The following is a 144,179-nucleotide window of genomic DNA, read 5'->3' on the forward strand; positions in this document are numbered from 1 at the left end:
CAACTTTCTTATCTATAAATGGGACTGATAAAACAATATCCTTGTCACAGGGCTGTTGTGAGTTGATCTATGTAAAGTGCTTAGGATTGTGTCTGTCACACAGAATAAGCATTATATAATGCTATTATTTCATAAAACAACAGACTTCCTCTAATTTGGTCAGTCTTTCCAGGAGGCCTCAAGAGACTATTTGATAATGAACAGTTTTGCACATAAAAATCTAAAAACGAATGACCCGTATGAGTCATTTTCAAAGGGCAATGAGAGAAAGGGAGAGACCAAGGGAGTGCCACATGCAGCTAGGCCAATTTCAGGAAGTCTTGGATGGACCGGCCAGCACCTTGGAGCAGAAATTAATTGTAGAGAGAACGTAGACCACTGCCTCTTCCTCTTTCCACATTAATTTTCACCCATCTGTATCTACTAATGCTGAATGTGCTTGTGAGATTCTTTGGGGAATATTATTTTGGAATAAAAATGCCAAACTCCTAAGGACCTAAGTAACACTAACTCTCGGAATATACCTACTGGGGTTCAAGTTATCAAAATAAGTAAGGCGACAATAACAACAACAACAAGGGGTAGTTGTGAGTTACGTGAAGAAGTATATACCTTGGGCAGTGAACAGAACTTGGGAATTAAGGAAGATTCTAATCATAAGGAAGTTTCCAGTGCCTTTGACTAAGGGATTGCACTGTTTTGAAAGACATCTAGACAGGGCAGAGCTCTTCACATACCAGGCCCAGGGGATTTTCTGAAGACAACTGAGCTGAGAAGCTCCTTCTTTGGCACAAAAGCCTTATCTTTCAGGTGTTAGCGGCAGCACAGAACCGCAAAGTCCAGGCAGCAGATGAAAGTCCTTTCTCTGTGTCATTCTCATTTCTGCACCCCACGGGGCCCCTTCCAAGTGAACCAAGAGCACACATATAGCAACAGAGAAGTGGGAGCTGTGCCCTGTACACTGCATTTCTGATCGCAGCAATAAACATGGATCTCAATTCCATTTCACAAAAATGGGTTTGATTCATCTAAATTTTAGCTAAAAACTGACTTCAAACTTACATCTCAGATCTGAGCACTGAATGTTCCATTATAGAAACTCTACTATATGAAAAGCATATTCACAAATAACTTTTAAAAAATTAAGAATAAGAAAAAATGTGTACAACTAAAAATATCATCCAAGATGAGGGACAAGTTGGCTGACCAGAGACCATCAGCTGCCAGACGTCTCAGAAAGAGTGAAAAGTTTTAGATGAAAAAGAAAAAACAAACATAGATTGGGTATAATTCCAAGGGAAAAGTACCAGAACCTACCAGAGATCCCACAGGAAGAAGCTGCAGAGCAGAACAAGAAAGAGCAAGATATTGGCCGAGGTGAATCCCTGAGAGGCTTGGGGTCCAGCAAAAAGGGTAGGTGGGGGGTTGTTTCCCCTCTCTCACACCTCTGGCGGTCAGCAGGCTCCAGAGCTGCTGGAGAGCTCTTCTCCCCTCACAACCCCAAATCTGTTGCCGCCAGGGAACTGGGAGCTTCTTGAGGCCAAAACACCAGGCTGCCAGCCCCCTTGGGGCACTTCCTGTCACCACAGACCAGAGCTGGACGGCAGGCGCCATATTGCTCCTCTACCCACCATGTGCCTTTGTCCTCCTCAGGGGGCTTTAGCCCCTCAGTTTTTGTCTCACTTGTTCCCACACAAACATTTCCCAACTCTGGCCCAGATTGTGGGAGCCACAGGGGGCCGGTGGGTCCCTGGGCATCTTCATGACCCCAGAGACTCATTTAGCTGAATGTATCCACTTAATTTTCTATGTGTCAGCCCAAATGATTGTTTTTTTCCCTCAATTTTTTTCCTAAATAAAAAGAATAAAGGCCTGACTGCTTGCCACACACTGCATATAGGTATTATAGCGATTAATTAGAAGATGAAATGTTCAAGGAAAGTAATTGGGCTGCGAAAACCAGATGCAGAAAAGACTATCCCCTACATGACAGGGCTCCGGCCGGGGAATGTGATCTATGCTACTTCCAGGCCGACTCCCAAACTCACGTGGTCCCCTGGATTCTCTGTCTTCCTTCACCGAATAACTCAAGGCAGAAAACCCAGCAAAATTCCAAGACCTTAGGGGTCAGGGAAGCCATTAGATGAGAGGAGCCTGGTTTCCTGACTATCTGTTGGGCCAGGCATCTCCTGTGTCCCACCAATAGCGACACATTATAGCCATGTGACACACGAACTGGGAAATGAGGGAGAAGTAATACTTTGTCATTTTAGTCCACTGATATTTTTAGGTCGTTGGTGATAGCAGCCAGTGTTGCTCACCTTGACTCAGCTGGGTCTGAGTCTAAATCCTGGTTACACCCGTGTGTAATTGTGACATGGAACTTCCTTTTCTCATCTGTAAAAGTTGGATAATAATACCTGTTCAAGAGATTATGATAAATAAATGAGATGTTTTCTACAATGCCTGTCAAAGTAGGATTGACATTCAGCATTTATTATTTTAAATATGGTTTCTAATTTAATCATTAAGTATCACCATTTTTCTTACAATTGTGACTAACACATTTCTAAAATTATTCACTTCTTTGCCATAATCAAAACGTACTGAAAACATCTTAACCTTTGTCAGGGAAGCTGGTTTTTCCTACTCAACATCAGTTGGCAACAACGACTGCGGGGTTTCTCCGGGACTTACATTCTCGCATTAATGTCCGTTCTCTGACCATTTCCTTCTAGTCATTGGTCCCTTATCCATTGATGTGGAGTCTCATGACCTCCAAGGCAACACTATGTTGAAAATTAATTATCCAATTTATTATTAAAATTACCTTCTCAAAATTATCCTTTTTGTTCTCTTGAAAATATCTTGCAGTGGCCATATCCAGAATGTGGGACATTCGATCTATCAAAGCAGTGGGGCAGAGCAGTGGGGGGAAGAGAATTAAGGGACTGGCACAAAAGTACAGTATATTGATCTTACTCAAATCCTTATCAGAATAAACCAGGAAGACATTTTTAAGGCAATTGGGGTAATTTGAGTGCTGATGAAAAACATGAATGCAGATGCTATTCGGTGACTATTGATTTCGTTGGCATGGGGACATGGTGGTTAATTTTTAAATGTCCTTAGCATTTAGAGTGCATGCTGAAAATATTTACAGGTGAAATGACATGATGTCTGGGATTTTTTTAATACTCCTGAAAAAAGTGTTGAGGGAAATGTCAAAAGAAAAAAAAGTGTTACAAAATGTTAATCACTATTGAAACTCAGTGAAGGGTATGGGGTACATTGTAGGATTGTCTCTACCTTTGTGTATATTTGAAAAAAAAATCTTTAGTTGGTAGACAGGGATGCAGTGATGATCTGGAGTGTCTCAGTCTGTACATCAGACCAAGTTTTCCCACAGTACCGCAAAGGATGTGAAATGGACCGATAAATGTCTAGAAAGATTTCCTGAAAGGCACAGTCTGTTAGTGGTGATGTCTGGGGTCTGCACATATTGCAATACTGGTATCACTCGTCATTTTGACACTTGTTTTAGGATATATCTTTATTTGGCTGCTTTATGCCTCAAATCCTAGAAGTGAACAAATGTTTTACTGTAGTATTCTGGAGTTCATTAGTATACACCTGAGACAAACTGAATCTATCCGTATCTGTCTTCTTTCCTCTTTTTTTCTTGGATTACCTTCCAATAAATATATCCATATCTCTGCATCTATCTATATCTATACACAAACACATATATGGAGAGCAGGGAATATACTACAGTCCATTTAACATTACTTTCCATAAACTCAGACTCCATTTAGAACTTTCATATTTTATATTCCTGAATTATACTAGAATTATCCAGCTTGAGTTTATCCAAATAGCGGAAACAAAAATCCTGCCTTCTTGTGAAGCACCAAAGCAATTCAAGAATAAATGGAAATGAATGTATCTTTCACTATATGTATCTGCTGGCGATCTAACTCTCTTGAAGATGTAAGATAATGTTTAGCCTCCAGGTCACCTTGTGCCTTTGATAGCCTCTAGCTTAGACATAAACTGTGAGAGGGTATGGGTCTTTTAGGAAAAGAGAAAGTCTCTGTGTCTGTGATGAGTCATTTTTTCCTTGTAGCATATGAGCTAAACCATCTGTTTAAAATTCAAAGAAGTAATAAACAGAGAGAAGGACAGATGTCACTCCTATTAAGCCCCCGGAGAGACAGGTGATGTCCACTGTGCATGAAGGGAACGTTGATGGTCTCTGGGCTTGTCTGGGGCTTCTGGGTGCTGGTGACAAAAAGTTCCTATTCCCTGCTGAGGTCCAATCTGGATCCCACCTACCTGGTACCTCTCCAAATTTCTTCCCAAGCCAAGGAGTCTGGTAGCATAAAAAGCCCTAACCCTTTTCTCCAACATCCCTGCTCTCTGACATGTGGATCAAGGCTTGGTCTTCTTGTATTCTTCTGTGGAGGTCCCGGGTGACAGTCAAGCCAAGATGAGTAGAGAAAAGGACCTCAGGGTCTATGGACTTTGAAGGTCAATCTCAGAGGCAGTAAAACAATCGTTACCTTAACATATCATCCACCAAATATCCCACCATACATACATTTTATGATAAAAATATAATGCTTTCCACTATAAAGTTTTTAGAATATTACAACTGCACTCTTTATTTACTTATTTTTAGCCTTTTATACTCCCTTACTCTTCAGACTCTACCTAGTCCTCAGGCCCTCTGGCCTTCCCAGCTTACCCACGGTCTTCCATTGTAGCAATCTGTTAGGCTTGGGGTGTTTTCAATAATCTACCCTCCATCCCTCTAAAAGTGTACCAGTCTTGCCTCCAGGAACATGTTCAGCTGGGTAAAATATAGTTAATTACTAAATCCATAAACACGGATGTATTAAAATAAAGTAATACAGCTAGCTCTTCCACTCTACAAAATGGGAAACTTTGCATAAAGTTACTTTAAAGAGATATTTTTTAAAAGATATCTAACCCCAGAAAGTTGTAGAAATTAAATTTAATGCATAGGACTTTCTAAATGTTGTTCAAATAAAATGTCAGTGCCAAGCCTTTGCCTAATATGGGCAGAAGATACTCAGTAAATGTAAAAAAAAAAAAAACGATACCACTAATATTTGGTTGAGCCTGTGTTTGGTCATATTGTGCCCAAATAAACCACTGTTTTATTATATATAAGACCTAGATATCCTGTTTCTCAGCACAGTACTTTTAAGATATGGAAAACATTTTCAAAATAATTAAGACCCTTTTTGATAAACTCCCTTTTTGATAAACTCCCTTAACAGAGTACATGAAAAACTTTTATTATAAATCATAAACAATGATTTAAAGGTATCGATAAATGATATTTGCCATTTGTACACAATTGTGATAACTAACATGAAGTCAGTCCATGCCAACTGACTTGTTATCCAATAGACATGAGGCCGGAAGACCACGTTTATACCTGAGACAACTCCATGGGGATGTGATATCCCTGGACAAGGAAAAAGGGGACTGTATAACAGGATTATCTGATGATACTAACACAAATACAAACAGATACAAAGTAAATAAAAAATGAGGATGCTAATTTGAGATAACTTCATTAAATAACTGCAAAAAAAAACCAGCAAAAAAGTAAAAAGGAAGAAATGAAATTAGAAAAGTCACAGCAGGACATAAAGAAAAGGGAAAACCAAAAATGGCAACATGATGATCTTGTTTCCTAAACCCTGTGTTCTACCCTCTAGACAAGCTCAAGAGAAACATTAAACGGCCGTGTTTCGGTGAAGTCCAGAGCTCCCTGTTCTGACGACGGCACAGAAGAGAGGGTGACAAAATGCACACAGGACTTCCAGTGACATCTCTTTTCCGTGCCCCGTGCCAGGGGTCACGTGCTAGCATGGTGATGGGAAAACAAGTATAAATATTTTCATATTGTGCTTGTTAGAGGTTTTTAAAAAAATTTGTGGTAAAAAAAGTGGGTACATAAATAAAGTGAAAATATTTTTATGAGGAATATGAACTCTTTTATAGTCAATCGTACAGCAACAGGAAGCTTCAAAAACCAAGGTTCAGGAGCCACAGTCCCACTGCTGGCCTATTTGTCTCCTTTGCCCAATGTGTGGAGTGAATACACCAAGGAATTTAAGAGCTTACAAACTGATTTTTATTGAAGTCATCAAAAGTGGAGAAGGCTGATTTAAAATCAACCATGATTTTAAACAGGACCTAAAAACTGTGACTTATGAGGCAAGATTGTAAGTTTGTGAAAAGTTTGAGCCAAAGAAAGTAGCCTTTATAAAGGCAAATAATTCAATTTAAAAGGAAAATTTAAATGACACATTAAGAACTGGACTGTGAATTCAATTAGATTGTATATTGGCCTTTCAGAAGAAGCATTGAAAAACTTTATAGCTTTCATTAAGGGAAAGAAAGGACATGTGTTAAGGTAGATAATGAGCCTATTCAACTATGTAATTGGTTTTGTGTTTTAAATATAGATTTAAAACAGTAAATATACATTCATATGCATATATAAATGTATATACATATACACATACAATAAACATTTATTTATTCAGCAAATACTTATTGATTGCAGACTGTGTTCCAGGCATTGTTCTAAGAGCTTAAGATACTTCAGTGAATAACACAAAGAATCTTGCTTTCCTGAAACTTGAGATCAGGTTAGAGAGACACGAACGACGACCTGTGAATCTTTAGATCATATTATATGTTAGGAGGGAAGAAGGGCGAAGGGGAGCCCTACATGGGGGTAGGTGTGACTGCAGTTTAGGGAGGGTGTGCAGGGAAGACCTCATTAAGCAAGTGACCATTTGAGCAAAGACTGTGGAGAAATTCTAGGCAGGACGGGATGTAGAGGGAGGAGCAAGCCGGACAGAAGGACCAGAGCCCAGGGACTGGGCTCACAGCGTGTGCAGGGGGAAGGCAAGGAAGCCCTGGGACTAGATTAGGGCGAGGGCGGGTGGAGAGACGTGGAAGGGTCTTGCAGAATAACTGGGAGCAGATCATCTAGGCCTTGGTCCTTGGAGAGGATGCGGACACTAATTCAATCCGCGGCGTGCTCACCCGCACACAGGGCAGACAGGCCCGGAGAGCATCCCCGCCCCTAAGCGGCTCCCTGTCTGTCCCGGTCCACCAGTGGATGCAAACAGCTAAAATGCAGCGCAGAAAACGTCAGAGGGATTCGGTGGGTGCTTTTAGACCCTGAGAAGATGTTTTTCTAATTCTGGAGAGGGGAGGTAGACGACTTCCCGCAATGACACAATTTTGAAACCTAAGTAAAACTTCAGGCACGGGAAGAAAGGAGAAAAATTTTCCAAACCAAAGGAGGAGCGTGTGCACATTGTCCAGTTAACAAATCATGACTCGACACCTGGCAAGTTCCAGGAACAGTGCTAGGCCTTGGGGTTACAGTAGTGATCAAAGCTGATATTTTAAAAATTCTTGTTCTCCTGGATAGGGGTAAAATCGATAAGGTGTTGTAAAAGCATTGAACAGTCAAGGTTCTTCGGGTCCCTTAGTGCGACGTGTGTGAACAGCACCTGTGGGAGCACAGTGTGGACGGGGCAGGTGGGGACACAGCGGCAGATCCTAACGGTCCAGTCTAGGAAGGTCTTAGTGTGCTAAGAAGTCTGGGTTTCGTGCTGAAGGAAGGTGGGTAGCCGGGAGTCACGGAAGGATATTACTTAGGGGAAATAAGTCAGTTTCTATGAGTCCGTGTCAGATAACAAAAAGATTACACAGTTGAGAGTTCAGGAGATAGACTACCGCTGTTTTCAGAAGATAGTGCCTGTGGCCTCTCCCCCCGCCCCACCTCTCTTCTTGGGATGTTTAGAAAGAAAACACTACTGGGAGAGAAGATATTAGAGTATAACCTTCCATACAGAAGAAGCTTGGGAGTGTTTACACTGTTTATGATTCATGGCTAATCCCTTCTCCATGGGAAAATTTCACTTGTGAAAAATTCACATTCTTCCAGTGTAAAATTAAGGCTTAAAAGTAATACCCATCCATCCTTGTAAAACGACAAGCCAATTTAAACTTCGGGGGAAACAACTTGCAATAGGTTGGGGAAGGGTACGAGGGCTTTCATTTACTGACTGTGTTATTTACTAGATAAGGACATTCTCCTTTGCTTTTATGTCGCTAATCTCTCATTGACCCCCGGCGTGGGCCTGCAGCATCCATCACGGAGGAAACGGGTTTTTTGCTTTCTAATTGTATCCACTGACACTCCTTTTCTCCCTGAAGACAGATTATCTTCTTCTTTGAGTTTTCTTCATTACCTGAAGTTAACCTATATTTGATTCAGAATCTGAATTAACGCTATTTGTGGAAAGTTTTCTTCTTAAGTAAAATTGGATTAAATGGTGCATGCAATTTTCATATTAACACGTTTTTTTAGTCTGTAAACTTTTTTAAAAAAAATTCAAGCTTTTCTGTCATTATAGGAGAAAGACTGGCCTGTTTCCAAAAGAATAGCACAGTCACATGTGGGTGAGATAGGCCGTTAAGAATGTAGATATTTAAGTTAAGATGTTTAAGAATTAGCCGTGGAATGGAGGCCCACAGGCTCATTTATAGCCTCAAAGTTGAATCGAGCCAGAGTCGAACGCTTTAAAGCGGCACCACTAAGCCAACCTTCTCCAAGAGGCAAAAGGAAGTTCTTTTTTAAAAGTCGCTGAAGAGTCTGCCTCACTTTAAGAAACCTGTGGCATCCGAGGTGATAACAGAACCAAGTCATTTCGGGCTGGCTGAGAACTTAGCGACAGATAAAGCATAAATCAGAGCTCTTATCACTCCCTTCCTTGCTTGCCAAACGGGCCTTAGTTTATCAGCGACCTATAGGCTGGTGACTGCGCCTCCCCTCAGAGCCGGGCGGCAGGGCAGAGTGGCTGGAAGCTAAATGGCCGTTCTAAAATGTGCTCATGTAAACAAGCGGGGCTATGACTTCCTTGAACTGCTGGTTAGTGAAGTCTCATCCATCTCACTAAACTGTACATTTGATAGGGGCGTATCATCTATATCTTCAAAAGAAAACAAATAAAAAGGAAAAAACCAAGTTCCCTGGTTTGGGCTTGGACCTCTCATGTTGATAAAAGTTCTAAGGGTGCAATTGCCTGACTCCAACAATGGCTGCCCACTCAGAAGACGATGTGGAGGTGGAATTTTTTTTTTTTTACTACATTTGGAAATATTCTTGGGGTCCTCAAAAAAAAGCATGTGGTAGTTACTTTAATTTTCACTAGGTACTATAGTAGCTAGAGTGTTTTCCTGATATCTAAAGGAACAATTCTAACCTGTTGGAAAGATGTTTAAAAATATATATCTTTTCATCTTTTCATACAGTTTGCCCGCAGCATCAACATGGTTTTCTAGACATGGGCATAAACCTTGCAGCCCCATCCATTGTTGCTACTCCAACAAGCAAAGTGATTTGTTGATACCCGGAAAAAGTTAAGTCATCTTCCGGACAGGCACAAGTAGTTTTTGTTTTTTTTCCCCAAAAAACAATGTATCAACAGCCCGAGTGGCTCACTCTAGGATCCCCATCAGTGAGGATAAAGGCCTTCACTTGGAAGAATCAATACACATGTTTTCTGACGTAGCTGGGGCAACTTTACTTAGAAGGAAAATATGTGACCTTTATAAAAGGCCAAGTAGCTGTGCACTGGCACTGAAGTGGAAGGGATGTGCCCTGCCGAGGGCAGGGTAGGTGGCTGGAAATTAACTATTTTGGGCATCGTTAAGAATGTTTGGACACGAAGGTGACAGTTTAGGAAGAAGAAGAAACAATAGATTCCTTAGAGAAAGACCTAATTTTAAAGTACTTTTCCTCATTAACAGAGTAAAGTATAAGTTCAAATACATTCTGATAAATGATGACTTGAAATTCCATATGTGGCAGCCACTCGAGATGCATGTGGGTGTGCACTGTTTTGGCCGCACCTGGGCATTATACCGTGTGTTGTGTTAATGCAACTTCCCCACTCGAGATTGGCTCATAGCCACTGAAAACCCAGATGTTTCCATTTAAAAATTGATGTGTGGATATAAATGTAGAGAAACCGCACCTGTGATCCACCAACAATAACAGCCGAGTTCACTAAGCTTCATAAAAATGGAGGCCAAAAACGTTTATCTAAAAAAAAAAAAACAAACAAACACCAAAGGCTTCTACTCAGGAAGTTACTTTGGATGTAGATCAGGCAATGCATCATGGGTTATAACTATGCTTTTAACTTGCTTAGGAACTTTTATTTAAATAGTGGTTTTTTTTGTTTGTTTTTTTGTTAGAACTTTGTGGTTTTGTTTGCTTTTCTCATATTGATATATTAGTGACAATTTCTTCACCTAGTAATTTAAAGCTAGGCTATCAGAGGAACTTACCTTGTAAAAGATTTTAAAACATCAATATTTTAGAGTTATTAATAACTTACTAAGACAAAATTGTTCTAACACTATATCTCATTGGTAAAACATCCAAACTTCATTATGCTTCGGTGCAGCCTTTGCTTATCAAGGTTTTGCTGTGTAAATGTATTGGACCAGAATGGCAGGTAGGGGGACTTCCTGCCACACCTTAGCTGCTTTTGCTACCTAAGCTGTAGAAGGGCAGACATTTGATTTTTTTGTAATTATATTTCAACACATATTCATTCATCAAATGTTTTTGAATGGCTACTACGTCCTATAGTGTATAAACACATTTAATTATATACTAAAAGGTAATATATATAACACACAGCTCTAGTTCCTGAGGTACTTTTGATCAAGTGCCAGATGTAAGATTTTGATGAATTTTAAAATGAAAGTTTTGTAAGTGAATGATAACATGTCACAAAGTAATAAATTTTCAGATAATTTTATTAACACCCAAGGGGAGAAGTTAAAAAGGGATCCAATCAGAATCCCCCTGTGTTTGAAAGGGCGGGTAATCTAGTCCTGTCTTGTCACCAATTTTCAGAGGCACTCAAAGTACCTGAAAAGTACTGATACTGGCATCGCTATCTTAAATTGTCTTCTCCAATCTTATACTTATCTAGGACTTCAGAGAAGGCCCTACCTTACTATCATTGCCCTCCAGAAAAAGAAGAGTCACAACCTGTCTCAAGTGTTAAACAACTCTGACTCTTAAGAAATCATTTAAGTTAACCTCCCACCTTCATGTTGCAATCTTAGCTTGTCTCATTATGTCCCCAGAAGATGCTTATTAAATTTTGTCTTGTAGTTCTTTCCTTCAAGGTGAATAATGCTAATTCCTGTCTCTCCAGAAGTAATTTTTCAATTTTCAAATGTACAATTGAGGTTATTATACTTTTTTTTCCATTTGGTATAATACCTCTAGCTCTCTGATCATGAGCCTGCCTGGTTTAGGGGATTAGAGTAGGTCAGGAAGGGGTTCTCTTCTGGATTATGGGCTCACATCTGGTCTAGGTCAGTGATGATACGAATGTTAAGTGACTCTTCCTTGGCCTATACCAACACTGTCTAATAGAAATATAATGTGAACTATATAAATAATCTTAAATTTCCTAGTGGTCACATTAAAAGACATGAAAAGAGACAGGTGAAATTAATTTTAGTAATGTTTTATTTAACTCGGTATATCCCCAAATCAGTATTTCATCATGTAATCCACAAATAAAATTATTAATGGGAGAGTTCACATTTTTCCCTTCAAAATTTAAATTTTATTTTTTATTAATACATAACATATGTGCAAATTTTGGGGTTACGTGTGGGAATTTATATGAGTGGGAATACACTCATATAATTTGTAAAGATCAAATCAGTGTATTTGGGATTATCTATCATCTTAAATATTTCTTTTCTTTATGCCAGAAACATTCAAATTATTCTCTTCTAGCTAGTTTGAAATATGCAACAGATTAGATAATAAGACTAGAGATAAACTATAGCCATTTTTATACTTAGTCTTTGAAGGCTGGCATATATTTTACTCTTGCAGCACATCTCAATTTAGACTCGCTGCATCTCAAGAGTTGAGTGGCTGCCTGTGGCCCTGCCAGGTCCACAGAAAACTCGATGCCAGAGTCGGCGAGCCTTGCTGAAAACACGGACATCTTCCCTACTGAGTTGCACAGGCTCAGTAGGTATGAGAACTGAAGTTCACTTTCCCTGTCAGAGGTGGCTGTCCTTCCCAGTCTCTGTGCTTATTTATTCCAAGTCTGAATAGGCAGTTTCATCATATTACAAAATATTCAAATTCTACCTTGGGTCTACATGCTTAATGGTGATTACCTAGAACTCCACAGTGAAAAGAGAGCTTAGGTGTGGCTTTCTTCTGTACACGCGTTCCCAGAGCTGTCTTCAGAGTCTATCAGCCAGTGAGCAGTATTTGTTAGGGCCAGGCATGGCTAAAGGGTTAGGGACAAGCCATGCATGACCCAGGTCCTCAAGGGGGATCTTCCCTAGAGTTCACTCAGGTAAAATTATCTGCACTTCTCACGGGGTTTTCATGTGAGGGGCTAACACGGCCTTTACAGACTGGCACAGTGCCCCCCTGGGTAATAAAAACAGAAACAGAAAAATGTCTTCAGTCATTTTCTTCTTGTCCCATTAACATTTAATTTGGCAAGTTTTCTAGGAAATAAAAACTCCCTTGAATCTCTGTTTGTTTATCTTAGTAGGAAAAAAACAAACACAAACAAAAAACTCCCTTGCAAACAAGTGAGTCAATGTGTTCCTTCTTATAAATACTTTGTGGGTGTGCAAAATGGTGCTATTTCATCTTGTCCTGAGTACTACAACGTACCCGATTTCTTTCCTTCTTAAAAGTAACAGCCAAGGGGAAAATGCCAGAAGACTAAAGAATAATTCAAATAAAAATCAGTCTGTAAAATTTCAAGTGTTCTGTGAGCAGGAGTTTCCTATTGACAGACAGAAGCCCACTAAGCACTGGAAGAACGTCCTCCTTCTGAACCAAGCGAGTTAAACTGTTTCTGTTCTCGGTTGGAAGTTAGGACTGAATTCTCATTAAATGTTCTACCAGCTTCTAACAAAACAAACCACTCAGAACTTCCCTTGGCACAATGTGCTCTCTCCCCTATTTATCAGCTGACTTTAATGTTCTCTTTTTTAGCCTTCAAGTTTCTGTGACCTTAATATGACATTTTAGTTGGGTGATTAATCGCTATTAAATGGCACTGTGCTGATTAAACGGGGGCCTTGTTGGCATACTAGCCCGTTACAATGCTGCGATTCAGCACGATAAGCTAAACATACACAATTAGAGGTAGTAATATCTAATTTGTCAAAGCTCTTGTGGCTTAATTTTCTGTCACAAAGCTTGAAAGAAACAGTGACTGGACAAAAAGCTCCAGATTTATTGCTTAAGTATCTTCCAGTAAATTGATCTTGCTCGACATGTAATCTCATTTTGGACATTTGGGGAGACAGTGAAGCTCAACTAGCCTGAAACCTCCTTAAAAACGGGCCTGAAGGTTCCCGATCACGGAACTTGAAAGCTAAGCGATGAGATATGAATGTCTCTTTAGAGGCAGACAACAGCCAATTTGCCTGGCCAGAGCTTTCCTCTTAGGATAATTGCATAAAACGAATAAACGTCAGGAAAAGGATGAAAGATTCATGTAGGAAAATAAAAATATATACCAGGTCCTGAAAACATCATACTGAAATAGGCCACAGCTCTATTATGTGAAAAATAAAACATGAGCAGCTGACGTTTCTTTTAAACTAGTTATTACAATCATAATTATCTTATCCCAACAATAGTCAGTTTTCCTGGCACATGTTCTCAGGATAGGCTTGGGGAGAAAAGATCTGAGAAACCTTTCTCACACAATCTGTGAAATAACACTTAATCTTTCCTTTGATGAATGGGAAAGGAGTAAATATGAGCATTTTCTGCAGGTTAAATATGAAAAACATCTATTTTAGCCTAATACACAAAGAGTAAGTCTTATATTCACTGATTATCCCACAAATGTTCACTGGATTACCGAGGGCCTATAACGTGCAAAACATTGCTCTAGATATCAGAGAGAGATAGAAAAATTAGCACAAGACAGACCCTATGCTGAAGTCCCTAGTGGAATATATAGATATATGCAATAGTTATTGTATATGTTGTGAGAGCACAAAAGAAAATGCTAATCTTGCCTGGAACAGTACGGAAGGCATAAGAGAGGCAAAATTGGTAAGTGCTAAGTAGATAGCACTTGAGCATGCCCTTGATGGAAAAACAATTTCTAGCCATGGATTACGGACATTCCAGGCAGAGATGAGGACATGAATAAAACCTGATGCTGTAAAGGTACAAGGCAGAATTATTTTATACCTTTGATAATGTTTTATTCAATCACTCACAAAATTTCCATACTTCAATATCCATCAATGTTGGCCTGCTCATTGGGGTGCAGACCAAGAGATTCCAAAAGTTACAGTTGCTCAAACAGAACAGAAGTTTTGTTAGCTCTCGTGGAACAGTGAGACTTGGCAGTGCAGTGCAGGTAGGTGTCTGTGCTCCACGAGGTCACACAGGGACCCAGTCTCCTTCCACGCCGTTGTTCTGCCAGCCGCAGGATGGCCCTCTTCCCTCAGGTGGAAGCTAGCTCACGGGAATCACACCTGCATTCCTGTACCTGGAGGAGACAGAGGTGGAGGGCAAGAAGCTTCCTTTCCAAGGAAGTGACCCAGAGGTTGCACACACTACCCAACAGCAAGCATCCCTCTGGGGGGGCTTGCATCCTACACAAAGTCCGAAGAGCTCTATTCCTAGTAAGAAGGGAGATCGGACACTGTGGGGGGACAGTTCAGCAGTGTCTGACATAGTAAGTGCTTAGTCAATGTTCACTGCTGAATTAATGGATGAGTAAATAAATGAACTAATGAATGTCTCTGCGTTCCATACAAAACACAGTCTAATACGGCATCGGTAACCTTAGTTCCTTTTGTGAATCAAAGGGATTTAATGGGAAAAATGCCAGGTGCTTCAGTGGAGGGGGGTGTGTGTGTGTGTGTTTGGGGGTGCAGGGTGAAGAGAAAGGTGAAGAAAATTGAACTGCCTGAGAAAGATGGGTGTCACTGGTAATAGCAGCTTCTCTTATCAAGTATTATGTCTTCACAATTAGGGGAACAATCTCTCAGCCAGGACACAGGGGATAGTTTCTCAAGTTTGGTCCAACGCTGGGGCCCTGGAGTTACAATCCATTGAGTCACGTTAGCTCCGTGATTCCTGTCTTTTCATCATCTTCAGACTCTCTATATTCATTCTGTGTCTTTGATCCAGCTGTGATGAAATGGGCTCCCCCTGCGGACAAAGCACATAGTGGGGCCACGTGTCTCCATCCTTTGTTTGTATCTATATCATATTTTCATTAGAAAAATCATCTGTAGTTTTGGAAGGCTATTTGTAGATTTGCAAACCTGGGTTCCAATTGTATTATTTTATATCTATCTCCTAAAATAAAACCTCATACCCAAACACACACACATATACAATTTATAGCTTACCAAATTGTACTAACTACAGATTCCTTGAAGACAAGGACTTTTTGCACATCTCACAGGTATCATGAGTTGGAACTCAAAGTAGCTGGAATTGAATAAATGTGGAATTGAATTTCATGGAGCATGTATTTCCAATGTCATGGAAGTTTGGTCATAAATCACTCCATGTATACCTCTTTACGTAGTGTGATTATTCAATGAACTATGAGTCATAGAAAATAGGTTTGCAGTATAAAAATCTAGAAGTGTAACCACTGATGCAGAGATAATTCCAAAAACTAAGATACTTTGTCTTTTTATAAATTATTCCTATCAGATAAAAAGCAGCATAATATAAGGACAGAGATGGAAATTTTATAAAAAAGAAGATGCTATGTTTTCATTACATTATGGCAAAGCTGACATTATTTTCGCCAGACATATTGTCACCACAATTCCAAGGCAGAGAACATTCAAGAATTATATTCTTTATAGGAATGCCACCTTAAAAATTGGGGATGCTGACGTGCCCCAGAGCTGAGGAATGCATGTCATTGGAAACTTCACATATTCCTTTGCTCCTCTAACAGACTCCAAGACTAGGTGACTTACGGCTCCTGCTTTCCTACTAACAAAGAATTCACATGCTGTGACCATTGCTGTATAGACTTTGATCTCTCACACCTATCTGTAAATAAATATGTGTTTGCAACCTTAATTTTCATTTGTCTATAAATGATATATTTGTACTACCATGCTAATTATATACCTTATAAAAAACACAAAAGTATAAATTGTTAGATAATGAGAGATAAAAAAGAAATCACATTCTGAAACGGTTAAACATGATGGCTATGTTGGATAAAATCTGGCCACACGGGGTATCCTTAGTGCCAGGTTCAAGTTGGAGTGGTGAATGTGATCCGTCTCATGCAGCCTTCTTGGTGTTTCCTTTTGGCTCAGCACTTGGAAGGCTATCAGACCATTAATGTTTTTATCATGTGTTGTGGCTAACCAGGAACTTTATTCATAGCAGAACATGTATTGATTAAGCTATTTTCTTTTTGGTTCCTTAGGCTTACAGTATTAATATCGTTTGGAGCAACGATTTATCAGAAAGAATTTTTAAGCATCATGTTCACTATGTTGGGGGGTGCGTTAGTGATAGCCATAAAGCCACAAAACCAGAAATACACAAAAACTGTATTATATTGCAATACACAGAGATGATCAAGTGATCCAATGAAGACACCTCTGTCAACACCTCACTGTAAAGCTAGCACTCTTACCTCAGTTTACCCTGCATAGAAGCATGACATGTGACAGGACCTATGGTGGGGTGAGAAAGGAACTAATGACAGTTCATTCACTAAGTATAATAAAGCTAAGTTTTTTTTCTTTTTTGGATTGAAAAATAAGTACAAAGAGAAGTTCTAATATTTTCATTGCACCCCAATGGATTGTTTTGTGTACCACTTTGGAGACCACTGCAGTAGGGAGTTGGAATTAAAATAACTATTCTAAGGCATCTGAGCCATGTTCCTTTCAAAGAACCAAGGAACCATGGCAGTAAGGTTTTCTTTAATTAGTAGTTAAAATACCATTTTTATGCCTTTCCTAGTGATCAGGTGCTCTATTTTAGGCCAGGAAACAAACGGTTACCACTGTAGCAAAGTCTTGATTTTAGAACAAGCTCATCCGGACCCTTGGGACCCTTGGCTGAAGTCCTAGAGCTCACAGGTCAGACTTGAAACTATAAAATGATTGGAGAACAATACAAAAGATTAAATAATACAGTACTACAATAATCACAGCCTGTGGGTAGTGAATGGAGAGATTAATTTGCATTTAGTGAATGAAAGGCATCATTTAAAAAGGATATTAAGCAGGGCCAGGCCTTAAAGAAGAGGCACATTTTGGCTTGGAGAGATACCGCCTTTCAGGAAATGGAAACAGTAGGCAGTGTTAATAGAAGGCAGGAAGGATAATAAAGAAATTGTTTTTATTTATATAATTAATATCTTTGACCTATAGATACAGAAGTGAAATGTGAACTGCAAGTGCCGCCTGGGGCGTGGCTACAGCTGGGGGCTTCTGAGCTACGTGGTGTAGGCTGAAGGGAGGATCTAGATTAAAAGTATCTTTTTTATCTGGTCTTAAAATTGTCATATTGGTGACAAATACTGGCTGGTGTGGAGAATTCTATAGTTTTTTTTTTTTTATTTTTTAATCACTTCTCTCAGTTCCTTCTTTCAAAAAAAAATTGTTTTAAAAATGTTTTAATAGTGAATATGTGTTGGGATCGTATGATCCAATCACTCCACAGCCATGCCATGAGAATATTCCTATCTTGCAGGTGAGAAAATGGAAACACAGATTAGTCACTTCAGGCCATAGAGCTGGTGACACCAGCCCTGTCCGCCTCTGAAGCCCCTGCTTGAGTAGCTTTGGAAGCTACGAGGTCAGGGGAAGGTGATACAATATGTGATATTTTGCCTTTCTTAAAAACAAGAACAAAGAAACAAAATTTTAAAGAAATGCAAAATTTTAAAAAAGACATGTAGTTTGGACTTTCACAGGTTTTAAAGAGAAAGTCTAGTTATTCTTGCCATGGGTCAAGGCGCCACGAAACCCCCTGGGAAGACGAGGGCGGACTGGGGACGCAGAGAACTACCGTGAGGCTGCACACGAAGGGAGCTGAGCTACCAGACCTGCTCCAGAAAGACAGCGGAAGGCTCTAGGGAGCTGTCACAGGAACAAAAGAAAAGCAGAAGAAAAGGTCTGAAAAGGGTCTGGAGAGATTGAAATTTGTCTGCCTTGGACCTTTCTTTTGACAATTCACATCCATCTCGAGCAGAATCACTGTTTATTCTTATTATGCCAGGTTTCCTTTTCTGGTCTGCTGGTTCTCTAGGGTTTCATAGGCCAGTAGTGTGAGTTTTCAAATTTTAAAAGCACTGGGATTTCATAAAAACAAAATGTAAAGGCTACTCAGCAGCACAGTTTACTTAGGAGGTTTTAATCATAATAATCTGCATAGTGTACGAGAATTCCTACCTCAACCGTCTGTTCCCTTTCTTTTCTCTTCAGTGTCTGGGAAAAAGCCCAGAACCCCGCCCTCTGATCTAAATACCTTGTAAAATGTTGGTGGAAGCATTTTTTCCTATTCTATCTTCCTGATTTATTTTCTGCTGTAATGAACCAAATTAACCGGTAAAAGCCGCCATTAACAAGTGTAATAAAATGGGTCCTAGGTATAGTCAAGTCCCCCCCTATGACACTTAGCTGTCATTGCCTTATGGAATTTGGCATGTTCCCTGAATGCCAGCATGCAGCATGGGTTTGCATTTTATAGCGCTGGAGATCTTAAAGACTCACTGCAGCCGTGGCTGGGGATGAACTGTAAAAGCCGACTGCAGTGAATAGATACCAAATTGAAGTGAGATTGCAACGTAACCTGAGCCCAAAGGCACTTTTGTGCAACAAGCAATATAGCAAGATTGCACCCCCGTAACCCACACACAACACAGAAATTGTCACTGAACAGATTCGACAGCATCATGCCAGGCACTAAGTGAGTTATTTCTCTCTCCCTGTCTCCCCCCGGTCTCCTCCCACTCGGCTGCACATGGTGAGCGTTCATCTCACCCCCGCTGCATTCCCTGCGTCTTATCGTACATCTGCACTCCCTGCCAGCCGAGCACAGCAGACTGCATATTTCCAATGTAAAAAGACAGACATTATTATTTTAATTAACGAGTTGCCAGTTTGCATTCTTTTTCCTCCCTTTTCTCTCCTTCAACATCACTCCCGTTCCCACCCCAACCCTAGCTAAAAAAAAAAAATTTTTGATTTGCTACATTTTGTGGAAAACTATTATAAGTATAGGATATGAGATTCCATGATAATATAGATTGTTTTTGTGCCTTCTGCAGGCTGTCACAGTGCACTTGGCATCACTGAAATGTTGACCTGAAGGATGACGGGGCTGTCGTCATATTGAGATCTTTTAACTTGGTTGACTTTGTTAGCATTTAGGAGATGGAGAACAGGGTGTTCTCCTGGATGCTTTGGACAAACGAAGAACTGATTATTAATTTATGTTATCTTCATCAATGAAGATATAAAATAAAAAGTTATAATTGTTAAGCTAACAATTAAGAAAAATAAATAAAATTATTAGCATGTTTCATCAATGGTGATCATATGCATTATTTTGCTATGTCCAAAATAATTTTGTAGTTAGGTCTTGGTGTATATTTCACACACACCCTTTTTTAAAGGGCTATGCATTTACATGTATGAATTAACTAAAATATTTTTGGAGACTTAATGAAAACAGACAGTATAGGAGGTTGTGATTTCCTCAAAGGACCCTTTACATTTTTCAATACATCTTTTTTACAGAGAGCTTTGACCACACACATGTACATACTCTAACTAGGAAGACTGGCTTCCTGTTATAATCAATACAGATTACTTTTGAACTAAAAAAAAAAATCAGACAAATATTCTAAATTGTTGGACTCTCTGGGTACACGTATCTTCTGCTTTGTTAAGTTTATTTACTTTATGCAGTCTCCCTTCTTTTCTTGCATTAGAGCCTGTTCAATATCACTGACAAAATCACAGAAAGAACTCCAAGATTGTCTAACTAAGCCGCAGTCACTGAAGCAAGTGAAATGCTTGTTTAAACAATCAGAGGAGGTGTTGATCTCTATTTTTAAATCATTCTATGGCTAGAAAATATAAATGTGGATTTTAATTATAAAATGCCTTCAAACATTTTATAGACTAACAATTATTTTTCACCAACTCATTTGAAAAACTCTGCATACTCTAATAATCATTTAAAAAATCAGATTATGTATTTATATTTGCTTCTCCTTTCCTAGATACTGTCTTAAGTCCTACATTTCATAGGATTCTTTATCTTGATGATAAGTTCTATGCTGTTTTGCATGCACACCCAGAATGCCTGTACATAGAGTTGTGACTGTATACATCCAACTAAGTCTTCGTACAGTCGAGTGTTGTTCTTCAGGGTGGACATCTTAGAGGAAACTAACTTACTGCAGATTGGTCCTAACTTTAGTCACACCCATGTATAAATGGCCCCAAGCTGCTGCTTTCTGGTAGTGGCACTTGAGGAGAGGGGATTCTTCAAAAATAAGATACCTGGTGATCTATAATATGGTCCGGAAGAAGGTGGAGCATGGGGAAAAGATGAAGGGGTGAGAATGGCTCCGAAGTCTCTCATGACCTCAGGGATGTGACAATATTCATCAGGTGGTCAGTGCTGGGGGGAACAGCTTTGGGCAAAAGTTTACTTTATAAAGAAGATAATGGAAGACAAGAAACCTGGGATTAAACCCTTAATGAGCAAAAAACTCACTTCTTTCTTTTCCTCCTCTTCATAAAATGAGAATGATGATATTCAGTTGGAAACTTCAGTGACCAGATGTGAATCTGCATAAATGTTATTTTTGCAATGAAAAAAATTACCTGTTTCATCACGGAGTTTCCCACAGGTTGCCTTCTCACTCCTGAATTACTTGTGAGATTTTTAGAAAAAAATATCAGGGGATTTTCTTGGCTATTTTGGCGAAAGGGAAATCTGATTATCAATGTATGCTGCTTTCATCAATGAGATTCAAAATAAAAGAAACCTGGTTATATTGTGAGCTTGTGATATCAATGTACAGCTGAATAGATTTGGCTTCCAAGGAACAAGGCATCGAAGAGTGGGGCTTCCTGGTGAGGGGAGCCAAACCTGCTTAGTCTTCTGCCTTGAAGTGACCAAAATAGTAAATGAATACTTTAAAACATGCCAAAAGGTCCAGGTTGCTGAAAAACCAATTTCTAAATCATCCTGATTAACTACAGTTTATTTCTCTGGGTTAGAATTGCTGTCTGACTCTTCTTCCTATTAGAGTGTCAAGTGTGGATAACCATGAATTCAGCCATGATTCATTTGGCCTCCACCATAAGATAGGCTAATTCTAGGCATTAAAACTTAGAGACCCAGTTTCTCCTCTCAGGAACCGTAGGATCTAATCGAGATATGGAGGCAGCAGTGGGTGGATGTAAAAAGACAACTAAATACCAAAACAAGGAGATAAATGCTTTCATGCAGGGAAACACAGCTCTGGAATTAATACTGTTCAGCACTGCAACAGTGTTTGCCATGTGGCAGGGACAGAGCCAGCATTTCACATGAAACATCTCATTTAAACCTCACAACAACCCTAGGGAATAGGGCCTTGTTCCCATTTTACAGATGAAAAAACAGGTTTAGTAGCTTGCCCAGAATACGAACCTAGGTACTCTGGCTCCAGCTGGTTTATAGCACCTTCACAGATTAAACCATGGCAGGGGTATGGAGAAGATTGCTGTGGAGAGAAAATGACCCAGAGAGGGCAGGGAGCATGGCGTTTCCATGCAATCATCACCAGCATGGACTGGCTGAAGCATGGAGTTCAGAGAGGGGTAGGAAGGGGGGCTGGAGGAGATAGGTGGGCTCACCCCAGCTTCATGCTCCTGCAGGTGGTAGAGGAGCCCTGGCACTGAGAAGCGGGAAAGGTGACATCATCTGCTAAGTTCCCAAGTTCTTTGTTTTCAGTGAAATAGGAATGTTTTCCCCCGAAATTTTTGTTTTAGAACTTAAAAAAATACAGATGGATCAATTCTTATTTTATAGATAAGAAAGCAAAATTTCTATGTGATAAAGTGACTTGTCCAAAGTTGCTAGTTAGAGAGAAATTCTAGCTAGAACCCTGGTGCCTTTTCACTCTACCATATGACTATCTTATTATAATAAACGTAATGCTTAATACTGATTCTTAAAACAAAGTTTATCACTAAAAATGAAACATTTTCCACTCCCAGTCTCTCTCCCTTTGTAGCATAGGTGACAACAGATTAACATTCCTAAAGCACAATTCTAAACACATCACTTCTTTATTTCTACATAATCGTACAATATTCAATTATGATCAATAAAAGTGACAAGTTCTTATGCTGAAAGTCCAATTTTTATCTTTATATATCATACATATTCAGCAGAATCACTTAGGAGACTATAAAATAAGAAGAATGTATTTTCTTTCCCACCAAGTTGATAATGTATATATTTTTGGATTACGGCATTTTGTCACAAATTTGGTTTTATCAGAAAGTACAAAGAGTGCTTCAGAAAATAAGAAAGCAAAGAGAGTCCCTCAATAGGCTCACTAATCTATCATTCCATATTTTCCTTCTGATAACCTTCGCCTATCAACTGAGTCACCATTTGACTCTCGGTGATGGTTACCATTCATCTTATCTCTACAAATTTCCTTCACAAAAAGGGAGTCCATTTGCCTTATAGATACAACCTAGTTTTGAATGGAAATACGAAAGGACTGTGCTAGATTCTTACATAATATCTACAAATGTTGACAACAAGGAGACCATCTGGAAAAAAAGAAATTGGTATACATTTAAACGTTTTAAGAATGATTGTATAAAGTCATTTCTATTTAAAAACTGCCTTTGCAAGTGTTACATCCTCCCATGGTTGATCTTCTCCAAAAATGGAGATTTGAGAGGGCTTCCATTCCGGCTCTGAGAGGCAGGGGACGTGTGTGCGTTGGTGACCTGTGCTGCTCTGTGACAGGTGCAAGCCTTGATGGCGTCGGAAGGCACTGTTGTCCTGGAAGCCGAGGCTGAGTCCCCAAGACACCTCTGTGAGCCCTGACCCCTGAGGCTGAAGGCCCCCATTGATCTGTCTGCTCGTATGCCCGCTGTGTCTGAAAGCAGAGCCCAGACTCAACTGCCCCAACACGAAGTGCAGGAACTGTGGCTCTGGGTCAGCCTCCAGGGTTTCCCACGAGCTGTGCATGAATTTTTGGAAATCTACCCAGTAGAAGTCACTGAACATTTCTGTGCTCCCTCAGGAGATACCACCATAAGGGGCCTCCTCTTAATTCCCGTTCACTGACCACTGCAGGCCCTTCTCAAGGGCTGTCACTCACTAACCCAAACTTGAAAGAGGTAGCCACTAACAAATGGAGCACTACTTTTTAAACAATTAAAAACATTACGCATTTATCTGTATAGAAGTTTTCTGTGTATCTGAAGTCTATGTAACTTCAGATTTGAGAGATAACTGAGAAAGAAAAACTACGCTTATTTCTTCATGAAACTTTTTTTTTAATACTATAGAATGCTGGAAGTCAGAGAATTGAAACCTGAAATAGTTAAACTTGCAAAGAGACTCATTCATTATTTTTCAGAGAAGAAAATCTTCTTAAAGCTAAAACATTCAATTCTTGGTTTCAGTCCAAAGGTTCTGTTCAGTTGTTTTGAAGTTACAGGAAAAAAATGTACTTTTCCTATCGTACCCATTGACATTTTTAAACAAAAATAATTCAAAGATATTTAAACAGTGCAACTTCAAATGTCTGTGGTTAATCCGTTGCGGAGAAGAATCTGTAGGAGAAAAAAAAAAAAACTATGAAAAAATAAACTTGTAGTTTGATAATCCTTTCAAACACTGGAATCAAACTAAAATTCTTCTAGGTTTATGATTGTACTATCGAAGTTGGTTATATTTTTAACTAAAAAAGAATACAGTTTCCCGTATTGTTTTCTAAAGTGTTTTTAAGGGTGTAACTAAAGAAAAACAATTGTATTCGGAATTATAAAACAAAGTAGTCACATGCGAGGGAGTGCTGTTTCACAAAGAATTAACCTAATTATCCTTGCATTTCAGGATACTTCTTGGTAAGGACCACTCTCTACTAAGATTATACAAAATAGAATTAATATGTGATCTTTTTCCCCATGTTTCTGTGTTATAATTTAGGCCCAAATTTTATTCTTAAGTAGTCAGGGATGAGTAATTTAATTTAGAGGGAAGAGTATACAGTGCAGCAGCCCAGAGATAGAAGCTTACAAACGTGTCGCTCTCACAGATGTCTGCGGTTATCCAGCCTGTTGCTTTTAGGGACAATGGAAAATCAGTGGGTTTGAATTCTTGGGTAGGACACTTTATCTCTTGCAACTTTGGTTTTTTTTTATCTGTAAAATGGGGATAATAGGATTTTTGGCACTACTAAAAGAGGAGATAATCTGGCCCACAGTACATACTTAGGAATTGTTAGAGTCAAAAATTTTTCCTAGAGTCAAATATTCATTAATCTAAAGTTATAAAATACAGGTAAAATAAAAGGATACTTAATAGCCAATATAAAACAAATCTGTGTCATAAATTTATTTACTCTCCGTTGAATCCATGTTTTTCAAGTTGTTGTTTATACATCATTAGTAAGTGAGAAATCAACTTAATTGGCTCTGACCAGAAGCAAAGAGAAGAGAATATATCGGAGTATATCACACATGGAGGAGTATCGTTTCATTAAACTTTCATTTCAGTTATACATATGGCATGTATATGTATTGTGGACTAGGTCAGAATGTAAAATGTATTTCTTACTAGAGCTTGCAGTTTTTAAAAAATGAAAAACGTTACTTTGTGCTTTCTATTCTCACTGACATCTTTTTCTGTTTTTGAGTACACAAAGTATCTATAAAGATGGGCTTGAGCGTATGTCAACGTTCAAAGGTTCACTAATGGATATTCATCAACTAAACATATTTTCCACATCCAAATAAAAGAAAATGTTCCGATTGTCTGGCCAAATACCATAATTTCTTGAACAATTACCAATTGCGAGGCCCTAGGCTATCTGCACACTCTAATCTTCAAACCTGCCTCAGAAGGTGTTGATTGTCATCTCTTGTTTTGCAATGAGGAAACTGAGGCTCAGAGAAGGGAACTCAAAGCCAGGGTTTGGGTTCCAGTTTGGCCTCTCCCCAGGCCCTGGCTTTTCAGCACTAAGCCACAAACACGTTCTCAGGTGGAATGCAGTTGTGTGACGTGGTAAGCGGAGAAACGGTTCTCATGGCTCATGCTTCGCTGTCAAAGGTTGGCTGAGCGTTGAGTCACACGGACGGGAAGGAATGCCCCACGCAAAGGACAGGGCACATAGACGGCGAAGAACACTTCTCTCACGGAGCACATTGGGTCTGTCAGTGACTGCTTTAGTCATAACACAATTTAGCCTTTTAAAGACTCAGAATTGAATAAATACAGTACAGGAAGTTCGAAAAGTAATATTTTAGAAACCACATTCTTTCCTCCAGAACAGACAGCACAGAAGGTTCCATTTCCCACGTTAAAACACTGTCTTCTCCTTGGGACACAGTGAAACATTTACTAAGAAGTCTGAACAGCCAGAAGCATGAACCCTGATTTTTTTTCCCACTGTGTTCACAAGAGCAATGGATTCAACGGCAGTCCAGGATTCTGAAACAGCCTGTTCAGATTTCTTTGCTCATGCTCAGCTAATATGAATCACTTTGACTAAGTATTGCCCTGCCTTGCAGAATGGTATTTGACATTATTAATAGTTGGCTCAGTTGAGTTGACCACAATAAGAGCTTTCTCTGGCTTGAGAGAGAGCCAACCAAGCCCTTGTGAATGTCAGCATTAAGTTTGGGGAAGGGTTCAGATCCAAATTTTAAAACATAATAAACACTCTCAAAAGATATATTACAATGGACCAGCTACTAAAAACCATCGTACAGGGCAATTGTGGAACATCAGATGAAATTTAAACTTTGAATGTATCATATGGGAGAGAGTTATAGAAGGGAACTTAAGGCGACTTTACAATACTTACTAAGCAATGTATTAGTGTCCTTTTCTTGCTTGCTTGTTTGAAGCTACTCAGCTCAAATCTGAATTAACTTTTATGTGATATTAGATGGTCCAAAAATGCCTTCTGTTTCAAAATTCCTCACTTATAAATGGTATGTACTCAGTAATAAGATGTTATAAAGAGCCTTTAGGAAGTACTGTGTGTGTCACTGCGGGGCACGCTGCACTTGGGCCCAGTGTAGCACTGCCACTGACACAAGGACAGACACCTGGGGTGGCTGGGGAAACTGGCTTCATACAGTGTCCACATATCTTGAACTAACATTCTTACAAATAAAACCATTGCATAGAATTCCAATCAAATTGGTCAAAACCACCATATTTAGACTAGAAGCAGCCCCTTAAATCACTCAATTCATGTCCTGCTGAAAAGAATAGTCCTTCAATGAAGAACTTATGATTTGTACACTTTTTCTTTAGGAATCCAAGAAGAAACGATAATTTACTTTTCAATAATAAACGTTTAGACTATGACAACTTTCCTTGCACCCACCTCCCACTCCCATTGGCCCAAATTTCATTTCTAACTGCATCTTTAAAGCAATGATGCTATTCAACTAATGTTTTATCATACTGAGCATAGAAAAAGAACCATAATTATTATAACTTAAAACATAATTATTATACTTTCATATACTGTTTTAGCAGCTGTCTCAAAATCATTTCTATCAAAGTTTCCTTTCTGTTGGTTTTTTTAAAAAAAAATTCATTTCTACAGTTTTCACAGTTCTTCTCTAGGGTCTATTTTTGACTGCCTGTGTAATATAGGCTCAGTATAGAAAAATTAGAGAATACAAAAAAAAAAAAACAGATGTAAACAAGAAGTTCCCACAGCACTGTTAACATTTAGGATTCTCTGCATATAAGCATGTACTAAGTTCTACAAAAAGTATCATATACACTTCTAAAAAGCTGCCAAATTATAAGCAAATTATCCCTGTTATTAAAAGTTTTTCAAAAATATATTTAATAGTTGCAAATGTTATATTCCTGAAATGTGTAATAACTATCTTGTATCATTAGGCATTTAGGCTTCTTCCAATCTTTCACCATTATAATTTATGTTTCTGTGAATTTACTCCTTGTACTCACTATTTTCTAGAGGTAACACTGCCATGCCATGAGGACCAGGATGATGTTAAAAGTGTCTCATATGTGGCCAATTGCCCTGCAGAGAGATGGAAATAGTTCCTTCTCCCACTTGTCCTGTTGCTCTCGGGCCACGTTGGAGATTACCCTTGTGTTAGGCAGCCTTTAAAATGGTCCCCGTGATTCTCTCCCCTTTGGTGTGAACTGTACACTGTGACTCATTTCTAATGAACAAAATATGGCAGACATGATGGGCTATCACTGGAGACTGAGTTACAGAAAGACTGCTTCTGTCCTGTGCTCTCTCGCTTGGTGCCTCTCTCTCAGATCCTGTGCACCAAGGGAAGCATGCTGCCGTGGCAAGGTGGCCATGGCACGACCAGGAGCTGACATTCTTGGTCTAACAGTCCCAGAGTAACCCAAGCTTGTCAACAGCCATGTGTGTGTGCTTGAGAGAGGATCCTTCAGCCCCAGGACAGTCTTAAGATGACTGTGATTCATGAGAAACCCTGACCCAGAAGCACACGGCTATGCTGCCCTCCGGCTCTTGATGCACATCAGCTGTGAGAAAGTTTGTTGTTTTAAGCTGCTGAGTTTGGGGGGAAGTTGTTAAACAGAAATATTAATACGTAACTAACAATCACACTTCCCATCCTCACCCATTTTCCTTTGAATGCCTTTGCCCAGTAGAAATGTTGGAAGTTGTTTTCCATTTGTTCATTTGCCCATTGGTCATTCTTCTGCTGAGAATCCTGTCATCATGTTTTCCTTTTCTCTTATTAATTCATAAGAGCTCATTATACATGACAGATACAACTCTTTATCCATTAGATATGTTGTAAATATTGTTTTCTCGGGTTCCCATTTTGGTTATATTTCTCTAGACACTGAAGTTGCTTGATAAAAAAGGCTTTCAATTTGTTGTAGAAAAACCTATACATGTTTCCTTTTATGGTTTCTTCTTTTGTATTTATGCAAAAAAGTCTTTCTCATCCCTAAATTATATACATATCCACCTGTATTTTCTAATATTTTAAATTTAAAAAACCATAAACATGTAACTGTTTAGTCTATTAAAATTTATTTTCATGAGGTACAAATATGACTTTTTTTCCTCCAAATACATTTCTCATGGTCCTAGAAATATTTATTTAATAACATTTTCCAGACTGATTTAAATTCTGCCTTTATTACATAGTAAATTCTTGGAGCAGAAGTTCTCAAAGTGTGTTCCAAGGACCTGGCAGTTTCTAAGAAATTTTCATGGGGGTCCACAGGTTAAAACCATTTTCACAGTAATACTAAAATGTTTGACATTTTCACTGTCCTGACACTTGCACTGATGGAGTAAAATCAGTGGTAGGTAGAACCGTGGGTACCTAAGCACAAATCAAGGCAGTAGTGGGCATTGTTTTTTATCTCCACATACTTGTACTTTAAAAAAAAAAAAAGCTTGTTTTTCACTTAAGAATGACATTGATCAGCCAGTAAAGCTTATTAATTTTATTAAAGCTCAAATCTTGAGCACACATCTTTTTAATATTCCGTGTGACATAACAGGAAATATACTTAAAAACCTCTACTACATGATGGAGAACAGTAGTTGTCTTGAGAAAAAGCATGTCTGTGATTGAATTGAGAGCTTTTTTTCATGAAGCACCATTTTACCTGGAAAAAAAAAATGACTGACAAACTATAGTTATTCAGTCTTAGGCATCTGGCAGACATATTCTTGAAAATGAACTAAGTGAAACTATCACTTCAAGGAAATCAACTGAGACTAATTTTTGCCAATGACAAAATTCAAGCTTTCAAGTGAATATTAGAATTTTGGGGCCGAGAATAGTGGCTCACACCTATAGCCCTCGCACTCTGGGAGGCCGAGGTGGTAGGGTCACTTGAGCTCAGGAGTTTGAGACCAGCCTGAGCCAGAGCGAGACCCTGTCTCTACTGAAAGTAGAAAAATTAGCCGGGTGTCGTGGCATGTACCTGTAGTCCCAGCTACTCGGAAGGCTGAGGCAGGAGGATCTCCTGAGCCCAGGAATTTGAGGTTGCTGTGAGCTATGATAACACCACTGCACTCTACCTAGGGTGACAGAGTGAGTTGCTGTCTCAAATAAATAAGTAAATAAAAATAATAGAATTTTGGGAAACCTGCATCTACCATCCTAAGCTTTGGTAGCTTTCCAGTACTTAAAGATGTTTCTGATAAGACCAGCGATAATATTAAGTGTAATTTTTTGACATTATATAATAAAATCTGTCAACAATTAGAAGATCTACATAACTTAATTCAAAGTAAAAGATAGACAAATGGATTTTAGAGTACAAAAAGTTCATTGATACGGTTTCAGATTCCACACTGCAGGTAATCTTTAAGAAACTACTAAGTGGTGAGTTTTAGTGTAGTATCAAAGAGGCACACTAACCCTTCCTCCCTTATCCCATGATGTATCTGTGAGGCCAGATTTTCATCATATACATTAACCACAACAACATATGGCAACAGACTGAATGCACAGTCAGATAGGAGATTCCAGCTGTCTTTTATTAAGTGCAACATTAAAGAGCTCTGAAAAAGTGTAAAACAGTGCCATTCTCATCACTAATCTATTTTTATTTTGGAAAATACAGCTTTTAAAATAAAAACGTTATTTTCATTAATATGTAATGTGTTATGGCTAATTTTAAATAACAAATGAATATTTTAATATTGCTCAGTTCTGATTTCTTATGTAGTAAGCGTGGATATACATAACCCACAGCAAGACCACTTTGGGATCCCCTTTCCTTCTTTCCTTTTCCATGTCATCCTTCCTATCAGCATTTATATTGCTCGAGTCCTAAGATACCCTTATCCTCACTTGCAGACACAGCTTCTCGCCTTCTCTTCAAAACCAAAGATTCTCCTGTCTTGGCTTCTCAGAGAAAACAAACCACCATAATTTTCCTTCTTCAATGGCCCCTCATGCTCCATTGACTCTGATGACTCGTCCTCCTCTCTGCTGTTTATAAAGTTTGCCGTCACTCGAGGCTCAGTTCTAGGACTTCTCATCTCATTCTTTCTTCCCTCTATCCGTCAGCTCACCCATTTTTATGCTTATATAAAAAGTGCATCGATACTTATTTATATATTGTATTTCATTTTATACAGGCACATGCTTTTTCTCCTCCTCTTTTTACATTGCTATAAACATCTAGTTGAAAACAATTGCTGAAAAATTAAAATGCATCATCCATCTTCTCTATGAGCACATTAGATGGCATTAGATAGGGGGAAAGTGGATTAGATACAAAGTCCTGCCAATTGTGTTCCGTCCTGGCATGTTTTCAACGGCTATTCGAGTGTATGTACGAGAGTTTGGAAAGGGCAGGCATTCCTAATTTATATAAAAGACTTAAGCTGCTGCTAGTGGAAACTAACTGTGTAAGTGAATTAAAACACAGCCTATTACGAAGATCTATACTTCCCTTCAAGAAATTTATAAGCTTTTATTATCAGTAGCATAAATCACTCAAACAACCACATCAACTAAACCAAATTGTGTAGATTATAATAACGGGCCCAGTGGCTGGAATAATTCCAGAGCAATTTAGCTCATTAGGTCTGGTTTATCGTATACTAAAAGTTTCCCTCCATCTTGCTTTTATAAATGATAATTCTTTGTTATCAGGTTTCCCGGCACTCTGTTGCATCAAATTCCACTCCCAGCCATCAGTTCTTTTTTTTTTTTTTTTTTTTTTTTTTTTGAGACAGAGTCTCACTTTGTTGCCCGGGCTAGAGTGAGTGCCGTGGCATCAGCCTAGCTCACAGCAACCTCAGACTCCTGGGCTTAAGCGATCCTCCTGCCTCAGCCTCCCGAGTAGCTGGGACTACAGGCATGAGCCACCATGCCCGGCTAATTTTTTTGTATATATATATTTTTTTAGTTGGCCAGATAATTTCTTTCTAGTTTTAGTAGAGACGGGGTCTCACTCTTGCTCAGGCTGGTCTCGAACTCCTGACCTCGAGCGATCCACCCGCCTCGGCCTCCCAGAGCTAGGATTACAGGCGTGAGCCACCGCGCCCGGCCTCAGCCATCAATTCTAAAGCATTTCGTCCATTGGACCCACCAATCTGCAGCTGGGGTTTGCCCATTTCTGCACATGCCACTCTCCCCTCACCACTCCACCCTGCAGTGGGGAAAGCTTCATTTTCAAATTCCAGCTGCTACAGTCATTCACCTCTTACGCATGGTAACTTATATTAAAATGGTTTTAGACTCCTGAAGCTTGTTCTTTAAAGGGTGGGTATTCTAAGTGCTATCTTTTAAAAAGATAATTGACACAAATCATCACAATTTAGGTAAGTCTTGATTGCTAAATCTCTGAGTACATCAAGCAGGCTTTAGAACTACAATGCCAGCAAATTATTTATACTCTGCAAGACTTGCTAAAATATAGGGTTATAAGGAGCATGATTTTATTTTAAAAATAAGAATATCTGGGAAACACTGACATTTTAAAAGCTATTTGAAAATCATAATATGAGAAGAGACTTCTAAGTGCAAAGAATTTGTGTAGCGGCTTTAAAATGCTCCCTTTTATTTTACCTTCTGGGCATCACTGTGAGATAGGCTTTTTTTTTTTTCTCCTCTTACCACATAAGGCAATTAAAGTAAATGCCCAAGATTACACATGCATCCGAAGTTAATAGTATTCTTGAAATATTTTCCAATGCACTTTCTCTTTATTTACTGTTACTATTCTACCAAAAAGGATAAACCCAAAGTTTATTGTCCTAAGAAGGAAAAGGATTGGTATAGCTCTGATCCTAGAATATCAGGATAATATTAATAACTCATAATAATAGAGGTCATTATTCAGCTTTGATTCTGAAGGTGACTTTAAGAAAAAAAGTCCATGATGAAATAAAAATTTGTTCATTTTATTTTCCCCCAAACATTTCTATCCTTCTATATTTTCCATCTTTTCCAATGGCATCATGCCCTGCATCATCCAACCCACGCACCTGGTGGTCACCCTCAATTCCACACCCCTTCCTTGCCTCTCCAAGTTCAGTGGTTACCACAGCCTGTTGATTTTACTTTCAAAGGATGGTATATATGGACTTTTCTGTGTTCCAGTTCTAGCATCCTAACTCAGGATCTCTTCATTTCTAAGTGGGCTGCTAATAAATCCTCCTATGCTGTCCTTGTCGTCATTGTGCAATGCCCCACTCCCCCACTCTCCTCTTTACCATGCTCAGAATAATCATTGGAAAAACAAAACTGATGTTGTCATGCAACCTCTAGTTAAACTTATTTAATTGTTCAGTTGCCTATAGGATAAGGTCTAAATTATCTTGCACAGAAGTAAAACACCTTTATGATACGGCTGCTGCCCCTTTTTCGCTGCACTTCTCCTGCCCTCTTCCTGCTCACTTCAACGTCACACCAAATGACCGAGAGGTGCAAGAATACGCCCTAATCTTTCTCAACTGCATGCACGCATTACTTCTTTTGTGCAGAAGGCCTCTGGCCACGTGGGGACCTCCTAGCTTAAATGTCACGTACCCTGACGTGTTTCCTGGATCCTCCTCCATGCCCTGTCTCCATCTCCCTTTTCGGAATCGAGCCCTTCCTCTCCTTTTTCCCACAGAATCATGAATACACCCTTCTGTACTTCCTTATGTTCATCTCTTCAACTGACCTAGAAGGCAGATTCCATGCGTTGCTATTTTTAGCTCCACTTAATAAAAGCTTGTCACTTGAATGAAGACAGAAAGGAGAAGAGTGCAGCGGTATAATTTTGAGCCGTCTGCAAACGCAAGTCTGAATTTGAGGCCCTCTGTGATATGAAGGGAGGGGCACAGTGGACAGTCGAAGCTTGGGATCAAGAGACTGATCAGCGCTGGAGGAGAGATTGGATGTCATCAGCGGTGACAGCCGAGGCCATGGCTGTTGGGGTGGGGGAAACAACAAGAAAAGGGAGCTAAGAACTGGACCTTAGAGGACATTGACATTAAAGGATTGGGGAAGGCAGAGAAAGTCACAAAGATGACAGAGGAGTGCGCTGAAAGTTCAGAGAGAATGATGTTGAGGAAGTCGAGACTGAAGAGAGTTTCCAGAAAAAGGAAGTGTCTAATAAAAATGATAACTGAAAAGTATCCACTAGATTAGACATTCAGTTTAGTTATAATCTTAGTAGGAATATCATTTTTAAAAGTGGAGGCAAATTTTTATTTGATGAATAAAGATAAAAATGTTGAGATAGTGAATACTGATCTTGCATCTAGGATTTGTCAGTCTTGGAATCACAGTCTTGGGTTATGGGAAAACTGGTGAGAATAATGTGAAGTGTTTCTCAGTGGGGTGGGGACAGGACGGGGTTCACAGAGGGGGACTGACACTGAGCATCTTTGACCTTGGCCGTGAGTGGCCCTGGGCATGGTGAAAACCAGAATTATCCCCATTGTTTTCTAAACCTTGCACGTGGGAGGGGACATCTCCCAGCTGAGAAGCGCTGGCACCTAGGTTTGCTGTGACAAGTCTAGCAGGATGCTGGAAAGACTTTTGGAGTTTTCTGGACTTAAAAGTCCCACAATAACGTTGTTTAGCTGTGGAGGTTGTCAGAAGCATTTCTTCCCTGATCAAGACATTATTATTAGCTTACTATGAGATAGTAACAGCCTTTATCTTTCAGCCAGTGCTCTCATCGCCCGCACCCACACCCCCCCCACACACACAAGGTTCTTGTACTTCTTGCCTATTTCCACCAACAGTTTCACATCTGCTTCCTCACAAATATTTATATGTTTTGTTCTTTACATATCTTTAATGCTACTTTTCCTGTTGCAAGAACACCACTAACAACTTGTTTTAACATAACCTTAGTCTGTGTGAAGATGTAGGTGTTCATGAATGTGTAGTGTGTGCACGTTGTAATCTATTTTAAGACTTTTTGTGTGTATTCTTGTGTGAACACATATATATTCCATTATGGACATGTGGCAATAATATCCGCCCTTTGATTTCCTCATGCCGCATCCTTCTTGGACTGTCGTTTGCTTTCTGCTCCACCTGAATCCTCCTGGTGCCTGGAAGCCCTGCTCCAGCGCCACTCTCCCAAGAGGCTCTTCATGCTGCTCTAGAACCAATTAGGAACTTACTACCTGTGTGACTTTTAGGCAAGTCCTGACCTCTTTGAGCTTTGGTTTCTGAAACTTTAGAATATTATTATCAGCATGGCCTACATCACATACATTAACTCTGACCTTCCAATAAATTAATGTCAGTAATAGTAACTATGCAACTTAATAATTAAAAGCATACTATAAGTAGTAAAAGCAAATTCATGAATCTTCTGCTATTTCATGTCAACTATTTCAGTATAACTTTTCGTGTTTAGGAATGCATTTCCTTTTTGAGGTACAGTCTGTCTAAGACAGAGCTGTTTTGTCATTACCTGCAAAAGGCATGGCTTTTACTGAGCTGTCCAACAGGGCAGCAAAAAGCGTCAGTGGGTTTCCTGATCCGTGCACTTGCACGTAAGAAACTGATGGCAGACCACCAACTTACTTCACGTTGAGACCAAACAGCTCTCACATGGAAACAATGACTTCTAGTCATTAACAGCCCGATTAAACACAAACCATTGACCCAGAGGTGAAAGGCTCCAATACCCCATTCCCTATTCTGAGATCTGGAGTAACCAGCCAGTTTGCTTTGCTTAATTACTTCACTCATTAATGGAATGCCACACTAAACTGCAGCATGTGTGTGTGTTTTATATTTCAATTGTCCACTTTTTTCAGCATTTTTCTGGGAGCTAACCTAGGGGATTCTGTGGCTTTGCTTAAGCCATACATATCACATAGGGAAAGACCTGGAACACCGAAAGGATGTTTAAAAAGATCAGAGGAGATTATATTATAAAATAATATTTATACTACTCAGATATACCAACACAGTCCTAAAATGATTAGGGCCGTGTTTCGGGTTTTGGAGGGCGGCATTTCTGGCAGGTGTGAGTTATTGCAGCACTGAGAGCTCTGTGGCTGCTCAAAGACTCCCAGCTCGTGATAGGTTTGTGAACTGATAGTGTCTTTTTTCCCCTTGCTCCAGATGAGTGCTATCAAAAACACAGTAAGAACCTTAAGATTTTGCTGTACAGCACTAATGGGAATATATTCATGTGAAGTGATTATCTCTGATGGTTCTAGACAATCTAAAGATGCATTACATTTTCCTAATAATACTTACCTTCTTTTTGATATGATGTTTTAGAAGAACAGCTTGTGCTTATAATCAGTACAATTTATCACCTATCCCCAAAGTACCCTGCCGTTGAAATGCCTGACATATATATTGGGTGTCATGGATTTAGCAAAAATTGAATTATAAATTGCCCTGCCAGTTTTTGCCTCTGGAAATAATGAAAAAGTAAGCTAGAGAAATGTTCTCCTGAAGGATTTACTTTCAGAGTGACTGTGAAGAAAGAAACAACCAGTGTGGATTGCCAAAATAGTATCTCTTTGAGCATAGATTATTTGGGCAAGTAAGAAAATATAACAATAGAATTAAGAAAAGGTGTAAATTCCACATCTAGGAAAAGAATGCAGTTGAAATAATATATTCATTTTAAACAATTAAAGAATTTAATATCTCAGGATCTACCTAAAACCAAACCAAATGTCATGCAAAATTCTTTTTAGAGATAATAGTTTATTCTTATAAATGAAATGATGGCCTATTGGAGTTAATTACTTTACTAATTAGCAGTCAAAATAGGTTTATCACTAAGTTTATTTAAACTTTATATAATATGCTTATGAATAATCTTACATGAGCTTTTTATGAAATGCTCATTGTACAAAACTGAGAAATGCAAAATCTTATAAAGACAAACTAAATTTTATACCTCCACTCAACTTTGGTATAGATTTTTCTAGTAGTTTTTCTTCTGGTGTATGTTTTCACACAAAATTTTGTGTATACTCTGTATGTATTATATTTGCTTTTCCTACCTAATTATAAGTCATTATATTAGATAATATTAGAAATATATTATTTATCACCATATAAAAGTATACTCACTAAAATATTTATTTTTGAACTTAGTGTTTTCCTAACTTTTGACTATGAAAAACAACAAAATGACTGTATTTATACCTAATCTATGTTTCAACTTTATATGCTTAGAATTAGTGGATCAAAAATCTGAACGTTTTGAAGTTACTTGATAATATTTCCAAATATCTGGTAGGGCATCGTGGCCCACACCTGTAATGCTAGTACATTGGGAAGCCAAAGGAGGGAGATCGCTTGAGCCCAGAAGTTCAAGACCAGCCCGGGCAGTATAGCAAAACCCCATCTCTACAAAAAATAGAAAAATTAGCTGAGTGTGGTGGCACAGGCTTGTAGTCCCAGCTATTCAAAATGCTGAGGCAGGAGGATCGCTTGAACCCAGGTGTTTGAGGTTGTAGTAAGCTATGATGACATCACTGCACTCTAACCTGGGCAACAGAACAAGACCCTGTCTCAAAACAAAAATTCAAATATCTTTTCATAAAAATTTTATATCACCTTCCTTTCTACCAGCAGTCAGTATGACTGCCAGTCACAGAAAGCCTTACCAAGTTTAAATTTTTTGAGCCTTTGGCTTTTTGATAGGTGAAATATTTAATCTCCTATTAATTTGAATGTTTTGATAACAAGTTGTAAGAAGTTTTTCAAGTATTGGCTGTTAGAAGTTTTTCTATGAATTTTCCATTAGCGATCTTCACTTTTATTGAGATGAGTAATTTCTTTAAACTTACTCTTTGTCGAATTGATGTTATAATTTTTTTCTCTTAGTAATATCCTACAATGGATGCCATTATTGATTATATAGGGTAATTTTCCATATTATATGTTTATAGTTTTTTAAGAACATAATTTTAATGTTCTGAAAAATGCTGTATCATTATTTAAATATGTTTATTGTATTTTGTTACATTTTTAATAACTATGTAGCTTGATCTTACCAAATCTTAGTCATTTTAGGATTTATTTCAGTCACATTCATCTGGAGAGAAAGATCTCATAAGTTCCCTGGTATTTTTTAGCTGGTCACATTTTATATAGTCACCTTCTTGTTTTTCTTTGACATTAAGGTCATTGATGCATTTACTTAGGTAGAAGCATTTTCTATCTTCCATCAGGTTATGTTGGAAACTTTTGGAAGCACACAATGTATACCCACACTTATTACTAGTACTTTGTGTACTTTGTAAGATCTTGGCAATTTCGAAGTCTCTCTCAGTCATGCTGGTGAGGGGGGAAAAAAGAAATCAAAGAGAAATGAGGGCTCTGCCAATCTGCATTCTCTTGGATTCTCACGCAGAAGACGGAAATATAAAATTAGGAATGTGATAATAACACCTTCCTATAGGGAAAAAAACCAAAGTACTGGAAGTGGGTAAAATCCACACTTTTTTTATGCTCACATAGGTGTATTAATAATATTCATCTGCTAGGATTTGATGCTATTCTGTATTTATTTGCTGAGGGACCTTGGTAAATTGCTTCTTTGAGACTTTTATGGTGTTGGGTTTTTTTAAATCCACCTTACAAAGTTATTATAAATATTAAAGAAATGTATATAAGGAACCTGACGTATAGAACAGTTTTTGCTATACATTAAATGCTCAATAAATGATGTCTCCTACTGCTACTTCTACTACTACAATTTCTGCTACAATATCTCTACTATTAATACTTCTATTTATATTTCAAGTTCTTAATTTCTTTGAAATATTCTTCCCTTGGCTATCTCTATAAAAATATTTTTAAATTTGTATAAGATCTTAGAATCTTATCGTCCTTTTCCCAAATAACCTATGTGATCTTTACAAAAACCTTGTGTAACGAGGAGAGGTATTATCATCTCAGCTGTTAAGATGCAGAAACTAAGCTTCAGAGATGAGAAGTGGTGGGACTGGACCCTACAGTTTTGTGACTTGCTGCAGCCCTGCCTCCATTGCCACTTCCATCCGTCCATTCCATCCCATCCTGAGGACAGGAATTTCAAAGGAAGCCAAACAAGGCCAATATGAGAACGCAGGACCTCTTTTTCCATTTCTTAGTATTTTCCTTTATCTCTTCTGCTATCCCACCCATCAAACAAATGCCTTTTGAGTTCTAGAAGTAACACAATGTTCTTCTTAAAGTGAACAATATAAACGAAATGCCTGGAGGCACAAAAGCCATTCTGAGAAGCGTTAGTCATTAATGCTGAAGGTTAAGTAGGGACAGCTGTACCACGAAATCCAGATGCCTTTTGATAACTAGCTCTTCCCCAAGGCTTATGATGATCTATCCGCATATTTCATTATATTCAGATTTTATCCATCAGTGTAAACCTCATCACCATGTGTCTGAGTCAGGTAGTCCATATCTACACCACGAATTGCTCAAAGGTGTATTTTCAATACATTGTTTCGAGTCCAAATTTCAATGTTTTGAAATTATTGCCTTGATTGTCAATTAGAAGTAGGCAAAAGGAAGAACTAGGCAAAGTTGACTATATTTTTGAGACTTAAGACTCCACCCTTAGCTGAAGAAATGAGCTATGCAATGCACAGAAGCCCACTCGCTTCTAATTGTCATCCCTTGATCTCCCCCTAGGTGATATTTCCCTCTGGAGAATTATGAATCGAGTATTTAAAATAACCTCTCAGGAGATGGTGTAAACCATAAATCTGCTCACTCTTTTCTTCTGGGTTTATGTGTGGCATAACAGACAAGGAATTCAGACCTCGTAATAAAATAATAAAAGTAGCCAATATATCCTCGCTAATGGTGGACTCGCTGCCACTGGAATTACCATCCTAAATAAATGCTATTTTAAAAAATCTCCTGGACTTCATTTTATTCTGGCTGACATCCTGACTTTCCAAAATAGTGATAGAAGTCGAGACCCAAAAGGGAGAGTAGAGCCAAAAAAGGAGGAGGATGTATGTCACACAGACAGACATAACGCAGACCAGCAAAACCCACCTTCGCTTAACAAACACTAGATAGTGAAGGCAGAAGGTAGAACCATCAAACCTTACAGAATGAACTTGGGCCATTTCAAACAAACATGCAGAAGATGGGAAGTGCAGTGTATATGTTCATACTATTTAATTCTTTCCTGTAAACTTTAAATCTGCAAACAAATAACTACAGAAATCGCTTTTGATCTTGACAAATCTAATCTGAGTTGAACTTGGGGTCTAAGGCTGCGACACTGAAATATAAAGATGTTTTCTTCTCCCTTTCAGTGGCTTGGGCTTGGCTGGGAACAGAGCTTTAAATCAGACTCTTTCAGTTTTTCCTAATAGCGCTGTTGCGAATGAAGTAAACCACAACAAAATCAAAACACAGTACTGAAATTCACAGAAAAGAATGTTGCAACCATCTCAAATGTAGTCTCCATAGCTTCAGTTTACTTGCTGTTAATGATTTTAAATTATCTCACTGTCATGGTCAAATTCCATTTAAGCAAAAGGAGTTCTGGGGCTGCTTCCACGTACAAAGCTAGGATTTTAATCTCTCACCTCTCAAACTGTTAAAACGTATTTATTTTGCTCACAGGGTATTGTTTTACCAGAGGGAGAAAATATTATAAATACAGAAAGAGCAAAATCAATTCTGATCGTCTAACGCCTTATGATTCGGTGGAATATATGGGACAGTCTTGTGTGTTTAAACTCATATTGAAATAAGGATCCTGATGTCTCCTCACAAGTAATGTGAAATGTGGGAACGTAAAATAAAGCTGTTTCACGGGGCTGCCTAAATCTGTAGTGGAGGGGTTGAGAGCATTGGTTTTGATTCAGACCCTGCAATGTCTACTGTTCCCTTTGTTCTCCCATTCTGTTTTGGTTCCCACACCCCCACCATCCCTTCTCCCCACATCTTTAAATGCTGGAATTCTTCCAAATTTGGCCTATATGCTTGTCTTGCTCAGTATTTTCAAAATCTATCTGCTCATAAGAAGTAATTAAAGTGCTTATTGAAAACACAGATTGCTGCTTCTCAACCCTGGAAACCATTATTCAGTAGGTCTGGGGTGGAGCCTAGGAATGTATATTTTAAATAATTGCCCAGGGATCCCTATGATCAAACACGTTTGTAAAGTGCTGCGCTAGGCCGTCGTACCCGTCCCTCTCGTTTTGGAAACCATGCATAGCTGGTGTTGTCTAAATTCGTGGATCCTGTCCAGACATCTCTTATACATCTCTGCATTTGGTTGGCATCATTACCAGGATGTCTCATGGGCATCCTAAACTTAACATATCTAAAACTGATCTTGTGATCATCTACCCTATATTTACTCGTCTTTCAGTCTTTCTGTTCTCTACAAATGACATCACCATCCACCTGGTTGCCCGAAAACCTGGCAGCAATCATTGATGGCTCTCTCACCCTTACCTCCTACACCCATCACCAAGATCTGTGAGTCAGACCTCCAAACATATTACACCCATCCTCTCTCGTCTATCATGTTTTCACTGCCACTGCCCCTGGAAATAAGTCTGCAATTTTCTTGCCAGTAGTACTGTGGTAGCCCCTCAATTTTTGTCCCCATTTCTACTCTTGCTTCCTTCCCATTCCTCCCCATGGAGCAGCTGGATGACTTTCTTAAAATGCAACTTGGATCCCTCCTTGCTCAAAAATCTTTAATGAAATTTCTTGGTACTTAGGATAAATTCCAACTCTTACCCAATCTTGCCTGGGTTACCCTATCTACCCGGCCAGCCACACCTTGTACTGCTCTCCTACCCGCTGTGCTCCTGGCTTCTCTCTGGCTGACCTCCGGCAATCGAGCAGCTCTCACTGAAATGTCATTGCCACGGAGACGCCTTCCCTGACCACCGCCCCTCAAACTAAATTACCATGTTTCTCAGAGTCTCTTGTACAAGTTGTTCCTTCATAGCACTATATTTGTTGTTCTATTCTTGGTAATATGTTTACTGCCTGTCTATCCCACTGAACTCTACACCCTTGAAAGCAGGGGTCATTCATGTTTTACTGAACACTTTCCTCTCGGTGCTTGGAAGGTTTGGTGCACACCAGGTTTTCCATAAATGTCTTCTAAATAAATGAATGAATGCTAGGCACTAAAGACACATCAGGGAACAAAACAGAAAACAATCCCTGCCTATATGGAGTTAACATTCAATGAGGAAGCTATTATTACCCAGGGCACTTGATATGTCTGTGAATAAGAAAATAGAAGCTTTTTTTAAATTCAAAAAAAGGTCAAATGACATGAAAACTTATTTTATAACTTTTATGTGTTCATTATGATAATGCTAGTTACTAATTATGTCAGGATCTGTGCTATTTTGACATTTTAAAACTTATAAATAGATTGAAATTTCTAAATAGTTTGTATAGAAAGTAGAATTTTGAATTTTGTCCCTAACTACTCTGGGTGGATGAATGATCCCAATATCCAGAGATATTCTTTGAATGCACAGGGACGAGCCCCAGCTGAAAACCTCATGATTCTATGCCCTCCTCTCACCCACCCACCAACGAGACAGGGTGAGGAGAAGCGAAGACAGCAGTGTGTACCCACCTACCCACAGAGCCCTTAGTGGGCAGGGGTGACAGCTGACAGTGGAGCACGTGAGGACGGTTCCATGAGGTACTCTAGTGAAGTGTTAGATTTGTCAAAAAAAATATGATGCTTTAGTGAGCAAAAAAGCAAGAAAATTTAAAAATATGTAAATTAAAGACTAGATACGTCAATTTCAAGTGAGTGATGAGCTCCTGGAAATGAATTAATAAAATTAATAAAATTCTCTAAGAATTTACCACTTCTTCATATTTTACTAAATGCTGTCAGAAACATTTTACAAAAATTCTAGAAAAAAAAAGAAAAAACCTATATGTCCAATCCCTACCATGTGGAATTCAGGGTGAATTCCAGGTCTGTGGCGATGTTAATGACACAATCATGGTCAACCAGCCCCGAGGGGGGAAAGAACCCAAACATGCCATCTTCAATCAGAAATCAGTAAGTATGGTCCATTTGAATTTGAGATTCTCCTCTCTCTCTAAAAGGAAAACATTGTCCAGCGTTTCACTGCCTTAAAAGCATAAGATCCTGCATAAAAATGTCAGCTACAGGTTTCTAAGCAAATGTTTCCTTTTACAATATGGCACACATCATAATTCCTTTGCCCTGTTCCCCCTGAGAAAGGGGGAGAGAATAGCCCACTAACCAGCAGCCAAACACTCTTCTCTTAAAAATGCAGCAAAAAGAAATGAAACATACCGCAACAAAACAAGGTGTCCAGAGCAAAGGTCTTGCCCTGAATTTATCCTTTGTTTGTATTTCCTCTGGTCTTTCAAATTTTCTCTAGGTACATCCTTTTCACACAGAATTAAAAGTAAGTTAGTAAAATCACTATAAAAGTATTTTCCTCAAATGGACTCATGTCATTTGGCCCATGCCAGACAACACTGGTTACATTTTATTGTATTCACATTGTCTGATGATTAGTACATTTAAGTCCGAAGTTCCAACACTTAGCTCTCTTGCTTTAATGGAGAAATTCTCCTGACCAAAGAAAGATTGTTCTTCAAAAACAATTAGTTCCTTTATAGATCCACACAGACCTGGTTCTTTCCTTCTTCCCGTGAAATTATTTGTTTCATACTGAGGTACAATTCGCTAATCTTCAGAGAAGAGTTAATTTTTCTAAAAATGTTACAAGCCTTTGAAAAGAAATCTGGCTATAAAAGTATTCAGATCCTTAACCAAGTGGCATGAACAACGTCACTGCAATAAACAACCATTTAAGCGCTATCTCTTAGTTAATTCCAAGGGCCACAGGGAAACTGTTTCATCTCTGTTCCATTCCTTTGTCCCCACACTGACTGAATGAAAAAGGAAACATATCTTAACATAATATTATGATGCCTCCCATTCGTGATAGTGGCAACTTCACGATAAGTGAGCATAATTGTTTTGTCCCAGAGAGACCTCTCTAACCCAGCAGATCTTACACAGGGGATATTCTTTCATCAGCTCTTACATTTGTCTAAGCTGTGACACTAGGAAATCAGAAAATGTTGCATCAATTGTTCCTGACATTCAGCTACCCAAAAGTAAAATATTCCTGCACAAGTAAAAAATACAACTTATACAGACAGGTTTGCTAAAACATGTAAACAACAACAACAAAAAGAATATACCTCATAATTGATGATGATATCAGTATTTTTTCTCTTTCTATAAAGGATTTTTCATAAAATCTACCTCCATGATTTCTTTCATGTTCCTAGATCTTTCTTTCACTAACCAGAAGGCTACAAACGAACTTGTTTGGTTTAGGCAAGAATAATATCCTTACTTTTATGAAGATTTTTTTTTATAAAAAAATCTTGATGCTCCTTTTTCTACCATCTGGAAGGAAGATGGGAACATGGTTATCACAGCACACCTCAGAGATATGGCTAACCTCCTAAGCAGAGATAATAGTTAAAGGAAACAAAGAAATGTGAGATTCCCTTTGAATTCGACTCTTCCATGGACACAATTGACATTAAATGTAGCTATTCTAATGGGCAATTGACAGACGTATTTGTCCTATGCCCACCAACACATGTGCTCCATTTTTTTCCTGTCTATAATACTCTAATTATTCTTACCAACAAAGAATGATTGGAAACTGGAATGTGTAGGCATCACCAGACCCACCTGTAATATTAATAAGTTTTCAGTATTGTCAAAACTTTGAAGCAAAACTTATACATGATATCAAGGGAATTTGAAATGTCAGTTAGGTGAGAACAATGAATGGTTTCATGTCTTAGAAAAGAAAATGTAGCATCTGACACCTTAATGGTTAAATAAGTTTTAATTCACAAAACAAGTATTTATTTAATATAACATCCTCAAGTCCCTCTTTAAAGGAAGGAAGGAAGGAATGGGGATAGGAGGAGAGCACTTTGGGATTTTGTGACTGAGACAAGTATTTATTTAATATAACATCCTCAAGTTAGAAAGTGTGGCTAACCCCAAATGGTTAAAATATGATACGATCTTAAGACAAAAAACAAATTAATTAAAAAAAAATCTAGGAATCAAAACTGTACATGTAAGACAATACCAACATGGTTTAAGTATGCTTGGTACCCTAGGTAGACATATCCATTATAAATGATGGGTAGCATTAGGTCATCACATGACAGTTGATTTTATTTCTCTTTTCCTTTCATCTTTTAGCTTTTTCTTCAACTTTTTTTTATGAGCATATTTTATAGTCAGGAAAGAAAATATTAAGTTTTATTTTCTAATGGACATTTTTTTCCTGCAATCAAGAAGTTCCTTGTGTTGAATACCACAACATGCAATAGCATAATAATATTACAATCATTACAATATCATTACAGGTACTGCAGAAATGATATTAAAATCTTGGGAGCCCTGGAAGTAGGACTCATTCCTATTGCCTGGAATAATAAGAAAATATTCATAGGAAGAGGAATTTAGAAATGATTCTAAAGGATGAGTTGAGGGAAAAATACACAAGAGCAGCACTGTGCTGGCTGGGAGTTGGTTACCAAACAGATTAAGCAAATAGCAAAGATAACTACGAGGCATAAAAGATGAGTCTCAGCACATTCTTGAGGCAACTGGCTTAACCCAGCCCTGACTGCTTTAGAACTGCAATAGCTGTCCTCTAATACCCTTCGGCTAATCGTAATGCTACAATCCCCACCTAGTAGAGAATTCATAACATGGGCTGCACGAGGGCGCACGCTGATGGTACTGCGCATGCTTGACTGGTTCAGTGTGAACATGCGATGACACAAGAGAGCTCCGAGTCACTCACTGGGAAGGGATTTAAGCAACACCACAGGCAGGCGGTGCGAATCTTAATCTCAGAGAACTCCTGTGGCACCCAGGAGTGAGTGCCATGTGTAAGTAACCTCTAGCAAACTCATCTAACTCGCCAGGCTGGACTTGTCTGAATCTGTCCTTGGTCTCTCAGCGGCATGTCACTCTGGCAGGGGGCAGTGGGGCAGGCAGTTTTTCCATAGCTATCCAGGATTTTCCTGAAACAATGAGAAGAGTACTTGCTTTTTGTTTGCAGAAAGGGCATGCTGAGAACACCCCTGGTCAAGAGATGTGTTTGAGGAGTGTGATTGATTTGGGATGGTTGGAGAGGGGAGGCAGATGGTCCAAGGTCTTGTAAGCCATCAGCATTATCATCGGAATAGTTAACATTTTTTTTAAATCCCAAACTGCGTGCCAGGTGCTTTTCTAATATTATAACTCCCTGTCTTATTTAAACCTTATCATAACTCTATGGGATAGGTGCTATCATCCACATTTTATAGATGAGGCACTGAGGCACAGATTGGGTAAGTAACTTGCCCAGGATAAAGTTAAACAACTCAATAAAATGATACCAGTCTAGTGAAAATATTCTAAGGATCACATGTATGTACCAGATTAACATTCATTTGAACAACTAGAACTACTTGTTCACTTTCGACTATAAATTTCCTACATCTCACCATACACACCATTTTCGAACTCGAAAGCCCAGAGCCATCACTGATTATTTTTTCATCACTGATGATGCTTCCTCTCTTGCCATCCGTCTGTTGTCATTTCATGAGAAGTTTCTTGCATCCGCCCTTTGTCTTCTCTTCTTCCCGTTTCCACTCAGGTGTGAGTGGCTCAGCGGGACTGCAACACTGTAGGGCCGGACCGCTGTGCGGTCGCCTCCCTGGAGAAGTTTGTGCTTTTCCCTGGAAACGAAGCCTTCAAAGTCCGGATGTGACACTCATCCCCATTGCCTTGTGGAGCACAGCTGTGCGTTAGGAAAGACTGTATCTGAAGTCCCACATGGAACTTATGAGGACCCAAACCCACCGGTGGCCAAAGGGACAGAGAGGAGACGGGATCTGAGGCCTAAGACAGATGTGAGAAACACGTGGGAGGTGGGACCAGCAGCGTCCTAGGGATACTTCCATGTCAGAAGGGAAAGCGGAGATGGATGAGGGTGACATTAACTAAGGAAAAAATAAGAAAGAAATAATTTTTATTTGAGGAAAACATTTTTCAAACTAAATAGGCTGAAAGGCAATGCTTCAGAGTGATTACAGATGCTGTTAGGATGACCTCACTCACACCAAAGAAGTATCCAGCGAAGACTCTTTTTCACTATCATCCATCAAAAATATCTACGTAAGGCACATCCTCGAAAAAATGTACAGAATTAAAAAGAAGGAAGATGTGCTGTCTGACCTCAAAGAGTTGAAATGCCTGGTTGAGAGAGAGATAATGAACAGAGAAAGGAGAAGCACAAGCAGCATGAGGTAGAGGAAGAAGAACGCAAGGAGCATGAGTCACTTTAAAACGGCAGAATGAAGGCGCGTCCTCCCGCGTCCCAGACGGGATTTATGGCATGTCCCCGGTTGCAGCCAGGGAGGTATTTCAGGAGCTGCAGCATATATCTCAGCTTTTAAAAGCTTGGAAGAAGGAAAAGACAAGGTTTACTTGAAAGACAATAAGTTTGACTGTAATGAGGACCTTAGAAAAAGTGGTTGGAAGTTAAGCCTTTAGAAGACAAAGCTTAAGGGGTAGGATGAGACAAAATCAAGAGATGTTTCAAAGAAAGGATTAATAGGAAACTGGTCGTATTTGGGAGTTAAGGAGAGGAGGAAGAACCCTGGGCTATGCACAGGTTATATGATTGGAAACTAGTGGGGTAGCCAATCAGTTTTCAGTCTTCCCTTCCTCACCCCAGCTTCAGTACCCTAGTGGCTCCATTAGGTTGGATTTGGACTGTACTCAGGTAGAGCCTGAGTTTATGTTGTAAGTTAGTATTGGTGACATAGAAACACATTCACAATGTACAATTATAAATTATTTTTAAAATGAAGTTCTGTTATTGGTAGTTTATGGTCTCAGAACAGTAAAATGGTGATCTGACCAATAGGAAAGCCAACAGATGTATATGCTATACTTTTCTATACACTTAAACAAACTACTACTTCCCTATGTAGCTTAGTCTGTGCTGCTATAACAAAATGCCTGAGTTTGGATGATTTATAAAGAACAGAGATTTATTTTCCTACAGTTCTGGAGGCTGGGAAGTCCAAGATTAAGGTGCCAACACATCCAGTGTCTGGTGAGGGCTGCTCTCTGCTTCCAAGATGGCGCCTTCTTGCTGCATCCTCAGACTAGGAGGGTCACACGCTGTGTCCTCACATGGCTGAAAGCAGAAGAGCAAAAGCCACCACCTTCAACCTCCTTTGCAGCAGCACTAGTCCATTCCTGAAGTCACAGCCCTTATGACCTAATCACTCCCCAAAAACCTCACCTCTTAATATCATCACCTTGGGGTTTAAGTTCCAACATATAAATTTTGGAGGGACACATACATTCAAACCATAGCCCCACAGAAGCAAAACGTATTCAGGCATTTTATAATAGTCACATTGGGTTGAATTTCTGAATTCACAAAACTGCCATTGTAAGTTCATTTTAGTGCCAAATCTATATGAAAATAAAAATTATAACTTCATCAAAAATTTGGGGAGGATAAATCATCTATTGATTAGGAACACATATTCCTAGTTCTTCTTGGTCCCATATGGATGAGATTTTCTAGAGGGGAAAAAAAAAAAACCTCTGTCCTCTCTTCATATCTGTAATCCACAAACAAGATTGACTTGTCTAACATACAGGTTTGAAAGAAAGGGACAAGATGCTGTCTGTCAGCTCCTGAGCCTCATCCCTGCCTTTGGAATCAGCACGCTCCTGGGAGCAGGCGCTCTGGACTGCTCTGGGCCACTCTGCGCCATCTGCCTTGCAGTCAGTAGACGGCAGCCATCCAGACAGGTTCAGACCTGTGCCTACTGGATGTGCCCCGATGCACTACAGACACACCAAAAATGTTCTTGCAGACACCACTCACAAAAAAGTTTTGCATAATAATATGTATAAGACTCTATGAACTTTTAAAAATTCTGTTCCATTTTTTTTTTAATTGTTGGCCATAACCCTCTTGATTGATTTTACAATCCACTAATAGGCCATGATTCAAAGTCTCAGAGCACCTCCCAGACCCCGCCTTCTACCTTGCCCCATCATCTAAGCAGAATCTTCGTGATTCTGGCTTCTCCCTCCCTAGCCCCTGACAGTTCCAGAATCTAGGCTTTCCTCCCCATCACCACCTCTGGAACATTAGTACATGTTCTAATATTTTCTCATTTCTCACTAGGACTATTGCAATAGTACAAATAGAAGTGACATAACACTAGAAACAGTAAATCTCAAAGCTGTGTTCATTAAGAGCTTACTACATATGAGAGGCTGTTCTCGGCACTCTTCATGTAGTAACATTTAACCCAAACAATAACGTAGACTGTTCTCTCCACTGGTCTACTTACCTCTAGACATGCCAGCTCTTTCCTCCATCTGTGCTCCAAACTACTTCCAGCGTGACCTTTCTAAAATATAAATAGAGTCACATCATTCTAATTTATGAAATGGTTGAATTTATAGGACAAGCTCCTTAGCAGAAAGCAGCAGTCTTAGCAGGACCTGCCTCGGGCCTTATCTACCGCCATTCCACCAGCACCTTCTGCTCTGAGCGCTCTCCCCTCCTGTATCTGCACCAGGCCCTGCTTTGATGCCTTGTAGGCTCCTTTCCCCTGACTCAGTCATCACTATAGGCTCTGGTTCATGTCTCTGTGCCATCGTCTCTTGTGTTGTACTAGTTTATTTACATGCCTGTCTCTCCCAGGGGACTGCAAACCCTTGGAGGGTGAGAAGGGGAACTTTTTTCCTCTGTACATTCCTGTTTTTATAGCTAGCAGCTGTGCTAACCACATCATGCCTAAACCATGGTGGTAGTCTTCCTCCTGCTCTTCCCGACTCCATGTGTCACTTCAATAATATTTAGCCTGCAATTGCCAGACACATTATGTTCCACTTCTGCTCAGGTAGTAGCACCCCCGTTACTTGACCCATTATATCCAAATTTCTTGGAGTGTATCTTAGAGCCCCTTTATACTTGGGTCACTCTCTCTCTATAAATATAATCTTATTTCTTACTTAAGTAGACCTAAAAGTTGTCAGCTTTCACGGGTTTTGCTATACTTGGTGATAACAAAGTTCCACTGAATGGCATATGGTCATTTGTAAGTTTTTGGGGCAGAATCTTTAAACAAGCAACCATTGGAGAACAAAATGCTGCCCACTGAGTGGACCAGCCAGCTGCCTCTGGCATCCATAGTTCAATATCATGGAACAAGTAACTCCAGTTCTGCCTAAAACCATGAGTAATGAGTTGATTAAATGTTTTTGATTATATGTTACTTCATGGAGTAAACAATATGCCATAGCGATATTCTTAAATTTGGGGATATATGAGACTTGCCATGTATCACACTGGGATGTGTTATCAGTTTGGAATCTTCCTAGGGCCCTCAACTATCTTCTTTTGTTGTTTGTGTTGCCTACGGAACCCAGATTCCTTATGTGTAATTTGTCCTCTACATTCTTGCCAAATGAATGGATGAATCAATTGATCAGGGTGCAAAATGGAACTTAAATCATTTAGACTGAAGACATGATGGGTTTAATAGCCATTTACAAACACAAATGATGGCTCTACAGTTTATTTACTCCAAAAAGCATACATGTGTAGAGAGAGAAGCCAAAAATCTAGGACTAATGATATAACCTTTTCATACATGGTAACGGCTTTATTTGATATTGAAATCTGACTTCCTGTTTACCTCAAGTCTAGCCTTTTTCATTTGATGTTCAACGTCTACCATGTGGTATGGACCAACCTGATCTTTCCTAGTTTATTCCCTTTTCCTGCTCACCTGTAAAACCTGGTACTCTAGTCAACAGTCAAGAGCTAGCCCAGTCAAGGAGCGTCCTAAATGTCTGTTAAATCCACACTGTTCATTAGTGTTCCCTGTGCAGGAGACAAAGGTATGCATTCCACGTCATGCCTAGTATGGCACGGGACACATAGTAGGAATTCAATAAATAACTGACGTTCAACCAGCAAAGTAAGTTGACAAGTATTTATTTGTCCAGAACTCGCTAGGTGTGACTGAGGATTCAAATATAGACTACATAGAATCTGTCCTCAAGGAGTGAGCTATCTCAAAGTGATGAACAAGAAAATTCAAAACAGCACATAAATAGGTGCCAGATATCACCTTATAATTTTTTTACTACATTTCTGGTTCTTAGTCTCGTATTAGAATGTGTATTCCCCGATATCAGTTAAGTGCATTTGTTCTTCAGGAACTGTGTCACAATTATTGTATACACCCATCAGTGTTTAGGTCAATACCTTATACACAGCATAAACAACAAGCGCACATTGAACTGAATTATGTCATGCAGACCAAATATGCATTAAGAATTAAGAGTCAATTAAAATGAGTACAACACAGGAATAGAGTTGTCAGAAATTTCTAACAAAGGTTTCGGTTTGGTCTTAAGCCACGTATTAACATATAAACAGAGTGCTTTGACACGGTAGAATAGCAAGGACATTACCCTTGAAGTCAGAAGAAACACACTTAAGAGCTGGTTCTACTTGCTGCTGTCTGAGTGACTTTGTTCAAGTGTCTTAGCCTGAGTCTCAGCTTCCATACCTTTGAAATAGAAATAAATATCACCCCTTTTCTTCCTGTCTCACAGGAGTTCTTTGTTACTAGATGAGAGTACAAACTTGCTAGAAAAATATTCAAGTAGAGTCAGATACCAACAATGCAATGCTGGCTCCAGGACATAAATGCTTTTTCAAAGGAATCACCCTGAGCTAGAAATATTTAATAATGTCTTCAATGGCATGGATGAATTTGGGAGGAGCCTGTTAAGTTACTAGTGGCACTGAGCTGAGTGGGAAGCTTAGCAACCCGGAGAAGATAATTATACTGTTAAATGACCTTGAAAAATAAACAGGAATAATGAGAATGAAAATTTAATCAGAACAAGTAAAAAAGGAAAAGCAAACCCTACAGAAACGACGATAAAGACGTGGTTACAGGCAAATACGGCATAAACAAGAGACAATTATAGAGGATCCTATATGAGTCATCAGTGCCGTGTTAACATTTAAAACCGTGTTGATAATAAAGTGAAATAAATAGGATTCTGGCATGTGGGAGTTACTAGACAGTCTTCCCACCAGCCCTATGGTTTTATCATTTTGAAAAAAGCTTATCAAACACCTACTGCATGCAAAGCACGGTTGTAGAGAAATGTGTCTGATCTGAGGCCTTAAAAATGAAGTATGGACTCCCTGGACGTGATCCCAAGAGAAGAAGTGAAATGATTCATGGTTTGCAAAATAGGGTCTCTGAGTAGAAGCTAAGAGGATTAGGTTTATTTAGAATTGAGGAAGGGAAAGCAGGGATGTGGCGCTTGGGTGAGATTAATAAGTATCTAACATCACAAGAATGTATAGATAGAATAAGAGAAAGTACATGCTTCTGCCGCGGGAAGAGTTTGTCTGGGACGAGACCAAGAAGCCGCCTGTCTGAGCATTGCTAGGGCGGCAGCATCTTGCCAAAGAAAGACTCTTGTTAACAGTGTCCTGGACAATTACGCGTCCAGTAAACTCCATTTCATGTGGATAACGGTGAAGCACGCATTTACTGGAATTTTATGTTGCTCACTATTTTTCCCAAGTCCATTTATGAGTGCTTTGCTGCTTTCAGTATCCTTATCTCTTCTGAGTTTTCCGCGCTGTGTGCCATTATCCAGGCCTGAAGCCTAGGAGCCATCCTGGATTTCTGCCGCCCCCTTTTCTCTAGATGTTCAATTAAGCATGAGGCTTGTTTTTGATTGTCTCTCAAATTCCTCTGAAGCCTTTGTCTTCTTTCCTTCAGCACTGAGAGAGTCTTAATGGAGGCTCTTAGTGACTGTCCCCCGAACAGTTGCCACTGTTTCCTGATTGGTATGTGTGCCTGGAGCTGTGGCCCTCCCAAACTTTTCTTCCATCTAGACATCCCAATGGTACATCTAAAATGTAAATCTAAGCGACTAAACTGAGTTACTAAACAGACTTCCCTCCATATTCCAGATTGTGTCATTCTGAAAAACATCATGAAACACCTACTGGATGCACATTGCAGTTGTAAATAACTGGGTCTGATTTAAGCCCTTAAACCCAGATGTGGATTCCCTCGCTGGATCCCAAAAGAAGTAGCAAGGTTCTTCCATAGCTCCTTATCACCGACACAGTTAAACCCAAGCTCCTTGACGTTCAAGCTTCCCCTTGATCTGGCCCCTCCTAGCAAGCTGGTCTCAGCTCTCAGTTCTGTTCCTCACGCATGTGCTCCAGCAGTGTGCTTTCCCTGTGCCCTGCTTTTGTTCCTGTTGTCCTCTCCGTCTGAAAGGCTCTTCCCCGTCCTTTGGCGGGCTTGCTCCTAGGGCTCCTGGCAGTCTCTGCCTGCAACAGCTTCCCTGGTCCCCTGAGTTACGACCTCCATCAGGGCTCTGCTGCTCAGAGGGCTCCGTCTCTCTGTGGCCATCTCCCCCACTGAGTGCCACCTGGGGGTACAGGGCCTAGCATGCATCTTCACGTCTCCCGAGCCCCTTGCTCCGCACCTGGTAAAGTGGATGCTGGATAAGACTTTTAAGAATTAAAAAAACTAAAGGAATGAACAAATGAAACTGTCATCTGTTTACCTCACAGCTCTATTGTAAGACATTACTTAAATGTCTTACCAAAGAATTTAAATTCCAGCAGAACTACGTTACCTTTATATAAGGTACTATGAAGACTTGATTTAACCACACACATCTCTGATAAATTACATTACATGTGTTTTCGTTTTGACCAGTCCGTGTAGAGCTGGAATAAGCCGTCGAGAACGCGACAGATACTATTCCTAAAGGCACAAAACAGCATGGCTAGAACTAGTCGTCTTATTCACCTCAGTGGAAGAGTTACATACAGTTTGGAACATGCAAAATGTTAAAAATTGCACAAAATTGTAGTTGTAGAATTGGTTTATTAAGTAGAAGTAAACTTAGGAGAAGCCATTGTTTTATGTGCTACAAAGTGGCGAGATCTTGCATCACCTGACCTCTTCCCTGCCCCTCCCATGACCCCCTTCACCCTTACATACGTGATTCCACTTTCCCCGGGGCTGCCACGTGCTCTGTGGAGGGCACTCAGCCAAGGAGGTGATGGGGCCAAATGCAGCCCACGCACCATTCAACCGTCCACATGCCCTGCTGCAGTCTGCACCCCCTGAGGACAAGGTACACAAAGACACTACAGCTGGGCTCTGACCCGCTTCACTTGCCACCCTGATGCCACGTGGACAGACCTTCTCTCAGGCCCACCCCAAAGCCTTTTCCATATCTGAGCCCTCTGCCTGGATGCTCACTCCCCGCTCAGCTCATTGTTCATATGTCAAGTGCGGTCCCCCTTCGCCAGGGAAGTCTAACCTCCATGAGTAGCTGGGACAGTTCTAGGGTCAGTAAGCTTTCATCAAACCATACACCTCCTTGTCACATTTCTAGGTGTATAATTGTATGGTCACCAGATTGACAGCTCTGCCAGTATATTACAAGCTCCGTAAAGACAAGGATGGAGTCTGTTTTTACTACCACTGTATCGCCAGAACACATGGTATGTGTTAAATGTGGAATTAATAAATTCATTCATACAGATCATATAGGGCTACATAAATTTTGTGGACTGATTGAATTGCTGTACTTCACTCTCAAATGATTTAGCTGATATTTCAAACAAAATAACATAAATCAAGTATTATATTCTAATTCCTCAACATGTTTTGAAAATGATTTTGTTTTGTTATTTCATAAATATAAACTGACTTCATCCCCAAGGTTTGGCATTAGGGGAAAAAAATGAATACTTGATTTTAGCATCCTAAAGGTCCGAAACACAAAGGTTGGTTAATTTATTAATCATCTGGCAGATCAGTAAAAGTTTAACACATGCTTTATATGCAATTTGCTAGAATAAAAAGTAGTGCTTATTAAATAATGAAGATAATATGAACTTTCAATAATGCAGACAGGTTGATTATAAACTGTAAACCACATGCTTATATACTTTGGACTTTTACAGCTTTTAATTTATCAAAGGAAATAATTAGCACACTTTGTGGCAGCCAGTGATGGAATTTATTCATTTGGAAGGCCATGGGCTTCCTGTCATTAAAACTACATCATGTCCTTCCTTTTCTATTAAACTTCCACTGAGGGCAGTAAGAAGTCACTAAAAGGAAATGAAGAGTTTTTTTGGCAATGTTCTCGTACAATGATTTAATACTCTTAAAAGATAGCAAACCCATAATGTATGCCAACAAGTATATTATATAAGATGAGGGGCCCAATTACCACATTATTTCCTTTATTTGAAGTTTTGTCTGTGACTCAATTAACTGTGATTTGCAAAGTTGTGTCAATAAATTTAGTTTCTTTTTGCAGGTTAATGTAGTTTTTGGTTTTCATTAGTAATGTTTCACCATAGCAAGGGAATAGATCTAGATTCCATAACCACTGTATACAGATTTATGTCAAAGGATATTACTTTTTTCTCCAGATGATCATTGGCATCTCATTAGCCATAGAATCATTGTAGTTAAAGCTCACACACACAGTTTTCTTTTTCTCACTGAAAGGTTTTTAAGCGAGATAAACGGTAAATTCTAATTTTTCTTCTGTTTAAACGGTACTGAGGTTTGTTCTTGACTCTGTTGCAAATGTCAGAACCATAGCTCCTAACAAATGTTGCCCAGTTTGGGAAGGTTTAAATGAAATGCTTGTTTTCCTAAGGTCTACAATGGGCTTGACAGGGAGGCAGAATTAGCCTCTCGCCCCGAGAAGTGGGTGGTCCTTTGGAGCTGCAATCAAGGGACACTGTTGGTGCAGATTTGGTCTCAGCTCTGGTGCTGGTGAAGGGGACTCCATGAGACATGAGAAGGGGCTGTTTGGCCTGAGTATACACAGTTGGTGAAAACGCTTCAGACAAGTTCATGCAGTTCATTTGCATGACATATCCTAAGGAACAAAAATGCCCTTAGTTCTTATAAAATCACAGAAAGAAGCAAAACCCCACACCCTGACACCTCTGTTAAATCTTAAGCAGAAATAGTGAGCTTCAAATTTCCTCCCAGTCTTTAGGCTATCACACCACAATTTTATCAGGACAAGAACAATGTCTTTGTAGTTAGCACATCAATTTATTTTAGACTAATTTTAGATTTACCAAAATGTGGTAAAGATAGCACATAGAGTTCCTTTCACTCAGTTCCTCCCATTGTTAACATCATACGTTACCATGGCACCATGTAAAACCAAGAAATTGAATACATCGATTTTAAGAAATAACAATATTTGTGTTTAAAGCTTACTGTTTAAAAAATGGCTTTTGCTTCAGTACAGAGGACATTTTACTGAATTTGTATGGGTAAGTCCATTTCAACACTGTTTTCTCTAAGCCACTTAAACCAGGGACTGATATTGCCACTGAGTTTGCAAATTAAGATGTAAGATCGGAGCTGGGTGAGATTGTCATATTGTCTCCTTTAATTTGGAAAAGTAGAACAAGGCTGGAAAGAGACTCATAAAACAGACTTTACGACTCAGCTCAGGACAGATATAGAAGCCCACGCTCCAATCCCTTCTCCCAGCTTCTGCAATCACATTTCCGCAGGAAGAAAGAGAAGGAATTAGAAACAGGATAATGTAGTCTTAAATCACCATTCTTAGCCTTGGCCTTCTTGTGGGAGCCCTGAATTTTTATAACATGGTCCTCATATTGTATAGTGTGAGACAACGAAAAGCACAACTTGTTTGACCCTTCCTCAATAAAAAATCATTTTGTCTGACATCCTATAAAACCTGTGCATGAGTCTATACTAAGCTCCGGTGTCTCCTCCAATTGGCAAAAGAAAAACATCGTAAACATGTACAGTAAAGCTTAAAGATCTTTCAGTATCACTTACAAAGAGCTAATCATTTAACATTTCTGGGTAACAATCCCCAAGGCTGAGGCTGAGTATTAATTCCTGATACTGAACCAACTGGAAATGTGAAGCTTTGTGGCATTAAAGATCTAAAGTTCTGAGAATTAGATTATTAGAGTTAAAATATGCTTATTAGAGGAAAAATATGTTATCAAGCCTTTAGGCCAAATCTGAACCACACTAGCAACAACTAGTTGATAACCAACAAAAAGCTGAGTAGCTTGACGTCACTAGAAGTGGATGTTGGGTGTAACACATTACAGTGTTTTTCCCCCTGAAAGCACAGTATAGCCACAAGCTTTCACCATCAAGGCTTATCTCAGGCATCAGCAGCGCCAAGAAAGCTGACCCCGCGTGTCTGAATGTGCTCAGGAGGAGCCCCACAATCTCTGCTCCCACTGGCTTGTGATAAGACAAGTCCAGATGAGATCAAGAGTTAGGAGGATTCATGACTCACAGCTAGTTTTGCACATGGGCAGTTTTTCCAAGTATTTGCACTCTGTCATGCTAACAAATGAGTACAGAGCTGCCATTAACACGTACATACTTCGTGACTGTTTTTCACAAAAGAGTTCACAGCTGTTTGGCATGCACCATCCTGAGGTCTGCAAAGTTTAGTGAAAGTTGAAGACAATATTCCAAGGTACTTTGCCCCCCGTGTCCAATCCCTATTTCTGAGGTCAGAAAGAGAGAAAATAATTATATATTCTGTGATATAATTAAATATGTCTAATTAGCATATGAACATGTCTCTACCTTCTGTAACTGACAAAGCACCAAATATGTGTTTTAAATGAAGACTTCAAATACAAGGAAATGCCATAATCTGTATTTCCCTCATGAGTTCAAATTAAGAATAACTACATAAATAATTATAACAGCACTAATCAAAGGTAGCAAATCTAGGTTTTATCCTGCCTCTACCAGTTCTACACATATGGTCTTAGATGCTTTCCTGAATGTTCTATGACTCAGTTTCTTCTTTGACAGAGAGACTGAGAGAGACAGAGATTAACAATAGCTACTTTGGATTGTTGGAATTAAATCTAAATTTCCACCATGGATATATACTGAAATCAGATACCCTATAAGCAAAGATCAAGACACATAAACAAAAACACAAATTTCTTTATTTTCATGAAAGGAAATAAATTGAGAAACCAAATTTGGTTTACGTCAAAGTGTAAGTCAATAGGAATGTAAAAGTTTCCTAACCATTTTAGTCTAACATAATAATATCAGGCATATATAGCTTATGTTTACAATAAGTAGCTAGTTCTCTAACCTGATAAAAATGAATCAGTGCACTGCAATACTGAATGAAGTATTTGTCTCAATGATGAAATAATGACATTTTTTGTCTCTGAATACCAATGCATAGAACTCAGCGATCTAAAAGTTAGTAAGATATTTAAAAGATGGAATCTAAGGTCCTTTTCACATAAACTGTTGTGGTCCCCAGTTCCTAAAGCATGCTGTTTATCTGTTCTTAAAAGGAAAAACAATCCTTCATCAATTACGGTTAAGGCTCCCCAAACTGAAACACATGTGGGTGAATGCCGTTCAAGTAACCAGCCCACACCGATCCGGGGGTGGGGGAGGGACGGAGAAAGAGGAGATAAATGGCCTCATGATTGATTTCAACTAAGACCAAAATCTTGGAGGACAATTATTGGATTTACTCACTGTTTGTTTTTGCAACATTTCGGAAATTGGTAAAAAAAAAAAAAAAAAAAAAAACGTTTACAAAGTGCAAGAGGCGTGTGGTGGCTAAAAAGTTGATTTTTCTAGGTGAGTGATGTTTTTTCAAAAACCTCTTTTCTTAATTTACCTTAACTGGTATCACACATTGGAAATCATCGTTGGTGAAATCATCAACCATGAAATTAACCATGTGATGATGTAAAATATTGTTCAGTGCATGTTTCCCACATGCACTAATATATCTAATATATAGCTCAAAGTTCTAGTATCATCTAAAAGATTCTTTAGATTGTCTAAGTTCACATTTACCTTTTATCGTCTGACATTGTTTTTAAAAGTGAATTCTTTCCATTTTGTCCAAAAAGAGGTTTTACATCTAATTAACATATCAACATGTTTCTTTCTCCTCTAACTGACAAATGCTAAATGCTTTATCAGTCTGGCACCAACAATGATGTTGTCTCAGGGGTTTTCCCAGACTGCCTTGTCTGCAAAGCTACATGAAAAGCTTTAATGATCATATATTAGGTGGGAACTTTAACCTTCTTTGTACCAGGTCAATTGAGTAGGTAATTGGAAAAGTCAGTTCCACTTGTAATCCATTCAAAAGGAAACTTAGATTTACATAAAATGTAGTTTTCAGCTACAGAAATAGTGCAGGGCTGTGTAGGAAAACAAAACACAATACTTTTGGGTAGAGCATTTCACTTATTTAATTATATTAAGATTAAAATCCTGAAACAAGAACCAAAGGCACAGATCAAAAAAACCTTTTACAAATATTCTATTTTCTTCTAAATGTGGGGGAAATTAAATCTAAGTGAAGATTAAATATAAATAAAAGTTATTGAGAGTTGATTTTGTGCCTGGCACTGTGCGAAGCTTTCCACAAAAATCTCAGAAAAATCCAATCGAAGGAAGGATTCTTAGGACCACATAATAGCTAATACTTGCACAGTAGAGGAGTTGGGCATCCAGCCTGGGTGCCAGGGACCTCACTCACAACTGCCACTTAGTAGCTGTACAGCCCTGGGCAGGTTAATTCACCACTCAGCATGTCGGTGTTTCCCATCTCTGAAATGGAAATGGTGTCAGCACCTACTTCTCATACGGATGTTGTATGAAACAAACAAAGGCTGGCATATAGATGTTCTGTAGATGCATTTTGGTTGTATTGTTTTGCAGATAACGAGACAGAGGCTGAAACAGGTTTTAAAACTTTCCCCAGGCCGAGCGCCGTGGCTCATGCCTGTAATCCCAAGACTTTGGGAGGTTTGGGAGGCCCAGGAGGGAAGATCGCTTGAGGCCAGGAGTTTGAGACCAGCCTGGGCAATAGAATGAGATCTGGCCTCTACAAAAAAATAAAAGCTGGGCATGGTGGTGTGCACCTGTAGTCCCAGCCACTTGGGAGGCTGAGGCAGGAGGATCACTTAAGCACAGGAGTTGGAGGCTGCAGTGAGCTATGATCATGTCATTGTACTCCAGCCTGAGCAACAGAGCAAGACTCTGTCTCTAAAAACAAAAAAAAAAGCGTGCCCCAAATCACAGAGTTCATTGACAGGACATAAGCCTGGGCATCTCTGTCCTCCAGGAGCTTCCAGATCAGTAGGAAAGGCAAGGAAGAGAAAGAGGGTGTGCATCACTTTAGCCGCTGTGGGAGTGGGACTTAGGGACAGTCCAACGTGCAAAATAGAGAAGCCAGACAGGGGCTTCTGACTCAACAGGGCCTGCCTGGAAGGGAGGGAGGGAGTCAGCCAAGAGAGGTGCCAGGAATGGACACAGGCACAGTTGGCACCTAAAGGCTGTGTACAGCAGATTTGGGAACTGTCTCTGAAAGCAGCTGTCACCTACGGGACTGATCATTTTCCTCAAGGTCCTTGGGACAATGGTGAAGGAGAGATGGGATCCTAACACTGCAGTTCTCTTCCAAAATTTGTAGCATTTCAAAAACATACACTTATCATTGTAAATGAGTCCTTTGTGTGATACGTATGGTAATTTCAAAATATATGTAAAAAGAGGGATTCAGCCTTACAGTTTTCTATGTGATGCTAATAAATACTGTTTATGGTAGTCTGAAAGGCAAATTACTTTAGCAGTGAAAGCACTTAGATTCCACTGTCTTTTATGAGTTCCTTTTATTACAGCCTCTGTTTTCAAATATTTGACAACTGAAAAAATTTTCTGTGAGTTGAAGTGTTCACAATACATAATAGCAGTCACATTTTTTAGTAAATGTGAATAAATTTGTAAATAAATAATATATTAAACCCCAATACCTGGCAACCACATTGCTGAATTTTTAAAGGAAATGGCATCTTTGTTTTGTTTTCGTTGCTTTTATGATAAAAACAAAATTCCTCTGTCCAGCCAGTGAGGTGTGACACGGGCTGGCCCCTGTTAGTCTCTGCAGCCTCATCAAGCACCTCCTCGCCCAGCCCCACTCAGTCCACGCATATCCCCTTCCAGCCACAGGGCCTTTGCACATGCCATTCTGCTGGGAACACTCTTCTCCCTCACCTACACCATCCCCTATACGTCTTTCAGATCTCAGCACAAGTGACACTGGTTCAAAGAAGCCTTTTGTAAACCCTCAGGGGGGAAAAAAAAACACAAACAGACAAAACTCCTAAGTCAAGTTGTCGTCTCCTTCTCCCTCCTCTTCCTCTTCTTCCTCTTCTTTGTCTTTTTCTTCCTCCTATTTTTCCTCTTCCTTCTCTCCCTCTTCCTTTTTTTATACATATGTTCTAACAGAACGCTATCCCTTTCCTTTATTCCTTTTCCTTTATGCATTCAACAAACATGTGCTCTTCAGCAATTACTTAGCTGCCCAGTACCCTTCTGCTGGCTGAGAATACAGCAGTGGAAAACAGGAGGGGAAGCTCCTGCCTGTAGGGTTCCTTCACCCATTTGAATCACGTCCCCTTCTTGCCTAGCCCGGAAGCTCCCTGGCATGCAGCAGGGGACGATGCTGGTGTCATTCTCACTGTTTTTTTCCCCAGAATCTTGCACAAAATCTAGCTCACGGGTGGTCTCTAATAATTACTTACTGAATAAACTAAAAAGGAATAAATAAGAATGAAATTTAAAGTTAGCTTACATACTCTAAAAAATCATTTAAGAGTATGAAAATATAAAGCCAAAAAGCCCTCAAACTAAAGACATAGAAGTCTGGACACACCCACCTGGGGAGACTCTTCCACATGAAGACCTTAGAAGTATCCCAGACATGTGCATGGTAAACTCCTACTCAATAAAATCCAAAAGGAAAAATTCAAGGGCTTACGGGCGCTAGAAAACACTGTTGAACTTTTCAAAAAGAAAGGGGGGTGGGGAGAGAGAGACCAATCCTGTGAATCACGCTTACTGACACATATGCAATGATTTATTCATTTAATAATTACTTTCTCATCACCATTTATATGTTAGGCACTCGACATTTCAGAAGAAACTGTGGTTTCCAGGAGTAAAGCAATACCGCCTACTGCTTCTTCGCTTCGCTCTCACCGTGGGTCTACCTGTCTGCTCTGTTACAGAATCACAAGCCCTTGCAAACTCCCATCACGATGTCTGATACATAAATAGGTGCTCAAGAAAGTATCTTGTTGGAGAATAAGTTGACAGTCCCCAAGGATCATTCCTGAAACTCACCTTAAAGGTATTAGAGTTTCCAAAAAGCTTGAGTCAATTCATTTGTCATTAAAGGTGTTTATCTCTCAGTGAATTTTTTCCCCTGTTAGAGATTTTTTTTAAAGATTCCTTAGTTTCGTAGTATGAGGAGCCACAAGGGACTCCACGAGAGACCAGATGAAGAGTTTTTGATAATCCCGAACACACCCTGGCTCCATGGAGACATCAACCCCTCCTGTTTGTCTCCACCCTGCGCTGCTTCCCGTATTCCGACCGCGGGACTATGCCCACCAGGCAACACTGGCCATTAGCTCTCTGTCTCTGAGGCGACACACATTCTTTAGCTTTGTGTTCCTTTAGAATCTTCAAGCATTTAGTCACTAGCTGTTCTGCTTTACTTTTGATCAAAATAAAACCAATTTGAATAAAGATGAGGTAGGAATATCAAAGAAAATCTCCGGGTTTACAATATTTCCCACTTTACCCCCAACTCATGGCCATTCCCCATCCTCCCCCCTGCTGTTCCTGGTATTTTTTATGTTCTTTTTATAATAGATAAACTGAATCAAAGCCACACTTCTCATGTGCATGCTTACTTTGCTACCTGTATTAGTTACTACATTCAAAAAAATAAAATGTTTTTTAAATTTATTTGAAAGTGAAATTAACAAGCAGCCAGGACATATAGAAGAAATCCAGTACAAAGGAAAATGGAAAATATTAGATTAGATTAATATTCATTAATTAGAATGAAATTGACATAAAGATCAGGAAAAATGCAAAAATTGAATAGATGAGTAAATAGGCCATAGAAAACATTATGAAAAATATTTCAACTACATCAAGTACCAAAGGTCAGAAGCAGAGAAGAGACTCTCTAAGAGATGACAAGTTTCACTCATTGATAGAAGAAGAATTACAGATACTGTTGAAATTAAATTAACCAAGGAGGACAAAAGGCCAGTGCCAAAAACAGATGTTAGTTTTCTAAACCAGAAAGCAGAGATGAAAAGTAAGGTAATCAGGATTGTATCAGGCATAGTAATAAAGAATTCAGAAGCTAAAATGCAAATGTCTCCTCCAAATCTCTCCCACAGCCAAATCCTAAACATTTCCATATAATACATAGAGAATAAAATACCAGAAAAGGACCCTAGGCAGAAACACAGCTCTGGAAAGAGATTTATTATTGCATACTAGCTGAAATACACAAATTTATGACCATGTGGAATTGCACAGAAGTATATAATTTGATTAGAATCATAACAGCTATTACATCAGAATGCTTTTATCGATGCTGATAGCATTAGAGTGGCATCTATATTGATAAAATTAAGCAGTCTTCTTATAACTGGATTTTTCAACCATAATCTACATCAATGAGCACAGGAGATGAATACTGAACTCATTTTTGGTGTGTGTGTGTATATATATATAGTTTTTAAATATATTTACTTGAAAAGTTAATTTTAAATTATAAAAGGTCATTTTTGAAGTCAAGATAAAAATGTGCCTGATGAATCTCCAAGAATATCGATACATTTTTCTTTTCACTTTTTATAGTGGCTCCCTTAACAAGGTTAGAGATTTTGTTTTCCATGTTCCCTTGAAGTTGACTACCTCTCACTTGAGTAGAAAAATCAAAACATTTTATTCAGTATATTTTCTGATAAGGAAGGCAGACAAGGGACTAGGTCAAACCTATACATGTTCTAATTGATAGTAAGTGTGACTAAAATGTCTAAAGAATTACATATTTTGAGTAAGATTTTTAAGTATTTTTTAACGTAGAATCATTCAGTTTGCAAGAAACAAAAGAAAGAAATGTGATTAAGACAAATGCAGGTTTAAGGGAAAACATCCGTTTCACAGAATAAATTCCTGAGTGTTTTATAATGTAGAACTAGTATATATCAAAACATTGGTTTCGCTGTGCTACAGTCAAAATACCTTCACACTTAAGTAAGGGGGGAGAAGAGTTGACAGGGAAGTACGAGTAGGGACCCAAAGTATAAACTTAAATAATTTTTTGTGAGCCTTAGTAAAAAGACCAGAATCTTATCATAGGCTGAGCCAAAGCTTGTGAAACTTTTAGGAAAATGAAGTTTTCTGAGTAAATTTCTCATAAACAAAACTGGGAAGAGAATATTGAACCAATGTTAGCATAAAAGCAAACAGACATCTAACTTCAAAAATCACCTTCCCGGTAGCATTTTACTTGTAATAATTGACATGTGGCATGAAAATGACTTTTACCACTTAATAAAGGAGAAGGAAAAAAGGTGGAATGTACTACCACTTGAAAGAATTCAAGATTTAAAGAATTCAAGGATGCCATCCTTTTCATCTGTTCACTCGATTTCTTTCCATTTGTTCCAGATATTACTGCATTTATGAGAAATTATGGGAGATTTGCTTAATTGCTGCTTCATTATTCTTCATTGTCAGATGAGTTTCAGGGACATAGCAGAAAGGATGTGGTGAATTTGAGAGAATAATAGCTATGTAGTGGATCCAAAAATAGCACATGGAGTCTCAGAAAACATTAGAGTGCAGGGCAGGTCTGATGTGGTGGCTCCTTTCGGCTGCCCTCAACACAAGACAGGGATACGTGTACCTAGCACTCAGCGCCCTCGCTTTGAACCCGACTGGGTTGTGTTCTGCCTTCTGGTCAGTCCTGTATTTTTACTGCCATCTCACTATTCCATCTGTCCGTTGCCATAGTTTTTTGGCTCTTTGGAATATAAATCTGGGCTATATCATGGCTATGCTTACCTAGATCGTGTCTGCAAATAGACTTTAGATTTTCTTCTCCCTGGGGGACCCTGCCTGTCTAATAGTGCCCACCAATGGCATTCCTACCATTTATTTCTTGATCAAGTATTTATTTCTTGAGCATTTATTAAGTGGTGGGCATTGTCCTAGAAAGAAAAGTATGCAAGTCATATTTAAAATAAACTGATTATGGAATTGGAGCAAGAACTAAAAGTAATTACATACAGATTTCTTGTCGTCAGCTTAGACTTAATTAGCTGCTTCTGCCTTATGTGTTCAATAGAAAAGGAATATTTTTAAATTGGTTTGCTGACCATTTCTCAAAAACATGGGTAGAGATTTAATGTGATTACCGGAATGATAGTGGGAAGTATTAATCTGTGTGTTCTCCCAACACCCCTCCCCAGCCCCAATTGAGAAAGCTAGATCATTTCATGGTGGTAGCTTAAGAATAAGCCAGTAGAATATAAAAAACAGAGTTGATTTTTTACTTTTGAACTTCAAAACCTGAAGTCTTGTATATAATATAGAGTACTCATATGTCTGGAAACATAGATAATATTATATGATATATTTTCACATTGAAAATGTTCTTGATGATATTATACATGAGTTGCCTAAATCTCTAGATTTTATGGATACCCTGGAAATTTAGAAGATAGTTTACTAAGCTAAATGTTTTTCCTGTGCCTTAGGGGAGGTAAATTCCCTGGATAAATATGATTAGAAGTTCAGTTGAAAATAAAGTAGTAAGATGTTGCTGAGTGACCCTGAGAAGGGTTTGAGAGATCTGAGAGTAGAGGAGACTTGTGCTTATCTTTATGAGAGAAACAAAGAGTCAAGACAGGGGGCATGGCTCCAGTTGCAAGAATTACCAAATCCATGCTTCTTACAGGGTGAAAGCAGTGGATTTAAGTGGTGGCATGACATGCTTAGGACAAGAAGACTTGACACTGCTCTACAGATGCAACCCTGGAGAGTAGGGTACTGAACTCAAGACTCTGAACTTACTGGGTGGGGCTGGAATAGGGACAGAATCCATTCAGTTTACTTTGCATTGACCTCAATTTAATTTCTAAGGTGAAGTAAAATAAGTGGAATGTGATGTTCTGTGGTGGAAAAATAAAGTTAATTTTTACATACCTGAGCTTCTAATCTGAAATAGCATACTCATAAGATGTAGTAAGAATAGGGTACTCACAAGACATTTATAGCTTAATGAAGAAGACAATTTACAATAAAATGAAGAACTCATAAAAGTCTTAAGAAAGAACAAGGCATCTGTAGATGCTAAAATACCTAGAGTTATTCCAAAAAAATAAAAGTAAAGCTGTACTAGAATAGTAGATATACAATTTGTTGGTTGTATAAATTGATACAAACTCCCACAGTAATTCCATTTTTAAGGATCTATACTAAGTAAATAATAGAAAATATATACAAATATGTATATATGAAATTATTCATTATAGCATTATTTATAATTACACAAATTGATATAATCTGGATATCCAACAACAGGGAGTTAAATTTCCATTTTTGGTGAGGTATTAATATATACAGCCATTAAAAACCATGATTTTGAAAACTACAAGATATCATGAAAAACTACTTATTAAAGAAAGTAGTTGAAATCCTAAAATTCACATGGAACCAAAAAGAGCCCAAATAGCCATTCTAAGCAAAAAGAACAAAGCTGGAGGCATCACATTACCTGATTTCAAATTATACTATTAATACAAGGCTACAGTAACCACAACAACATGGTACTGGTATGTAAATAGAAACAAAGATCAACGGAACAGAATGGAGAAGCCAGAAATAAAACCACATACCCACAATGAACTAATCTTCAACAAATTATAGAAAAACATACACTGGGGAGAGGACATCTTATTCAACAAATGGTGCTGGGAAAGTTGGATAACCATATGCAAAAGAATGAAACTGGTCTCTTATCTCTCACTATATACAAAAATTAACCCAAGATGGGTTAAAGACTCATGTGTAAGACCTAAAACTATAAAAATTCTAGAATAAATCCTAGAAAAAACTCTTCTGGACATTAACCTTGGCAAAGAATTTACACTAAAACCCCAAAAGCAAATGCAACAAAAACAAAAATAGACAAATGGGACCTAATTAAACTAAAAAGCTTCTGCACAGCAAAAGAAATAATCAAGAGAGTAAATAGACAACCTATAGAATGGAAGAAATATTCCCCCAACTATGCATCTGACAAAAGACTAATACCTAGAATCTACAAGAAACTCAAACAACTCAACAAGAAAAAACAAAACAACTCCATTAAATAGTGGACAAAGGACATAAACAGACATTTTTTCAAAAGACATAAAAAGGGCCAACAAACATATGAAAAAATGTTCAATATCATTAATTTGCATTAGAAATACAAATGAAAACCAAATGAGATACCATCTTACACCAGTCAGAATGATCATTATTAAAAAGTCCAAAACCAATAGATGTTGGCAAGAATGGGGTAAAAAGGGAATGCTTATACACTGTTGATAGGAATGTAAATTAGTACAACCTCTATGGAAAACGGTATGAAGAGTTCTCAAAGAACTAAAAATAGAACTACTATTCAATCCAGCATTCCTACTACTGGGTATCTACCTAAAGGAAAACAAATCATTCTATCAAAAAGATACCTGTACTCATATGTTTATCAAAGCACTATTGTCAATAGCAAAGATATGGAATCAACCCATCAACAGATGAATGGGTAAAGAAAATATGGTACACACACACCATACCGTGGAGTACTACTCAGCCATAAAGAAGAATGAAATCATGTCTTTTGCCAGCAACATGGGTAGAACTGAAGGCCATTATCTTAAGTGAAATAACTGAGAAAAACAAAGTCAAATACCACATGTTCTCACTTATAAGTGGGAGCTAAATAATGAGTGTGCATGGACATAAAGAGTAGAGTAATAGACACTGGAGATTCAGAAGGGTGGGAGGGATGTGTGGGATGAGAAATTGCCTAACAAGTACTACGTACATTAATTGGTTGAGGGCTACACAAAAAGCCCAGACTCCCCAATGCTCAGTATATCCTCCTGACAAATCTGCACGTGTACCCTGTAAATACATATGTGTGTGTATATGTAGATATAGATATAGATAGATATATATAATAAAATGAACACAGGTAAAGAAGAAACAGGCCTAGGAAAGAAAATACAATAAAAGACTAATAGGCATAGGTTGAGATGGTAGATTATGGGGACACAATTTCTCTTCTTTATTGACATGTTTTTGAAGTTATGTCACTTTATAAGGAGTTACAATGAATTAATTTAAAAACTCTTTCTATAGACGATAAGGTAATTAAGAAAATGTCAACTCATTTAACATAGTCAATTAATTTTAATCAATAAAACAGCACATGAAACAGAGGAGTTACCCATTTAGACTCATTTTTATCCAGCCCCTATTTTATTGCCAGTCTCAAGTGATGTGCCACATATAGAGGTTCTTTGACATCAGTCTTAAAAGCTAACTGTGCACAGTTTCTCTCAGTAACTATTTACAGTTCATTCATACATTGTTCCAAACACTTTTAAATTAATGTAGACCCCCTTCCAATACCAGCCCTCGTGGTAACAAGTTGTATAAATGTATTACTGCTGTCGGTGAAGTACTTCCTTTTCTCCGTGCCAAACGTAATTTATCAGATTATTGTTATACTTCCGGAGCTACAAAGTGAGTCTACCTTCAGTTTTGAAGACCATTTTTCCTTCTCTGTAAAATAGGAATAACAATAATTACCCTGTAAAGTATGTTTGTCTTGTTTTCGTTTTGGTGAGGACAGAATGACACTCACGTGTATAAAGCACCCATGGCAGGACTGAGCACTTCGTAAACGCATAATCAGTGGAGGCTGTTTTCTGTTCCTTTTACATTAGGATCATATGTACCATCCATTTTTTCTTTTCCAAATTTTGGTAACTTCCCATACAGACACCACTCCAAGCCTGTTGTTAGTTTACTTTCTCATCATTGGGCCTTTTCTTGACATTAAGTGATTTAAAGCTACATAAATATTATAAGTATAGCTAATCCATAATTTTATATAATAATTTCCATCTCATATTCCATATCCTCCTCAATCACAACAAATGGTACTAGCTATAGGGATGCATCAGTGCAGTAACTCAGTGACACCCAAATCTCTTTACTGCTTCACAACCAGAAGCCTTGGATCCTTCATTTTACACATCAAATTTAGATTTTTGAAATCTCCGTATGAAACACTCTGAAGTTACCCATGTGAAAACCTTGCTAAGTCTAGGCCTATGCAGTCAACATACAGTTTCTAAATATCATAAACATTTTCTCCTCTTTAAAGAAGAATAAATGCTCTGTTCTTAAAGTTAAGTGAAAGCCACTGTCACTATCATCAACAGGGTGATGAAATAATTTGTTACCAGGTTCCAGGAAGTCTTTTAAATGAATTTGCAGATTGAATTAGGCAAAATCCAGCCACAGAAAACAAATGCATAATAATTTAAAACCCACAGTGATGACATTTAATTTTGTTCAAGACAAACTAATCTGTGTCAAGGAAAAAATACAGTTTTATATAAAAGTGAAAATTTTTCTGAATGAATGCTGGTTTAAAAACTGATATAAGTGTTTTCACTTTGTACAAAGACAGTAGCTCATTGTTGCAAGATCTTATGAAAGAAAAGCATATTTCAATTGATGTCTTTGCCAGTACCATGGACTCAGAAGCAACCATACCAGTTTTCTTTTGGTTAAAGAAATTTTTAAAAACTCAGTTAAAAAAATACTCTATTTTTTAAGATACGTATTCATTGTAAGAGATACTAAAAATATCAGTGAACAAAAATAAAATAAAAATGACCCATAATTCTACCACTCTAAAATTAGCTGATATTAACATATTGGATTATATTTCTAGAGGTTTTAAAATTTTTTCTGAAAAATTGAATCATACTATACGTGCTAATCTAACATACCATAAGTGTATTTTCACATATCAATTATTTTTCACATTTTTAATGACAACATATACTCTACATGGATACCTATATATAATTTATTTAATCAGTAGGCTACATTGGAACATATAGGGTGTTTTTAATTTTTCTGTATTTTAAAAAACATTACGTAGTCGTTACTTGAAAATAGAAGGCAATGATTTTAATGTTCCTTGTATCATTCAAAATTTCAGACTTTTAAGTAAAGCATTAAGAAAAAAAATGCCTATAAAAAACGTCTTAGATTTTTTTCCCATTCTATACTCAATAAGCGAATGTTGTCATTTATTGAGGACCTTTTTTGAGCCATTTGCTGTGCACGTGATCACTAAATTTCCCAAATTGCTACTCCATAAACAGAGATCTCCAATTATCTTCGGAAGGAACTTTATTAAGATGAAACCTTGTCCTGCTCTCCAGTGGGTTGACTCAAATCAACGGCTGCTTCCCACACACTAGCCTGTATCAAAATCAGCAAGTGGCCCTCGCGACCCACATGAAGCTGAAACTCTGCCTATGAATTTCACTCAATCCTATGAGGAAGTCCATAAGAAATAAACCAGAAGAGAAAAGTATGGAGAAAAATTATGATAAAGGCCTAAGTTTAAAAAAAAAAAAAAAAAGATGATTTTTTTTTTTTTTTTTCAAGTAAAGAAACGTAAGAAGAAAGAGATGGTCAACTCTTAGAGCTCTAGACCTCAATATTTTTTTCCTTCTCAGTCAGTCTGGTGTATTATCAGAGCCTAACTGACCCGGGGGGTAGAAACACCCAACTCCAGCCCACTGTAGCCATCCTGTCCACCTAAGAGGGGAGAAAAAACAGAGAAAACACCTGTAAAGTTCCCAGTCCAGAGACACAGGCTCACTAAACACTGCGACCTACTCATAGGACTACAAAACACTTTCCCTCCCCCACACCCTACCACTACATTACTAAAGCCTATTTACAGCAGTTTCTTTTATTTTTTATAAGATTTTTGTATTTTTTTTTTCCTACAATGAGCATAATCAAAAGAAAGTGTCTTCTTAAAAGAGAAAACAGTTAAGTTTAAGAAAAATTTTAAGGGGAGGAAGAGGAGGGAGCAGGGCAAAGTGCTACCATTTTTTTGAGGGACTGAGATCATGACACGATCGTCATTCATTCACTCAACAAATATTTATTGAATTCCTACTTTATGCCAGGCGAGAAAAAAAGAAGGAACTAAAGAAGATAGGGTGATTAAGGACATAGGAGTAAAGTAGAGAGAATTGCCATGAACTGATCTCATCAAAGTAGAAGGTGAAGTCAGTGGCGACATGTGAGGGCGGAGGTGGGTCTAAGACCTTGAAGATGTGGAAAAAAAAAAAAAGTCTGAAACAACCACTGTGGTTTGCTTCGGAGCCCAGGAGCAAACGTGGAGAGGAAAGAAAACTGAGGCTACCTAGAGCTGAAAGTTGTCAAGATGAGAGGGGCAAGGGCCAAGAAGATAAAAGAATTTTGAGGCCAGAATAACCTTACATCTTAAAACTCAGATGTGGAAGTTGCTGTGCATGGGTGGAGATGCAGCACGAGATCCCAGAGTTAAATTATGAGATGGGGTGTGGAATCCTGGCAGAAGCACTTTGATGCAGGTGGATGGCACGGAAGCCAGGCAATGCCCTGGAGTGGCCATTAATGAGCACCAGGCTGGAGGCTCAGGGAAGCTATTTGTGGAAACTGCACGTATTCAGCCTGTAGAGTTCTAACCTAATTGAAGAGAATAACATTAATCCATCAACATTCCTGCCCTGACACTTGGATAAATTCAGTGATAGTTTCAGGGCATAATCAGAATTTTGAGACAACTTGAAAATTAGACACTGAGGTTGCAAATGTTATTAACATTCTCCATTAAACTCTCCCATCTCTAGCGAACACAGTGCAGTTTGTTGCTGGGCATATGGGTGTGAAGTGTCTCACATTCGGTTTTAGCTAATCCATCAATTAAGGAGACACACTGAATGAAACTGTGCAAAGACAATCAAGAGGAGTCCTTAGCCTGGGACGGGCCAGCCGAACTGATGGCCGCTGTTCCGGCATCGTCCTTGCCCGAGGTACAGAGACACTGCCTTATTTGTGTTGGCGGTAATTGTCTCCCTGCCCGAAAGAGGCCCTGAAATTGCTTCTATGTTTAGAAACAAGATCACTCTGTTGAGGATGCTGGTCAGAGAGTCTCACCTCTCTATGGAAGCCTGTTATCCCTAAGAGCCTATTTCCTAATTTCGGCCTTTGTGGTGTTCAGTGGATGAACAGGCATTTGTTCGCCGCAGACTGAGGACACAGGAACCCTTATCAGCATGTGCGCCTGAGGGGGTCGCTATGGCTACTTCCTAGAGAAGGTTCTTTGTGAGGGTTTTGCTGCCTACTAACGACTCTGACTAAACATTAGGACAGATTCGAGTTTCAGACGGTCTTAATTGAATGAGGAGGACAATTGTTGAAGAAAGTGGACTAGAAGTCAATATACAAAAAGTAAAACCAAATTCAGTAATTCTCAGTCACACACATGGAGAAGAAAAGATGACCTTGGAGGCTTAGTGAGCGTCTCTGTGCAGTTGAGGAAGGAGTTTCTGGACTTTCTGTGCACGCCCTTCTCTGTGTATGTGCCGCAGGACAGCCACCAAAATATCGCAAGCCACCACAGCCGCTAGGACCTCTCTCAGTGGATATCTAGGCCACTCTTCAACCCCTGATCTGAATCACCCACAAGTTAGTACTTGGGTCCTCAGAAAATACTTCCCATTAATTTAATCCAAGCCCAGACTTTGAAAATCCCAGCCAGCTAGTTCACTATTTACATTAACCATCTGTTCTCTGGCTTCACACACCACAGAATCGGCCCTGTTATTCAAGGAGGTGAAATCCATGAGACAGATGTATACACAGACTGACGGTAGAGGTTTGGTCTTTTATCATGACCAACTTCAATTTGTTGTCCAAGTCATGAGGAATTGAAATCATATTCACTGCCTTAAAGAGAAGATCTGTCTTCCAAAAGAAATTCTCAGCAGATTAATGTAAGACTTTCCATGCCAAAATTAAAGCCAGCTAGATTTGTTTAAATTTTAAAGTGAAAAATGCACTGCCTCTTTTTTGTTGCTGCCCCCTACTCAGCATGAAACCTTCTCACACACTGTTCCCCCACCTCAGTCAACAGTGACTCCATCCTTCCAGCTACTCAGGCCCAGAGCCCTGGAGTCTTCTTTGATTCCCATCATCAACACTGCTGGCTTGACCAGTCTGACCACTCTCACCACCTCCTGCTGCTCCCACCCTGGCCCGGGCCACCTCTGTCTCTCACACACTGCACTGTCTGCAGCATTCCCCACCTGGTCCTCCTGCTTCCACCTCTTTTCTCTCCATCCCCCTATTGAGTGGGTCATGTCAATCCTCCCCCACTCTAAGGGTAAAAGTTAAAGCTTTCAGATGGTTCCCTGCTGACTCCACTTCCAACCACTTGTTCTCTGGCTCCTTCCCCTCGATGCCCATTGCTTTTCCTCAAATATATCAAGTGTTCTCACCCAGGGCCTTTGCACATGCTGTTCTCTCACCTGGATTGCTCTTCCTCCAGGTGACGTCGGGGCTTACTTACATCCTCACTTCCTTCACGTCTCTTCTTCAATGCCATCCCACCAAAAGAAGCCAAATCTCCCCACCCTGTACGAAACAGCTGCAGCCTCCTACTGCCTCATCCTCTCTCTCTGCCCTGTTTTTTATTCTCATAGCCCTTAGCACCCCCTTGACTTGTGTCTTATTTACTTGCTTGTTGTATGTCTCCTCCAATACCTGGTCCACACCAAGCACTCAATAAACATTTCCTGAGTAAACAATGCTGATAGTAACAATAAAGGTCTGCAGGGCAGTAGCGAGAGAGACAGGAAGATGCAAGTGTAGCATCTTAAGCACGACAGCCATGGCTACTCACCCAACAGTGATCAAGGACTTCAGCGGGAAAAAAACTAAAATGAACTGCACTACCTGCCTGAATTTAAGCCTAAAGGCATGCAAATGATCCTAAAACCTGGTAAATTAATTTGAACCTGAAGCAAATCTATGTATGTATCCTACCGATATTGAAGATCAGAGCACATGTGAACCAGGCTGATGCTTATGTCCCATCTCTGAGTGAAGCGCTGCAGAGGCTTTGCAAAGGCAGCAAGCGCTCACTCCTCCCTTATGGGCACTGCCTCCCGTGTCAGCAACTACACTGTCTGTCTATGCCGACTGCATTTCTCTGCTTAAGCAGATTACTGTGTTTTCCTTCTGTTTTCTGCTCCTGGTATCATCCAGACCAAGCAAACAAAGGTTTGGGGGCTGCCCAATCTGGGGGCTACTTCTAGCTATGACTGGAGAGACAACAGCACTGGGCAGGAGTGGGGATCCCATAATATAAGATCTCTGGGAGGCGCTGAGATTTTAATTAATTTTAAGCAAGAGTTACCAAAAGCTATCGGCAGGAGAAATCAAAAATCAGGGAAATTGAAGCTCACTCAAGGCATCCAGTGGAAGAAATACAGGGAGAGTAAACTCTTTTATTTATTCATCAAATACATGCTTGGGTTGGGGTTAAAAAAATGAAAGAAAAATATGTTCTGTACCTTCAAGCTGTTCTCAGTTTGGAAAAAGGCAGCCGAGTTCGTGGATCACTGTTACATAGAGTGATAAATGCTGGGCTTCCCGGCTGAACACAGGAGGGAAACAGAGCCCCGATGAGGCTTCACTGTGAGAAGAGACTTGGGCTCTAAAGCCAGTCCCCCCATGTCTTATCTGTGATGTATTGGGCAAATTATCTAAATTCTCCCAACTTTGCTTTCTTTCTGGTGGAGGGGAAGAAGGCTATAATAAAAATGATTTTTAAAATAGCTAACATTTGTATCACATGCTGGGCACTTCTGTTTCCCTCTAGCAACTGCCTATATCTGGTCATTATGTCAAAAGTTCTTATCCATATTACAGTTCTTAACTTTATGAGGTACATCCTGGTATTCCTATATGCCACGCGGAGAAACTGAGGCAAGAATCGTTGGTCATTAACAAGATGTCACTCTGCAATACCAAGAGCACATTGGGGAGGTTTCTGACAGAAGCTCGTGTGGAGAAGGGGGCAGGGGCTCGGAGGGCATCAGGGGACGCGAGAGCAAGAACTGTGTGATCGCATCACTCCGCCGCGTGGAGACTCTCACCAGTCTGTATTCATCTGGCCACTGTAGGTGCTTCTGGAGTCCCCAGAGGAATCTATAAAATAATTAAGTGAATGCAAGATAAGAAGGGATGTAAAAGAAAAAAGCCACCAAAAATAAAATTCCTAGGTTAGATCTCTTCTTGTCAACATCTTGAATTCCTTCAAACTGGAATTAAAGACGGTGACTGTCACCCCAGCAGAAGCCCCTGCATAAAACTGAGAAACAGTTCTACTAAGTCACCAAGTGTGTGACCTTCCCCATACTTTTCTCACGAAGACCTAGAAACTCGGGGGTCCTGCACTGAAGGAGGAAATGTGAGTTCTGCTGCTTGTTTCCTAAGGGAACTGTCCCTCAGACTGATTTTATCTGTGATGACCCTGTTCCCTACACCCCTACACTATTGCTATGATAGTTACCTATTATTGGAAAAACTACCACATGCTAAACATGGTGCAAATTATCTTATGCGCCTCATTACGTTTAATTCTTGTAATAATTTTATGAGGTAAACGTTATTTTCTTCATGTTATATCCATGAGGCTATTCAACCCTGAAGAAATTAAACACCTTGCCCGCGGTCGTACCAGTATTAGGTTGAGCAATATGAAATGGTTGACGTTCCGCAGTTTCTCACCTCCCCACATGGCAGTTTCATACGGTCAAACCCTGGCAAGTGGCAGAGCCTGGCAAGGCCAGGCCTGATCCCTGTAGTCAGTCACTGCGTCAGAACCTTGCCGCAGAGCGAGCCCTACTGTAAAACAAACACAACCCGAGAAGACAGGAAACCTGGCAAGGACATGCGTAATGCCACGTTTTAATAATGTCATTTACCTTTGCATACTACCTTCCATTAAAAGGATATTTGAAATGAAGTGACTTTATAGAACAAGAATTTAACCTGCATTTTTAGGTAAATACCTCTCTTTGGCCTTGTGGGAGATTGAGGTTAAAAAAAAAAAATGCTTGGTAGTGTTTGACAGATTTTAAACATTATTCACTCACATGACATATATTTATTCTGAGTAACACCATGTAGAATTTCTTACAAAATTCTATCCCTAAAAGGAAAGTTATGTCCTTTAACAATAGCAAAGAATGCATGTAAGATAAGCTGACTGAAGAGATCTCTGCAGATTTACACCAAAGCAATGACTGCGCGGGTTGAGTTTAATCACTCGGGCATTGCCATTAAAACGGTGCAGGCTGAAAGAATAACTTCTAAAGAAATTCATAAAACATTTCTGATTTGTAATGGATTTAATTGGCTTAACTACCAACTATTTTTCTATTGTCTAATATTTTAAAAGATCCTAATACTCCTTGAATACCAGAAGGATGATGTGTATCTAAATGTAACCACTTAATACCAGCTAATGATAAGAATTATCTGCCAATAAAAACTGGAAAATCCCATGGGAAAAAAAGCAGCTTATCCTTATCATGTGGTTTACAATTTGTTAAAAGGATTGCCACATAGGTCTTCCTGTTATTTTTCCTTCAAAAAAACTATTTACAAATTAGAGAATATCAAAGAATCATATAAAACAGCTAACTTTGCTCATTTATATATGTAAGAAATGTTATGAGACTGCTAAATTTGACTGGCAAAAAAAAAAAAAGAAATGTTATGAGAATTTTAACTCAATCTTCTTTATTTTTATAACAAACATGAGCAAACTACCAAGTGCTTTATTACTGTTCTAGTGGTTTTTAGCCAATGGTTTGTTCATAAACTGGGGATGGGGGGAAAGACATTTGGAAAACAGGTACCTATTGCTGCTGACTAAATATTCTCTGGGATTAAAAATTTGACCTACCTGAGAAATTTTCTGTTCTTTCTGCATGAGAAGGATCTGTTTATTCTGAGAATCCAGTGGACTACAAAACAAACATTATTTCTTGATTTATAAATAGGCCTCACCCACCATCTTCAATTTTTACATGTGAATATAGGGTCATTTCACTTCAGATTTATAAAATATAAAAATATGAACACTTAATCATTACCTAACTGAATCTAAACACCATCTTAAATGAGTAGCTTCTAAGTAGAAGTCTGGTATGGGGTAAAATATCATAATAAATGTGCAAATCTAAATTCAATTCAAAAATCATCACTGGAAAAGGTCAGAAATTACTTCAAAAATGCAGAAAAATATGTGTTTTTTCAGTATGCACCTCCCTAGTATAACCCACCATATTACCCATGTTTCACAATTAATTTTTTTACAATTAGATTATCAACTTCAAGTCCAAGTCTGACTCATTTTACAAAGTTTTATGCTGCGTTTGATTATTAAAATGAAGCTTAAAGAGTAATAGAAAGAAAACTACATAATAATGTAATTGACACTGTAAGCTAAAGATTGTAAAATATCATCTAAGCCTGTATCATACCAATACTTTCAGTTCTCTTTCTGCTGCTATTAGCTGTATCCGAAATAATCTAAAACAGCTAATTTGTGGTATGTGCTAATCTCTACATAGAGTAGTATAATAAATTTAGATGAACTTGTTTCAGAAGTAGAAGTGATTACTGCCAAAAAGTAAAAAGGGAGGAAAGTAAAGTCCTCTTAAAACTTTTTGTTTGGAATGTTGGCATAGTTACTAAAGAAAAATTTATGTTCTGAAAACTTTTTCTTAGATGTTAAATACTGTGACCAATTGTGGCGGTGGCTAAAAGAAGAATAAGATTGATGAGAATTTCTTTTATAAACATCTTTTCAAAACCCATCCTTACTAATTATTTCCCTTCCACCTACATTAGATTTAAAGTGCAGAATGTTTTATCACTGAAGCTAATTTTAGTTATAAAGTTTCAAATATAGCTATAGGTTGAATTTAATTTCTAATATTCAGCCAAAGTCTAAATGTAAAATCTCATCTTGTGGGCAAGCTACATAAAACAAGTGAATTGCTACATAATCCTAAAAGGATAAATAGTAAAGGGAATTGTGTTTAATTAATGTAGTTCTAGAATGGCATTCTTATTCCTAGTATCTGAAGAATATTATGCTGGAGGGTTTTTGGTTGAGCATTAACAATTCTAGAATATTTCAGAGAAGGAAGATTAGATAGAGATCATTGAGTCCAACGGTCTTTGATTTTTTAAAATGAGGAAACTGGGTTCCAGAGATGTTGAGTGCTTTGCACACGATCCTGTGATTGTGAAATTAAGTTTAGCCTAAAGCTGCCTCTTTACTCCGTTAAGTTTGACCTAAATGTTCCTCCAAACATAGTGAACTGTAACCTGATTGGATGTGTAAACAGACTGTAACCTACTCCGGTGGCAAGTGGCTGAGTCTCTGTCAATCATAGCAGCCAAGTTTCAGCCAATCACAGGTGGCCAGCTGTTCCAACTGTGTTGAAATAAGGCAAACTGAGCCATAACCAATCCTGCTGTTTCCGCACCACACTTCCGTTTTCTGACGTCACTTCCTTTTTCTGTGCGTAAGTGTTATCTGACCGGGTGGCAGCTGCGGAATTGTTCTGAATGTGTTCTGGTTCCCGTGGCTCCCTGATTTGCAAATTGTTCTTTGCTCAGTTAAACCCCCTTAAATTTAATTTGTCTTAAATTTTTCTTTTAAGATGGCTAACTAATAACAAAACTGGGACTATACTCCAGGTCATGTGACTCAAATTGTATCGAATTTCTTGTGGGGCCAGGCTTATGTCAAAAGGCTATGAAAATAAATTTATCCCATTAGAGAGGTTTGCAAAGTGTGTTCCTTGGAGCTCTAATGGTCCTTGGAGCTATCCCAGGGATCACAGGAGGTTGAAAGGAAGATGTGTCACTCTATACACACTTTCACCTAAGCATTTCATCTGTTTTTCTACTTTATACAGTGTTATTTTGAATATAATATTTCATGTTTGAAAATATTCCCTTAGCAGAAAACAATATTTGAAAATTAGTTCCCTTGCCAGGCACAGCAGCCCAAGCCTATAATCCTAGCACTTTGGGAGGTTGAAGGAGGAGGATTTCTTGAGGCCAGGAGTTCAAGACCAGCCTGGGCAACATAGTCAGTCCCTGTCTTTACAAAAAAATTTAAAAATTAGCTGAGCATGGTGACATGCACCTGCAGTCCCAGCTCTACTTGGGAGGCTGAGGCAAGAGGATCACTTGAGCCCATAAACTCAAGGTTACAATGAGCTATGATCAGGCCACTGCACTCCAGCCTCAGTGCCAAAAGAAAGAAAATGAGTTCCCAATCTCTGGTTCCAGCTGGTGGAACTAAAACTCTTCCACTACCAATACCTAAAAGTGACAGAGGAAAATAAAATAAGCATTCTCTAAGGGCTTATGTGACCTTCTAAAAATACTTTAGTGACAGAAACACAGAGGGATTGAAATACCAGGAATCTCTTGGAAATGGCTGTCCTTTTCTCAAATGCATAAGTGGAGTACCAGAAAAATAGAACGAAGAGATGGGGAATGGTAATATTTGAAGAATAATGGCTGAAAACATTCCAGAAAAGGAATTTAGAAAACACAATGTATCCAAAGCAGAATTAAAACAAAACAAAACACCAAACCTCAGTATATGAGAGAAAAACTGCAGAACACCAAAGATAAGGAGAAATTATTAAGTGTGTGAGAAAAGACATATCTATAATAGCCTACTCGCAACAACAATAGCACCATAAAACAGTGGAGTATCTTCAAAGTTCTGATAAAATATCAATAACTACTGTCTGAAAACACTCTCAAGAGTTAAGGATGAAATAAATTCATTCTGTACCAAATACAAACTGAGTTTATTCTTTACAAACCTCATTGAAAGAAAGTTCATAATTGATGAAGGAGGAAACTGAATTCATAAGAATGCAACAAGCAAGAGGTAAACAGGAAATTGTTAAACATATGCCTCAATCTAAGTAAGCGTGGTGTAAATCTGATCAGGCTGTTATAATAGAACACCATAAACTGGGAGGATTATAAACAACAGAAAGTTATTTCTCACAGTTATGGGAGCTGGGAGGAGCAAAATCAAGGCACTGGCAGGGTAGGTATCTGGTGAGGGCTCACTTCCCGGTTCACAGACAGCCACCTTCTGCCTGTACCCTCTTAGGGACTTTAATTGGAAGGAAGAACATTAAATAACTTTGTGGATTAGATGATAGCACTTCTCAACTGATGGAAAGTATGAACCTAAGAGTTGTACTTTTAAAATATCAATTATCTATCTTTATTATTTATGTGTCCCTATGCATGGAAACATTGTTTAGGTTTCAAAAATTTCTTCTAGCTCTGCTACCAAATTAAACACTGAATGTAGAATTAACAGTAAACAGAAAGATTATACTATCTTTAGTGATTATAGTTATGAAAGATGTAATTAAGCATAGTAAATATTTATGTTATCCTGAATTTATAGCAAGAATTGAAATAAAGATGATCAGGAACCAACTGATATGTCACCAGGGTAATCTGCGACATCTGATTTCTACCACTCTACTTTCTCAATAAAGTTGTTACTCTAAGCTTGGTAGCTTAAATAGAGAGAGAAATAACAACTCCCTATCCAGACAGAAATTTGGCTTATTATTTTGTGTAATTATTTCTTAGATCCTCACATTAAATGAGAACTTGTTTATTTATTTGAATTTCAATATGTTCTCCCAATCAGGCAAGTTTCTTAGTGTTTTGAGTTTTGCTACTAATAGGTGCAGTAAAAATGCATAGTAAATACTTATTTAGTGGACAGAACAACAGATACCAAGAAGGGCCTTGGCCTGGGATCCCAGCTATTTTTAACCCCATGTCAGCATGGAGCCCCCATTCAATGTATTAAAGCTACTCTGAGGCCCATTGAACACTGTGGAAAATTCTCCCAGTGGATCAGCCAGTTTGCAGAACCAGGTGTTTCTGTAATTGTGACACTGTGAAAACCATTCATAGTGCTCTGTGGTCCTTTAAACTCTCCCTCCACCTGTGCTTTTTGGTTGAGTCCAGTGGCTGCTTGTGCTTTTCAGGGATCTACTTGTTTATGTAGGTGCGTTTCTTTGTTTCTGAATTTATTTTGCTACATTTTAAAGAGGAAAATTTATAGAAAAAGATTTAACAAGCTGGTGTTGGGAGTCGCTCATGTTTCAGCCAGGTGCACTGCTAATGTGCAGGTGTAAACCAATGAGCAGGTAAAGGAAAGCATCATGGGAGCAGCAGGCTCTGAAGGATTAATTGTGTATGTCCATAATGAATGTATCCCAAGGTGCGTTTTAAACATGTGTTATAAATTGAGGCATTTTCCTCCTCCTCCCCAACTCTTTCCAGTTTCCCTGTCATTTATATACATAAAGTAAGCATAGCCTGTATTTGGATATCATGGGAATAAATGTCTCTTTTCATTATTATGAAATTTAGTTTTATAGGAATTTTAACTTTTAGGTAACAAACACATTTTTACTCTTCTAAATAAGCAATTATTTTTATACTTTCAAATATTTCATTTCCTCCTTAGAGTACTATATAAAGGGCATAATTTAATTTCTTAATCTTCATTTTTTCCTCACATTAGATAGTCATATAATCCCCTACCCAGATCCATACTTTAAAACTTTTTCAAATGAGATAATTTTTTCATCTATATTACTCAGTTTGCTTATTCTGTAAAAATTGGAAGATATCCACTATTAAAATTCAATTTCTAATCAAAAAAACAACTTTTTCTTGTGATTCAGTAACATATTATTTTCTGTGTTTCATACTTTGGCATGTGTTAGCTACTTACTTTTCCATATAATTTATAATAAAATAATACTTCAGTTAGTTTTAATCTGTATGGTCATACTAATCAGACATTTTAGATGTTTATGTTTAATTATATTTTCATCATATAATGCAATGTTCTACATTTGGTCTTAGCTTTTTTAAATGGCATTTCTTGCAACTAAATCAAAATATGTAATTAGAAAACAGGAATGGAAAGTATAATTTGGGTTAAAATTAAATACAGTTCTAAATCTAAATGGAAACCTCTCTTCTCATACTTTAACTGGAAAAAAAATAATGGTTCATGTTGATAAATTTGTATTTTTTTAGCAAAATATGACTGTTTCCTTATGTCTTTTTGAAGATTTTAACATTTATATCTACATCCACTCAGCATTTGTCATTTAAAAAGTAAAAGCAAACATTTTAAATATATTGACATTTTGAGACATTAAAGTGGAAATGCATTCAACAAATGTATTTACATCCTACCACATGCAACACAAGGGCAGGTAGGCATCTAAATGTTAATGGGATCAGTTTCTTTACATCATAGATGATTGGAATGTCACTGGTTTGCAGAAAATATGATACAATCAGTATCTGATCATTTGAGTGGAGGAGGTTGTGGTTGTCTGACTTTTTGAGTGGGGGCTTAAATAACAGAATTTTATTTTCACACGATTGTGGAGGTTGAAGGGCCAAGATCAAGTTATAGGCAGGGTTACTGTCTCCCGCATCCTCACTCCCTGTTTGCAGATGGCCATCATCTCTCTGTGGCCTTTTCTCTGTGCATACACACCCCTGGTGTCTCCTCTTTTTATAAGGACTCCAGTCCTATTGGGAATACAGCCCCACCTTTATGACTTCATTTAACCTTAATTACCTCTTTAGAGGTCCAATCTCCAAATACAGTCACATTGGGGGTTAGAGCTTTAACATATGAATTTGGGGAGCACAATTCAGTCCATAGAGCAGGGTGATTGAAAAGAACACAAAATTTCTGTTAATACTTAAAAGGCATGAGTTCTATCCACTCTGTGCTAATGGAGCAAATCGTAATTACTCTAAGCATGTCTTTTCTTACCTACAAAATTATAATAATAATTGATTTATATCAAATTATTTGTAAAAAATTGTTATATTTGACCCAAACTTTAAATTGTATATTGCAGAAATTTCCAGTGAGGGAAGGTAACAGAAAATGAGCATTATTTCTCAGTAAATTGAAGTGAAATAAAGGATGCCATTAAAACTTCAGAGTTTAAATCAGGGGGTGCAGATTGGCAGCCCCTGGGCCAAAAACAGCTTGCAAACCGGTTGTTGGTCTGCGCAGTATTTAAAATTTTTTAAATTAGTTGCCAACCTTTAAAAGTCAATTGAATTCACATAAAAATCTGGATTTCCAACTTAGACCCTTTCTAAGGGTGGTAGTAACAGGCCCTGAGTTTATGTCCCAAGGTTGCCACCAGGGATATAGCTTTTCTAGTAAGCCGCATGCTCTGTTGTGCTGCACACTGGGATTGCATTTATTGTCACAGTTGTGCTGTTGTTGACGGAAATATAACATTACTTATCCTGGGCCTCTAGGTCGTGGCCTCTTGATCAACCAGTTATATTAAACTATAGGGCGTTGAATAAAGAAGCAATAAAAAATAAGTCTTTATGGACTTATTTTTAGTTTAGTCATAAGAAGAAATGGAATGAATAAAAAAGTCATAAGAAGTTATAAAAAGGGATAGAATGAAAATAAAAGCATCCACTCAATAATAATACATGTAAATTAGGGGAACCCTGTTTATACTTGTGGATATTTGGATTCTCGCTATAAAAATAAACTCTGCAGGCTACACGAGCACACTCACTGCAAACCTCTGTACACTCTACATCCATATATTAAAAGCCTCTATGTTAGAATGAACATTCTTCCTGCAGTTTCTTCAGCTGTTGTTTTTTTTTTGACTGAACTATTAGCTCTGCTCTGCGGACAGTAGCAGCACTGAAATCCCCCTTCATTCACTGGGAAATGAAGATGAATGATTGGGAGAAAATAAGGCCGACTCTGATGGACTTCACAGAAATAATCAGCATCAAGCACGCAACCTGGACATTAGAGGCTGAAAGGCTGGTTTGGAAGGAACAGAGCTGCCTGCTGCCCTGCGCTGACTCATAGCTTTTAAACAAGGCCTTGACTCAGAGCTATCAGGCTAGGGCTGCTGTTTCCCTGGCTCAAGATAAGCCTGTCTCTTTTTATCCAGAGGTTGGGCCTGCGATTTAACATAGCAATGACAGCGATAGTTATCCCCAAAAACATCCTTCACAACTCTTTTCTAATACAAATCACTTATTCTTTGTGAAAGATGCGTGAGTCATGCATGGAGCACACTGCCCATTAGTGGTGCATTGTTAATTTGCTCTGTAATTAGTTTAGTGGCATATAATTATTTGAGGTCAAATAATAATTAAATTTTTGTACACTCCTTTTTTTTCCCTGGTAAATTACCACTGGACCACCCTCCATGATTAAGGATCTCTAAATAACACACAGGATGCTTGCTCTATAACACAAGGAAGTGTGTGATTTTTCCCTACAAAAGGCCCCTTTAAAAGAAAATCTCTTCATAAAAAGAATCATTTTATCATCATTGTTTAGAACTCTCATTTTAAGAATAAAAATCATGGAATAAAATATAATAAACTTTATTCATCTAATTGAGTTTTCTAAAGAAAACATAAAACACATCATTTTAATTTTTAGTATAAATCACAAATATTAATTAGACTAACAAACATTAAAATAAACTTCACTGTAAAACCTCTACCAAAAAATATTTAAGTATTGACACAAAGTTGGCTTCCACAATTACCTTAAATTAAATAAACCATCTAAATTATCCTTAGCATTTCTTTTTTTTAATAATCAAGCCCTTGATTGTTACATACGATGATTCTCCTAAAGCTTCATAACGTTCTGCTTAAAAATTAAAACCTAGATATTTATTTTCTTATCTTAAGAGTTATAGAGAAACTATATTCATAATAATATTAAATATTTTGAATTATATTAAAAGAAAATGTGACTCTGGAAATGTAATTTAAGAAAAGTAAGATTAACATCATGTCCTAAGTACTGAATGACCAAGAAAGATGTCTTTGGATAAAGAAAAAAAAAAAACTTTGTTAAATGTTTTCAGTTTTTCACCCATAAAATTAGATTCTTGAAATTAGAAACTATATTGCTACCAGGTTGCACTTAATTAGCAGCTCTGAACTAACTGATTAAATTCTAGTACATTCCATAATTATCCCTAGAAAGAAAATACTTCACCCCAAAATACATTTTGATTATATCAATATTTGTAGAAGAATTTCAACAGGCACTTTGCTAAGTTTATCCTTAGTTTTAGGCAGGCCTTCATTGACTTTGTCACTTGAACAGAGGAAAAAAAGTTCTCAGGAAGAAACTTTACAAAAAAATATAATGCAGCCACATCTAGTCATTAAAGTAATTCTTACAAGGAACTTTACTAACGAAGTACTTTGTGAGATTATTTTTTTATTAATGTAGACTCCTTTGTACAGAATTGACATGAATTAATGAGACTTCCCAATACCCGTGTGCCCACACAGAGCTGTCTACACGTGGAATTTGCCCATTTACAAAGGGGTCGACAAAATGCAAAATAGCCTGCTGGCCCTGTTCAGGTTGAAGCCAATCTGAATCATTATGAATATTAACTTGGACAAAATGAACTAACCCCTGACCAAGTAGAAGTTAATTTTGCTATATTTTCCTTGCTTTCATGTAATAAGAGTAAAATTCTCAAAGCTTAACAGATTTCTTCTTTAGCCTCTTCATCATAAATCGGAGACAACTGTAATACCTTTTAAAACTATAATTGCCATTTTTAATGATTTTCAATGATGCTAAATTGATTTTTACTTTAAGGCAAGGCCGTTTTAGCAATTTGCCCAAGGGAAAATTATGATCCTGTATATGGGCCATAACAAAGAGGAATGTCTATTACACATGCACTATTCTATTTAGCTAAGTGGAGATTGCAAAATTTTGTCACCTTGTGCTTACAATCAACCTTCTAACTCTTTTCATTATTGATTGATATGCCCCCCTTCAGGTTGTATGTATTTTCTCCTCATGGCTTACATAGAAAGTGACCATATATGTATGGCACACTGGGGTAAAGATTAGGCTACCGCAGTGACAGCTACCAGCCCAGGGAGGGCCCTCATGGTAGAGAGTTTTCTCTGTCCCACCTGTAATCTAGTTGTACCTCCTCAACTATGAAGCTCTGATATAGATCCTCATAAACTGGCATGTGTGCAATATCCAAAAGAATGACAGAGTTTCGATAACTAAGGCAGACCCACAGCTTTTGTCCAGGGATTCTACCTGTAGGTCAAGACTTTGGTTCTACTCCCAGCTCTGCAATCACTTGCAGGTCAGCTGAACTCGCCACAGTCATCCAACAAACACTGTTTGCTTACTGTGTGCTCGGCATCGTGTTATGTTCATGGGACCTAAGAAAATAGCATAGAACCACACAAAGTACAAACTCAGTTTATTCAGAGAAGGAGCATCTCATGACCAGTGAAGAAAATGCAGATAGAACCCCACTAACAATACAATATGCTAATTGCCATGAGAAGTCCATGTGTGAAAGGTTTTAATTATGTCTAAGAAGACCAGGGAAAGCTTAACAAAGGTGACACCAAGATGCGTTTCCAAGGATCAAAAGGAATTCATTTACTAGGTAAGAGAGTGTCTGAGGAGTAGTTTAAAGGGTGATGAAGAGAAAGAGTTGTCATGGAAAGTAGATAATGGCTGTGTTATTAATACCTTGATTTTATTTCTATAGGACTTCTATATTATTAATATAAAAAGAGAAAGTAAGAGAAAAGAAAAAGGAAAGGGAAGAGAAAGCAAAAAAAAAAAAAAAACTACTTATGCTCTCTCAAGGTATAATTTACTCCTGCCAAAACTGCATGACCTAAATTCTTAAAACTCTTCAATAGCTTTCTGACTGACTTTAGAAAATAAATGCAGATTATTTGCCCAGTGCCTCAGGCTCTGGTCCCTGCCTACACTTCTCACCTTATTTCATGCCTCTGTTCCTTTATTGGCTTGACGACAATTGCCCTGACCTGTTCCTGTTCCTCCAACTGGACAAGCCTGCTGCTGCTGTCAGGCCTTTAGGGTGGCAGGTCCCTCCCCAGGACCCTTCTCTAAACCTCAGTGGACCGGCCCCTCCTTGTCCTTCTGATTCAGTTTAAAAGTCACTTCCTTAAATAGGCCTTCATTGGCCATCCCAGTCTAACGGGATCCTTGTTCCTAGACCACCATGCAATTCCTGCAAAACACCTTCTGCCAGCTGACATTTTCATCCTTACTTGTTGGAAATCTTTCTCTTTGAGTTAATTTAGTAAAAGAAGTTCATAAATCATTTTGAAAACTAAAACATCATTGCTTTGGAGCAGCGTTAAATCAACTTGTTTTAATGACAATAATAGCTCATATGAACAGTCTTGTCTGTAGGCTTTGAACAGTTTAACAAACAAAATGGGAAATAAAGTATTAATAAAAGCTGCAAAATATTTCAAAATCTAGTGTTCAAGCCGAATAGAGGTGTAATAGGTTGTCCTAGCCATGAAAAGTTACAGAATCACTGAGTGATAATGTTTCTAAAACTGTTTTTAGAAACTGACTTGAAGGAAACTGACGTGGGTAAAAGCTGGTGCCTTTTGCCAGATTTTCATGTAAACCGATTAATGGATTAGAAAGAGATGTGCTGTTATCCTTGCTCTAAACCTGCTCATCAGTAGGAAGAGTGAGAGAAGGGGGTATGTTGAAGAGGGAGTCCTTACATAACATTTATGTAATTTTATTTTTATTCAGATTGTATATATTTACAGATACAAGGTCAAAAGTTTCCTGCAGGCTGCATGAGAAAGAGCATTGCCCTGCCAGAGGCAGGCAACAAACTTCGACCAGCTCATCCTCTTATTTTGATCTTTACTTTGTTGGGGCTCAGAAAACAGTACCTCAAAATGAGAGCCTCAGAAGCAAAAGCTTTCTTTTACCTTCACCTGTCAGAGAATTCTATTTCTTGATTTTTTCAATCTTAGGGACCTATGGACTTCCTATTGCGGAAACAAGGTTTCACCTGATGTGCCCTCCCCTCCTCCCCACCCGTAACAGACAGCTTCACTTGCAGTTTCTCCATCTTCCTGATTTAGTGTGTCTTCATTCTTAGTTACATCAGTATTCACTTTTCAGGGCATTGTGAATGTATAAACATACTCACGAGCTGAACCACATAGTTTAATGTCATTGCTTGTTTTTCTTCTACAACTCTTATTTTCCCCTTCAGTTAATAATTGTCTTCATTTTTCTCATCTTGGTTTCCTAGAATCCTAAATGTTTCTTCAACAGGTTCAAACACACCAGATATTGTATGTGTTTTGTCCTCTTGAAGACAGCCCACCTGGAGCCATCGAGCCTGCACAAATCTAGACCACTTACTCTCTAGACCATCTGCACAGCTGTTGTGGTGTCACCCTTCCTCATTTGTCCTGTGCTTTCCTGTATATAGGAAAGGACGTGTGGGATTCCCTACTTTCTGGATACCAAGGCATCCTGTTTCTGTATTTTGTCATACCTTTCAGGGACTCACAAAGAAAGGATATACAATAGGTTCATTTTTGAACTTTCATGTTTGAAACTGTCTCTTCCTCAAACTTGACTGCTAGTTTGGGTGGGTGTAGAATCCTAGGTTGAAACACTCTTTCAGGATTTTGAAGCCTTTGCTTCACTGTGCCTCTCCTTCCAGGGTCGGTTGCTGTCCAGATGTCAGCTGCCATTTTGACACACGATTCTTTACTACGTGTGATCGATCTCTCTCTCTCCTGCTGAAGTTTCTCCTTTCCTCAGGTGGTCTAAAATTTTATAAACCATAGCATAGATCTTTCTTCATCCAGTGTGCTAAGCAATTGTTGGACCCCTTTAATTTAAAAACCAGTACCCTTCAGTTCTGGAAAATTTTTAAATTTATTTCTTTAATAATTTTCTCCCTTCTGTATTCACTGTTCTGCCTTTTTTAGAACTCCTTTTGGCCAAATTTTGAACCTTCTGGATTGGTCCACTACCTTTCTTATCTCTCCTAAATCTCATTTATTTGCCTTTCAATACTAACTTTTGGAATATTACTTCAACTGAATTTTCCTATCCTCCCATTGAATGTTCATCTCAGCTATCATAATTTTTAATTTCCAAGAGCCTTTTTTTGTAATATGAATGTATCATTTTTCCTTGTTATGGTTTCATGAATGCATTGTTTTCTCTTACCACTTTTAAATATTAACGATAGAGTTTTCTTTTTTGTTTTTGAGATTTTCTTCTCTTTACATTAACATTGCCATTGCTTTCAAATTCCTTTCCCCCCTAAACCTCCAGGTTTCTTTTTCTGCCCCTGTTTTTCATTTTAGAGACTTTCCTTAGATGTCTGGACATTTGGCCAACCAGGGGAGTATATATGAAGGAGGGGGCTTTGCTACAGGTAATCTGGCTATGACCCTTCTTGTTAGTATCCTTAGATCTGTTTTCATGGTATAGTTTGATTCTCCAGGAAAAAATCTTTCCAACTTCTGCCTTGAATGTATTAGCCTGATTTTTATTGCCTGGGAGCTGAATAAGAAAGGAAGACAGCTGGATGTCTTAGTTTGATACGTACCTTTCACCCAGCCCCCTGTTTCCAGTATGGTATCCCCACCTTCAGCTGGGCTTGCTGCTGCTTCCCGCCAAGTTTACCCGCTGCAGGGTGCAAAACCCCAGCTTCTCCTTAGGATCATGGAGAGAGAGAGAGATAGAAGTTATTGCCCAGCTACAAGCAGTGGTCCGATTACTTCTTAAAGAGACTTCCAACAATTTCTCGTTCTATCTTCTTTATACCGTAATGCCTGTTCCCACAAACTCCTATGCTTTTAGGGTTCTGTGGCACAATTCAGTAAGTTTCTGCACGTTCCCACATTATGGCTCAGGTTTCACCTTTCCGGAATCTGTTAATTTGGTTCCACTTGCCCCGTCTGCTCCCGTTTTAGTGTCTGTTGAGCACACACCATGTTTCAGACCTTTTCAGTCATCTGAGTGGGTTTCAGGATGGAGAAGTGGCGGATGCTTACCTTCAGTGTGCCAGTTAGTGCCTTCCATGGCTGAGGTCATTTCAGGAAGGTGAAAAAACAGAACAAACCAAAACATTTTTCAGTCCCAATGCAGACACTTTCCAAATTAGTGAATACTTCTGGATTTTTTGGAGTAGAAGTAAAGAGAAGGGAACTAACATTTATCGAGCAGTTGCTTAGAGAGTATTTGCTTGGTAGTTTACATACTTTAAGTTTTCATGATAAGCCTACAAAATGGTTATTGCTCTTCCCACTTTAGAGATGGTAACTTGAGCTTAGAGTGGCTAAGAAACTTATAGTTAGATCACCAGGAAGGGAAAGAGCCAGGATTTGGAACCAGTCTGTATGATGTTAAAGCTGTCACCTCTCTGTGAATGAGGCTGACTCCATTATTCATAATCATTGAAAACTAGTTCTAAGAACTTTAATAACAAATAGAAACTAAGTCTGTACCTGGGAGGTGACTAGTCCTGTGAACGAAATAAATATCTTCTCATGTTTTAGAGATTACCAAGCTTAGATCTACAAATTAAAAGTGTACAGGAAAGGCTGTGTTGTGAGACAGAAATGACATTAGTATAATATCTGCCTTTATGTCCAGGGTACTGTGTGAAACACCTAACAACATTATCTCATTTCATCATAAAAACAATAGCATTTTTAAGATAAGAAAATGAGAACTTAGAAAGATTAATTAAATAAGATGGCCACAGTTACACAGCTGCAAAAATCAGGCTTTGAAACAAGGTCTATCTATTAGCCGGGCATGGTGGCATGCACCTGTAGTCCCAGCTAATCAGGAGGCTGAGGCAGGAGGATTACATGAGCCCAGGGGTTTCAGGTAGCAGTGAGCTATGATTGGGCCACTGCACTCCAGCCTGGGCAACAAGGCAGGACCTTGTCTCAAAAAATAAATAGGTAAATAAACAAATAAATAATAAATATTAAGCCTTACAAGATAAGACTCAGTGGAGACACTCTGATTTCCATTTCCTCCTTGTCATTTAAATATCCAAAAAATCATCTTAAAATATACTCAAAAACAGCCAGTGTGAACCAAAGGGTTAAACACCTTCCAGATTATGAGTCCCCACCCTCTCCAATATTTCTAGGAAAAGATAGAGATATAGTAATGGCAGCAAACCTGAGCCTCAGACCCCAGCAAATCAGACGGCAGGTTCGGTGTCAGGAATAGGAATTCTTTTCGTATGCTGTAAACATCGCACTGTGGGGATCTCTGCTTCCTCCCTGGGAACACTGGGGCAAAATCTGTGAGAAAGCAGCTGGATTAATGGGCACTCTGGGCATGGACTCGAACTCCAGTCCCTGGGATGACAGGAGCACAAGACAGTTACCCCTAAGTTTTTATATCACACAAAAATAGATCTGCAAACACATGGGATGCCTGAGTACAACCTCGCAGAGTGTTAGTGGAGATTATAAATATAGGAGCATTCACTCAGGCTGAAATGTTACCAAATTCCAAATTCAGCCACCTCCCGGCTATGTCAATACCGTAGCGTATCTTTTGACTACGTTATGACCAGGCACACAGTTACACTCCTGTTTGGAGACATTTTACATGGAATTGGCATAGTGAAATAGCTTAATGTACCTAGGCGTGTGTAACCACCACCATCTACCCAAGGAGAGGTTTACGACATTTGAAGTAGACTTGCAACTGTGCAATTTGCGACAGACCTACTGTGTCTGTGAGCGTTGTGGGGTGTCAGAGTTCAGAATGCCATCTCCAGTGACCTCAGTTATGTTATGCTACAAGCAGTCCTCAGGAGCGTCTCATTATTGACTGAGTTTGGGGAAGAAAAAAAGTAATTATATAACTCTTTTTTTCTTGTGATTTAATGCCACTGTGGCCACTGGAAGGGATGAGTCTACTGAGGTTTGCCTTCATTAATATTTCCTATGTTTAAAGATAGAAATGCCAGGTTTTCCCTGAGCTCTAAGGAATAAAAAATAAATTTTAATAAATCACTCCAGGATTTAAAAACTATGCACTCAGAAAATACTGATCCTCAGACTTTAGCATATGTAACAGACAGCTGGAGAGCTAGTATTCGTGCAGAATTCCAGCCCCATCTCCAGAGATTCTGATATAGTATATCTGGGGGAGGGTCAGGAAAGTCAATTTTTAATAATTATCTCAGGTGATCCTGATACAGATAGATGATCCAAGACCACTCCATGAGAAACACTGCTAACTAGCGAAAAAACAACTGTGCCCTGGACACATTAGAGCACAGTGATTTAGACTCTAATGTTCCTCTGTACAGTCCTTCCATGGTCATTGGAAAACTGGAGAAAGCAGCCGTGTGGAAATTGTTACGTACTCTGTTCCAGGAAAAATGAATGATCCCTGTTCTCTCTGCCCTACCAAGAACTCTCTTCTCAAGATGTACTAGAATCTCTCCTCTGAAAGTGAAATTGGTGACTTTTATTTAATATTCATGCTGCATTATAATTCCTTACCTAATGAAAATGACCTGAGAACTTTAGAAAACATGAAGGTGAAGAAGTAAATTATATCCATTGATGTTTTCAGCATTTTCTACCTTCTATTTCCCATCCTATCTTAGACTTGAACTTTGGTGCCTTGATACCCTGAACTTCAAAGAAAAATCCTAGTTAAAGGCTCAACATTTTCGGCATCATCACTAATGGCCACTGTTATCACTGCTGACATGAACTCATGAACTACTGAATAAGCTTCACATAATTCATATTCCTTGAGATGTCAGATAGGAGCACTTACCCTATCTCCTGTTTGACTTACAGATCTCATGTTTTCTTCCCTTGTAAAAGGTGCCATCACATCAGCTGAAAATTGAACTGTGGCTTAAAGTCAAGTGGTTAAGTCAATTAAAGCCATCCGTAGATGTTTAAGGATATGATGCTCCACTTGTCACCTAGAAACTAGTGTGTCACGGGAGAAAAGCTAACGCCACCAGGAGTCCACAGGGACCATGTTAGAGATGAGCAGAAGGGGCAGGAGAGAGCGGGAGAGACGGGACCCTACCTACCGTAAGTGCTGCAGGAGACACGCCAGTAATAGATAAATGACTGGCTCGCCAAGACGCGCTCCCTGGCAGTTAGTAGTTGTTCAGTGTATTTTGTGGGACTTCAAAATCCGTGAAATTTTCTAAACACTTTCTTAGGACTGACTACCGGTGCCAGGCACCAGAAGAACCACTCTGGATAGGACAGCACTGCCTGAGCATTAGAACAAAAAATACATACACCCACTCTCTCCAACACGTGGACCTAAAAAGAAGAGGCTGAGGAACAAAGTGCAATTTGAAGAGTTTACTTGAGCCAAAGTGGGGACAGCTGCCTAGGAGACTCAGACCTTGGACCTTGGACATGGGCTCCATTTGGCCTTTGTTACGAGGTTTTTATAGGCAAAAAGAGAGAGGTCAGGCGGTGGGCTGATACAAAGTTGTCTGTCAGGAAAGCTCATTGATTTACAAAAATAACATTGATTAGTGATTGGTTATACATCGTTAAGCTATAGGGCATGGGTTATAATGTCTAGTGTGGCATGATTAGGTTAATTTATAACTACTTGTGGCAACAGCAAACAGTTTTGGGATGTGATTGCTGTCTCATTTGAATGTCTCTCTGGGCTTGATAATCTAAGATAAAACGACTCAGATAGAAGTTCTTTTCTCTTGTCAAAGAGGATATAAGCCCTTTGAAGTTAGGGACCATCTTATATCACTGTTGTCCCCCTTACAATATCTAGCAATATGCCTTACACAAGTAGATGTTGATTAAGTCCCCAAATGTTCCTTCCAACTTGACCAAATCTTAGATTCTCAATTCTCAGGCTTATTTACTGTCATGGAAGATGGCCAGTCCTACTTCCTGTGAACCATGGTTTCTACTGTGACTAGTTTATTAGGAAAAACAAACTGTTTTTCTTTCCTCGCTCTACTGTCACACAACACTTCTGGTTTCCAGATGGATGTGGGGGGGTTTCCACAATAATTCAAAGCAATTCTTCGCCAGACACCAACTGCGTATCCTGTAATTCAATCCAATTCTGACTCTATCTACAGTTACCATCGGTTCCCCCAGATTTGGAGTTCAGTTCCCCAAGACTGCCCCTACTTCACATGCCAACTGCCAGTCCAGGTTGTCACCTGTGCTCTGACTGAGCAGTGATAAATAAATAGGAGGTTCCCACGCCCCTCTCCTCAAGTTTGGTCATTTGCTTAAAGGCCTCACAGGACCCAGCAACAAACAGTTTACTTACTAAATTACTAGTTTGTTATATAAAAAGAAAATACAACTCGGGAACAGCCAGATGGAAGAGATGCACGGGGCAAGGTCTGTGGAGGGTTGTGGGGCTTCCATGCCCTCTCTGCATGCACCGTCCAGCCAGCACCTCTGTGGGTTCAGCAACCTGGAAGCTCTTTGAACCCAGTTTTTTGGTGTTTTACGCAGGCTTCATTCTGTAGGCATGACCGTTAAAATCATTGGCTGGTACAGACCAGCTCCAGCCCCTCTCCTGTCCCCAGAGCTCTAACCACATGGTTGGTTGCCCTGGCAACCAGCCCCCATCCAGTGGCTGTCTAAGGGCTTTCCAAAAATCACCTCATTAACATAAACTCAGCGTGGTTGAAAGAGGCCTGTGAATAACAAGACACTTCTTTCACCTTTATTGCTCTGGAGTTTTTGCAGGAATCGAAGACAAAAGGTCAAATATTATAACAAAAGATGTTCCCTTCACTCTTAGCACTTAGGAAATTACAAGAGTTTTAGACGCTCTGTGCTAGGAATGGAGATAAAGACCAGATATGTATTTCTTATTATAAATCACAGTGTCACACTGGCCTTCAACTAACATAGCAGAATGATGATGTTCAGCTATTGGAACCACCCTGTCTCTGGTGTGTGGGCCTTGCACTCAGGTGAGTTCTCTGGGCGCCAACCCTCCGCGTCAGCTTAAGGCATCTTAATAGCACATATATTGGTGCATACCTCAGACAAACAGAAGAACATTCACAACTCATTTATACTCTTGTAGCTATAAAATTATAAATCTGCTGAGAATCATATCATATTTATCTCTTTGCAGGCAGAATACAGACTACATTGATAAGCTAGCACTTCATCTCTCTTAGAAATAATTTGAAGGACACAAAGATAGACCTTCTACATATCAAGATAACAAGTAAAGCAGGTGAATGCATAAAAAGCATCACACAGCTATTACCTTCAGAGGAAAAAAAGGAGTGAGAAATGGAGGTGCAATTACAATCCTTCATATAGTCTTAGGAAAAGATTCAGATATGTTAAAAAATTATACAGTCTGGGCCAGGTGGCTCACACCTGTTATCTCAGGGCTTTGGGAGGTTGAGGTGGAAGGATCACTGAAATCCAGGAGTTCAAAACCAGCCTGGGCAACCTAGCAAGACTCTGTCTCTACAAAATTAAAAAAATATGTATTAAAAAAATCAATCTATAAAAACTAAATTCAAAAATATACAATTAATATTTGAGGGTCAGACCTATGAAAGGGAAAGCAAATGGCTTTCATTATTTCCAACAGATTTTGTGCTTTAGGATGAAAGAAATTGACTCCGATTTATTTAGGTGCTCCTACAAGCATAAATGGTCAGTCATCCTATCCGTGTTGCTAAATTTTCTAACTCTGCATTTAAGACTGGGAACTTGCACAGTGTGCCTTATAGACTTGTACCAATTTTTTTCTGAAAGAATTTTAGGTATGTTGAAGAATTCTTGCTATTTCACCAAAAAAGCCAGCCACATGGTCATTAAAATTTTCTGTGGCATTTAAACTTAATATGACTAAGACTTGGTTATAAAATAAAATAACACTCCATATTGGGAAACCTTTTAAAAAGCTGAATGAACCTTTTTATTCTACATACATCAGACTCTTAATGGCTTTTCAACAGTTCAGGCCGTTTTGTGAAATTGGCCCAGCTGCTTCACATTAGCGGAGTGGTTTTGCTATAAAGGATGGAGTACAAGCTGCTAAGTCAAACTCCATAGCCCTGAAGTCGATTTTGTTATTTATTCCTTGTGGATCTTATGGTTTGTTTTGTTTTCTGCTTAATGAAGACTTTCCAGGAATTTTCTAAAGTAAAAACAAAAAGAAATCCATATTATGTTCTCGTCGATGAAAGTACCCAAACAATTCAATTCAATTATTTATTGAGTGTCTAATCATAGCTGGCAATAGGCCTATTAAAATATCAAAATATATCCTTAGAACTTCTGAAATCCCAGTGTGCCATTTCCCTGAAGTTGCAGAAACAAGAAAAATACTCCAACATAAATACATTGTTTTGCAAAGAGAAAAAATTAATATTGAACATAGCTCTTTTTTTAACCTCAGAATTTAAAAAAAAAAACACTTGAACAAAACTAGTTTTATTATTTAGTCTTCAGAATATTGCTTTGAAGTGGGTCCACAGTAACTCTGAGCAGGACCACTTAACAAGTACAAAACTTAAGGAATCCCTTGCTACTTTTTTTGTAGACCACAGAGCATTGTACATTTAAAGCCAAGGAAAACCTTTACAATGGCCTAATACGGGCTTAATAAGGCCTACAAGGTCTTGTTATTTCTTCCTGCAGAAAAAGCTCCCTACTTTTAACCTAGATTACTTTGATTTGAATTAAAATTATTTCAATAATTGGGGAAAAATTAATAAGTCTTTCTTAGTAATGTTACTAAATCCTGAGATCTGTCCTTAAATAAGTAAGTAAACTTGTGGTTTTTCACTGTTGGAATTCCTGAGAAAAGTAGAAATCTGTTCAAATTCACATGCCTTCGGTGTGGGAGCAGGAGGGGAAATGCCACTCTGGCAATTGTACAGTAGCCAAAATGGACTTTTTTCTTTTTTTCCTGAAGAATTTAGTTCATTGGCATGCATTGATAACATCATCTAAATTTAACTACCTGACCTCTTTTTAACTTTGTATTTTCATTCTTAAAAAAAAAAAAGACTACAGGCCAGAATGTTTTCATAATTGGTAAAGGACCAACAATTTGAGATTAAGCACTTCACATGTGGATCTCAAAGACTTTCACTAGCATCAAGTGATTTTTTTTAATGGCCACTGGAGCAAGGAAATATAATGGGTACTCAAGAGGTATTTGTCGATTTAATTCCTGTTTTATGCATAGGAAAATGACTTTGTTTCCATCCAGAGAAGAAAACCACATTGGAAATAATTAAATGAATGTTTGGGATTATCTAAACCTGTAAATTAGATCTACTATATGACCAGACATATCAACAATTACTAAATGCAATGGAGGGGGGTGGGGCTGGGAGAGAGAAACAAAAAAGAAAAAGACAAAAGACAGGAAGGAAGAAGGAGGAAAGGGAGGGAGGGAGGGAAGGAGGGTGGGTGAAAGGGAGGAAGGGAAGAAAGATGGATTTGTACATACTGCCTTGGAAAGGCAAAGAAACTTAAAGTTTTCTATATTTACATGTGATTGGTTACAATTCCATGTATTTGACGATTCTTTTAGTATATATTAAAAATACATTCTATACATGATAAAATGACATCATTACAGACATACACACATATATTCAGCATTTTTTTATTTCCCCTTTCATTCATACATGTGGGCAAGGAAAAGGCAATATCCAAAATTCATCAAAATGAATCTTGAAAAGTTTGAAAAGATTGGCTCATGAAATTATAGAGACAGAGAAGTCCCATGATCTGCCATCCGCAAACTGGAGGCCCAGTTCCAGTCCAGGCCCACAAAGGCCCAAGGACCAAGAGCACCAATGTCTGAGGGCCAGAGCGTTGGATGGCCCAGCTCAAGTACAGAGAGCAAACTTGCCTTTCCTCTGCCTTTGTGCTCCGCTCAGGCCTTCAGCAGATTAGGTGGTGCTCATCTGCACTGGGCAGAGCCATCCTGAGTCCACCAATTCAGATGCTGACCTCTTCTGGAAATACCCTCAGAGACAGGTTTAGAAATAATCTTTTGCCAGCTATCTGGGCATTCTTAAGCCCAGTCAAGCTGATACATTAAAATTAACCCTCACGGAGTGTGAATCAATACTGCATATGTAGTATCACAGTATGACTTCATTTTTTTGTAAGTAGAATAATTACGTTTGTTGTCTACAAATAAATTGTCATAGTACACCATTTCTAGAATCTTCTACTTTTAAAAATTATCAAGACTAAATAGAAATTTTATATATTTTGAGGTTTTGATTTTTATTTTTTCTTTTTAAAATGTGTTGAAATTATCCTTGAGCAAAATACAGATCTATCATGATATTTTGAGTAAAGCCAAAGGAAAAAAAAATGAAAAGAATTCTCCATTATCGTCACTGTTAAGAACATGAGGTTTCTTGGCACATTTCAATCAAAATGAACAAATATTAATAGTTTCAGAGTTAAATCCTTGAGAAACTGAAGCCAAATATTAATTTAAAAGAATGCTTAATGATAAGCAAAATCTAATCAATCATAGAAATTTTGTCTTTATAAACAAAGGCTATTTTCATCTTACAAAGATTACTTATATTTATAGTAATTGGCAAGCCTATTGCTGTTTTTATAAATATAATATTTAATAAGTAATTCTTATGATAAGCAGAAACAGTTTGTACTTTCCAGATGTTGTTAAATATGCAGAGACTAGCAAATTTGTACTGATACAATACTTCTATCTTTTCTATTCACTTTTCATTCCTTTAAAAATTGAACAGTGATATTATCAATTAGATGATCTTTTTGTCATTTGTAAGGAGAATTCAGAGGTGGAAAGGGAAATTATTTATTTATATTGTGAGCAGGCTTGCATTATCAATTCATTCTCCAGTATAAAAACAAATATATACAAAAGGAGAGAAGGAAAGGAGAGAAGGTGACTGCTTTGAACTAAGCATTCACTGTGCGTCCGAGATAAGACTATCCTGTTTGCAAAATAAATCATAAATCACATAATAAAACTTGGCTTTTGTATACACTTATAATTGTACTAAGACCTAAAAATGTGACCCTTATAAATAAATGTAATATTTATCTGTTAACATGAAACCTTTGAATTGTTTCAAATATTTTGTTATAACATACATACAGGAAACTATGCAAATCTTAAGTGCGTGACACAATGATTTATACATAAATTTTTTTACACATCTCAGATATAAATGCTGATACATATCTTTATTACTACTCAGATAAAGAGACCATTTCTAACACCCTAGAAGGTACCTCATGCATATCAAGGTCAGTAACCCCCAGGGGGAACCATTACTCTGATTTCTATCACCACTGATTATTTTTGCTTCATATGTATGAAATCATATAGTACATAGTCTTTTGATTTTAGTTTATTTTTAAATTTTCTAATGTATGACCACAATTCAGTGACTTTTAATGTAGTCACAAATTTGTGCAATAATCACCACTATCTAATTTCAGAACATTTTTATCACCCCAAAGAGTACCCCATACCCCTTAGCAGTCATTCCCCATTCTCTTTCCGCTACCCCTGACAACAGCTAATCAACTTTGTCTCTGTAGATTTGCTCATTCTAGACATTTCATATATATGATATAATACAGTATGTAGCCTTTGCATCTGACTTCTTTAATTTTGCATGTTTTTAATGTTCAACCATGTGGTAGCATGTATCAGTACTTCATTCCTTTTAATGGCTGAATAGTATTCCAGTGTATGGGTAAACCACATTTCGCTTATCCATCCATTTTTTGATGGGTGGATTGTCTGCACTCTGGTTATCATAAACAATGCTACTATGAACATTCGTGTACAGGTTTAATGGGGACATATGTTTTCAATTCTTTCTTAGCTAGAATTTTACCTGGGAATAGAATTTTCAGGGCAATGGTAAGTCTGTTTACTTTTTGCCAAACTGTTTTCCAAAGTGGCTATTCTATTTTATATTCCCACTAGCAATGAGAGAGGGTTTCAGTTTCTCCCCATCTTTGTCAACACTTGTTATTGTCTATCTTTTTTATCATAGCCATCTAGTGAGTGTGAACTGGCATCTCCTTTGGCTTTGATTTTCATTTCCCTAAAACTAATGATTCTGAGCACCTTCTATGTGCTTATTAGCCATTTGTGTATCTGTCTTCTTCAGAGATGCTTATTCAAATTCTTTGTCCATTTTTAGTTGCCTAACCCAAGGTCAAGAGTTACTCATATGTTTTTTTCTAAGAGTTTCATAGTTTTAACTCTTACATTTTGGCCTATGACTCATTTTGAGTAAAGTCTTATACATGGTGAAAGGCAGGGGCCCAACTTTTCTCTTGCATGTATAGATCCAGTTGTCCCAAAACCAATTGTTGATTACTCATTCTTTTCCTCCTTAATTGTCTTACCTCTCTTGCTGAAAATCAATGGGCCATAAAATAAGGTAAATTTCTGAACTCTCAGCCCTATTTTGTTAATTTGTATGTCTATCTTTCTGTTAGTATCATACTCTTTTGATCTGTAACTTTGTAGTAAATTTTGAAATCAGGAAGTATAAATCCCCCGAATTTGTTCATCTTTTTTAAGATTGTTTTTGCCAATTTTGGGTCCCTTGCATTTTCCATATGAAATTAACATGTTAATTTCTGCCAAAAAAGAAAAAAGGCCACTGGGATTTTGATAGGGATTGTGTTGAATATGTAGGCCAATTTGGGCAGTATTGCCATTGTAACAATATTATTTTCCAATCCATGAAGATGGACACTTTCTATTTAGATCTTCTTTAATTTCTTTCAACAATGTTTTAAGTTTCAGTGTACTAATCTTTCATTTCTTTTGTTAAAGTTATTTCCCAAAGTTTTATTCTTTTTATGTTATTATATATGGAATTGTTTTCTCAATTTCATTTTTGTATGGTTTATTGCTGGTGTATAAAAATACAATACGTTTTTGTATATCAATCTTGTATCCTGCAACTTTGCTAACTTGGTTTATCCATTCTAATAGGTTTTTTAGTTGATTTCTTAGAATTTCCTGTATATAAGATCATGTCATCTACAAATAGAAATAGTTTCATACTTTCTTTTCACTTGATGCCTTTTATTTCCTTTTCTTGCCTAATTTCCTGGGTAGAACTTTCATTACAGTATTAAATAGAAATGATAAAAGCAGACATTATTGTCTGAGTCCTGATTTTAAGGGGAAAGCACCCAATCTTTAGCCACTAAATATATTGCTAACTGTGGGATTTTCATAGATGGTCTATGTCAAGTTGAGGTAGCTCCCTTCAACTCCTAGTTTGTTGAGCATTTTTTTCTTTAATCATGAAATGATGTTGGATTTTGTCAAATGATTTTTGTTGTATTTTGAGATTATCATGTAATTGTGTTCTTTATTCTATTATTATTGTATATTACATTGCTTGATTTTCTTATGTTGAACCAACTTTGCATTCTTGAGATAAATCCCACTTGCTCAATGGTGTATATTCCTTCTTACATGTTTCTGGGCTCAGTTTCCTATTATTGTATTGAGGACTTTGAGAACCAGCTTTTGGTTTTATTCATTTTCTCTGTTGTTTTCTATTATCTATTTCATTTGTTTCTACTCTAATCTTTAGTATTTCCTCCTTTCTGCTTGCTTTGGGTTTAGTTTTCTCTTATTTTTCTGCTTTCTTAATATGAAATTTTAGGTTATTGATTTAAGGGCTTTCTTTGTTTAATATAGGTGTTTATAGCTATAAGTTTCCCTATAAACACTGCTTTAACTGCATCCCACGAAGTTTGGTATATTATGTTTTTGTTTTCATTTATCTCAAATAATTTTTTTCTAAATTTCTCATTTGTCATGTCATTTCTTCTTTAGTGTATACTCTCTAGTTTCTTTGTTCATCAGTGTGTCTGGTGAGATTTATGCATATTGCTGTGTGTAATGGCAGTTCATTATTTTCTATTGATGCTTCACATTCTGTTTAATGAATACATCAAACTTATCTGTTCTACTGTTGATGGATAGTGGGTTTTTTTTTTCAATTTTTGTCTATTTTGAATAAATCTGCCATATCATTTGGTGGGCCTACAAAGTCATTTTTCTTGGGAATATTTTCAGGACTGAGATTGCTAGATCAAGGTAGGCTTAGTTTTAACACAATTTCCTGTGAGTCTATGATTCCTATTGTGGAACTCAATAGCTTGAATTCTAAGCAAAATAAGAAGTCATAGGAGCTGCTGTGAAAAGGTACCTGGTAGGCTTTACCTGAACCCTTCTACTTTACTTACTAAGTATTTGGGAGCCATGATGCAAGGACGTTTTTGTATTAATATATGTATGTGTAATTGACCTGCTCTTGTAAAAGTGTTTTGGGTTGAGTATTTACTTTGAAAGTTTTTACTTGTTCATTATGTTCAACTGTTTTAAATATTCAAGTTAACTCTATAAATTTAAAAGTGTGCTCTATGTGCTTTCAAGTTCGATGTTATATTGGAAAAAAGCTAAGAAAGGAGCTTGTATTAGTATATAGATGCTGGTTTTTATTTTTAATCATTGTCCATATGGCATAGTAAAATATTAATAGACTTAGGATATGAATATCCAGAGTAGTTAAAAATTATAAGAAGAGTGCAAGGTCAGTAAACATAACAAGGATGATATATGAGGTAATTGGATCTTATGTTTACACAAGAGCAACAGCAATATATTAAAGACATATCTTTAAACATGCTCATAGAATGGACATGTATGAAAATATGAATTGAACACTCCTTTTGCCCTAAAGACTAAGGTGCATTTTTAATGGAATGGATTGGAAGCAGGAAAAGTTCTAGTTTCCTATGTTTTCTTTTTGAAAATAATATGAGTGTGAGTGAATGTTTCTAGTTTCAGTGTATCTGAAAGTTCATTTATGTTCCACTATAAAGTAAGCAGATCTCTAGAGATGAGGGCTGATGGAAAGAAACATACAGTTAAGACTACTCACAAGTTATCACAATGATTATAACCTTTTTTTTCCCCCGGAAACAACCCTTCAGGAAAAGTCTCTATCTAATGGCAAAATCCAAATGGTTTCTTTTATTTGCTCTTTTGTTTGTGACCAGGAGAGTGTGTGGGAAAATAACCAAAATGTTCCTAGGGAGCAGGTCATTTAGCATAGAAAAATAAGTCTTCTCAACCCACTTTCATATTCTTACATTCTCTTCTTCCTTAAAAGTAACATGATTAACATTTTACTTTGTACTTTGTTAATAATATTAGTGTATCCCTATAAAAACTTTTGAAATTTGCCCTAGATTATAGTTCATCATTTGGAAATTACAGCAACTAAATAAATTGTATTCCAGTCTTTGTTAATTTCACCAGGTTTTCTACTATAAATGTATTTCCTGAAAAAATTATAAAATAGATTTAAAAAATAATCAAGACAAGATGGCTGTAATTTCAAATTTACCTAAAAGCACACCAACAAGAGTCGCTTTGAAAAACCTGCTTTGCATATCCATGGCACAGAATTTCTATGGACATGATATAAAAAAGTGGTTCATGATCAACAAGTTCTAGCAGCAGTTCTTCTGTTCTTAAGACGGGTAAATGAACTTTGAGACACACACAAATTTTTTTTATTAATTGCTTGTTACTTAAATAACACTTTTTTTTTAAAATCCAATAATGTTTCACCTCATCAAACGTAAGATACACATCATTGTTGTCACCACATATTGTATTTTATTATACCCTCCTTTGTAATTATCAACAATGATATTTGTTTATATCATTAGAAAATAGAATACAAAAATAGAAAAAAATTGCATTTGTTTTTATTGCTACTATCTGTGTATTTCTAGTTTGTTAATAATGTTCATGCCAGCGAAAGCCTAAAGTCAACAAAGTTGACTCCTGTCTTTTCTCTAAATCTAACAATATAGACTTATTTTGATAGAATAGGGCTTATTTCAGAAGTATGTAACTTTCCTAAATTGAGGTTTTCCTCAACCAAAAGCCTTATTTTGAAGCATCCTAAATATTCTTTGAATATCATTGCAAAAAACAACAAAACAAAATGTATACCAAATTAAGTAAGAATTTTCTGAAACCATGTGCTCTGAAAATGCCCAAGCCAAGAGGGGGTTGTAGCAGAAGAAGAAATTTTAATTGAAAACTTTGTCAAATAATATTATCCAGGAAGTTATTTCTTATTCTTGTGCACAAATCATAGTATCTTTTGCTTATAAACATCCTGTTCTAAAAAGTTCTTAGAAACTCATAGTTCAGAAGCACCAGAGAGTTCATATGGTCCAATTATCACTTATCTTTGGATAAGTGGTTATCCAACCTTGGCTTCTACACTTCCAGCAATGGAAAATTTACTATTTATTATAGCTCACATTTTTAGAAACTTCTTCGTTATATTCATTTCTTAAATTTATTTTTGTATTCTTATATTTATTAAGGCCAAGCTCCTTGTCATTTTCTCCCTTTTATATTATTTCTGCCATCTGGAAATGTTAACAAATACAACCATGGGAACAATCACTACCATTTATTGAGACAATATGTGCCAAGAATAACAATAGGGATTTCACATAGATTTTTTCATTTAGACTTCACAACTAACCTGAGAAGTTGTTAGCTTTTATCATCCCCCATGTTTTCTAGATGACAGAAAAGGGTTTATAAAGATCAAATAACTTGCTTGCAGCCTGGGCAATATAGCAAGACCCTGTATTTACAAAAAATAAAAAAAAAATAGCCAGGCATGTTGGTGTGCACCTGTATGCCCAACTACTTGGGAGGCTGAGGCAGGACGATCGCTTGAGCCCAGAAGTTTGAGGTTCAGTGAGCTACGATGACACCACTGCACTCCACCCCAGGTGACAGAGACCCTGTCTCTAAATAAATAAATAAATAGCTTGCCTGATAGCGTATTGCTAAATAACAAAGCTGTGTTCAAACCCAGATTTGAAAAAGCTAACATTTTCATCATCTTATTCTATCAAATAACAGCCTCTTACATATTTAAAAATCATGATCATATCTTAGTCTACTCTTTTCCCAGCTAAATCTCTCCAGTGCCTTCCACATGTCTCCTATCTTAGTGTTTCCATGATTATACTTTCCTACCCACTCTGCTCTGAACATTCAGTTTGTCAATATCTCAAATAAAGGAAACTACCCAGAATTGAGTGCAATATTCCAAGTCTGCTCTACACAGAACATTGAAGTATACTAAAACCTCCTTTTCTCTAGATATTAATGCCATTAGTAATGAAGACTAAAGTGACATAATTTTTTAAAGCCTCATTATAGAATTAAATATAGTCAACAGAAATTCTGAAATCTGTTATAGGTTCTGCTGTTTAGTCATATTGCCCCAACTTGTATCTGTGCAATTGACCCTTTAAGCAAAAATGTTTACTTTTTTTTATGTAGACTGACTTCTATTAAATTTTAACTTTGTCCCTATTAATCTATGAAGTCTAACTCGTGGAAAGTATTTTAAATAATGAAATAACATCTACTGTATTTGCTATCCCTCATAACTTGCAGTTATTTTAAAATTTGATAATGGGCCACCTACGTCTTTATTCAAAGAAATGCTTTAAAGTAAACAGAACAACTATATAATAAAATAAAGTAAAAGGGAATCCTTGTAGAGACCAATTCTATATCTACACCCCCCCTACAAACATACAGTCTTTATTTTTTTCCAGAATATAATGGGGGTACAAATGTTTTGGCTACACAAATTGCTTTTATACAGTTTGAGTCAAAGTTTTAAGTGTGCCCATCATCATACAGTGTGCATTTTACCCCTTGGGTATGATTTTGCTCATTCCCTCTCCCCCCTCACCTGCTGGATTTGTGTTGAGTTTTACTTCCATGTGTGCACAACAGTGTTGATTGATTAGTTCCAATTTAGTAGTGAGTACATGTGGTGTTTTTTTTTCCATTCTTGTGATACCTCATTAGAAGAATGATCTTTAGTTCCACCCAGGTTGTGACAAAAAGTATTAATTCACCATTTCTTTTATGGCTGAGTAGTATACATATACCACATTTTGTTAACCCCCTCATGTATTGATGAGCACTTAGGTTGTTTCCACATCTTTGTGACTGTGAATTGTGCTGCAATACACATTCAAGTGCAAGTGTCTTTTTGATAAAATGTCTTGTTTTCCTTTGGATAAATACCCGGTAGTGGGATTGCTGGATCAAATGGCAGGTCTACTTTTAGTCCTTTGAGGTATCTCTACACTTTCTCTACATTTTCTGATTTTTCTATTTCCAAATAAAGTTGATAAACTGAAACAAGAAACTCTGATAATTATTTCAGAACAGACAGGGGAAAATGGCCCTTCTATTATTTTTTTTTTTTTAAGAAAACAAATGCCACCTGGATGAAGCTTCACTGTTTCCAAGACTGTTGCAACACAGCAGTTAGCAGCAGGGTCCAACGTGATGATTTTAATGACTTCAGAGGAGTGCTGGCATGGAGCCGTGGACAGTCACAGAGGCTAGAATGGAACACGGGGGGAAAGCCCACTTTCTGCCAAGGGGATGGAACGTTGAAGGTCTGCCAGCCTTAATTAATAACACAGTGAGAAGACCCGCTCACCAGCGGTCACTTGGAGGTGAACCAGGGAGAGCATGACTGAAGCTGGGCTGCCTGCCATCCTGGCCATCCCATAAACCACAATTACTGGATGTACAGCGTCAACAAAAATATTTTGTCTCAACCAATTTGTACTAAAAGCCTCTCCTTTCTTCTTCTAAATACATGACTCAAATATAGAAAATAGATTTCCCAAAAGTCTCACCTTTGGACCTCAAGTTGGCTTTCAGATCTGTTTACGTTCTTCCGATTCTGCCTTCATTTCACTTAATCTGGTGCCCTCGTGCCTCCAAAAGCTTGATTAAAATATTTTCATAAGAATTCTCCCTTAAAATCCAAAAGAATATATGTAGATATTCATGATTTTTAAATGGCAGATGCAGCGGACTGCCCCCAAAGCCCTTCGCAACTGCTCTCCTCTGTTGCCTCCCCCCAGCACTAAATAACAAATGTCTGAAAACCTATCATAATCTCTCAAGAGCTATTGTTTCCACATTTACATAAAATAGGAGAACATTTTTCTGGGAAGGATAATTTCTGAAAACATAAAAATGTCTAAAAAGTTTTGGTTTTTGTTATTTGGGGATTTACAAATAGATGTTGCACTAAATTATTTAGATTTTTTTCAGAGCTGTGTCGGTCTTTCCAAATTCCAGAAACTTTCTCAAATATGCTGCAGCAGATGAAGACTTAAAAAAAATGAGCAGAAACTCATTTTGTTGGTCAACAAGTGCTGCTAGTTTTCCCGACAAATGGCCAAATAAATCGAAAAATGAACCACTCTCCGCCTGTCATCCAGCTAAGATAATTTGAAAATGGTCTGAAAGAAACAGAATACTGACAAGCTATTTTAGCTCCACCAGGGAAAATGGAAAAAAAAAAAAACAACCTTAAGTAATATCTACTAGAAAAGACTTGCTAACCCCAGTGCTATCATTTTGCTTTCTTTTGACGTTGCCCAATGACTAGTTCTGTTAAATGAACCGAAGATCAGGATTAGGTGAGTGAGGCACTTGCTTTGGCCACAAAATTCAATGGAATCCCAAAAGACTCAGGCAATAAAACCAATAATATTTTAATGCAATAATTTTTTTTAAATAAAAACGCAAAGAAATGACAGGATCAGTTAACAGGTGTGAGCTAAAAAGCAAAACAGAGACTGAAATTCTCTGACAATTCATAATAATCCATCAAAACCTCAATTATAGAGTAAAAATGGCAAAATGGGGAGAAGAAAAACAAAGGGTCCTAGGGCAACAAATATCGGGACCCCTTTTAGGAAAGAAAATGCCCTCGATTAAAACAATACCTTGTTCAGCCTCTCTGGCTGTAGGATGAGAGCCCTCAGTGTGTGCGTGGCCAGGATGGGTTGGAAGTGAGAGAAAGCGAACAAACACCTGCTCAATACAGAGGGAATAATTTTCAAAGTCTCTAGCCAGGTTGAGGGAGAAAAGAGGGAACAAAAAGACAAGAAAAGTGGTGAGCTAAGTCCCTAGGAAGAGGGCCATGAAGTTCCTTAATGACTAAAGAACTTTTAAGGGCAGAGTTCATCTACAGTTCAGTTGTAAGTGATTGGCTCTACTGCCCTCAATGGCATGAGACCTTCAGCAAGGTCTGCCATATATACATTCTTGAGTCAGAGAAGTAGGGAAAACCCAGGTGCTGATGTCTGATATAGCGTAGCTCAGGGCTGGTGCTCAGAAGCTGGACTGTGTGGTCCTGACCCTGGCTCTCCAGGTATTAAATAGCTTATTCACTTTGGAAAGTTAATTAATATGTCTATCCCTCTCCTCCTTCATAGGTAAAGTAGAAGAGGCAGATTAATAAAACAGAATATGTATACATAGGGGTATATATAATATATTTTATGTGCATTAAATGAGGCATCTCAAACTGATGGAGAAATAAAAGAAAAATCAATAAAAACAGTAAAACAGTGATTTATATTGTTAGAGAAAATATCAAGTCAATTTAGATTATTTTAACAGTATGTACTGGAAATCTTTAAAATATTTTTTGTTTTTCAGTTCATTCCTTCTACTTCTAGTGAAAAACACAAAACTTGATATAAAGATTATTTTTGCAATATCTACTGTGCACGTACAGAAACTGACTATATTATAGAAGATTTAAAGTTTGTCATAATGAAAGCTTCTCAGTGACAGGGATTTTTATTTCTTTTTATTTATCTGTGAAGCCCCAGACCCTAGAGGAGTGGCAGGCACCCAATAGTTATATGAGAAATATTTATGGAATGAATGAAGTTTTATATATTTTAGCTGTAATAGTCCCATGAATTGCTTTTACAGTTGCTTTTCATCTGATAATTTTTTCTTTCTGATTGTTATAATTTTTATTTCTTATTCATAATTCTGACCTTCTACAATAATATTAAGAGAAAAATTAATCATAAAGGTAATAACAAAAACTTTGTTTTTTTCCTGATCTTCATAGTAATCCCTCTATTGACTTACTGTTGAACATGGTGCAATATCCCTCTTGAAGAGTCAGAAATACACATCACCATGTTAAAGTTTCTAATAAGTCAAGTAAAATAGAAATCTATTTATTTTTGTTAGCACTATTTAAGGTGTCTAGTATTTAAACATCACACAATATTTTGGTACACTAGAGTACTTTGGAGCAGCTTGTCAAATGCTGACATAAGCTCACTTTTAACTATCTTCTAATTTCATTTCATAAAAATGTTTTGGATGAAAAAATCCAAAAGTTGATTTCTCACTTTCTAAATTGTACAGCTGCACCACAAGTGTTTCTGTCTAATTTATTTTTTTAATGTGGAAAGGTTCACTTTGAGCTCTATGCATGTAGTCTCTATTGCCTCATGCAAAACACATATCCAAATATTCCTTTTTTTAAAAAAGTAAAATCTGCTTAAATAAGAGATGTGGTAAGTGGTTCATATTAATTTCAGAACATAGAAGAGAGTATGAAGAAGAAATAACATTACACATAATTCCATCATTCAGAGATAGGAAGGCAGGATAAATGTTTATCTATTTGTTCATTTGTCTTCTTATCTAACACAACAGCATTCTAAATGTAGTGAGATTTACAACACTGTTGTTTTTGTAGGTCCTGCTTGCTTCTTCCAATATTATCATGTGCATTGTTGGATATCATTGTATATTCTTCAGTACCATGAGTTTCACAGCTGTGACAGTCTACCGTAAGAACATGATAAAACTTTTTAAACTACTATCGAATATTTAGGCTATTTCTAGTTATTAACTGAATAAACAGTATTGTGAAGAAAAAAGTGTACACACATCTTTGTGTGAGAATCATTTATTGTTCCTCCCACAGGAGAAAAACCTAAGAAACTATGAGATCAAAGAACAGGACCCTACAAGGGTGTGGGGTTTCTTTTATCATTTCATTGGCATTAAAATGTAGTGCTCTGAGATCCTACCTCTTTTAGTTTCTGCAAATGATAAAGATAGACATACTGTCATCCTCATTATGGAAAGTCACCAGAAAGAATTTCAGCCTAGTCATGCTACCAGGGAGAGGCTAGCCTTGACCAATTTCATTTGCTGCCGTGGTACGGCCCAAATGCCGATTAATGCTGAGGGACCCCAAAGAACTCGATGCAAGGAGTTCTTATAATATAACAGATAGCAGTCCTGTCTGGAGGGGACATTTCAGTGAGGGAGGGTGCATTAATACTGCCATTTGCCGAATTACATGCTGCTTATCCTTGCAATCTTCCAATTCCTCCATCGTCGAGCCTTTATGTCCCTTGAGAAATGATATAATGTCAAGGACACTGGGTGGACATCAGAAAAGGAAGAGGTGTGGAACATGCCTTGATTACATGAAGAGAATGATCAGTGAGATGGGACAGGCTCAGTTCTTGGGGAGTTTCCAAAGTTGTTGTTTATCAATGGATTCATCTTAGAAATTGAGCTGGAAAACATCAGGACCAAGGATGGTCTTGGATACCCAGCGTGTTTCCCCACCAGGGGAGCATTATAAACTTCCAAAACTTTATAGGCCTCCCCCGGATGACTCAAAGGATGGGAATTTCACTACCTCTCATGGGAGATTATTTTATGGCCTCTTAAATTTCACCCATTATGAAAGTCTTCCTGATGAAACGTTTTTTTCTTTTCTTCAGTTCATTCATTACCCTGAGATAATCCCCTAAAGACCACCTTCACAGGCCTCTCCCTCTTTGGGGCTTATCCTTCAATTATCTGCAAATGGCTCTCGGGCCCCCACCCCACACACAGGCACCTACACTCCTTAGCTCTTCAGCCAACCTACACACATCTATTAATAATTCTTTTAATCTTTCCTCATACATCAAAAGCTCCAGCTGCTTAATCATTTTAGCTCCTCTAATAAGCAGTGAATTTGAAGGGGGATTATGGTTTCCTTCTCAAGCTTTTCTCATGTCAGCTGTATCCCTTCTCCTCAACCACATGCCAGATTTCTGTGCGCCAATAGCCATTCATCAACAGAAATGAGGTTTTTCTGGAATGCTGCATTCTATAGTAAAAAAAAAAAAAAAAAGATCCCTCCTACCCATAACTCATTTCTAGGATGAATCAATATTTATACAAACTATAATCAGAAGGGAAAATCTGAAAGAAATCTGGGACTACCCTAAATTTCCAACCCCCTGAGAAACTTTTTAACTATAAGTAAAAATTTCAAAATAGTATGCTTCCCTTACCTGTGGGTTATGAACTAAGGAAAGTGATTCAGTCATTTTTTGGTAAAGGAAGTGTGGAAGGATTGAGTACTCACTTTTTTATTGATAAAAATTAGTTTAGATGAGTGCCCCAAGGGAAAGAAACCCTCCTTTTGGTTTTTAACCACTCTCTGAATAACTGGTAGTTCCATGGTCCCTCAAAGGGCCACCGTCCTTCCCCTGCAACAGGGATCTCCAGGTGAGCCCGTCCTCACTCCACCACCTCTTTCCCCTCCACTCTTCCCTCCCAGCCACACTAAGAACCAGCTCCCCAAAGCCTTGTGAACATCACAGACATCTTCATGACCTCAAGACCCCACCTTTGTTCCTCCACCTAGAAGGACCTCTCCTTTGCCAAACCTCCCCATCCTCCCCAAACCTCCCCCATCCATCAAGATCTTGCTTCAGTTCCATTTCGTCCAGGGAAGTTGCCCTTGCCTCCGAACTCCGTCACGTTTAGTGTCTATACCGTTAACATACACTATCTCACACAACTTGTGCCTCCACTTGCTTCATGTTAGATGGTTTTATCTCCTACTGATTTGCAAACCCCCTTATGTCCTATTTCTTCAGTATCACCTGAAAGAAGGAATGCATTGCTCTTTCACAGAGTGGGTGCTTAATAAATATTTCCTGATTCTTCCTACTGCATGAGAACTTCATAAGAAAGCTCCCAAGCACTGAAAAATTTGTAAGCGTTCATAAAATACAGTAATTGTCCCTGCCTTATCCATAGTTTCACTTCCCACTATTTCACTACTCTTGGTCAACCACGGTCTGAAAATATTAAATGGAAAAGTCCAGAAATACAGATTTGGATAGAGGATATCCAGAAATCAATCCACACATTGACAGTCAACTCATTTTTGATAAAAGTCCCAAGAACATACATTGGGGAAAGGACAGTCTTGTGCCTATCTTGTTCCCATCCTTGGTCACTTCTGACAGTCTATAACCTCTTCTTTGCTCAATCTGATGTGCTAATCTGAGTGTGGTGTAGCAAAATGAGCTGAAATTTGGAGTCAGACATATTCAATTGAAATCTTTTTTTCTACCATTCACTCTATTTTGGACAAATCACTTAATGTTTCTGAGTCTCTCTTTCCTTTTTTGTGTAGCAAGGATACTTCTGAGCTCAATAATATAGTGGTGAGGAGTGAAGGCTCTAGAATCAGACACTCTGGGTTTCTCTCTCACGATTGGCACCTTTTAATCATAACCTCGTTAACCTTTAGTTATTTTGTCTGTAAAATGGATTGATAATAGTACAGCTCATGTGAAAACTAAATGAGATAATGTTCATAAAGTGACTTAGAAGGGCATCTGGTACATAGACCATGTGCTGTGCACCATGTTCAATAAACATACATGTTCTTTCATTCTCAACTGTAAGGCACAGAAGTAGAGATTAATCAAAATAATTAAAATAATACACCATTTCTAATATTAGAATGCATAATTTCTAATACCGAATGCCTAATTTTACTGTTATATCTTCCATAAATGCATTGCTTAAGGCATAGCATTTTAATTAGAATGAATATACATAAAAACATTGTTTTAGTAAAAAGTTATTCATGAAATATCTGTTCATTAAGATTATATATCTTTTCTGTTAGTAAAATGCCATTAAGAATTTCCAGAGAGTATCCTATGTAATCATGTATTCATTCATCTTAAAAAGTTTTTATGTTTAATCTAGATCTACTGGAGGTTTTCCCAAATCTTATGCATCTAACCAGATCTGGGCTCCTCTCCCCTGGACCCACCTAGGTCTTTTCTCGAAATACATCCCTTTCTCCTCTCCTCCTACTCTCCAGGCCAGAGAAATGCTTTCTGGTTTGGGAGCAAAATCCTAAACTAAAGTCAAAACAGATTTGTGCTCTGTCACATCCCTGGGACCGTGAGCACTAAACGATCTATTTGAATTTGGGTTTGGGGCAGTACTGGATGGGAACAGGTACAGATGAAAAGAATCTTCTCCACTACCAGGAGACAGAGTAAAACCACTGGTTAATATAATGATTTGTAATAATTCTTCTACAGATATTTCCATCTACAGGGAAGGGAAAAGAACGACGATATATAATGTTGTCGTTAGACACCTACAACTGATGAGGCTGAATACAAATGGCTGCGGGACATATGGAAGTAACGTTCATCGGGTGTCAGGCAAGGGGGAAGGGGAGGAGGGGATGGGTCTATTCACACCTAATGGGCACAGTGCGCTCTGTCTGGGGGATGGGCATGCTTGTAGCTCTGACTCGGCTGGTGCAAAGGCAGTATGTATAACCTAAATGTTTATACACCCGTAATATTCTGAAATTTAAAAATTCAAATAAGTAAATAAATTTGTTATTTCTCATTGCAAAAAGAAACAAAAACAAATGGTTGCAGGGCTGATGATTTCCCCAAGAGACTTCCATCTCGGCTCCAGAGCACCTTCCTAGGTACCCACCCGTTTTCTTGGATTGTGAGCTAATATAACAAGGCCTTACATCTGAGCCTTCTTCTATAACAAGACATCATTTCTCATGAGACCTGTGGCAGGGCACTGCAGGAGGAGCTGTTACACCAGCTGGCGAGTGAGCTAAATGGAAACTACGTCTCTTCAAGGCTGATTGTCAGGGTGGTCCTGCTTTCTGTACTATAAAGGGACACCAGTTTTGATGTTTTCAGAACAGGGACCTGTTCTAAATCTGGCTTTTTAAAAATGTGCTTTTCGTCTGCCTTCCCTTGGGGTAAGGCTTGGGAGGACGTGGGGTGTTCAAACTGCCCCTCCTGCCTCGCGCCTCTTCCCCACCCAGCTCTGTCTGTGGCCTTTGTCTTTCCGTGGCCCGGGGAGGAAAGTCTCCCTCCTTGTTCCAGGAGTCTCCTTCCCTCACAATCTGCGTCAGCCTCTTCTCCAGGAATCCTGTTACTCACTCAGCTAACAAATACTTATCAATCTTCCCCTTGCACAGTGCCGGGCACTGATGATATAAGGAAATGAAAGCGACCGTCTTTCCCAGGAAGAACTTACAGTCTCATGTTGGAAACCTTCTTTATCTCCTCTGTTTTTCCTTTACCCCTTCACATACTATATTTGTATATTTCTTGTAAATATTTTATAAAATTCTCCGTGATTTTATACCGTGAGCACCTCTGAGATGGAGCCTGCTCTTCGGCCTCTCCCACACAGTGTCCCTGTCAATCAATGTTATTTACCAACCGCACTAGACATACTTTTACGAGATGCGAGATACCCGCTATTGCTAGAAAAATGCAGCTTCAAAATCCAACACAGAATAATGAATGGTTAGCATTCCTAGCCAAAAAATGACTAAAAAAGGCATTCATGCAAGAAAAAAATAGCAGCATTATGTTTACGAACATTGTCCTCTATGATAGTTTAATTAGAAGAAAGGTTTTAAAGCAGAAATCTAAACTTTCCAATATGGTTATTTACTATGGTTTGACTGAGTATTTTCACTATTCCTTGCTTGTCTACGAAACATAGTATTTATCACTTTCTGACTTAATCCCAGATTTTTTTCATAAACTTAGTGCAGGTCATTTTATAAGAACATTAGCTGGTGTACATTTGCATAAATGGGATAATGACATATCTATAGGATGTTCATATTATTCAAATGTTGAAAAAATTATGTATCGTCACACATGTACAAAAACATTGGCATTTGTTCTTATTTCATTTCTTAACTAAGTATGGGCCATCCAGATTATTTTTATACACATTTTACAGCAAAAATCTGGCCCAAAAATGTCATCCTTCATCTAGCAACTCTTTCTTAACTCATTCCCATACCATGAGAGACGAGAGTAGTAGATTAATAAATATACAAGCAAGAACTTTCATTTATTATTTCTACTCCAGGAATATATCCATGTTCCTAAAATATCTCTAGAAAACTACTGGCATTTTGCTGCATGACAATTTAATTTCTACTTTGGCTTGAAGTTTTTACTCAGCTGATCTTTGGGAAAATGTACATGCTGTGGTTTATTCGCTTTGGAAATTACTTCAGAGTGAAGAGTGGCCTCCAAAATGAAGCTTGTTCTAGCCGCACATAATATTTTCCCCAGAAGTGCCTATAAAATCTACTAAAATAAGAAAGTGCTCATTATTTTTGATAAACAGTAAAGACTGGAAATTCATATTTTAGTACCATAAGTGTGGAATTGAGATACAGTAGCGTTCTTTTTCTATGCAGCATAATGGCTTATTATTTTACGAATTACTATTTACTTTGTGTCTGTAGCTTAACTCTGAGTAAATTCTACCTTTCTTCTCTCACTAGCTAAGTGGGGGAAAAAAATTACCTCAAACCCTACCAAGTGTCAAAGCTGCCTTAAAATATTGGTATTTAAAGGGGGTATAATACCAATAAGTCTGAAGCGATTAAGAGTTCCGAGTGAGGATATACAGGACTATGTTATGCAGTTTCTGACAGAAATCTTAAATTAGTACGGCAACACGGATGGTGTAACTTTCCTGCAGACTAGAAAAAAGAGTGTTGTCAAACCCTTAACTTGTGGTGATGGCACTTAGTGAATATTGGTCTAATAAAGGGGCAAAGAGTATATGAGTTTCTCCAATTCTGATTTTTTTTTTTCTGGCCAGAACTTTGAAGTTTTTAAAGCTTTGTTCTCTTCCTCTCTTCCAGGCCAATAAAAAGAATTATTATTACTACCACATTTGTGTCTCTTGGATTTTATTTTTGGCTAATGCAAACGCTTTTACAACATGATCTTGGGAAGGAGCAATTAGAATTAAGGAGCCTTATCCAACAATTACAGCACTTATTGCAATTATAATAGTAAGTGAGTGAGTTGACGACTTACTGAGTTACCCCAACGCTACATTTTTATTTTGCTTTTAAAGTTATCAAAAGCCTGATGCTGGAGGTTGGTAACGACTTTGTGGTAGCCAGATTTGAAGTCTGAAGCCTTGTCTGCCACGCTGTTAGCCATCAAAGGAGGCCTGTCCCACCAAGCTCTCTATTTTCACAACAGGATATCTGGTTTCTTTTATGAGGATACAGCTATGTTAATTTGGTTTAGTGGTTTGTTGGAGGTAAGCAGGCTCTTCACAGCACAAACACCAAAATCCCCTTAAAGCAGTTCCTTGTTAATAGCTGGGGTCTGATTGGCAGATTTGCATTGTAAAGTGTGATTTGGTTGGATAAATATGTTTAGTCTAGTAAGCACTTTAGTGATTGAGTGTCTGTTAATGGATAAAGGTGGATTATGGTGAAACCTCTACAGGCTGTCACTGGGCACTTAGCATTGTGAGATGTCAAGGGGAATGGAAAACAAACTGGCACTGCCGAACAGCTGAAGGGCTATAAAAGGTTTAAAATAGTTGGTGCTAATGTCGGGCTTTGGAGTCTCCAATATTAATTTCAATAGAGGAGAGAGACCAGCAAATTAGATAGCAGGGCTTTTGTACCCAGCAGTGGCAAAATAAGGATGTCCTATACCCGCTCTTAAAAGCTGGCATCTTTCATAGGATGTAAAAGCTAGAGAGAACTGACATAGGAAGGTCAGGGTGGTTAATTCGTACCCAAGAAGGAATACAACTCCTGCTGAAATCTTTGCATCCGCACATCCTGCAAGCAGAACGGGAATCTAGGGGAGGAAGAGACTTTAGAGCTACTGCTGAAGAATGTCGGCATGTCTGCTCATAGGTACATATGTATGCACAGAGTGTTTCACACTTTTTTGAACACAATGCGCTTTTGTAAGAATTACAGACGCTAATTTTGTGGCCCCTTCCCATCTCTGAGCATCTGGAAATCAAGAGTTTTCCATCCCTTCCTTTTGAGAAAGGGCACTGGGATGCTTCATGAAGGCCACCAGAGAATGTCACTTTTTTCTTCTTCTCAGGTGAACATGCAGAGGTATTTTTATGAGGTGAAAATATCGGCTTACTTCAAGGACCTAAATGGTATTTTAACATCCCAGGCCCTGGAAGAGGTATGCTGGGACGTCTGCTTCTAACCACCCGTGAAATGCCTAAGACTTCAGGAACTATTATACTTTTGCAGACTGGCTTTTCGACTGAAGTAAAGCATATTCCAACCATCTTTCTTCAAGACACTCCAGATACTGCTTAGGGTTCACCGAGTTTTATAAGCATCAGGGTCCCAGGCATTTGTCAGAACACTACCACTCCAGGCTCTGGGATTCCGAGTGTTCATCCATCCCTCTGAGCTCCCAGTTTCTCCCCGGCCAAGTGGCATCAGGAGAAGTGCAGGCCAATGTCGGAGGAGGTACTGTGGGTTCAGTTCCAGACCACCGCAAAAAAGCAAATATTGCAATAAAATGAATGACACGAATTTGTTTTTTCCCAGTGCATATAGAAGTTACATTTATACTATGCTGTAGTCTATTAAGCATGCAATAGTATTATGTCTAAAACAATGTACATACCTTAATTTTAGAATACTTCATTGCTAAAAAATGCTAACAATCATCTGAGCCTTCAGCAAGTTATAAGCTTTTTGCCATTAGAGGGTCTTGCCTCCATGTGGATGGCTGCTGACATCAGGATGGTGCTCGCTGAGGGGCGGGGTGGCTGTGGCAATTTCTTAAAATAAGATGACAGTGCAGTTTGCCACATTGATTCTTCCTTTCGAGAAAGATTTCACTGTAGCATGCGATGCTGTTGAATAGCATTTTACCCACAGAACTTTCAAAATTGGAGTCAAACTTCTCAAACCCTGCCACGGCATTGTCAACTAAGTTTACATAATATTCTAAATCCTGTATCGTCATTTCAACAATGCCCACAGCATCTTCACCGGGAATAGATTCCATCTCCAGAAACCACTTTCTTTGTTCATCTATAGAAAGCAACTTCTCATCCATTAAAGTTTTACCATAAGATTGCAGTGATTCAGTCATCTTCCGGCTCCACTTCTAATTCTAGTTCTCTTGTTATTTCCACCACATCTCCAGTTAGTTTCTCCACAGAAGTCTTGACCCTTCAAAATCATCCAAGAGGATTGGAATCAACTTCTTCCAAACTCCTGTTTACATTACTATTTTGACCTCCTCCTGTGAATCACACATGTTCTTAATGGCATCTAGAATGGTGAATCCTTTCCAAAAGGTTTTCAATTTACTTTGCCCAGATCCATCAGAGGAATCAATATCTATGGCTGTGATTGCCTTACAAGATTTATTTCTTAAGTAATAAGACTTGAAAGTCGGTCTGTGGGCTGCAGAATGGATATTGTGTTAGCAGGCATGAAAACAGCATTAATCTCCATCCGACCTCTTGCGTGACTAGGTGCATTGTCAATGAGCAGTAATAGTTAGAAAGGAATCTTTTTTTCTAAGTTCTAAACTATCTCTTGTTAAGTGTAGCCACCTTCATCAATGATCTTAGCTAGGTCTTCTGGATAACTTGCTGCAGCTACTACATTGCATTTGCTGCTTCACCTTACACTTCTGCTATGGAGATGGCTTCTTTCCTTAAACCTCATGAACCAACCTCGACTAGCCTCAAACTTTTCTTCTGCAGCTTTCTCACCTCTCTCAGCCTTCACATAAGTAAAGAGAGTTGGGCCCTTGCTCTGGATTAGGTTTTGGCTTAAGGGACTGTTGTGGCTGGTTTGATCTTCTATACAGACCGTGAAAACTTTCCCCATATCAGCAATAAGGTTGTTTTGATTTATTATCATTTATGTGTTCATTTGAGTAGCAATCTTAATTTCCTTTAAGAACTTCTCCTTTGCATTCACAACTTGGCTGTTCGGTGCAAGAGGCTTAGCTTTCAGCTTATCTCCATTTTCAACATGCCTTCCTCACTAAGCTTAATCATTTCTAGCTTTTGATTTAAAGTGAGAGATGTGACTCTTCCTTCCACTTGAACATCTGGAGGCCATTGTAGGGTAATGAATTGACCTAATTTCAATATTGTTGTGTCTCTGGGAATAGGGAGGCCTGAGGAGAGGAAGAGAGACAGGAGGACAAGTGGCCGGTGGGTGGAGCAGTCGGAACACATGTAACATGTATGGATTTGTGGGTGCAGCCTGTGGTGCCCCAAAACAGCTATAATAGTAACATCAAAGGTCACTGACTGTAGATACAATAATCACCATAACAGATATAATAATAATGAAAATTTTTGAAATATTGCAAGAATTACCAAAATGTGACATGGAGACAAGAAGTGTGAGGACTCACTGTTGGAAAAATGGCACCGATAGACTTGCTCCATGCAGAGTTGCCATAAACCTTCAATTTGTAAAAACTGCACTATCTGTGGGGTGCAATAAAATGAGCTATGCCTGCACGAACCAGGAATAACATTCTATGAAATTGAGTTAGAGTGAAGCTGAGCCTTCTTAAAGATAGGCCTTGCCAAGAAAAAGAAATTTTTGAAATTCTCTTATCTTCTTATCCTGGCAGCTTTGATCAAAGCCTTTCACATAAAGGAGGGTAAAACCAGACAGTAAGAAGAAGGGAGAAACCACACATATTCATTCCAGGAGAGCAAGGGACAGATCTCTGAAAGTCTGAGCATCTGTGTGACTCAACCAGGCAGAAACTGGGCTACCTAGGACAACTTTTTAAATTTATTCATCTTACTAAGTTTCCAGATGAGACTAAAATTTCATGCTTTTTCCAAGCATTTAAAAAATCAATTCCATCTTTGAAATTCTCTCTAATGTATTGTTTATCTATATAAATTTATAGATATTTTCATTCATTTATGCATCCAACAAATACTTATCGAGCATCTGCCATGCACAGCATCCTGAAAACGCAGCAGTGAGGAAGCACAGATAAGGCCCCTGACCTCGTGGGACTTACTTTCCAGTTGGAGAGAAATAAAAGAAACAGGAAAACATAATTTCAGGCTGTGATAAATTTTATGAGGAAAAATAAGCAAGGTGCCACTTCCTAGTCCTTGTGCCCACTCTGTTGCTACATGACAGTGTACTTTGTCTTCATGTCTCTCTAATTCATCTCCTTCTCTTCGTTAATGTTCCTGAACCACTCCCTGACCCAATTACTTTCCTTTTCAAGCCCTGGGATGGCTCATACTGCCTGATGCCTCTTCCAGTCATCCCGCCGTCTGTCTAATCTGTGCCTGGACATAACGCCTCCCCTCCTGCCATGTCGACCCTTCCAGAGTCCCGTAAAATCCCACTACCTGCCCCTTCTCTGTTCACTCATCCCAGAATACATACTCATCCCTCTTCTCCTCCCTCTCTTCCTAAATCCAACTGATTCTGACCAGTTTCCTGCATGCCTTGTTCCACGAAGCACCCAGCTCACACTGATCTTCACAATGGGAGAGAGAGAGAGAGAGAAAAGGAAGGAAGGGAGGAAGGAATGGAGGGAGGGAGGGAGGGATGGAAAAGCAAAGAAGCTAAGCCTTCAGTTTTCTAGTATTAGAGGTAAATATTGTTTCAACATGAGCTAAACAAAGACCAGGTAGAAGACGAGAGTCTAGTGAGGTTTCAACCACTAACTTATTACTCGGCCTTGGACAGATCACAATCTCTGTGGATCCCAGTTTCAAATATGCGTGGGGTTGATGGCAATTAATACGACAATGCCAATACCAATTTATTGCTATTAATGAAATCAAACAGTTACACATATATAGACCCCAAACCTAGTTTTTCAGGGAGCATAATTTTCTTTATTGTTGTACCATAAAACTTTTCCATTTTGAGTTCCCATCCCACCGATGGAAGAAAATACATAGTTATATGCATCTCTAAAATATAATTGTTTTAGAGTCTCTCCCTGTCACCCAATTCCTACAATCATATCTACACCCCAGGCCCAGAGGGCATGTTGTTTTATGGAGGAGGAAGGACAGAGTGCCCAGTACTTGTACCTCATCTGCCCAAGCTGATACCTGCCACGACACCTCACTCTCATGGTTTCTGCTTCCTGATTCACACAGATCCCAGGTCACTCTCCAAGCATCACCTGAGTTCTGCCTCAAGGTGCTTTTCTTAGGTGTGTAAGAAACATGGGGCTCTTGTCACCTCTCACTGGGGCGTGTGGAAAACTGCATGTCACTCGATCCCTCTGTCTAGATGCCTTGATGCAGCCATGCCTGCTCTCCTGCCCCATGCCATATCAGCCAGGTAACTTGTCCTGCTGCCACCAGCTATGAAAATCACAGGTCCCCTCTGCCTTCAGAGCCCCTAATACTGAACTTTATTCCATGACCCCACCTCCACTTATGGTGGAGCACTTCATAACCTCAGCTTTCTTGCTTACATTCCAAATCTCTCTTCTTTCTCTTCCACAGAATCTTAATTTGGTTGGGAAGGGCTAAAATTAGTTCTAATAGATCACATATTTTACAAACAAATGTAAGTTGACAGAATCATCAGAAAAATACACATCAGTTAGTCTAGCAACATGTTGTTCGATGGCAAACCGAAGGTGATGCTCACATCAGCTATAGTTTGCACACGATGCTAGCACTACAGTGGCTTCAGCATAACGCGTTAGCACTCATATTAGCATCACACAGTTGACACCCGGTAGGGGGGTGTCCACAAATCCTCCACCCCCCCCTTCCTGTCCACATCACCCTGGACCAGTTAAGTGCTGATTCCTGCTCTTATTTCTTTAGGCTGCTACCAGGAACTCAAAGCCTAACAATTATGCTTCCATGGCATTTTGCCTACCTTTGCTCGAACCAGGGCCAAAGGAGACAGAGAACAGGGACCGTGCAGAGAATGAGTGTGCAGGAGAGTAAAATATTTAGTGTACATGTGAAGAAGATAAAGGTTCTAGAGTTAATAGGAGTTAATAGCTGTGTTCATTTCCTATTGCTGCATAACAAATCACACAGACTTAGAACCTAAAATAGTCACTTATGACTCCACTGTTTTATAGGTCAGTCTTCTGGGTGTGGCATGACTGGGTTCTCTGCTCAGGTCAAGTTATATGAGAACTTACACTCAGATCTTTGCATGTAAGGTCAATATACAATTGAGCTCTCATTAACTACTATAAAACAAATGCTTGTAACATCTCTACTATATTTGTAACTAGTCCTAGACACAAATTAAAAAGGACTTGTCTTTTGAAAACCTTAAAATGACAAGAAAATCTGAGACTATACTTTGCAAATCTAGCAAAATATAGTTGATAATGACCTTGAAAACCTCCAATAACGTCATTCCATTCAATTTCGTTTCTTTATAACACTGATGAGAAAAAAAAATGCTTCCTGGCTGGGGCTACTGTGTGTGTGTGGAGTCTGCATGTTCTCCTCACATCTGCATGAGTTTTCTCTGGGTCCTCCAGTTTCCTCCCACACCCCAAAGTTGTGCACGTTCGGTAAATGGGTGCATCTCCACCATCCCCATGTGCGTGAGTGTGGGTGGGTGAGCACCTCGCAGTGGGATGGCTCCCAGCCAGGGCTGGCACCCTGAGCTGCCAAAATGTGCTCTGGCCACCTGCCATCCTGAATTGGAATAACAGAGTAAATATTTATCTCACTTGTTTTGATTAATCTTCCTTAAATGTATATGTAGCTCGCATTTATTTCAATGTTTACAGTTAGAAGTGTTTTGATCTTTATTTAGAAGTTTGGTGATTTTTTTGTGACCAAAAATATGCTGCAGGAACTTAATTAACTCTTGTTTCTATCATGTAGCCTAACGGAAAATTGGTTTGGTAATACATTGTTTCACTGAAAATCGCAGTTGCTAAGAACCTATGGAGGACATTAAATGAGGACTTACTGTATAACACTCTGGGCGCAAAATTTGCACTTCGTTATCTGTCAATGTTTAGTACTGCACTTCTCAAAAGATATACAAATCAGCAATCCTGTGATACAGCAAAAACATATGGTGTTTCACTGTTTAAAATTAGAAAGTTATATAAAATTATATTGAACTTATTAATAGTTGTTAAGCAAACATGACCCCGAAGGTGCTACAACACCCTCGTGATTAAAAAGAAATGCAACTGAAACTCATTTAGGAAGAATTTTTGACATGTACCTGCTGACATGTAAGTGAGGAAGTCTGGGAAAAAATTACCTTAAAATCATGATGAAAAATAAGTCTCACATCTTTCATTTAATGCACTTCCAACTATCTTGAAGCAAGTGGTTGCATATTTTAAATTTAGTATTTCTCCATTAAAGAGATAAAGATTTGCACTAGGAACAGTGTAAAAACGACCTGCAACCACAGCTACTTATGTTTGTTTCCCGTATCTCCATCATATATTTGCCACTGAATCATAAAATGTACATGAAACTTGAAAAACAGTGATTAATTACTATACGATTAAAACCTGAGATATGTTAGAATAGCAAATATGATATGATTGTATAGACTTCTATGTGAAACATATATACATTTTTCATGAGTTTAATTCTTTAGATCTAGAGCATTGGGTTTAGGAAACGCCTTCTGCCTAAATTACATTTTAAAAATCCTATTTCTTTCTCTCAATGACTCTTCTGAAAAAGCAAAAAAATATACACCATTTTACTGGCATAAACATTTTATGAAAGAATTGGCCGAATGGAAAAAGACATGGTTATAGTCACATCCGTGGAAAAAACACATTGGAATTAGGTTTTTGTCAAGAAAAAAAAAATGAAAGAAAATAGGTTGAAGTCAGATAGGTAGATGCTTTGTTCATCGCCCAAGTCCTGTCTAAAGGGAACGCAAAACACAAAGCCCGGTCTGCATATCTAGAGGAAGCAGCTGTGAGAGCGACATAGGGCCTATTCTTATAAACAAAGAGCACCAACAAGTCTGTGTGAGCATGAATATTAGATTTGCCGAGTTCTGCTGGCATCACATGGAGGTAAACACATTAGGACGCAGGGGCAGCCCGCTGCTGGGAGGGCGAGCGGACACACGATGCCCACCCTGACAGCCCTGCGCATGATTCAGCGAAGTGTCGCCTTAAACATCACTAGTCCAGAACAAGTGGATGAAAATGAACTCTGAACCTTTGCTTCCTTCCTAGCGGAGGACGAACAGCTGCCTGCATCTGGGAACTGTGAAAGTTCTATACAGCTGTATCATAATAAACAAACTGCACATAAATAAATAAATCTCCACAATCTACTGTTCCACTTACATGCTCGCCCCTTCGCTGGCCTCATTAAATTGTAATCTCACATCTAATTATATTTTATCAATTTATTATTTCTGCAACCCGAGAAATAAATTGAAAACATATTGAAACAACAAATAAATCCCCAACAGTTGCTCTTTTTTTCTTGTATGAGCAAGTGCGGGATGGCCAGGGCCTGAGCTGTCGGCCGGCTAGTTTGGTGAGCTCTGGGCGGTGGGGGGAGCCGGGGTTTGGGGGGAGGTGAGGGCAACCAACACACTGAGGCTGCAGAACATGATTTACCAGCTCTGGAGCGCTGGGGTCTACATTTTCATAAATATAAGTGACAAATTATCAATAAATCACTCTTTGGTTCACCATAAAGCATACTGTTTATTGAAACCCAGTTCCAATAAATATGAGTCGCCCTTTTTAGCCAAAGCATAAGAAACAAAGATGACAGGAATTACAAACAGAAATGAAAAATGGGGAATAAGCCCCTGGCCAGCAAGGAACCTTTTTTTCTTTCCAATCCAATCTGAGACCACTGGATTCTGGAAGAAATTTTTATATGTGTACACTTGTTTCAAAATACCATTTCGTTTTCATTTTGACCTGAAGAGTTTACAGAGTGAGGCAGTGTAGGTAATGCTTGACTATTGAAAAGATTCTACTATTTTTTTTTCTCATTCCATATACACAGGATTCAGTGAGATTTTCCACAGAAATGGCAATAGCATGAATTAAAACTGTCACAACATTTCTTGGTTTTGAAATGCAACAATGTTACCACTATTTTTCCAAAGAAAAGACCTATAGTAAAAAACAAAATCAACACACTAAACATATGCAAAATTTTCTACTAAAAAATGAAAAAGTGTAAGATAAGATTAACTTTGAAAGTAATTGGTGATTTGCATTGTTTGCATGCACATTTCAGCCTTTGTTCTACAAATATTTCTGCAAGGGGAGAGAGGGGATTATTGACTTTCTAATTATTATTGTTTTTCTTTCTTATTTATTGCTTATTATTGTGATACACTTTTATGCACTTTGTGATTTATCTTCTATGTTCTAAAAGTGAAATTAAGAAGTGTTGCAAACAATTGTTATAATGCCCTATAACTTTACAAACTCATTCGGCAGCTGGAAGCAATTGACTTAGAGTAGCGTTTGACTTGATCAACACTTTAAAAAGTCAACTTGAATCTTAATTGAAATACCCTATAATTCACATTGGATGTATGACCCAATTCTAATCTTTTGTTTCCTCTTAGAAAGCAAAGACAGTGAAGTATTATGCTGTTTATGAGATTGTTTATTATTATTAAGTGGCAATATTTACTCTAACAAAGACTTTTTAAAAAATCAACTCTCTGAAATATACCTCTGTCTGATCTATATAATAAATTACTAATACATAACTGATGCTAATAGTATTAATATATTGATATTGATTTTCCATATGGAAAAACAATATAATATTACTTTTTAATAAGCAAAAATTAACCATAACCTGGACAACATATCAAAATAATGTTTTATTTTTGCATATTATAACTCTTCAGTCTTTCTCTTATGTCTACTTATTATTTATATAACTGGTTCTAGCGTTTTTTGCATTTAAAGTTTTTATATATTTGTGATGTTACATGTTCTTATCTAAAATTAATACATTAAAATAACTTTACTTATTTATTTTGAGACAGGATCTCACTCTGTTGCCTGGGCTAGAATGCAGTGGCCTGATTATAGCTCACTGCAACCTCCAACTCCTGGGCTCAAGTCATCCTCCTGCCTCAGCTTCCTGAGAAGCAGGACTACAGGCATGCGCCACCCCAACCCGGCTAAGTTTTGTAATTTTTTTGCAGAGACGAGGTCTGGCTATGTCTCCCAGGCTTCTCTCAAACTCCTTGCCTCAAGTGATCCTCCCATGTCTGCCTCCCAAAGTGCTGAGATTACAGATGTGAGCCACTGTGCCCGCCTAAAATAACTTTAAATGTGATAGAAAAGATAACGAATTAACAAGAGTTCATTACTTATCAATAGGCACTAACCCTCACTCAAGTGCCAGACCACACTGTTCTAGCTGCCCACACCCCCTAGACCCAACCACTATGTGGGTGGTAATAATAATAATAATTACAACTAATAATAAGTAATGGTAATTGCTATTATTATCTACATTTTTCTCATGAGGCAAGTGCAACACAGAGAGGTTAAGCAATTTGCTCTGGGCATCATGCTGATGAGTGACAGTGCCAAGCTAAAAGAAAGGTTCTACCAAATTTCCCTCACTTCAAGTACTATGCATGCTCCCCAAAGTGTATACGCCAATCAAATATTTAAAATGGAATTATACATTAAGTGCAAACTTAAGTATTCAAACAATTAATACTCCAAATTTTTCTGTTTATAAATTTAAATTTCATTTGATCATGTTGAATAATAATTTTTGGTATTCTTTAGGCATCTAGTGACATAAACAAAACTCAAACTCATTTAAGCAAAACAGAGTGTTCTCGACTCCTGTAACTGCAAAGCCACCTCGGGCCTGACCAGATCGAGAAGTGGCACAAGGTGCTACGCCTGCAGTGTCTTTCTCTGCCTTGCGGTTCTGCTTTCTTCTTTGCTGGTTTCATTCTCAAGCAAGCTCTGTGTCCACTGGCAAGTCTAAATTTAAATTGTTCCTGCAGCAGCGATACACAACAGGAAAAAACTTCTTTCCCAGTAGCTCAAGTGAAATTCCCAAAAGATAATCCTCATTAGCCTTGTGGAGTCACATGCCTGAACCATCCCTGTGGCCAGAAAAAGAAAGTTCTTTTTTATCCAGGCCTCAGTGTGGCATCAGCCCTGCCTAGACTAAGACTGCAGATGGGATGATTCTCTGAAAGACAGTCAGGATGTTGCTACCAAGAGAAGGGAGGACAATTAGTGGCCAGAAAAAAAAAAAAAATCCACAGACACAAGTTCTCTTAAAATGATTTTTAGCTGCTTAAAGAAATCTCGTCAGTATAAATATAACATGTGGTCCTGAGTCAGGTAGAGTTCAGTTGCAGGGAAGAAAATCTGCTCTAGCCAGTTTAAGCAGAAAGGGATTTATTACAGGGTTTTAAGACACATATTTCTTAAGACAAACAAAGAAACGGAGTTTCTTTTAAGGTCATAGGAAATATGCTCTGCAAAGGTTAGTCTTTTTAGTGTAAAAGGGTTGGTTTTTGTGTAAATATTCCACACTGAGTTTGAAATACTGCATTTCCTCTTTTTCCTCCTTCTAAGGGGACCAACAGGTCCCTGTTTTCCAGGGACGTTCCCAGTTTTAAATCTGAAAATCTCACATCCCAGGAACCCTTTGGTCCTGGGTCCATGAGGACAGCTGGTCACCTACCGCCTTGTCCCTTCTAGCAGTGACACCACACAGAATCTATTGGCCTAAAACACCTGAAACCGAGCAAAAGTCATAGGACCCAGGAGGGGTGGGTGAGGGAACCAAAAGATTTAAAGAACTTAAAGCTCTTTAATGAAGAAAGAGATGAAGAGAGGAGGGTCCTAGTGTCTAGGTCACTCTACGGAGCACATCAGAGATTACCCCACAGAGTCTTGAGAGGCCAAGTCAAATCCAGTAAAACAGGCACTAAGCCCCAATACCTGTGACCTGTGGGATCTGTGTGGGTTGGAAGGCTCCGTTAGAACCCAAAGATTTGCTGTATTTCAATTCCAGATGCACCTGCCAGGCTGACAAGAATATTGTCTGACCATTGGCTTATGTCATCTTCCCTTTTAGCCACCAGGCATGATGGCTCACACCTGTAATCTTGGCACTCAGGGAGGCCAAGGCAGGAGGATCACTTGAGTTCAGGAGTTCAAGACTAGCCTCAGCAGAGTGAAACTCTCTACTAAAAATAGAAAGAAATCAGCAGGTCAGCTAAAATAGAAAAAATAAGCCAGGCATGGTGGCACACACCTGTAGTCCCAGCTACTCAGGAGGCTGAGGCAGGAGGACTGATTAAGTCCAGGAGTGTGAGGTTGCTGTGAGCTAGGCTGATGCCATGGCACTCTAGCGCAGGCAACAGATGAGACTCTGTCTCAAAAAGAAAAAAAAAAAGAAGTATATACCCACATTTGGACAATTAGAATCATTTCTGATATTGACCACCAACACCTTCCACCTTTCATTAGGACGTAATGAAAATCCTTATTAAATCCCTCCCTCTTCCCCAGCCCCCAGTCAGCTGCTGTTGGGCATCCCTCACTGGGGGAAACCTGACTCCTCCTCCCCACCCTGGGAATTTTGGGGACATCTGGAGGCGGGGAGAAAAGAGCAAGGGTACACCTTAACTCTTCCCTGCCTGCTTCTAATTTTACTGAACTCCTAAAATCCTTCTTCCCCAGGGAAGAGGCTGATGTGCTTTATCAGAATAATAAAGCAATAACTACAAGTCACTCTCTGCTGCCTGCTGGAAGCATGAGCTAGATGCATTAATAGATGCTCCCGCCTCCCCGGCGTCCTGCTCTCTGCCCTGTGCTCCCGTCCCCCGCCCAGTGTTCCCGGTGACTGTCCCCCGCCATGCCTTACGACAACTTACACACCGCTGAGCCGTGAGTCCTCTCTCACCGGCAGGTCTTACTCTTGAATTATCTTGAGCTCCTCATGTCGCCAAACCGTCCAGCCTGCACAGACGCTACCCCATGCTCAACAAAACGATGTGTGGGCCCTTCTCTCTTCCCTAAAAAGCACCCCCCCCCAATAGACAGCTTTGAGATGGGAAGGACAGGCACTATTATCTCCTTATTTTACCAAGAAGGGAACTAAACTCCAGCATGTCGAAGTGACTTGTCCAAGGTCACCCATTTGGCCAGTGGAAGAGCCAGTCCTAGAAGCCGGGACTCGTGGTCGCCCCCGCTCCATCACTCCGCTTCGGTCTGAGTGGCGACTGCATCGTACAACACCCACACACTCTTGTTAAAAGAAATTCAGTTTTATTACTTCCAAACATCTGTGATAAAATAAGGGGTTTTTCTTAAGTATCGCCATAAAAAAAGGATAATATTAATTTGTAAATAGGGGTAATCCAGTTCCATGTTATTTATGTTCTGCAGGCCAGCTCATTTCATCTGGCGACATCACTGACACCGAATGTGCAAGCACACACCAAAACGGGGCGTGGGGAGAGCGAAGCCAGAGAGTGAGGCCGCAGAGAGCCGGCCAAGCCCAGGGCAGAGCCGGCTCGCCGCCCGCCACAGACACGGTCTCCCAGGCTTTGCCAGGGTCCACCGCGAGCTGCTCCTTCATTCAGACAAATGCACCTATTTTTCCCAGTCACGCTTGGCTGCGCCAGTGCTTGGTGTGGGAGGTATGTTTTTTCCTTTTCCCCCAAAGACATGGATCTGTGCAGGACATCCTTACATTGAAGAATGACACTTGTTCCTGCCTCCGAATTGATTAGCAAACTAGTCCACCACTAAGTATATTTTAAGTCAAATATTTTAAGTGCAATTTGTTCAAATTCTGTAATAGATACTGAGTTTTAATTCCACTAGAAATGCACCACCAGATGCTAAACACTATCTCATCGTACTAGCACAAAGTAATATGAATCCCCTACAATAAGGGCCAAATATAAATTCTTAAATCGTCGGAAGGAATATCAGAGCGTTTTATGTTGTTTGTTTGAATTTCACAAGTTTTTTTCCCCCTGTAGGGATTTTCTAATGATCTTATGGCAAAGGCTGGATCTTCTTAAGGAAATGAATGAAACATCTTTATTCCTCATAAATATTTATCACTCACGGCAAAGGAGGGATCTATGAAAGAATATTGCTATGAGTCTGTTGAGAGAATTTATAGAGAAACCTTTCCTCTGCCAGACATGAGTACAGAAATCAACCACCCGACAATCATCACCGCAGCCTACAGCACCCCGGCTCAACACAACTCAACACTTGCCTCTCCAATTTTGGCCTCTGCACCCCAGCGTGTCAATGGGGGTGACTGTCACCACTTCCAATCATCTCCTGATCTTTAGAACACATCTTTCTCCTTTTACTCTGTCTGTACAAGGGCCAGCCTGAGGCAAAACTGTTTATATTTGGTGGGGATTGCATTGAATCTATAAATCATGTTGGGCAGTATGGACATTAGAAAGTTTTGTCTTGGGCCCCCACCTCTCCTTGTCCTCCCTTTTAGAAGGATTTGCATTTTTTTTGTACCCACTTTCATATACAGGACTATGCTAGAATTTAAACATACGTTGGCTCTGCCTGTATAGTCAGAGTAAGGCACATGGGGGCCGGAAGGTCAAATTCAGCACACACTCATGTTTCATTTGGCCTGTACAGGGCTGTTAAAAAAAATTGAATGCGCTGCCAATTCAAGAGATTTCATATTAAAATCCAGGCTTCCAGCATCTCTTGGTGTTGGAAATACCGGCCTTCACTTCCTCCTGACAACTGGCTGAAGATTAGCAGCTCTCTCTTCACACGTCTCCCCTTTACCACCAAATTCACCAAGTCGGCTTCGCAGGTACGCTGAGGGCTTGACTCCTATAGGCTTTTGAGCCTGCTACTCTCACAGCTGATATTCAGCCAGTACACACTAGTATGACAAAAGGGCTGATAAAAGTTGATAATTTGCACATCTTTGGTAACAGCCACAACCCCAAGCCCTCCGAATGCTATCCGATTGTCCCACACCCCCACCTAACACCCTTTGAGACACCCCCAAAATCCAGCAACTAAAGAGAAAATGCTTGGCACAGAGGATGCCTCCAGACACTGGTCCAGCTATCGCAAGCTTCTCTCCTGATGGTGGCCCATGTCGTCACGGATACTAAACATCTTGAATCTCACCCTGACACTCCTTTTCCTAAAGTGTGTCTTTATTGACTCCCAACCATCTAGGTTCATCTTTTTCAAAAGTGCCATTTGCAATAAGCACATTTTAATCCACAGCAACATCGAGCCAATCTTGAAGCTTTGGTCAATGAAGCAGAACTTTTTTAGGAAAGAGAAACTATAGTGTATTCATCCAATGACATGCAGTAGGTGACAGCCAGCCTGACTCACTGCTACTGCATTCGTTTACATATAAAACAACCTGCATCCAAACATGGCAAGATATTTCAACGAGACATTCTTCTTGAAATTAAAACAAATTTGTTTTCTCAGAGCAGATTGTAAGCTTGGGATAAAAGAATTAATAATTCACTTTTGTTTAGAGCTTTAGAAAGTACAAAAATGCTTTTATGTCTCTTCATTCACTTATTCATCTCACAAATGGGGCCCAGGTTTTCGTTTGACTCTTACAGAAACTCAGGGTGTCAGACAGGGCACAAGTTATCACACACAAGGAAACTAAGGCTCAGGAAAGAGAACTGTTTACTCAAAGTTACGCAACCACTGGCAGAACGAGGACTTGAGTCAAGTTCTCTCTCTCCCCTTTCTGGCAGTGCCTGGGGTTATTTTGCATTCATTATAACACTTATCATGAAAGGAAAATTGTCCTGATTTGGTCAATGACGATGTTTCAGCTGCCATTTTGCTGGGCTCTATGGTGTTAGCACAGAAGATGAAAAGATAGCAGGTGCAAATCTTCTGCATCACAGCCACTGTTCTTCTGCCCTTAAATCTTTATTTCCTATTATGGAAAAGATGATACTAAACTACATATTTTTCCTTTGAGAGAAGCAAAGTAAATTTTTTAAATGCCTATAAAACTCACCTTTAGCACTATGTGTTCTGTACATTTTATGTGCTCATTTCAGGATAGCTTATGTTAACCTCTAGGTTACATATTTTTTAAGCTATATGCTATATTTTGTTTAATTTTTGGTCTAATTTTATCTTGAGTATACCATATTTAGATCCGAACATCTAACAGTTTACATTAGCAGTATGTCTTTATCTTGCTGACATTTTCCTCCAACATGTTTTTCCAGAAGACATCTCATAAAAAATTTTCCAGTTATTATATGTTCTCCCTCTTACTCAAAGTATCCTGTAGCTTAAAGCTTTAGCTAGTTATGTTTTGCTACTAACAGCCTTTTAAAAATGTAATCAAAGCAATACGAAATTTACCAAAGTCCTAAACTTACATCACTAAATATTTCCCTAAAATAATCTTAAAGACTTTTGACAAAGCATTTGAAACAGTTTCCGACTTTAATATCTGGTGTTGATTTAGAATCCTTAGGAATACTTGAAGTTATTTGGCCAGAAAAATTATACTAAACAAAATCAGAATCTAAATGGACTTTTAAGTCCAGCTCTTAATATCCTTATTTGATTAAAGTACTAACCTCATTCATAAATGTCAGTGGAAACCACTTAATGCTAGCTTACAAAATATTCTCATGTTGAACACTATGTTAAAACAATCCTTAAAATAATAGTAAACACTCATTCAGTTAATGCTGGATTTTCATGTCTCGTTTTGAGAGCATAATAACTATAAGACAGAAAAATAATAATGCAAATGGTATGGAAATATGGGCTTACTAACCAGTCTTAGCACTGAATAATAATGACCAAACTAATAATTTTATACCTACACCACTGCTCCTTTGGATAACAAAGCTGCAGGCCTATCACTCTGCTTATTTTGGGGGCATTCAGTAGGCCAAGGGGAGGGTATACAAGGTAAAACCAGTGAATGTTAATAGTATAGGTGTGAGCCCGTTGCTACACATCGTCCGCCACAAAAGGAGGTCCTTAATCATAAAGAATGTTCTATTGGATACTTGATGGTGATTGGGATAGAAAGTTTAGGGATGGCGGCACTGACAGAAGAGCTGTGGGCAAGGAAGGCACATCCACAGACAGAGTAGGAGGCTACTCTAGTGATGACAAGTCACTGAGCTTCCACGAGGGAGGGGCTCCACAGTCTCAGCTTCCCACAGGAGCCTGCTGTCCCCGGGGAAAGGGACTGCACTGAGGGTTTAGTGCAGGCCTCAGTGCCTTTCCAGAGTTCCATCAATAGCTGTTTCTATCCTAGGGTGATTTCAACAGGATGACCAGATCAAAGATCTCAAATTGGCAGAAACCAGATCAACTTTCATGAGGGGAAGCCCACATTATTGATACCATGGAGCTTCCGTTGCCACCATTCTGTTCTTGAGCCCAAAGCGCTCTCTGGAGTTGTTAGGAAAGAGGCCGACTGACATTGAATTTGGGTCATCCTGTCCCCCCATGATTGAGATCCTCCTCCGTAATGGAGCATCTTCACATACCTCACCATTCCTGACTCTTTTCCCAGATCGGCAGCCCGTTAGTCCTCCCATATTCCTCCTGAACCAGCTGTTGGCCACTAGTCGTTAATTCCTGCAGATTCGGACCTCTGGCCCTTTCTCCTTCCAAGCAGAGTAAATAATCGGATGCAGGGCTTGCTGTTTTTCCTATCAGAAAGATTATTTTTCCCAGGCTCCTCCTGGGCCGCCACTGAGGAGCATTGTATTGCTGCCGCAGTCCAGTTCTGGCTAGTGGCAGCCTGTCGTACAAACCACCTATAAACCACGCTTGCGTTTTGTCTTCTCAGTCAGCTGATGAAAGGGAATGCCCCATGAGACCAGGTGAGGATCGAGGGTAAGAGATTAGAGCCTCAGCAGTAGATGTCAGGATAATCAGAGCCACCTGCTAAAACAGGCCGTGCCTTCTGTAACTTCTTGAGCCCTGTATCTTGTGTACCACTGTCCCTGGATGGGATGCTTCTGAGCAAACCCAACTTTGTGATGTTTTGGAGCAAATGGACAGTTCAGGTCAAATGCTCACTTGGTGCACCTTAGCCAGGTATTCAGTGGGTACCAAGGCCTCATGCCAAGTTACAAACAGGAGCTGTTTCCCAAAGAGGGAAAGGATTTGTTTCCAAAACTCTAGAGGTCTTCTATTGGAGGTTGTCAGGGGCTTCATCCAACATTCTATTCGCTGCAGACACTTTGGGTGTCATTGGATCTGCACAGTCGTAAAGCTCGAATGGCAGAGTAGTTTGTGCCCAGCCTAGCCCAGCGGCAGAGCCTTCTCTTGCTCTGCGTCCCATTCAAAACTGCAACCTCATGGTAAAATCAGTAAATAGGTCAACTCAAATACATTTCAGTATGGTTTATGTTGCCACCAGGAGCCCTTTTTTTAGTGAAAAGAAAAATAGTGCTCCAGACTTAGGAGTTCATCAACTTCATTGGTCAATATGTATGCGTGTGTACATGTGTGTATATAAATGCTGTTTCCTAATCAAATAAGTATAAAGCAATTTGTCATAGGCTATTTAAAGGTCCTTCTGAGTCAATGAAATATATTTTGGTTTGGATAAAGGCAAAATCCTTCAACATGTTAAGTTGTATTTTAAAATCTTACTACATCAGGATGCTTTTGAATACTTTGACCATTTTCATTTATCATTTCTCTTGTTTTTATCATTAGATATTGTTTGAAGAATGCACCATTGCATGGAATTAGCAAATGATTAATAAGACTTCAGTTTGGGAAAATTAAAGAAATAAGTCAGAATGTAAACTATCATTGCCTCATCTGGTCTCAATTGTGCATGCCTAAATTATGATATATATGCATCATTTTATCTGATTCATGTTCTTCATAACTGAAAAAAATTAAACATAAATATTTTTTAAAAACTATTCAGAAAGATTGGGTATGTTAGCAGATATTCTGCAAAAGAATTCTCTATCAATTATTGATATCACAGATTCATCTGTGTTTTTAGGTTGAAATCATTAGTCTTTTGTTAATGAAAAGGAAATAAATAGCTGGCTTCCACTCAAACCTGGAAAATCCAACAATTTACAACATTGAAGATGATTGAAAAAGGAATAGGCTGCAAAGTCCCACAATCCTATTATAACTAATCATTTTAACATGTCAATCTCCCAATGTCTGCCCATATTCATACATATTTTCTACACTATTTATTCATGCATTTATTCAACAAATATTTACTGAGAGTGCTCTGTGCTGATACTGCTATAACAAAGCACATGTGCAATTTTGTATTTGCTTTTTAAACTGAATATGAGATTATACATTTCTACCATTTTCCTACCAATGTTAACTTTTCAAACACCATTTTGCTAAAATATAAGTGTCATGTTAAATATAAATGTTATAAAATATAGATGTGTGGTGGTGTGCATCTGTAGTCCCAGCTACTCAGAAGGCTGAGGTAAGAGGATCACTTGAGGCCAGGAGTTTGAAGCAAGCTTAGGCAACACAGCTAGACCACATCTCTAAAATTAAAATTAAACATAAAAAAACAAAATACAGATGTAGAGTTTTCAGTTTTCACCTTGATAAACAACTCCTCTTTATAACGCAGTGTAATATGATAACTAAGGCTTAGGCTTTGGAGTTCGGCAGATCTGCTTCCAAGTTCTGGATTCAGCACTTACTATGAGAGCCAGGGCAGATTAACCTCTCTGAGCCTCGTTTGTGGAAAGATGATGATGATAGTATTACCTTCTGTGGTTGTTTTGAATATTAAATGACATCATATATACAAAATGCTGAAGACAGTGCCTAGCACAAAACAAATATCGCTTGGACTATTTTTATTTATCGCTGTTACCCAGCCTGTGACATTTCTTATTCTCACTTGTTCTCTGCATGACGCTTTCGCTGATCTCTCCAACTGGATATGCTCCTCCTTCTGCTCATCTTCCAGAACACAGTGTGTGTACTGCTCTTGGGGAACTTGACACTTTATGCTTTGCTTTCAAAACGTGTGCACATTTCTCTTCTCCACATTGCTGGACTGCAACCTCCTGTCAATTCCTTGCACATTAAAGTTTTACATGTTAAACAAATGCTCAATAACTATTCACTAAGTTGGAAAAATTATGGCTTATAACTACATTCTACAGGTAGAAAAACAATGATACAGATACAATGCATCTTCAATTAAAATTATTTCAATTTTCAATTGATTTCAGTTTTCAGTTAAAAATATCTATTCTCTTTGCATATGACTCTTATATCTGAATTAGAGGATATTTTCCTATACCAAGCCCAACCTTGTTCGTGGATGGTTTCACTACTTTTCTTTTTAAATTCTATTGACTTCTTGCATCTTTTTGAGGTGAGTTTCTGTTTCTCCTGGAAACCTTTAAGTATGTCATCTGACCTAGTTACAACTATTTTGGTTCCCCCCCAAAAAAAGCTGTTTTCAAAAATCCTGTTCTAATACTCTGGCTGACCAATTATCATTTACTTTTTTGCCAAATTTAATTATGCTATTTTTTTCATAAAACACCAGAATTATTTTGTTTTTATTGCAGATTGCTCTTTTGCAACATCTATAATCTTGTTAAACTCACGAAATAGTTCTCGTGTTCATTTTCTGTATCTATATGACAGATTTTAAATGAAAAATGACTCACAGCTCTTTTAGCATGACTTGAATTCCAAAATCTTTGTTTCAAATCAACATGTTAACCATGGGTAACATCATTATAAAATAATTTAGGAGCATGAAGCAATCTGATTGGCCTCCAGCCATCAGTTTATGAACTTATCAACATAATTCCATTCTTATCTCTAAATTGATGACCATGAATAATGAGTTTAAAATGAAACTATAATTGTATTAGTCATAATTATCCTTAATGAATGAATAAATGCAAAAATTATTACACTACAGAGACACACATTAATATAATCAGTCATGTAATGATGAAGTACAGTAATTCAGTGCCCTTATGAAATCAATATATAGCAAATAGACTCATCACTATGGAAGATTTAATTCAAATTTTTGCAAGAATCTACAAAACTCTAAGTTATTGCAGAAAAACTAATAAAAGTGTGTGCTCTTTTGAAAACTTGCAACTCACCTAACTTCCAAATTAAAATAAAATTGGCTCAATTAGAGAAAGTAATAGCAAATTATTTCTATGTGTCTGAAACTGGTAAACATCTTTTCATAATTTATCTCATGATTATCTTCAGTTTCATAAACTGTGTTTTATTAAATACCCCCATTACAGTTAAGAGTGAAATTATGGCACCAACAATAACAATGCTAATTTTGTATATTTGCGCACTTTATAATTCTGAAGCCATTTCACATGCATTATCTCATCTGAAATCATTTTGCCTAATGTGTCAGCTCACACTGGTATTCAAACAACCTTGTTCTACAGTGTCATTTGGTTTCTAAAGTCTCCTTCTAAATTTTCCCAGTCATAAGTAAATTCTTGGCCCCAATTTTCCGAACTATGGCAGTTACTAAGCTATTGTCCCCACTCCCAAATCCTCCCTTCTGCTTTGTCATGCTGGGTCGGGGACCCTGCAGATTGGGTTTCTGCCTCGCTGCTAGCTTTGTTTAGGATCTGGCAACGGGGGGCGCTAGAGAGACTGGAAGGAAGAAGGGAGGGACTTGTTCCTGTGCGCATGTGCAGACTGCCTCCCCTTTGCTGCCTCAGTAACGTCCCTTCATCCCAGCATGTGATTCCATCTTCTGCTCTTTCTGCAGCGCTCCCAGACCCAGCCTCGTTGTGCCTTCAGGGTCCCTGCTTCTCGAAAGAGTCACCACTGTACAGCACCCCTTTTCCAAGATTTTAGACTCTTTTGATTTTGTTTTGATTTTCAGTTACGGAAAATATTTACATAACTCCAGAATCACCTCTGCCTTGTAGATAACCTCACTCTATAGGTAACCTTTTTTTTTGGCTTTGGCTTATTTTTTTTTAATTGCTTCTTTTGAAAATATAAGAAAATGGCATGTAGTCTTGTCATTCCTTGACTTTTTCTTACACATGCTGTTATGCACCTTACTTTTTTCAGTTAAAGATGAATTCTGAATATCATTCCAAAGCAGCACCCAGAGATCTCTCTGATTTCATTCTATGCGGAATCGAACGATATACCCTGCAGAACATCCCCCATTAATATTTTCTACCTTTTGGCTTTTAGTGTCCCATACTGAAAATTTTAGTCCCCAAACCCACGTGTACCTGTCCATACAACTTAATGTGGGAAGATGAGTTGTTTTGGCAGGAAAGATGATAAGTTTGTGCTGAGTTTTATATGTTTGTGGAACTTCCAAATATATACTTTTTTTCCCTATAGGTGGGGAAAGATGTAAGGAACATAGGTTTAAATTTTGAAATTAACAGTGTAGAGATGGTTAATTGAATCTATCGGAGTGAGTGAAATCTTGGAAGAGCTTTCACAGTGACACAGAAGAGAGCCAAGGACTCAAACTCGCTCACCTACCTGAGAGAGTTGTAGGCAAGATTAAATAATATAGCATGTGTGAAAATACTCCATATGTTGCTTATTATTTTCTTGCTGAAATGCTTTTTATGGTTTACGTGGTTTGAATAAACATGGCTTATAGAAAACACAATTAATTACGCACATTCACATAAGTATGTGTATATGTCAAATAAAGCCTAAGTAAAATTCCCAGTCCTACCTCTCTTCTGGAAATAATGCTGAAAAGTTCCATAGTGGTCCCCATTTCAACACTTCCCGAATTTTGTTTTCTACCTGTACATGCAATTAATGTTTGTTTTTATCATAAGTGAGTTTTTAAACCCCGTTGGAAAAAATGCCAATTCTATTTAATAAATAAATATATGAGATTATAATTATTATAAAATAACAGTAGGCACAAACAAATGTTATTTAGGGTCTCATTCTATTCCAATTACAATTCTGACATTAATTGCAGAATGACAGTGCCTAATGAGTAACAACTTTAAAAACATGCAGGTATAACTTAGACCTTATTTGCAAGATAAATTTGATTTCCATAAATATTTTGTAAGCATATTTCCTCTTCATTCAGTATCTTTTCACCAGTTAAAATGACCGTCTACAATCCTACATTTATTTTATCTACAGAACAGATTTATAACTTTAGAAACGGCCCCAGAGTCTGAATGCTTAACCTTTATAACCTATGAAATCTAAAGCATTTTGGGTACCTTACAGAGATATGGGAGAAATAAGTGAATTAGATACTTGTGAAGTTTAGTAGAAGAGCTGCAAGACAACAATAGGTGGTGCTGCTGGAATGGAATACTGCATATGTACATTTGATTTTACAAAGGTCATGGAAATTTTTTCTGAACGAAATTACTATGCTTATTAGATTAAAGTTGGTTTGAGAACAGTATTAAAACCTAATCAAGATGAGACTTTGAGGGAGAAAAAAAAAGCTTCAAACAACTTCTCATACTGAAAAGAAAGATATTTCCACTAGTGGGAGCTAATTTTTGTAAGCAGATTTAAATTTTAAACTGCCAAATTTCATATTAACTTCTTAAAGCCAGAGGCAACTTGAATCTTCTATGCTTATACCTTAACAAATGCTTAAACAAAACATAACTGCCAGGGTTCCAAAAAGATATTCGTAAAAGCCTTTAACACATAACTGGATTTTACTATGATTTCTGTTTCTCATCCTGACAGTCAAGTGGAAGATATAAATCTATATTTCCTCCTTGCCTGAACACATTTGGTATCTCAAGAGCCTTCACCTTATCCATCAGCTAAGACACAGGCCTTTTTGGGGAGCCATAGGATTTGTCAAGGTTTTGTAGAGGTTCTACACACCTGCTCTTTGTTATGGCTGAGTGATGTGAGGTATTGTAATAAATTGATCACAAATAAATTTTTAAAGGAAAGGAATGAACCTGCATATCCAACTTTCCTAAAACCATTTCTAACCTTGCAATCAAAGTGGTATATTTTTCCCCTTCTTAAGTCTTTAAAAAAGTAAATATGTGCCAATGGTGGTGGAAATGTAATATCCACATCTCTATTTGTGGTCAAGAACCATCTGTGGGTTAGGTAATGACCACAGTTGCTGTATACCACCTTGGCACATTGTACTTCCTTAGCTTGGCACTTGTCAGTTTCCAGAGTGACAGGTGTAAATAATTGTATATTTCTCCATCTTCTCTGGAAAGTCTGGTCTACCTTTAGACCCCCAGTCTACCACAGTGGCTACCACTTAACAGGGACCCAATAAATATTTGTTAACTTAATGCGTAAACTCTCACCACTTATGCATGGGTGGGTTTAAGTGCACATTTTCCAAAAGAACCTACATATTAACTTTTAGTGACTACTGTTTATTTGAGAGCTGGTTGGTACAATATGATAGTGAGTTTGCATTCCCTATATTTTATTCAATATTGATTTACTCCCAGTAGATTATTAGACACAGTAAACTCTGAACCTATGACTTATGCTCTTTATACTGTTCATGGAAAAAAGGAAGCTGAAGAGAAGAGGCCCAGCTCTGGGGACTATGGGAATAATGGGAATTATCTGTCCAACCTGACTATGGAATTAGGTAGCCTTAATTATAGCACAGAGATACTCCCTCTTAGATGGACTATTTTAAGACAGTAAGTAATTAACCAGGAAATTCTATCCCATGCTTTGAAGGCTGATTTCGCATATATGTAGCATCTTGTATTTGGAGTAAGGTAAAGGCACATCTGGTTTTCTCTACTCACCCAAAAGTGTCATAACGTTTGTACCCTTTTCTCGATGCGTTTCAGGAGAATGGCGTACGTGCCGTAGATCTATTTTATAGCTGTGAGATACGTTACAGAGTCTCTTGTAAAGGCAAATGCTCTCTCTCTATGGGCCTTTTTTTGGCAAATCCGTTTATGTGGAATAATTGGGATAGATTAGTCAAAAATGCTTTCATCTTTGTTTCTTGCCTACATTGCATTTTAAAATAATTAAAAGCCCAGATTGTTCCTGCTTTTCACCTTAGTTTACTGGCACCCAGCAAAGAAGCCTACACTTTGATTTTAATCATGGCCAGACAATATAATGCCCCTGTCCCAGAAGCAACAAGGGCAGCGAGTAGACACCCTGCTGGGTAATTTCAAAGCCATGTACTTCCTGCTGCTAGCCCTACAGTATGATTTCTGTTCTGCCAAGGGCACCAATAGAAGGCAACTTCCAATTTGCACCTCACACATAAATTCACATTATGCCAATAGGTTTCGAAGGAAACCACAAGCTGCCCAGCTTGGCCGTCAGAGGTCTGTTAACAGACTTTAACTATGATCTATTGTGCGGCAGGACCTGCACGGCGCACGCAGAGTCCCGCTTTATAGAGCCCGCACTTGCCTGACACCGTTTTTCTTGAGATAATTATAAGTGTTTATTTTGGCTTTTAACAACTTTAATCACATTATTTAGCATGTTGCTGTTTTGTCATCAAGTTAAACGAATACAGAGTTCTCCCAGGAATTGCCCAGAGACTGACACATAGGGTGGTTTCTTTGGGGACAGAACCTAACATAGGAGATGGGGGTGCTCGGTTATATTAAAGCTTCATGGATGCCAAGATGTTTTCCTCAACAAACATGTAAGCAAAGAAATTATACCATGCAGTTCCTAAATGAACGAGGTGTGATCTTTCTAATTAAAATAGCACAACCCTCCCTTTGCTTTGAGGTTCTATTTTCAGTGGTTTAACGGTAATGGATTCACAGCGAATCCAGCATAATGGCATGCACTGCGTCCCCCACGACAAATGCCGCTGAGATTATCGTGTGGAAGACAGAACAGCACTTCTCGGAGTTATCTGGAATTAGGTTTAAAAATAACCTTAGCCAATCACAAAGGGCTCTACAGTCACCGTTAACTTTGAGCAACTGTTGAAACATCATGCTGTGCCAAATTGCATTTGATGGCCCAGTAATAGCAGCACTGTAATATACTTACATGAATTCTAAAAATATCTTCCTCCAATGGAAACTGAATTTACAATACCAAAAAGATGACGGTTCATCTCATTCCTAAATCACCCTGTTCAATGTGAGTGTGAATCAACTAAGAATAGGTCTGGATTATTTAACAAATATATTTAATATGTAATAAAACTTATGTGCCCTTTCTATGTCTTTAATATTCTTATCTGATGCTGCACATTCTGTTATTAATTATACTAACATATCAAGAGAAAACTTTTTTCTCTATAATTATGTATTTCTGTCACTTAAAGCAGTCACTTTGACTTTCTTAAGAAACTAATGGTGAACGTTCTCTGTTTGTTTACTTGGAACTATTATTCTGTGCAATGCTCTCAAGTGGACATACAAGTGTTTGAATATAACAACAACTGAAACAAGATGACAAATAAGGGATATGGTTTTGAAATGGCCAATTTCACCCAACAGGCATTATTCCTTTACATTATCCTGTTTCTTTTGCATGAAGAGCTGCGGAGCAACTTGTAAATGACCATCAGATTCATGCTTTGTTTGACAAATCCAAGAACCAATTAACTGATAAATAAAAGTCCTCATTGGTCATACTCTCAATCTCAAATTTAGTAAATTCATTGCCAACAGATAACTCCCAAACAGATTGGTAGCATAAATATGGAAAATAAATATAGAAAATTGAGTTTTTAGTGTAAATCAGAATTTTATCCTTAGGAAGTAATACAGATTCCAGAGTTTTATAGGTATATAAAATACATATATTCATTATACATTGTATAATATATAAGTATGTATATTACATATGCATACTGTTGGAACATAGATAAATAATGATTTAAAAAGGAGTTTAATATTTTTAATATTAATAGTTGAAAGCTCCAAGTCTAACAGATTAATAGATAGAACAAGCAAATGCCACTGTGAATTTTAGGGTGGCTTTGTCCCTAGAAGTTTAGCAACTGCCAAGGCTCCTTTATCATTTGAGCAAACGGTACAATTTTTTTCTTGTTACAGCAAACCCTTTCCAAACAAGAATCTCACACATCTTATAATTAAGAGACTTGGATTCTGGTCTTACTTCTGCTATTGACAAAGTAGTGTATTCCTTAATCTGCTTCTCATTGAGTAGTAAGAATTTCTTATTTTTAACTTCTCTCTGACTTTAGTGATCTTTTTTAGATTATACTTATAGAATAAAAAGAGGATATGTGTTAATTTTTTCACTTCACCGTACCTAGCAGGACATATTACAGTGAAAACTATGGAACATAAAAATAAAGCACAACAAAATATTTCATATAGAATCTTAAAAGCTTCTACTCTAATTACATCAAATCATGAGTTTTTTCTTAGTGTTTCTGAGCTGAGAGGATTAGACTGGCCTCTGATTCCTTATCTGCAACACTGACTACCAGAATATAATGAACCAATGTCTTCAAAGTTATTTTGAAGCTAGAATTCTATACCCAGCTAAATTATCATTCAAATCTACAGGAAAAATTAATATTCAGTCATACAATGACTTGGAGACTTTAACTCCCATACACACACTTTCTGGAAGATTCATGAATAAAATATTAGTAATTCAAACCCAGCAGTGAGTTCTAAGAAGAATATACAATGAACAAACAGGTTTATTATTCTTGGAAGCTAAAGATGGTTTAAATTTAGAAATCTATCCATTTAATTCACTTTCTTAACACATGCAAAAGAGAAAATCCTATAGGATTATTTTAAAATCTGTTGGTAAAGCAATTCCTGTAATTCTTTTTGCTGATAAGAAAAGAGTAAAGACTCCTAGAGAACATCTAGTAACTAGAAAATGATATCAAAACTTGTTATAAATGTCATAATTAAGGATCACAAATAAAGTCAGGAGGTGGGCAAAGATGCTCACTATCACCACTGCTATTCAAGCTTATTCTGGAACATTCCAGCCAATGAAATAAAATAAAAGTGAAATGTACGTATTGACAAGAAAGAAGCAAAACAAAACTGCCCTTATTTGCATATTATATGTTTGCCTGCCTACAAACTTCAAAACAATCACTTGAAAAACTATTAAAACTGATAAAAATGTCCAGTAAGGTGGCCAGATAAAATATAAATATATAAATATCAATAACTAATTATAAACATAAGGGAAAACACATCAAATCATAAGAACAACACAAAACAATGAAATATAGGGACAAGCTTAACAAGAAATATTAATGTATACTTGAAAACACTTATAACCTAACTGAAAAACCTATAAAAGGATTGAATAAATGAAAAGACATAACATTTTCCTAGATGAGATGACACTAAAATACGACGATGGCTGTATTCACTCGCTAGATGATGTGGTTTTGATGTTTGTCCCCTCTGAATTTCTTGTTGAAATTTGATCCCTAGCGTTGGAGGTGGGGCCTTGTGGGTGGTGTTTGGGTCATGGGTGCAGATACCTCATGAATGGCT

This window comes from Lemur catta, chromosome 5 (genome assembly GCF_020740605.2).
Source record: "Lemur catta isolate mLemCat1 chromosome 5, mLemCat1.pri, whole genome shotgun sequence".
Classification (NCBI taxonomy): domain Eukaryota; kingdom Metazoa; phylum Chordata; class Mammalia; order Primates; family Lemuridae; genus Lemur; species Lemur catta.